A 144179-nucleotide genomic window follows, 5' to 3' on the forward strand; every position below is an offset into this window, starting at 1 on the left:
TGATGATGGCGGCATCGCCACTGACCATCTGTGTTGACTCCTCAAAGTTACTCAGCACCTGACAGATATCAGACATCCACGTCCACTCCTCATTGTAGACTTGAGGAAGCTGACTGACCTGACTACCAGTTCTGGTGGAAGTTGACATCTGGCAGTCTACAATCGCTCGGCGCTGCTGGTAAACTCTGGATAACATGGTCAGTGTTGAATTCCACCTCGTGGGCACGTCGCACAACAGTCGGTGAGCGGGCAGTTGTAGGCGGCGCTGCGCTGCCCTGAGAGTGGCAGCATCTGTGCGGGACTTCCTGAAATGCGCACAGATGCGGCGCACCTTCGTGAGCAAATCAGACAGATTGGGGTATGTCTTGAGGAAACGCTGAAGTATCAGATTTAACACATGGGCCAGGCATGGCACATGTGTCAGTCTGCCGAGTTGCAGAGCCGCCACCAGGTTACGGCCGTTGTCACACACAACCATGCCTGGCTTCAGGTTCAGCGGTGCCAGCCACAGATCAGTCTGCGCCGTGATGCCCTGTAATAGTTCTTGGGCGGTGTGCCTTTTATCGCCTAGGCTCAGCAGTTTGAGCACCGCCTGCTGTCGCTTAGCGACGGCACTGCTGCTGTGCCTAGAGCTACCGACTGATGGCGCCATGCCCACGGATGGTAGTTCGGAGGAGGAGGTGGAGGAGGGGTGGGAGGAGGAGGAGGCATAGTAGGCCTGAAACACCTGGACCGAGGTAGGCCCCGCAATCCTCGGCGTCGGCAGTATATGACCAGCCGCAGGGTCAGACTCGGTCCCAGCCTCCACCAAGTTAACCCAATGTGCCGCCAGCGATATATAGTGGCCCTGCCCGGCAGCACTCGTCCACGTGTCCGTGGTCAGGTGGACCTTGTCAGAAACGGCGTTGGTCAGGGCACGGATTATGTTGTCTGACACGTGCTGGTGCAGGGCTGGGACGGCACATCGGGAAAAGTAGTGGCGGCTGGGGACCGAATACCGAGGGGCGGCCGCCGCCATGAGGCTGCGAAAGGCCTCGGTCTCTACTAGCCTATAGGGCAGCATCTCCAGGCTTAGCAATCTGGAGATGTGCACATTAAGGGCTTGGGCGTGCGGGTGGGTTGCACTATATTTGCGTTTCCGCTCCAGCGTCTGGGGTATGGAGAGCTGAACGCTGGTGGATGCTGTGGAGGATCGTGGAGGTGACGATGGGGTTTTTGTGGCAGGGTCCTGGGCAGGGGGCTGACACAGGGGAAGGAGCAGTGGTGTGCACGGCCGGAGGTGAACGGGCTTGTTGCCACTGAGTGGGGTGTTTAGCATTCATATGCCTGCGCATACTGGTGGTAGTTAAGCTATTAGTGGTGGAACCCCTGCTGATCCTGGTTTGGCAAATGTGGCACACCACAGTCCGTCGGTCATCCGGTGTTTCCTTAAAGAACCTCCAGACTTCTGAAAATCTAGCCCTCGCCGCAGGAGCCCTCGCCACGGGAGCTTCACTAGTTGACACATTTGGCGCTGATGTACCAGCTCTGGCCCTGCCTCTCCGTCTGGCCCCACCACTGCCTCTTCCAACCTGTTCTGGTCGAGGACTCTCCTCCGTCTCAGAAACACTGTGTTCACCCGGCCTCTCAACCCAGCTTGGGTCTGTCACCTCATCATCCTCCGATCCCTCAGTCTGCTCCCCCCTCGGACTTCCTGCCCTGACAACAACTTCCCCACTGTCTGACAACCGTGTCTCCTCATCGTCGGACACCTTTTTATACACTTCTTCCAGTACGTCAACAAGGTTATCATCACCCACAGACTGCGACTGGTGGAAAACCTGGGCATCGGAAAATTGTTCATCAGCAACCGGACAAGTGGTTTGTGACTGTGGGAAGGGTCCAGAAAACAGTTCCTCAGAGTATGCCGGTTCAAATGGCAAATTTTCCTGGGAGGGGGCAGACTGGGGGGGAGGAGGCTGAGGTGCAGGAGCTGGAGGAGTGCCGATTTCGGTGACATGGGTGGACTGCGTGGAAGACTGACTGGTGGACAAATTGCTCGAAGCATTGTCGGCAATCCACGACATCACCTGTTCGCACTGTTCTGGCCTCAACAGTGCTCTACCACGAGTCCCAGTAACTTCAGACATGAACCTAGGGAGTGTAGCTCTGCGGCGTTCCCCTGCTCCCTCATAAGCAGGTGGTGTCTCACCCCGCCCAGGACCACGGCCTCTGACCCCTGCAGTAGTTGGACGCCCACGTCCCCGCCCTCGTCCTCTACCCCTAGCCCTCGGGTTAAACATTTTGAAAATGAGAGTTATAACTTTATTTTTTTTTTAACTTTTTTTTTTTTTTTTTTTTGTGTTTTTTAGTTTTTAAAACCAAACGATGCTATCCTATTGCTATGGCTATTTTCTAGCCAAGTATTAAAGCACACTACTATGCCAGATGAGATGACGCTGAGTTATGAAAAAAATAAACGTAAAATAAAAAAGGAAATGGCAGACTGTGCCTTATTGAAATACAACCCCGGGCCCTAATAAATTTTCCCACTTCGGTCTTTGCGATGGATATGTGCGTCACTAAGCGCAAAACACAGTGGTCGCAAGTCTCACTACAAATTGCTCACAATTTGCTAGTAGATGCACTGCAGCAACTACAGCCACCAGCAGATCAACCAGAAATCAAATATATATAACGCTACTGTAGGCGTAAGTAAGACGTTTGGATTCTCCTATGGCTATTTTCTAGCCAAGTATTAAAGCACACTACTATGCCAGATGAGATGACGCTGAGTTATGAAAAAAATAAACGTAAAATAAAAAAGGAAATGGCAGACTGTGCCTAATTGAAATACAACCCCGGCCCTAATAAATTTTCCCACTTCGGTCTTTGCGATGGATATGTGCGTCACTAAGCGCAAAACACAGTGGTCGCAAGTCTCACTACAAATTGCTCACAATTTGCTAGTAGATGCACTGCAGCAACTACAGCCACCAGCAGATCAACCAGAAATCAAATATATATAACGCTACTGTAGGCGTAAGTAAGACGTTTGGATTCTCCTATGGCTATTTTCTAGCCAAGTATTAAAGCACACTACTATGCCAGATGAGATGACGCTGAGTTATGAAAAAAATAAACGTAAAATAAAAAAGGAAATGGCAGACTGTGCCTAATTGAAATACAACCCCGGGCCCTAATAAATTTTCCCACTTCAGTCTTTACGATGGATATGTGCGTCACTAAGCGCAAAACACAGTGGTCGCAAGTCTCACTACAAATTGCTCACAATTTGCTAGTAGATGCACTGCAGCAACTACAGCCACCAGCAGATCAACCAGAAATCAAATATATATAACGCTACTGTAGGCGTAAGTAAGACGTTTGGATTCTCCTATGGCTATTTTCTAGCCAAGTATTAAAGCACACTACTATGCCAGATGAGATGACGCTGAGTTATGAAAAAAATAAACGTAAAATAAAAAAGGAAATGGCAGACTGTGCCTTATTGAAATACAACCCCGGGCCCTAATAAATTTCCCACTTCGGTCTTTGCGATGGATATGTGTGTCACTAAGTGCAAAACACAGTGGTCGCAAGTCTCACTACAAATTGCTCACAATTTGCTAGTAGATGCACTGCAGCAACTACAGCCACCAGCAGATCAACCAGAAATCAAATATATATAACGCTACTGTAGGCGTAAGTAAGACGTTTGGATTCTCCTATGGCTATTTTCTAGCCAAGTATTAAAGCACACTACTATGCCAGATGAGATGACGCTGAGTTATGAAAAAAATAAACGTAAAATAAAAAAGGAAATGGCAGACTGTGCCTAATTGAAATACAACCCCGGGCCCTAATAAATTTTCCCACTTCGGTCTTTGCGATGGATATGTGCGTCACTAAGCGCAAAACACAGTGGTCGCAAGTCTCACTACAAATTGCTCACAATTTGCTAGTAGATGCACTGCAGCAACTACAGCCACCAGCAGATCAACCAGAAATCAAATATATATAACGCTACTGTAGGCGTAAGTAAGCCGTTTGGATTCTCCTATGGCTATTTTCTAGCCAAGTATGAAAGCACACTACTATGCAAGATGAGATGACACTGAGTTATTAAAAAAATAAACGTAAAATAAAAAGAAACTGGCAGACTGTGCCCAATTGAAATCAAACCCCTAATAAATTTTCCCACTTTGGTGTTTGAGGTGGATATGTGTGTCACTAAGAGCTAAACACAACGGTAGCAAGTCCCCCTGCTAATTCCTCACAATATGGTACTAGCTGCACTACTAGTGCCAGCAAGCCCAGCCACAAGCAAATAAAAAAAAAAAGTATAACGTTATTGTAGCCCTAAGAAGGGCTGTTGGGTTCTTGTAGAATCACTCCTGCCTAACACTATTCTAATAGAACACCCTAACGCTTTCCCTGACCAGCAGCAGCTCTCTCCCTAGCGGCATCCAAACAGAGAATGATCCGAGCAGCGTGGGCAGCGGCTAGTCTATCCCAGGGTCACCTGATCTGGCCAGCCAACCACTGCTATCTACGTGTAAGGGTACCACGTCATGCTGGGTGGAGTGCAGAGTCTCCTGGCTTGTGATTGGCTCTGTTTCTGGCCGCCAAAAAGCAAAACGGCGGGAGCTGCCATTTTCTCGAGCGGGCGAAATACTCGTCCGAGCAACGAGCAGTTACGAGTACGCTAATGCTCGATCGAGCATCAAGCTCGGACGAGTATGTTCGCTCATCTCTAATGATGAGGCATATTTATCAGGGCCTCTGTGTACACTAGTGGTGTAAAGGCCCTGAACTAATTGCCAATGCTAGATTATTGGTAGGACTTGCGATTATTCTCCCCGATCCGCCAACTTCATGCATTCTTTTCCATGCCAGGCCCTGCCGGCATAGCTGTGCAAGACCCTGCCGGATACATCAAGAGGCTTCAGCACTGCACAAGAGCATTGTATGATAAATATGCCCAGATAAGTCCATGGATTCTATCATACATAAAGTACCTGTTATGATTATCGACAAGGAGTGCAATAAAATATAGAATTCAAACAATAATGTATTTAAAAGACACAGGGATATTTATCAATACTATGTCAACAATATGCAAAAATTTATCAGACCAAGAGACACCAGGGTTTATAGATATTATACCCCATACCAATGCCATAAATGTATTAATGTCAGCAACATACCTGCACTTTTGTTGCTTTCAGGTACCCCACAATGGTTGTAAAATTTACCCTTAGCCCCCCTGCACAGGAAGATGCTTGGTCCATGGGATTTGATTTGCAAACTGCGGTTTGTGCAGGGGGCCTAAGGACCTTAGGTTGCAAATAACTGTGTGACCTGCTTGTAAATGCTATTGTTATTATATGTAACACCATATCCCCGAATTCTGGGGGAATTTTTCACCTTATCTTACTGATCATTTCATGATAATTTAAGAAAAAAGTTCAAGACTGTTTCTTTGGCCATTTTTCTATTTACTTAATCAAAAGTGTGTTGACAACACTTAGTTCAACATTACTGATTTAGGATCTTGTTTAAGTATACAGCACTTGGCATGCCACAAATTGATAGCGTTAAATATAACTTATTTTATATAGAATACACACATCATACAGTTTCAATCTAAAATGTAGCTATATGGCAATATGTTTTATTTCTGTCATAGTGATGGAAGTGGAGCTAGTCTTGGCCAGAGTTCTCATATGATATGTTTGTGTATAACAAGTATGTAAGTAAATATAAACCATATAAACATCTGCTGAAATATTAGTCTTTCCATATTGTAATATATCATCTTTACATATATCAGTGCTAGTTAGAAAACAAAAAAGATTCCATCAAGTTGCTCTTGCTCCGAGTCTGTAGTATGGACATTTTGTAGAAGCGTCCGTTTGGTTTGACAATGTCGGAAGAATTCTTTGTGCAGGAAATAGATCTGTAAGAAAAATATTATTATAGCATTTATTAATATTAGTTTTGACACTGTTACTGTTAAATATGTTCATGTCTACTGTACATTGTAATTTATGTGTTCATGAAATAGAATTGGACTGGGTAATTTGGGCCATAAAACATGCAATTTTTACAGTTTTCTGATATTGTACACTTTGTTAAAATTCTGTTTTTCGGAATTCAACAATACCCAAGAGCCAATGTAGGATGTAGACATATGTTTTGGTGAAAATTAAATTTGTTTCAAAAGGGAATATGACAAACTCTGAAATATTTTTTATCAGAGGAAATTGTCTCTTCCCACTTTTATAAAGGTCTCTGGCCGCACATAATGTGCCTATGGAGAAAGAAGTAAGTGCCAAGTAGTAGAGACACAGGCATATGCTACATCAAAGTACAATAACTGTGAAGCAGATTTCTAGCAGTTTTATAGTAACATTTCAGTAGTATCAATTTCATTAAAGCTCTTGTAAAACATATACAGGAAGTCCCCGGGTTACATACAAGATAGGTTCTTTAGGTTTGTTCTTAAGTTGAAGTTGTATGCAAGTCGGAACTGTATATTTTATAATTGTAACTCCAGACAAACATTGATTTGTCCCAGTGACAATTCGATTTTCAATTTTTTTGCTGTAAATTATGTAGTATTATCAATAAAGCTTCATTACAGACACCTTACAGCTGATCATTGCAGCCTGGGACTATAGTAAAGCATTCAGAGAGCTTCATCAGAGGTCACAGGGGGCATAGACGTCTGTCTGTAGGTTGGGGGTGCTTAAGAAGGGAACCACCTTAATTTCTTACCATAATATAACTGCCCCAAGATATATGTGTCTATAAGTTCATCTGCTCCTAACTAAGGACAGTTCTGAGCAGTTAAGCAAGCAGGAGATTACTGATTACAGAATATGCCAAAATTCTGAATTCATTTTGACAAATCTTTCCCATTCTGTTTTTTCTATTCCCCTGCAATAATGTTATTTAAAAATTAAACAGCACAGAGATTGTCAACAAGTAACATCACTGGTGGATGCATCACAACCTTACATTATAGGAACAACCCAAAACAGGGAAAATTAAAATGTGCTGCCTGGTTTTCTAACAATTGTAGGGGTCCCAAGACTGTGATCTGCTTATTTTTATGGGTGTACAAATGCTGCATTAGCAGTTAAAATTATTTCTCCCAAAATCAACCCAATGCAAATGTAAAAAACTGATTTCTTAGCTGCTGAAATGTAAAATCTTCCATATAGTGGTCATTTAACTTATTAATTTTAGAATGACAACATTTTCTATTAAACACCTTGATGTAGCAGCTTATAACGGGAAGTCTAATCTCATGATTTACTGTGAAGGGTCTAAGACCCAAAAACTAGTTTAGGCAAAAAGAGGTGCTGCCCATAAAAGTCAATCCGAACTAAAATAAAAAAAAAAAGACTTGCAAAGTGTATGTGTTTTTTGTTCTGGTCCCCGTGTAATATCCATGTGTGCAGATTTGAAATGAACATGAATACACTGATAACATATCACTTTGAATTGTGTCTGGTTATCTCCCAAAGTCATGCTAAGCAAACTCGTGTATCTGATTTTCCCCTACTTCAATGTTAGTGTACCTTTCATGTGACGTTTGTACTGAACTGCTGCCACACGTCTCATACCTTGTTCTTGTCACAGAGGGCAAATCACTTTTGTATGTTAAGTTTGAATGTCACTTTTCCTTCGTATGGGTCATGAGGGTTGTCGCTGATAATATGGCTCCCATTAGCTCTGCACACAATTTCCATTTCCGTGTTATACATAATTTTCAAAATTTTCACTGCCACCAATGGGTTGGTGTAGTTTGGCTGAAAGAAATCAGAAAGAAGATTATGTGAGTTTTATAGTGAAATAAATGAACTGCAGACTAAAATTTTAAATATAAAATACCTGAGTCTTTCTTCCATAGTATGGGAAGTACTGAGCACCAAAGGCATCATTGGGAAAATATTCTACTTCTTTAAGTTCACCTTCTTTCTGTGTGGTATAATGTATTTTGAGATAATAATTTCATTACATACAGAAAAATATATATAACCACATTTATTACCTCTACAGGCCCTGCCACTTTACCCTTCCGGTCCACTGATTTAAGATGAGTTGTTACTTGTTCTATTAACTCTTCTTTTGCTGTTTCTGTTTAATTACCTTGGTGTTATTTTTCTTACTATTAGAAGGGTATGTCCCTACACAATTAGGCTTCATGCACATTTTCTTACAAAGTGAACAAAAGTTATATGTGACACAAGACCTATACTAGTATAACAAACAAAAAAGTGGTAGGTAGTATTTATTCATGGACTAAAGCAACATCAGTCTCAGTTGTAATATAATGTAAAAAATATATTAGGGTAGATGGGGTACATTGGTATAACACACACATCAGACCATATCCAATTTTTTTTATTGCCTGATCTGCTATTGTCAGTATGAGCTTGCGGCCGTCCCCATAGATGGCAATATGCGTATGGAGTGATGGGTCAGCTCCGTATACAGGGAAAACTTATCTTAATTTTCCCCGTGTGCACGGCAGGAGAAAATTTGTTTGCCATGGGCAACTAGAAATATTCTGACGTTCAGACAGCTTGATAAATCTGCCCCACTATGTTAGATAGGGACAAATTAGGTTAGCGAGATGGGGTGGAGATTGAATTTTCACTGGGAATAATGTGCAACATATAGATCTCCATAGGAGGCAAGTGTGCAATAAGTATGTATATTACAATACTCCAAACAGCAAAGAACCTTGTGATTACTGAAATGATACATGAATTACATGGGGGGGGGGATAGATTGAACACTAAGACACCACCTCATACACATTGCATACTCATACTCATTGCACATCGGACAATAATAAAAATACCCACCTAAGAATTGATTTTTTTTTACATTATGACAACTGAGACTAATGTTGTTTTTATAAATTTCATGAGAAAAACTAGTAATTACTGAAATGAACAGGTGACAGATCCTCTTTAAAACTGAGGAATCGATCATTAATTTATTTCCCCACTTCCTCCTTGTACATTTCCTTGTATTTGTCATGATTGGCTGCTGTTTTGTGGCTGTGGCTGCTGGTGTGTGACACCCCCTTGAAGAAGCGATGGCGAAACGTACGTCTGGGTGCTGTGGTGGTGGTCTGGTGACTTGAACCCTATTGGTAGGCACTTGTGGGCTATATTGTACCCTGCTTTGAGCATTGGTAATACTCTAACCAGCTACTATTTGACTATCCTTCATGTGCCTGTTTGTGATATCCCACTGTGGAATGCATTGTTTCCATTACTCTTGGCCACCACCCTTCTGTTTTGTTGTTTCTGTGGTTTTAATCATGTTTTTATTATATTTGAGTGTCAATTTGTTGCATAATAAAGTCTGAATTGATTTCATAATAATATGGTATTTGTATATTGATAGTGATAAACTACTTAGATCCTATATACTGCCTTTTGGTATTTATCTCTTGATTGGTATAGGGATTACATTTGATTGTAGAGGGTATCTTTGTTGGTATTCAGAGTGGGTAACTGGTAAGCTGCCAGAGCCACTGGAACAGAACATTGCACAACGATGGAAAGAGACTGTTCAAGACACTGAGTAGTGGTCATGTACAGGTATTGCATCTCAGCCATCATTCACTTGAACAGGAGCTGAGCAGTGTTACCCCGGAAACACAAATGGCATGATGGGGGGATCTGTCTGCTTTTGTTTTTTGGCACATTCGAGAATTAAACCGCTAATTGTGCTGTTGGACACCCACCAAACTGATATTAAGAACCAATACTAAGGATAGGCCATTGGTATCTAAGTCAAGATTTAATTTCATGGCTACATTATGGAAAAATACTAATGGAAATAAAAAAGTGCACTACAGAAAATAAACATGTGCTATTTAGATGTAATTCAAACAAACCTTTGAGTAGCAGCGTATAGTTGGGGATGTCTTATTGTCAGGGATAAAATTTATGATCTGAAAGAATAAAAAAAGAGAATGTATTATAATTTACATATTGCTACATTTATCAAACTGAATTACTTCTATGACTAGGAATATGCTATCTAATTAAAGGGAACCAGTTGGGAAATTTAGTTCCCCCTAAATAAACACATTTTTTTAAAACCAGAAAACAATGCAACCATCCCAAAAATGTTTCTCCTTTTTCATGTGTTTCCCATCTGCGACTTCCTCATTGCTGAGCCTGGCATGTTCATATTCAGCCGTGCCTACAGCTTGAGGGAATGGGGAATGAGCGAGTTGATTTCTCTCCACTCACACCCAACATCTCTCTCAACTCCCTCATTGCCCCTCCGTCAGGAATTCTCTTCAGTGAGTCACACACAGCTTCCCTGAGGGAAGGGGAACGAGGGAGCTGAGTATCACAATGACCAGTTTTTGGTGCAGTGGTTGAGCTTCAGACTAACCGATTACTGCTAAATTGCATCAACACATTAAAGGATTATGAATTAAGCGGACAAGGAAATAAGTGGACAGCTAATATACAGTATTGCCTTTTTTAACTATAAGATTCTTACCCTGTTCAGTTTGAGGAAGAGGCAAGGCTGTCCTGATGCATAGCCAAATGTTTTATCCTTCTCATAGGAACAGTTTCCCAGCATATCAGTGGTGAACTCACAGGCATATTTCAAGCGTTCGCCTGCCGTCAGTAACTGTTTGACATCGCTGACATTGCTGCAGTCCTTGTTCATCATTTCCTGTTGTGTGGTTTTGTTGTACACTGAAATTTATTAGCAAAAAAATCATGATAAATAAATATACCACACTTCCCCATGTACGATAATACTTGTAATTAGCTTGTGCCCTGGACACATCATCCCCTGTAACTGAATTAATTGCAATACAATTATGGCAGCATGTGTGAATAAATGTTTACTTCTGCATTGTCTTCTATTGTCTCTTGTCTGAAATGCCTTTCATCTGGCATTTATTATGATTATAATATCAAAATCAACATTGGTCATACAATATTCACATCTATTAAAGGGGCTGGTAAAAATTGTCAATCAAATCCAGGAAAATGACGATGTAAATTTTTTTTTTATTCATCTGTAGCCAATATTCTGTTTCCTGCCCTTACCCTGTATCTATCCCTGGTCAAGACAGAGTGGTTTGTTGTGGCACCTTCTGGCACAGAGTACGATGAACTAGCACATTAACTATCCCCACCTTCATCTACAACCCTGAATGCTATTTAAGTCCTACTGTGACTGGTATAGAACTGGGCTCAGGATAGGGTCCCCAGTCCTGTAAATTGTATGTGTTTTATAAATGTATGGTTAACAATGTTGATGTGCAGCCCATTGTTTGCTTTTGTCTGCTAAACACAGAGACTCAGGGAAAGCCAAGGAACAGGAGAGGTAGGTAGACAGGAGGTGGTTTAGGCTCAACCAGTATGGTCACTCGCTATGCTATTTAGGGAGCTCTAAAGTCTGAATTAATAATTGACAAGTAATATCTCCTTAAAATATAACCTGATATTGATCACTTTTTATGTATTTGTTCAGCATCGTTTATTTTGTCAACCACTTGTATGACGTGCAGCATTGGCGCTGAAAAATATTAATAAAACCTTTACCTGAGAGAAAATTGCGAATCATTTTTACAATTCCACTGTACGACTTTTCTTCTGAGGCGTTGTAAATCAGTCGAATTCCATCATCTCCATACACATCTGGCCTTATTGTAACACCTGACAGGCACAATTGTATATTGAATACATAACAATTTCTTATCATAGATTGTGATATAATGGTACACTTATCATTGATTGTCAACAGGGATGGTTTTGTCCATTACTCAATCCATGGGCTTAAGGGAGAGGGGTTTACACAGTGGTGGTTTAATTTATCCCAGGGTACCCAGCCATTTATCCCAGGCTCCCAGCCATTTTGGTGACCAGGGAGAAGAAGGATGCTGAACCCCCATACCTTGTGTTTTAAAATTGCATCAGCATCCTCAGGGTGCCAATACAGTTTAAAGCTATGGGTCTGAGTCCCCAATCTCCCATAAGAACTGGAGCTCTGCATTTATGGGGTTATTTACTTCCATCCAGTGTACTGTGTTCAGATCATGGGATACATAGGGTGCACACGTTTGCGTGCAGCAAGCCTTTGATATGTTTTTTTAGGCCATGATAGACCAAATTGGTGATTAATACGAGGTTAAATATACCTGGATACTGTATCATATCTTGATAGTCCGGTTCATAAGGGCTTATTGTTTTCATCAGAGAATAGATGGAAAGTGCAAACAGGCCAATCATGACAATGTAGAAAGCCACATAGTAAAGGCTTATATACACTGCAAAGAGAAGTAACGCATTAATATGTATTACACCACTGTAACAAGACAACTTCTACCATGTTCACTTATTTACTAAACAACAAATCAGAAGGTAAAAGGCTGGCGTTTTTTAAAGTTTTTTTATAACTACATAAAACATCTACAAATATATAAAAAAACATATGAATCCCTATATTTTTTTTCTTATTAATATTATAGTAAGGATTCATTTTATTATTTTTGTGTTCTAACACCTTTACCATTTACAATTAAAAATAATAAATGGCAAACATTCCTACATGGTTGGTAGAAATCAAAAATTACAGAGTAACCATTCACTGCATAATGTATCATATTGGCATAAATACATATCATAAATTAATTTGTTGAAATCGTCATGCGAATAGATACCATTATCATGACTGTCCATTGGCCAATTGGCAGCAAAATAATGATCAATCCCACAATATGTTATAATGACCAGTGGACTTCTCAAGGGCAAAGTGGTTGTTCAGTCTACAGATTACAAGAAAAGGGATCTGTTATACATTCATTGCACCCAAAAAATAGGACATACACACTGACACTCACAGTATATGGAGCTGACGGAGCTCGGTTGTATCCATCGGCACCATAGAGGTGATTAGAGGAGCAGTGGCCATCCATGACTGGCACAATGTTGGTGGCAACAGACCCCTTTTCTCATGATTCGTCTCCCACGACTGAGACCCCATCAATCAGCAAGTTATCCCCTATCCTGTGACTGAACAGCCACTTTAAGCTAATGGATTCCATTATTTTCTTTTTAGAACCAGAGATTTGTTTAATTATGAGTTCATCATTATGTTATTTTTTATGTATTTACTGTTGATTATATTGTGACGTTATGCATCAACTATCAAATAGCTCCATTCTGATTTAGCATTGTTCCAAAGTGACTGCATTTTCCGCAACCAATTTCCTGAATGATCTCTTTTGGTTTTAGTTATTGTTGAATTGCTATAAATGAAAAAATTCTGAACATGAAAAGTGTTTTTTTACAAAAATGTGTTCATATTTTTTTTGTCTCCCTTAACAAAAAAATTACAGTACACTATACACATTATAAAAATACATTTTTAAAAATTCATTTTTTTAAATAAAAGATTCTAAAATAACAATGTTAGGCACAACAAAGTCATACACACATTTTTAGGTGTATGATTATGAATTATTTTGAGGAGGATCCATGAATTATATGGTCTATTATTCCTTCTGTTACTGCTTATCATATACGTAAAGGTTTGATCATTTGATACTTCTAACATAATTTCTTGTTCAATTAATAATCTTGAAGGCTGAGTTATAGCCAATAATTATATTACTCATAATTGTCATATTTTATAGAGTGGCCAAAAACATACCCCATTTGATTAAGGTTCTTCCCATCAGCTCTCCTGTGTCGGGGTTCCATACAAAGCGGCCAAAGTTTTGCATTCGCTCGCTGCATGTCCTCTTTTCATTAAACGTCGCCATTTCTGATGACCGAGATCGAACCCCTTCCGCAGCACAGCAAATCCAACACAAAGGCAGCCTCTTCTCTGTCTCTTACTCTCTTTTATAGAAACCTCTGAAGGTTGCTTAGATGTCATTAAGTTCTACCATCAAATCAGATCAAAAAAATTCTTCCCGCATTAGCATGTTATCTCCTCCTTGCTGATATCATACAGTAAGGAATCTGTGGATATCACATGCCCTTCCATTTTCACCTACACGATCCATTAACTGCCATTACGCACTTTCTGCACTTGTGTAAGTTCACCTTGATTAGTTTATTTACTATGATAAGGACATCATGCAACACTGCCTTTAACTTTTTGTTATTTAATTTAATATGGTCTGGCAAAGGAAAATTCATTGTTTTTGTTTTTATATTTTGTCTGCGTACATAAAATATGTCTTGCACTTATATCATGGTAAATGGATGAAAACAACTAAATAATACAGCTCCAAAGCAATAAGGACTAGAATAAATTAATAAATTAATTAGGGGGGTGCTTCTTTACAAAATGTTTGTAAGAGATATAAAATATTTAGAAGTATGGAGCAGTATGGAGCATAGTTTCTGTTATTTTTTGATTGCACAATGTGGAGATGTGTTGCAACGAACTGAAGACACCAGGGCAATAAATTCTGCAGTGATAAATCATGGTTGAGAGAAGTCAGCGTGATGCTTTATACCTGATGAAGAAGAAATGTCACCTGTGAGGAGTCCAATTGGATGAAGAGCAGAAAGAACCAGGCCAAAAAGGGAGAAAAAAAAGTGGTGCTCATTTCTCAATGTGATTCAAATAGAAAACATTTACAAAATAAAACAAAAAAAGAGTGGCACTCACTAATCTTCTGTTCCATGCTGGCCAGAATAAACACCCCATTGCAAAGCAGCCATCACCTCAACACTGGGGTAACTGTTTGTCCTCCCTCCCTACTTCCTTATGTTTATACTGTGAATATGTTTGCAAAATAAGCAAACCAGAAGATTGGTGAGTGTGACTCTATTCTTTTTATTTAGGTGGTGTCTATGCCTACCTGATGGCTGCTTTCATGTGTGATACATTTATTGACGCTATATATTTATGTGCAGTATACTCACTACTGGTTTATATATCTATATGTTTACTATATTCATTTTTGCCATTTATTTATGTGTGTAGTATATTCCACTTTACACACTTCACATAACTCCAATAGGATAAGTTATTCTGCTTCTCTTACACTATGATAGTCGATATAAATGTGATCAACGTGAGATTAAAGTATAATTTAAGGGGCATTTCCAACTCTGCTCCCTACTTTGATGACTACTTTTTAGAGGAAATCTACCACCGGGAATCTAATTTCTGAAGTAATTCCAAATAGAATAGTAGATTCCCCCTCAGTGCAGCTTCTGCACACATTTTTTTAAATCTAATTCTCATGCAAATTAATTACAGAGGCTACAGGGGCTACATGGAGTAGCCTCAGACAGCCCCAGGGGTGAAGACTACTCCACACCCCCCAGTTCCCCCTGTACACCCGCTGTAAATTATGGATCATGATGCAACCTCTTCCCCAGTTAAGTGTTGAAAGGAACTCACCTCTGCCTTATAAGATAACATAATAAGCACCTAGTCCCTAGACTAACAGTTTCCTCTAATATGTCCAGCACCAAGGATTTCAGAGTTGGGGAGCCAGAAAAATAGCTATTAGACAATTGGCCCAACATTTCATAATGGTGTTTGGTATTGTTAGATTTGTTAGTTCATCTTGGGAAATGGGCTAGGCATATCTTCTTCTCAGGAGACCCCTGGGAGAAGATATGACATAATTAGGAAAAAATGTTCCAACTTTTCCCCAAGTGTAGCCACATAACAAAAGAGTGTGGATTAAGTGGTTAGTCAAAAACAGCATTCCAGCATCAATTCATTGGCTGTTTCAAGGAGATGCAACAAGTTTTGTAGAGCTGTCCAGGATTTCAACGGCTCTCCTCCGGGGATCTCTATTCCAATCCAATTAGTAAGAGATCTGTCTTTCTTTATTTTATCTCTTTTCATTTTACTGTTTATGTAAGTCTGTTTATTTAATCATTTTTGTAACTTATCAGCATTGTGCATTTTTGCATATTCAATTGTAATTTAATATGTTTTTCCTTGTGGCTCAATACGTTCCATACCTCTGCAGAGGTGAATTACCACTAAGTCGTGTTACCAGGGCCGGGTTAAGTTTGGTGGGGGCCCCTGCATGCAAAATTTGGTGGGGACCCCCATTGAATGTAGTCCAACAGCAATCACTATATATAGCGTCCCCAGCAATTACTATATATTGCCTCCTCAGTAATCACCATATACAGTGCCCAGTAATCACTATATACAGCTCCCCCAGCAATCACTATATACAGCTCCCAGTAATCACTATATACAGCCCCCCAGCAATCACTATATACAGCCTCCCCAGTAATCACTATATAAAGCACAGTCCCCCAGCAAGAACTATATACAGACCCCAGCAATAAATCTCTACAGCCCCCAGCAATAAATATACACAGTTCCCCAGTAATTACTATATACAACCCCCAAGCAATAACTATATACATCCCCCAGTAATTACTGTATACAGCCCCCTACCAATAACTATATACTGACTCCAGCAATAACTATATATGGCCCCCAGTAATCACTATATACAGCCCCCCAACATTAACTGCATACAGCCCCTCCCCTGTAAAAACTATATACAGCCTCCTATAACTATATAAAACCCCCTATAATAACTATATACAGCCTCCCATAACTATATAGTGCACCCTATAATAGCTATATACAGCCCCCTATAAAAACTATATACAGCCTCCCTATAACTATATACCGCACCCCTATAATAACTTTATACAGCCTCCCATAACTATATACCGCACCCCTATAATAACTTTATACAGCCTCCCATAACTATATACAGCCCCTTATAACTATATACTGCCCCCCTATAATAACTATATACACCCCCTATAATAACTATATACAGACTCTCTATAAGAATTATATACAGCCCCCTATAATAACTATATACAGCCACATATAATAACTATATACAGCCTCCCTATAATAACTAACTATGTACAGCCTCCATATAATAACTAACTATATACAATCCCCCTATAATGACTATATACAGTCAAATACACAGGTAAAATAATAAAATTGTATTAACCTTCCATCGTTTCCCCGATGCACGTCGACCTCCTTCCTTTCCCTCCTGGTGTCAGGATAGTGGATATCGGAGGTGTACAAATATTGCGGCGCTATGACGCCATACAATGCGCCGCCAGCGCCATAGACTGAAGTTGGTGCACATCTGGATACGACCCGGAGAGCCAGGACCCAAATACAATGTGGACGATTTGGGCACCTAGAGGAGTTTGTAACTGGCTGTATGTGCGCATTACTTGTGTAGGCATCTTGTTAGCCTTAATTGCGAGTGGTGGCAGCTGTGAGAAGTGTATGAAATAAGGGTGAAACTGTATCAGGAGTAGAATGGTATCAGGACGTTTCATAGGCATGTAAGTGGTAAGGGGGTTACATAGTGTGATTGTGCGTCCCCTGGGCTGTGCATACGCAGTGTGTACTGTCAGGGACTCTGATGTGTTTGGTTTCCTTGACAGAATTGTGTACTGGGTGCTGATTCTAGCGTAAAGACGCATCTTTTTTTGAGAGAGGTTATATGTTTAACCTTGAGAAACATTGTCACATTGGGGTACAATCTAGCTCACCCTCTATGAATCAAAAACCAGGATTCTGATGCTGTAAGGCAACAGTGCTAGTTAGTTCTAGTAGAGAATACATTAAATCTATCTCACACAATTTTGTGTCGCCCCAGAGACAGTGGTGGGATGCAGGTTAATCGGACAAGGGAGGAGTGGGGAGAAGACCTACAATCTCTCTATATACTGCTTGATTTCATTTTGTGCACTCCTGCCCCATCCTCCATCCCATGTGGTTACTGGTTACATTTACTTATCTTTCTAATAATGTCCTATTGGAGATAAAATAATCTCCTATTATTGCATCACTGATACTTGTGCATCATAATTTATACCCACTGAACTTTTTAATATGCTATCTAAGACAAACTTCTGACAGCAACTCCTTCATGAATGGTGTTTGTGTAATGATTATCAAGACATTTACTCTAGGAAGAATGGTCATACAGGCAGTCCCCGGGTTACATACAAGATAGGTTCTGTAGGTTTGTTCTTCAGTTGAGTTTGTATGTAAGTCGGAACCGTCTACTTTATTATTGTAACCCCAGTCAAATTTTTTTTGGTCTCTCTGACAATTGGATTTTAAAAATGTTGGGTTGTCATAGGAACCAGGATAAACTATAAATCTTAATTACATGCACCTTTGATAACTGTTAAAGCTGGTTATTGTAGCCTAGGACTAAAGTACAGTAACATACCAAAATCCAGAGGTCCGTTTGTAACTAGGGGTCATATGTAAGTCAGTTGTTCTTAAGTAGGGGACTGCCTGTATTTACTTTTATTAGGATACCATGGGAAAACTATATAAAGACCATATTGGGCCATCAAGCTGATGTACAATATATTTATGACTTACAAATTTTAAGAAACAACAAAGAATAGCCCCAAAGACATCACTCATGAATATATAAAGATAAATCAAATGAATGTAAATTTTATTTTAAAGCCTAAGCTAAAGTTGGTATCACCTGAAACCAACCACACCCAAAACTGTAGATACTCCTACTCCACAGCTCTGATGTCATCTATACATAATGTTTATAATGTTATGAACTATGAGGAGAACCAAATATGTGTTTGCTACTTACTAGCTGTACTTAACATATAACATATCACCTATCATACATATTGCATCTCTGGCATCTAATGCAGCTTCATTGCCATTTACAAGTAGATACATTTTACCCATTGACAGTATAAATGTGTTTGTGATGTTTACACAGCAGATTATTTCACCAGCATAGTACGATAAGTAGGCTGTAGTTGTCCCTGACCATAGGATTTACAATTATTCAAATATCCCTTTGTTTGATCTAATAGAGGTCAAGAACTGTAATCTTGGATTTATAGGATCAACACTGTCATTGACTACAAGAAGCTGCTTGGGGTCATGGTATATCCAATCAGACAATTTCTTTAGGTGTCAATGATATTTGGCTATAATAGGCATCTACTATATGAAAATGATTGTTTAATATGAATGTTAATATTATTAATAAATTAAGATATATATTTATTCTATTTAATGTAACAAAAATATGTGATTAAAGTATCATGTAGAAATTATAGAGTGTAGTTAAACAGACACAAAGGGTTCAGCTCAGAGTAGTATCTATGATTACATGTAAACAGGACAGATTCTTGCCTTTTAGCTTCATAAGGTAAAAATCTAAATGCTGTCCCCCTAGCACCCGAACCCTGATCCACTGCTACCTTTGTCCCACTGAACTTACAATCAAATCTTTAAACAGTGCTCCTCCCCGATTAGAAAATTATGACAACATTACTAATAACTTACACTACACATGATGACACTGTTTCAGACACTAGAAGTCATATATTGACCCAGACATCTAGTACCTTACAGATGACGTTCTGCTCCATCAGGAATAGGAGTTTATTACCACTTCTCCAGGTCCTGCTGAATTCGCTGCCAGATGTCTTCAGGGTTAACAATGTAAAACACATGTTCCTCCTAATATAACATACATGCGCTTGATGATGTGTTTTTTCCCAATGCATTACAAAACACAATAGAAATGCATTGTGTGACCGCAGCCACAATAGTCTATATACAGTGCATTCATAGTTTAGATACAGCCCCCCACAGTCTACATACAACCTCCCCACAATCTATATACAATCCCCTCTTAGTCTATATACAGGCCCTACAGTCTATATAAATCGCATTTATAGTTTATATACAGCCATCCAAGTCTATTTACAGTATTCAGCCCCCCCCCCATCGCCTATATACACTCACCGGCCACTTTATTAGGTACACCATGCTAGTAACGGGTTGGACCCTCTTTTGCCCCACACACCAGATTTTGCCACAGCAATTTCAGTCCCTTTCTGAAAAAAAATCAGTTCCAATGGTTCTTTCTGCAGAATGGACATGTATTTTTGCTGTTCCTTTTTGATTAATGGAACAGGCACCTTAGTTTCTAGATTTTGAAATCCCTGGATTGTGTTGAAGAAATCAATTCATAATACAGGAAGGTTTTTCCAATGCCTATGGCAATAACAGAATTGGATGAAAACAGAGAGCCACTCACTTTTTTTTTTTTTAAATCTGCAGAAGACTTATTTTTTTACACTGTAGCATTCTGGTTAGTATTTTACATTAGTATTTGTAATCCACAATATGAAATGGATTCTTGACATAGAGGAAATACACTCACCGGCCACTTGGACCCACTTTTGCCTTCAGAACTGCCTCAATTCTTCGTGGCATAGATTCAACAAGGTGCTGGAAGCATTCCTCAGAGATTTTGGTCCATATTGACATGATGGCATCACACAGTTGCCGCAGATTTGTCGGCTGCACATCCATGATGCGAATCTCCCGTTCCACCACATCCCAAAGATGCTCTATTGGATTGAGATCTGGTGACTGTGGAGGCCATTTGAGTACAGTGAACTCATTGTCATGTTCAAGAAACCAATCTGAGATGATTCCAGCTTTATGACATGGCGCATTATCCTGCTGGAAGTAGTCATCAGATGTTGGGTACATTGTGGTCATAAAGGGATAGACATGGTCAGCAACAATACTCAGGTAGGCTGTGGCGTTGCAACGATGCTCAATTGGTACCAAGGGGCCCAAAGAGTGCCAAGAAAAATATTCCCCACACCATGACACCACCACCACCACCAGCCTGAACCGTTGATACAAGGCAGGATGGATCCATGCTTTCATGTTGTTGACGCCAAATTCTGACCCTACCATCCGAATGTCGCAGCAGAAATCGAGACTCATCACACCAGGCAACGTTTTTCCAATCTTCTACTGTCCAATTTTGATGAGTTTGTGAAAATTGTAGCCTCAGTTTCCTGTTCTTAGCTGAAAGGAGTGGCACCCGGTGTGGTCTTCTGCTGCTGTAGCCCATCTGCCTCAAAGTTCGACGTACTGTGCATTCAGAGATGCTCTTCTGCCTACCTTGGTTGAAACGGGTGGCGATTTGAGTCACTGTTGCCTTTCTATCAGCTCGAACCAGTCTGCCCATTCTCCTCTGACCTCTGGCATCAACAAGGCATTTCCGCCCACAGAACTGCCACTCACTGGATGTTTTTTCTTTTTCGGACCATTCTCTGTAAACCCTAGAGATGGTTGTGAAAATCCCAGTAGATCAGCAGTTTCTGAAATACTCAGACCAGCCCTTCTGGCACCAACAACCATGCCACGTTCAAAGGCACTCAAATCACCTTTCTTCCCCATACTGATGCTCGGTTTGAACTGCAGGAGATTGTCTTGACCATGTCTACATGCCTAAATGCACTGAGTTGCCACCATGTGATTGGCTGATTAGAAATTAAGTGTTAACAAGCAGTTGGACAGGTGTACCTAATAAAGTGGCCGGTGAGTGTACAGTCCCCAAACTGTGTATACAGCCCACCACAAGAGTCTACTTATTTGCAGCCCCTTCCTAGTTTAACAATACACAGCCCCTCTCCCATAATTCTCCTGCATAATTCTACATAGTAAATGTATTTACAGGATGTTGACATTTGAAACAATAATAAAACAATATAAAATTAATACTGCTAGAATCGTGCACATTACAATGGGAAATTCTGTCACCCCTCCTCAGGGATCTGTCATCTGCCATATTGGGCTGGATGGGAATATATTAGATAAAAACTCCTTTAAAAAGTCCTATACACCTTAGTTATTAGTCAGCAATAATTTCTGACAATTTACATGTGATGACCTCATATAAGTTTGAATAAACAGCTGAATGGGTACAAGGTGATACACTGCTACTAAGCACTTCTGGGAGTGGTTTATCTCTTGTGGAAACAGAGAATTGGACATGTTAAAATCTTCTCCTTTTAAAATTGTAGTTTTTTATAAAAAGGTACATACCTGCTATACACGATTAGATATATATGGAAATCTCCTGTATTATGTAAGAGAAAGAACTTGTATAGCAGAAGTGGTTCTTGGAGAAAAGTACTCACGGGGGTTATTTATCATCAGGTAGGCTCTTTGTGATAGTTCTATGAATGCTTTTCGAGCTACACTGCCCGTATATATATCTAGCAATGTCTCACATTTATTTTACATCTTTACCAATGTTACTACTGACACGACTATACAACACATCTGCGTTCAGGAAGGAGATTCTTTAGAGGTTCTTGAAATGCATTTGGTCTTGTAGCTGCGTTAAGATTATGGGGCACATTTACTAAAACCAGTGCAGTCTGTATTCTGTGCAGTTTGTGTAGTGTGGGGTGGGCGCCAGATTCATTAGTTGTGGTGCAGGCTCTCCATGAATCTGGCACCTTGTGCACAGCTCCACCAGAGTGCACCAACTTTTTTGTGCACCTTTAACATGGGGCGTGCAACACATTTCTTTCAGACTCTCCATGATAAATGGGGTGCACGGTACGATTGAGCGCCTGAGTGCCCTTTTCAGTGCAGAAATTTGTGTCGCATGAAGTGCAGCTGAGCCCCATAATGGTCGCGTGGGACACAAATGTGGTGCCGGCCCTTAAATACCTTTGCAAGCAGTTTGCACACAGCCCTTAGTGTGCCCCTATGTGTTTGCATTGTATTTTTAAAAAACACATTTCAAAGACATTGGGGAAAACGCACCTTTTTTTTTTTACCATCATTAATACTGATGTGTTTAATGATTTGTTTTGCCTCATGCATTTGCTGTGCCTTTCAAAATGCAACAAAAATAACACATTCTGTAAGTGTGGCCTAAGAATGTACAGGTAATATTTCCTTGTAGCAGTAGGTGGGCCCCTAGAATCAATTTCACTGGTGGACCCTAGGCCCCCCAGTCTGACCCTGTACAAGGCCCACATAACACCACCACACCATGATCATTGCTGTTACCACATACCAGCACAGTCTGACAACTGCTATTACCACATAATACCACCACACTATGACCACTGCTATTCGTTAGTTAGTGATGACTTATACAATACTGATCTGACACAGGCAGAAGTAGAATCTACCTCACTGGTGACATGTCTTCTCCTTTGGGTCTAGAATTGTCAAAAAACCTGGCTGCAGAATTTCCCCCCTCACTGCTCCCCTAAATATACCACAGTTACTTACAGCATAAGGTCACCTGTGTACACTATACTGCTAAAGAATGTACACAAAAAACACTCTGTGCCCCCTGCATATATCAAAAATTACACTGTGACCCTCAAATATGTTAGTCTAATAGACTCCCTGAATAAATAATACTGTACCATTAAAAATTATATGCGGTGTCCCCACATAGTTCACCTTTAAATTGATTTACCTATTTACCCTTTCTAATTATTCTTATATATTGCCCCTACTTAATTCATATATATATATGGTACAGACCAAAATTTTGGACAAACCTCATTCAAAGATTTTTCTCTATATTCATGACAATGTAAATTGTAGATTCACACTGAAGGCATCAAAACTATGAATTAATGTGGAATTATATACTTAACAAAAACAACTGAAAATATGTTTTATATTCTAGGTTCTTCAAAGTAGCCGCCTTTTGCTTTGATTACTGCATTGCGCACTCTTCTCTTGATGAGCTTCAAGAGGTAGTCACCAGAAAAGGTTTTCACATCACAGGTGCCCTGTCAGGTTTTATAAGTGGGATTTGTATTATGGCAAAAAAAAAAAACAGCTAAGTAAAGAAAAATGAGTGCCCATCATGTTTTTAAGAAATTAAGAAGGTTAGTCAGTCCAAAAAATTGGGAAAACTTTGAAAGTGTCCCTAAGGGCAGTAGCAAAAACCATCAAGCGCTACAAAGAAACTGGCTCACATGAGGACCGCCCCAGGAAAAAAAGACCAAGAGTCGCCTCTGCTGCGGAGGATACCATCCGAGTCACCAGCCTGAGAAATCGCAGGTTACCAGCAGCTCAGATTAGAGACCAGGTCAATGCCACACAGAGTTCTAGCAGAGAACACATCTCTACAACAAATGTTAAGAAAAGACTGTGTGCAGCAGCCTTCAAGGTAAAATAGCTGTTTGGAAACCACTGCTAAGGACAGGCAGCAAGCATTAGAGACTTGTTTGGGCTGAAGAACACAAGGAATGGACATTGGACCATTCTGTGCTTGGTAATCTGTGCTTAGGTCAGATGAGTCCAAATTTGAGATCTTTGGTTCCAAACACTGGGTCAGATTTATCAAGCTGTCTGAAAGTCAGAATATTTCTAGTTTCTCATGGCAACTAATCACAACTCCCCTTTAAATTATTCATGAGCATTGGTAAAATGAAAGCTGAGCTGCGATTGGTTGCCATCAGCAACTAGAAATATTTTGACTTTCAGACAGCTTGACAAATCTGCCCCACTGTGTCGTTGTGTGATGCAGAAAAGGTGAACGAATGGACTCTACATGCCTGGTTCCCACCCAATGGAGGAGGTGTGATGGTGTGGGGATGCTTTACTGGTGACACTGTTGGGGATTTATTCAAAATTTAAGGTTTAATGAACCAGCATGGTTACCACAGCATCTAGCAGCTATTCCATCTGGTTTGCGTTTAGTTCGACGATCATTTATTTTTCAACAGGACAATGACCCCAAACACACCTCCAGGCTGTGTAAGGATATTTGACCTAGAAGGATAGTGATGGGCTGCTATGCCAGATAACCTGGCCTCCACAGTCTCCAGACCTGAACCCAATCGAGATGGTTTGGGGTGAGCTGGACCGGAGAGTGAAGGCAAAAGGGCCAACAAGTGCTAAGTATCTCTGGGAACTCCTTCAAGACTGTTGGAAGACCATTTCAGGTGACTACCTCTTGAAGCTCATAAAGTGTATACCAAGAGTCTGCAAAGCAGTAATTAAAGCAAAAGGTATCTACATTGAAGAACATAGAGTATAAGACATATTTTCAGTTGTTTCACATGTTTTTGTTAAGTATATATTCACACATGTGTTAATTCATAGTTTTGATTCCATCAATCTAAATTTACATTTCTCATAGTCATGAAAATACATATAACTTTTTGACAAGGTGTGTCCAAACTTTTGATCTGTACTGTATTTACTGGGCCCCTCATTAATTATACACACTTCCCTCTTCATGAATTTACATTCTCCCCCCCCCCCATGAATTTTAGATACTAGGCCCCCTTGTTAACCCCTTAACGACCTGGCCCTTTTTAGCTTTTTCACTTCCATTTTTCACTCACCACCTTCAAAATGTATAACTTTTTAATTTTTCCACATAAAGAGCTGTGTGATGGCTTATTTTCTGCGTAACAAATAGCACTTCATAGTGATGGTATTTAATATTCCATGTCGTGTACTGGGAAGCGGGAAAAAAATTCCAAATGCAGTGAAAATGGTGAAAAAACGCATTTGTGACGTTTTCTTGTGGGCTTGGATTTTACAGCTTTCACTGTGTGCCACAAATGACATGTCTACTTTATTCTTTGGGTCGGTACTATTACGGCGATATCAAATTTGTATAGGTTTTATAATGTTTTCATACATTTACAAAAATTAAAACCTCCTGAACAATTTTTTTTTTAATTTTGCCATTTTCTGGCGCCAATATTTTTTTCATACTTTGGTGTACGGAGCTGTGGGTGTTGTCTTTTTTTTGCGACTTTTGATGGCGTTTTTATTGCTATAATTTTTAGGACTGTGCAACCTTTTGATCAATTTTTATTGATTTTTTTTATATTTTTCAAAATGGCAAAAAAGTGTCATTTTTTAACTTTAGGTGCTATTTTCCATTACGGGGTTAAACGCAATGAAAAACTGTTACTAAATTTTGATAGATCGGGCATTTTCAGACACGGCGATACCTAATGTGTTTATGTGTTTTTACTGTTTATTAATATTTACCGTATATACTCGAGTATAAGCCGACCCGAGTATAAGCCGAGACCCCTAATTTTACCACAAAAAAAGGGAAAACCTATTGACTCGAGTATAAGCCGAGGGTGTAGTATACAGCCTGTCCCAAGTAGTATACAATCAGCCTGCCCCCATGAAGTATACAGCCTGCCCCCATGAAGTATACAGCCTGCCCCCATGAAGTATACAGCCTGCCCCAATGAAGTATACAGCCTGCCCCAATGAAGTATACAGCCTGCCCCCATGAAGTATACAGCCTGCCCCCATGAAGTATACAGCCTGCCCCAATGAAGTATACAGCCTGCCCCAATGAAGTATACAGCCTGCCCCAATGAAGTATACAGCCTGCCCCAATGAAGTATACAGCCTGCCCCCATGAAGTATACAGCCTGCCCCCAAAAAGTATACAGCCTGCCCTCAAAAAGTATACAGCCTGCCCCCAAAAAGTATACAGCCTGCCCCCAAAAAGTATACAGCCTGCCCTCAGTATAATAAAAAAAATAAACTTAATACTCACCCTCCGACGATACTCACCTTTGATTTGAAGTGGCGGCTCCCGGTCCTCGGCGGCGGCTCCCGGTCCTCGGCGGCGGCTCCTGGTCCTGGGCGGCGGCTCCCGGTCCTCGGCGGCGGCTTCTCTCTTCGATCTTCACGTGCCGGCAGTCGCGTCCATGCGACTTGCCGGCGGGCGCACAGTGCGATGCGGCGGTGTCGCCGCTGATGACGTCGTCAGCGGCGACACCGCTACATCATATTATGCGCCCGCCGGCAAGTCGCATAGACGCGACTGCCGGCACGTGAAGATCGAAGGGAGAAGCCGCCGCAGAGGATCGGGAGCTGCCGCCGAGGACCAGGAGCCGCCGCCGAGGACCGGGAGCCGGAGGGTGAGTATTAATTTTTTTTTTTTAATTAACTCATGGTTTTTTTTTTTATTAACTCGTGTATAAGCCGAGATTAGGTTTTTCAGCACATTTTTTGTGCTGAAAAACTCAGCTTATACACGAGTATATACGGTATATCAGTTCTAGGGAAAAGGAGGTGATTTGAATTTTTAGTTTTTTTAAAACTTTTTTTTATTTTTACTTTTACTGTTTTTCAGACTCCCTAGGGTACTTTAACCCTAGGTTGTCTGATCGATCCTATCATATACTGCAATTCTACAGTATGGCAGTATATGGGGATTTTCCTCCTCATTCATTACAATGTGCAATTAGCACATTAGCACATGGTTGCTATTCTGCCACAGGTCATTAATATGAACTCTGAGTTTTATAATAGGAAATGAGTATAAGACGCTTATTTGTGAAATAAGATGTGAAGTAATATGTGAGGTAATATGAGAACCACCATTTACTAGAAGCCATTGTTTGCAGTGGCATTAAGCAACCAAGCAAAGCTCAGCTTCTATTTTGCTACAGGTCATTACTATGAGCGCTGAGCTTTGCTAGGTAACTATAGGCAAAGAGTATAATACAGCTTAGGCTGCGTTTACACTTTGCGTTTTGTTTGTGTTAATGCATATGTTTTCAAAAGCATCACAACAGCTGAGACGAGGATACTACATTGTTGTCAATATTGTGTTTACAAAATGTAGCGTTAATGTGATGTTACCAAATGTTAACAAATGTATGTGTTACCAAAACATTAAAACGTGTGTTAACGTTGTGTTAACGCAAACGTTCTGTCAACGCAGTGTTGACAGCAATGTAATCAGCTGTTGGGATGCGTTTTAAAATGCACACATTAACGCAAATAAAATGCAACATATGTACGCAGTCTGAGGTGATGACCATAAAAAGAAATGAAACAGGCATCTACGTCCTCTGCTGTAATGTCAAAAATCAAGTATGCAAGGGAACCACAGGCAATGACAAAACATGATAATTGGTGGTGCACTACAACAAATGTCCAGCAAGTGTATTCAATTCCAAATCGAAGAAAGGAAATTAAGTGCCTCACTCACCAAAAAATGCAGGGTCAAATATAAAGGTGCCGAGCATGCCACAGCATGTCCACAGCATGTCTGGCACCTCTCTATTTGACCCCGCTAGCTTGAATAAAAGACTTCATTTTTTGGTGAGTGACCCCCTTCATTTCCTTTCTTTGGGTTGGAATATGTGAGTTAATATGATAACCACCATATACAGGAGCCATTGTCTGCTGTGGCAATAAGCAACCAATTACAGCTCAGCTTCTATTTTGCCACAGACCTTTAATATGAGCTCTGATCTTTGATTGGTTACTAGGCAATGAGTATAATACAGCTTAGGTGTGAGGTAAGACATACAGGGATAGAAACACTCAGGTACAGAGAGACAGACAGGGAGAGTGAGTGACAGAGAGACAGATAGGGAGAGTGAGTGACAGAGAGACAGGCAGGGAGAATGAGAGACAGGGAGACAGGTGGGGAAAGTGAATGAGTGACAGAGAGACAGACAGTGCGTGTTAGTGAGAGACAGACAGACAAGGAGTGTACGTTTTTTTGTTAACCAATTCTATTTTATTATAGCTAAGCGCTATAATAATAATAAGGAATGCAGCTTGTTGCTTTGTAAAGGAAACTTGAGAAGGCCTATTAATTTAGAGATTTTGTTTTATATCTTTGTAAAGACTATAATCCTATTTCCACTGCAATGGAAGAAATAGAGAAATAGTGTAGAGAAATCTGCTACAGGCTTGGATGTGTTTATTAACTAACAAAAATAGTCTATAATCTATCTATCTATCTATCTATCTATCTATCTATCTATCTATCTATCTATCTATCTTTCTATCTTAGAAAAAAAATCACTACAAATATGCTTTAGGTGATCCAATGATATACGATATGATTCTAGTGATACAATATTGTCAAAAATATATTTATCTCAAGGCTTTAAAAATAGAAGTGTAACCAGGAAATGTGGAATTCCTAAATCCTTGACATTAACATGCTGCGGTGCAAGAACAGAAAATGCACATGAGATAGTGAAGGGGAGAGAGAGAGACAATGAGAGTCGAATTATCTAGCTAAGTGGATAAAGAGTTTACAGAGGTGTTGAGTCAGGGGTATTAGTTCCTCACCTGTCATTTAGCTCTCCTCTAATAAGACATTCTTATATTATATCACACAGGATCTGGATTACTATTTTACGTCCGATGTGATTTTACAGCACAATTTTCTACTTTTATTTTTGGTAATTTTCTTTGGTACAGCTTCCGGCTGCAAGCTTTACGGCCTAATTTTTCGTCATGCACAATTTTATAGACAAGCACTACCTGATTGAAGACCTTAGTCTATAATTCTACCTTCATCAAAGGGATTTTGTTAAGCCTGAGGCACTGAATGCAGTGGGCAGATCTTTCTTTCAGTCAAGATTTTCTTTCTGTAGCTAGCAAGTAGTTCATGTTTGGTTCAGGAGCCTAACCAATCAAAGATGGATTTTGGGGCACTGGAAACAGTGGTAGCCAATTCTGCATATATTACTGCACGTGGTAGCTTTGATGGGGGCTTCAATCCTCAAATTACTCGGAACAAGAAGTTTCGTTCCAAGCTCAAACTGCCTCCCATCTCAGACTGTGAACATCTGAAGAATCAGATTGATCTGGAATTTGAAAATATTTGTGAAAAGCAGCCGATTGGGAAGAAATTGTTCCAGGAGTTTTTGGAAACAGTTGAACAATTTGTCCCTGCAGTGGAGATCTGGAATGATATTGAGGATTATGATACAGCTGAGGATGAGGATCGTTTGCAGAAAGCCAAGAGCATCATTAACAAATACCTTGACAGCCAGTCTAAGCACTTTTGTCATTATTTAGATGGAAAGGATGTTGCCCAAGTGGTGGAGGAATCCAACAAGGTCCCTGATGGACTTTTTAAAACACTTCTTCATTCTACCTTAAATTATTTAAAGGAGAATGCATTTCCACAATACAAGGAGGGCAAATACTTTTCAAGATTCCTTCAATGGAAATGGCTTGAATCACAGCCTGTTGGAGATGACTGGTTTATGGACTTTAGAATTCTCGGAAAAGGTGGATTTGGGGAAGTGTCAGCTTCCCAAATGAGGGCAACTGGTAAAATGTATGCTTGTAAGAAACTCAACAAGAAACGTTTGAAGAAAAGGAAGGGATTTGAAGTAAGCTTTTGATTCTTCATAATTACGCTATGTCATCCACTTTCCATTTGTAAAAATTTAACAGATTTAATAGCATGCTTTTTGCAGTGCTGTGATTGGCTAAAAGTCATGTGACCAGATTACTGGACAGACAGGTGTTTGAAGGTCACAGTTAATCACATGTAACACCATGTCTTTGTGCTTTCAACAGAAATATAGCCCAATATATATCCTAATTATTTTATTTCACTTATATAATTGATTTTCAGTTGCAATACAACCTTTAATTGCTAATAGAAGTTATGTCTCTTTTGGTAGTCCACAATGTATAGTGTAGATTAACACGATGAATATAATGAATACAACATTTATGAAGCTTCTTAAACTGCAACAACAAAAAATAAAATCTGATGACAGAAAATAAACCTTTTTCAAATATATGTAGAGAAGACCATGTCCTCTTTTAAAAGACATGAAAAATTAACTGACTTTTTATGTTTTATATACTAATTATATATTAATACATTAATCAACCCTTTTTTAAGATAATGTATAAAAAAATTTACATTAAATTAGACATTAAATAGATTAAAATATATCCATACAAAATGTTGGTGTTGTAACTAACTTGGGGATTTAAGAAACTTTTAAACATAGCATAATGCAGTAAAAAACATTGAAATGAGTAGTATATAAATTTTTCAAAAAGATCCATATGTACAGGTATATAAAACATCCTGTTTTAAAATTAATGCTTATAGCGTGGTTTTAAAATTTGTATCCAATACTGAGCATTAATTTGTATATTTGCTGTTATGGGAATTTTGTGGAAAAAAGTTTTGAAATCCCACCCTCATTATCTTAATACAGCAATTATATAGATTTCAATATTTCATCCCAGAGGACTAGTGGTATTAAGGTGGCTGAGGCCAGGGATTTTGTGCAGGAACAGCAATAATATATAACACAACTATTTGCCATGTATAATACAAGTTATGCAAAACCAAGAACTTTTACAGAGGGTCAAAAAGTTAAAAATAAAGAACCCTGCCGTGCTCTGCGAATTTACATGGCTGCTTTTTTGGGTCCCATGGTCTTGACCCTTGACTTCTTGTATATAACTGTATATCTAAATGTATGATGAGGTTATATCTTAGTGCTTGTATATTCAAATAATACATTAGCACAAAATGTAAAATATGAACATTTCAGTCACTTTAAGTCTAGATTATTTTGTAAATTATCTCTGTAAATTAGTTACTTAACAGTGAGAGAAAAAAAACACTTCAACAGTTGAGTAAGAACTTTTCTTGAGATTCATGTACACTTTATCTGCAGCTATTAGAGGTCTGGAAAGCAAATCTTGAGCAAACGTTGTGAGCTTAAAGATAATCTACTGGAAAGGGCATTTCATTCCCTAGCTGAGGGGGACTTGTAGTTTTGAGCGATAAAACCTGGTGACAGGTTCTCTTTAATCCATCTATAACTGCTTTTCTACTGCACAAACGTTCAGAAAGCACCTGGTAGTGGGTACTTTTCTAATAGCTACTTTAGACTATGTACAGTACCTAGTATTCTGTAGATGTAGCTATTTTATTAAAAGGGAGAAATGGGTACTTTTTGGGGTGAAAAATCCACCACAGTGTGAAGCAAACCAAACCAATCTGCATCATACTGATAGTATCCAGTGGAAAAGATGTTTTTCAGTGAACACTAAAGAATAAGGCATCAAAAAGTTTTCCATTATTAACAATTGTTTAAATTATGAGTGTCCTAAATTCATTCTATTTTGGTGGGTGTAGCCACACTAAGTAATAAGTTGTTAATAGAAAGAAAAGTCAGATACTGTTTGCTTATTAGTTGTGACTGTATATGTATGCCAATGCCATTAAATGCAGGAACTTTCTATCATCTGAGATCAAAATCTTATAATTTTCATTAGAGGGGTAGTTCAAATTTATTCAAATATCTTTGGGTAAACCTCTTTAAGGCCTATTTCACATCCCTTTTTGCTGTGGCAGGTTTTGTATGTTTATAAATGAAAAGTGTTTTATAGCTTCATTTTTGCTGACATTTTTGACATGTTAGTTTAGTTTTCTGCAGGAAAGTCCAATGTCTAGAACATGCAGCAATTTAAAGAAAAAAACATGTTATGGACTATAAAAAAAAAATACCTGAAGCAATTAAAATTACACAAAAAAATTGTCAAAAGGACATATGAACATAGGAGAGATTTATCAGAAGTGTCTTAGAGCAAAATTGTTCTAGTTGCTCATGGCAACCAATCAGAGCTATAGGTCTTAGAGATACTTTTACTTTTTAATCTGTTTAATCACTATATTTTACAGGTTGTGATTTTGTTTAGAAAATTTGTAGCTGAAAAGCAGATTTTTGGTTATTTCAGTTTTAGTGATTTCTGAGGATTTATAAATGTGGAAATATAACTGCAAGTTATCTATGAAATCTACACATGTTCATCTATTACATTTAGGAGTTGTGAATCAAGTTGTTTTTATAAAATTTTACACTTAGGCATTTTCATACAATCATGATTCAATGTCTATAAACTCCTAAATGCAGTTTCTAAAATGGTGCAAGTGTCTGCTTTCAGAAAATATAGGATTTGCTGGTGTTTAGCATACTTCTTTATGCTGTAATTTCTGTTTTATTTGTACATGTCAAAACTGTAAAAATGGCTCTGACCAATAACACCACAAAATTTCCAGAAATGCCTGGCAGTGAAAGGGCTAATTCCTATCTGCCAAGCTCATCCTAGTGGTGGCAAGCTTTATCATTTAGTGTGTAATGTAAATGTAACTGTTGTATGGTATAATTGCACCGAAAAAATGGGCAATGCACCATAATAATAAGACATTGAGGTAAATGTCAGGTCTTTATTGAAACTTTCCCCCAGGGGTTTTTAAATCGTACATACCACTCTTCTATCTAGGCTTCTATTCTTTTTAGAATACTTTTTACTTTTTACTTTTACTTTCTGTATCAATTCTTCACAGTTTTCTAGATCTCTGCTTGCTGTCATTCTATGGAAAGCTTCTATGTTTACTACTAGTGGACAGAAATATGACCATGGTCACACAGGTGACCATGAAAGCTCGTCCAGGTGACCATGGAAGGTAAACATGGAAGCTCTCTATAAAATGACAGCAAGCAAAGAAAACTGAGAGGAATTGATACTTTCTATATATTGGAAAAATTTATACTTTTTGACATAAAAAGAATGACATTAATTTGATGTAATGGGAATACCCCTTTAATATCTCAATGGATCTGCATCAAACTAGTCTAGACTTGTTACCTACAGTAGTTAAAGGTGTTGTGTTGCTTCTGCTATATGATCACTTCATCATTTATAAGATCAGGCACATGTCTGCACTGCTCAGACATGCAAATGATTAAATGACACCAGTCTAATCCTAAGACCACAGCTAAATGTACAGTACCAGCAGATGTAAAGTCCCCTTCAACAGTATCCATCCTACTTAAAGTATTAGTGAGCCTAGAGCCCACGGGTCACATTGATGATCTGTAAATGTTACGGTGAAACATTTAGATTGGGCACCTTTGCTCCAACTGATTCTTGTTGCCAATCTTAAAAATACTGATGAACTTAGACATAAAGATAAGGATAAACTAAGCTAGATGGCAAAGTATTCTGGTGTGAATCTTTGCACCACATTTCTTATCTTCGGACACTTGTGCTCAGGGTCAACATTAGGAATTTCAGGGCCAATCCCCAGAAGAAGTGGTGGCCAGTCTTTTACAGGAACTTCCAGTGTATATTGCCATTTGAAGAAATAAAGACCAACAGAGTCAAAACAAAACCGCTTTGTGGGCATAATTTCCTTCTTATAGGTCTTTCTCCGTTTCTCTACTGTTGACGTGTCTTCTAACGCTCTCTGATAGGTGCTTTCTTCTCCTTACAGGGAACTATAACAGTGAAGCACCCTGGGTTTTTGATTTCCAAAGTAGATATAAAAAATCAATTAGTCTGAATGAAGCTTACATGAGTAATTTCAAACAAGTATACAGATAGGAGTATACAGATAAGAGATACACAGTGAAATGTCAAGTTGCTTGTTCAACTAATAACTATTAGGGAAATAAAAGCATAATTAAACTTTCAACAACATTTAGTAAATCAGTAGTACAAATGATAAGAGTGAACTTATTAATATACTTCATTAAAGAAATCTGTTCACGCGTCCTTATTTCACTGCTTTTCTTCCTTCTGTATATGGAAGCTGTCATTAGAACTTTGGTGTAAATTGGTTGTATAATGTTATGCAGGTGGAGAGTTTAGCAGTGAAGTGAAGCTCCTCATGCCTTAGAACACCTTTTTTGTGAGTCCAGGGATTTCATACCTGCTCTCCTATATTCTTGTGAATGATATCAATCAAAGAAGAAGGAGGCATTCTGAGGTGAGGATAGTTTGGTCTTTAGACCAGTGTGGAGTAGAACTAGACAGTTCTCTGCTGCACCATATTTATCACTGTGTCTGATGCTGGATGATTAATCTGGTGCAATATAAGATTGGCGAGTCTTACTTTGCACCTCCTACTAGTTGGTCTAGTTTGCTGCAGCACATTAAAGATTTTGTGCACAGACTGAATTTTCTGCCACATTGGCTACTTCCTGAAAGTTCATGCTCCATTTTACACACCCAATTTTGGACAAATCGGAAAAACTCCTTAACACCTTCAATAAATGTGTCACACTCCATTTCAGGTGCAAATTACTCAAGTTTTCTGGCGATTAATACATCTACCTCCAGTACTTTATACAATCAAGTTATATCTCACAATTAGATTTTCTGGATTATTGCACTATACTGGACCATAAAAGAAACATCATCTGGAACAAGCTGTGCTGAATGGCAACATAATGGTAGTTCTCGATTAGGTCATTTTCACCTGACAGGTTCACTGGAAGCAGTTTAAATCAGCTCTCTCTTTACATACACCACTGAAAGTTGATCAGATAAGAACCTGATCATGTTTCTAACAGACTGACTCACAGAGAGTATCTGGATAGAGAAATCACTTCAGATAACTCAATCATCATAGTTTTATTATCTCCTTGAGGTGAAACAGCTCTGAATACTTTCAGAGAAATAGCTTCAATCAAGCATGATGAACCAGGAACACTTACTTATAGATCCAGGCACTGTGACTGTAGTAATCTTCTTATATTTGTTATCCATGGCCTCTTCCTTCTAATGTCAAGTTTTTTAATTATGCAAATGACCCTGAGGTGCTGCCCTAGCAGGAAGTGCATAAAAGCCAAAATAAACCTTGCCTCTGTGCACCGCCGCTTGGCTCCACCCACAGTGGGGTGCACGTAATGGTGAGAGGATTGTCTGTTTCCCACACTGCTAAATACGCCACGTTGTGAGAGGGACAACACTCTGAGAATGACAGGAAGTGGATAGGGAGAAGACTTCCTGTCTGTTCAGGCTGAGATCTGGAAAGACACAGAGCTGTCAGTCAAAAGAAGGAGACATGGTTCACTGGCAGCCTAGAAAAAATTTGACTCTTCTCTTCAGAAGTCTACTCATTTACATGTCAGAAAATTGTCTGTAATCATGGTATAGTGACACAGTAAAAATTCTGGTGACTGGTCTTCTTTAAATAAATATACCACCTTTAGAAGGCCTCAGTTTTCTGCAATATAATTCTCTTCTTGGATTAGATTCATCATGAAATTGGTGCAAATTGATGTAAATGATGATTTGATACAGAAATAACAGATATTTGTGCTTTGATATACACCTCTCAAAACTCTGTAAGAATAGACCTAGGAATGCAGATTTTCGCAAAAACACATGTCTAAATCTTATCACCCAAGGGATGGTCTAAAGCAGAAATCTCAATGTAATATGTACCGAATATGTACCAAATGAATGAACAGCATGTGTCACTGTGAAGTAATATAGTAGCTACTTGTGGAATTGAATTGGGGAAATTTACCCAATATTTGTTTTTTTATTTACAGGGTGCCATGGTGGAAAAACGGATTCTAGCTAAGGTGCATAGCAGATTTATTGTTTCTCTGGCATATGCATACCAAACAAAGAATGAAGTTTGCTTAGTTATGACCATAATGAATGGAGGTGACTTACGGTAAGTGGTCATTACACTTCTAATTATACTACCTGTAAGATCATCATTTTCTGGCTGTTGTGGTATTATATCATGTTTTACTACTTCTTAATTATATTTAATAAATAAATAAATATTGAAAACAAAGTAAAAATTATAACTAGTATTGCGGCACTTAGGCCGCGATTTTGGATTTGCTGTAAAGGTTACAATTTATTCAAGTAATGGAAGCAAAATTCACTTTACAATATAATCTTTATGTACTCAATCTAGGCCCTAGAACACTCCAGTGCTGGCACAGTAGTATGCGACTGCCCAAATACAGGATGCTACACCACTCCAGGTTTCTCTGGTTTGCAGTGGATATTCGGTTATTATTTCCCTGGCTCTGTTTGAATATGCTTTCTAGTGTTCCAAGGGATACTGGCCAGCTAATAGGTTTGTAGTCATCAGCTTCTGAGGTGCATTGGATGTTCCCAGATTCTTTAATCAGGTTTCTGTGAGCCGATCTTGATGGTAAGCAGTCATGTGTGGTGAATCTATCCTGTTACCTACTCTCTACCGGATCTGTACTAGAACTCCTATTGCTAGGATATGTCATATCTTTTCTCTATTCAGTATATGGCTGCAGTAATATGTGATCTGTGCTCTGTATATGATCCATTCCTAGAGTTATATGTGATCTTTTCCCTGGATATGGCCTATGCCTGGAGTTATATGTGATCTCTTCTTTGTATATGGTCTATAGCTGGAGTTATATATAATCTTGTCTCTGTATATGATCCATTCCTAGAGTTATATGTGATATTTTCTCGGTATATGATCCATTCCTAGAGTTATGTGTGATATTTTCTCTGTATATGATCTATGGCTGGAGTTATTTGTCATCTCTTCTCTGTATATGGTCTATGGCTAGAATTATACAGTATGTTGTCACGGATGCCCCATGTTCCCAGTGGCAGGTGCACCCTTGTGCCTCCCTGTGCCCCCTCACGCCAGCAGCTTCCCTTACTTAGCCTTTTGCATCGGCTTCCGTTCCCACCCAGCCTGATACTTAGAAACCGTTTCTGACAAAGGTTGATGCCTCATCCATTAGTGCTGGAGCCGTTCTCACCCAGAAAGGGCCCAAAAGCCAAACTCTCACCTGAGGGCCCTACCTCTAAGACATTTTCAGCCGTAGAGAGGAACTACTTTATTGGTGATCGGGAGATTCTGGCCATTAAACTTGCTAAAGAAGAATGGTATTATCTTCTGGAGGGTGCTCGTCATCCAGTCAGTATCTATACCGATCCCAAAAACCAACAATACAAGACAGGTTCATTGGTCTCTATTCTTCTTCTGCTTCAACATCCTGATACATTTCCGTCGTGCAGAGAAGAATGTTAAGGCAGATGCTCTCTCTCGTGCCTCGGATTTGTTGGGATCCTCGGATCCTGCTCCCCAACATATTATTTCACCTGAATGCCTTCTACTCGCTGCTCCTGTTTACCTACATCCTACCTGCTCTTCTGAATAGGATACTGAATTGGGGACATTGCTCTCGTGTGGCTGGGAACCCCGGGGTTCTCCTACACTTCCTGTGCCAAATAAGCCATCTCTTCTAAAACCAGCTGATCTTCTTCTGTCGTTGCCGATACCCAGCCGCCCGTGGACTCACTTGGCTATGGACTTTATCACCAATCTTCCATTTTTCTCGGGTACTACCGTCATCTGGGTAGTCCCACCTCTGCCAGGTCTGCCATCAGCTCCACGCCTTGCTATATTGTTCTACACCCACATCTTCCGGCTTCATGTGAAATCTGACTTTTCCTCTGCATACCATACGCAGTCTAATGGCCACGTGGTAAGAGCTAATCAGACTTTGGGCTGCTATCTCTGCCATTTTGTCTCTGCCCGACTACTTCATTCTGTTGCCTTGGGAGGAGTTTCCTACAACTCCTTGGACTCAGAATCTTCTGGCTCTAGTCCATTCTTCATTGTCTTCAACCATGCCCTCCTCTTCCACTTCCTGTGTTTTTGGCCGTTACTGCTGTGGAAGAGTTGGTCCAGGATATGAATTCTATCTAGGAGCAGATTCTACTCTCCTTACTCCAGGCATCTGCTCGAACCAAGACCCTGGCGACAAAAGACACAGGTCTCCTCCAACCTTCACACCAGGCGACAAAGTGTGGCTGTCCTCGAGGAATGTTTGGTGGAAAATCCCCAGCTACAATTTTGGTCCCTTTATTTCTGGGTCCATTTGTGGTGCTGAAGCACATCAACCCCATGGCCGATAAGCTCCGTCTTCCTCCCTCCATGCGCATCCCGAACTCCTTCCACGTCTCCCTTCTGAAGTCTGTCCTCCTGACCTCCTTCTCACGGCAGCTACCACCTCCTGCTCCTGAGGCGGATTCCTCCGACATCTATGAAATAAAAGAGATTCTGGATATGAAGTTGATTAGATGGAAGCGGTTCTGGTGGTACCACGCCACAGCAAGTCCAACCCACTTTGCGGCAGGCTCTGGTGAAAAACGATTGCCACTTACACTCCCCTTCCAGGTATCGGCTTACGTCATCGTCTGCAGTGGTACAGCGGGTCCACTACCCCTGAATCTTGACGTATGTGATCTCTTTTCTGTATATGGTCTATGGCTGGAGTTATATGTAATCTCTTCTCTGTATGTGGTCTATGGGTGGAGTTATATGTGATCTCTTCTCTGTATACAGTCTATGCCTGGAGTTATAAATAATCTCTTCTCTGTATTAGATCTGTGGCTGGAGTTATATGTAATCTCTTCTCTGTATTAGGTCTATGGTTAGAGTTATATGTGATCTCTTTTCTGTATATGGTCTAAGCCTGAAGTTATACGAGATCTCTTCTATGTATATGGTCTACGGTTAGAATTATATGCAATCTCTTTTCTGTATTAGGTCTATGGCTAGAGTAATGTGATCACATCTCTGTATTTTTTCTATGGCTAGAGTTCTATGTTGTATCTTCCCTGTATATGGCTCAAGGCTGTTGTTATATACACTCGCGATTAGGTCTATGGCTAGAGTATATGCAATCTCTTCTCTGTATATTGTCTATGGGTGGAGGTATCTGTGATCATTTCTCTGCAAGTGGTCTACGGACTGATATCTGCATAGCTTACAATTTTAATTACGCATACAGTTTTCCATAGAAGCGACAATCTAACTTATAACGCATGCCCTGCTCGTACACATTTGTAACACATGCTCTACTCCATAGCTCTTACCGTTTAATAGGCAATATGCATCCTGCACCTAAGACCTTTTAACTTAATACACGATATTAAGAGTTCTTAAAGGGGTATTCTCGTCTGGGCACTCACATTCAGTTACATTAATCTGCCATATATAAACATTTCTTCAATTAGATGTTATTAAAAAAAATGTTCCTGTGTGAAGATAATTTCTCATAAATGTAGCCATGTTGTCCCTTAGAAACGAGATGGCTTCCTCGGATATGGCCACCTCTGATGGATTGAGTGCACAAAGAAACAAAAGGTTATTGTATATAAAATGTCCGGGAGTTACTACATGTCGTACAGCCGTCCTGTGGTAATGATTGCTGAAGCCAGGAGGTCCGGCAGGACTCTATAGCGCAAGTCTGGCCACCACTGCCAGAGTGTGACGTGGTCGTATCCGGGGAAGCCATCTGGTTTCTAAGGGACAATATGACTACATTTATTATTTCCATAGAATAGTTTTCACAATACGACTGAATTCATGATTTGTGATTTTTTTAGGCCCCAAGTTTTGGCCCAAATTTATGCCAGTCCCCACCCTGGTCGATGTTGGGACTTTTGATGGGTTTTTGGAACTTTTCATACGACTGTTGCAAACAAGCCACGCAGCAAAAATACACTGCCATCCAAGTTATCAAGCCAAAGCCACTTTAATTAACCTGACTACCGCAGAGCTTCAAAGACCGAGATAGGGCCATATTTATCATATGCTGGCGCTCGTGCATGTTCGCAGCGGCATACATCAAGAGGCTTCCGTCTCTTGATGTATCGGGGCAGCCGGCTGCCCAGCATCTATCCTACGCAGCCGGCGACTTTTCACAGATGAAATTATTCGCTAATTAATGCTATCTAAGCCCCCTTATTCGTATTGGACATATGGATAGCACTCTGCACAAATGATTTTTTTTATATCTATCAGTCCTACAACTGATTTCTTTTAGTCTGCCACTAAAACTGCTTCGTTGCCCTTCAAGTTGATTATATAAAGGGTGTGAAAGATCTGTCATTATCCAAGCCACTTTTTTGAGCACGCAACGACGCAGCCTATCCTCCCAATACTTAATTTTCACACCAATTATGCCTTCAGCTTTTTTAATAATCTTCCTGCATTTACATTGGTCCTGAGCAGACAGACACGGACCCCATGCACAAGCCCCATACATAAGTGTACTACCGTATATACTTGTGTATAAGCCGAGTTTTTCAGCACAAAAAATGTGCTGAAAAACGTCCCCTCGGCTTATACACGAGTCAATACTGACTAAAATTGACTAAAAAAATAATAAACTTATATACTCACCCTCCGGTGGCCCCGATGCGCAGCGCTGCTCCCCCGATGTCATCGCGGCTCCTCTTCTGGCTTCCCGGCTGTTCTTCTTCCTTCAGCTTGCTGGGCGCCGCCATGCTCTTCTCGCGGGCGGCGCCTAGTATGACGTCAGCAGCGGCGCGTCATACTAGGCGCCGCCCGCGAGAAGAACAAGACGGCGCCCAGCAAGCTGAAGCAAGAATAGGAGCCGCGATGACATCGGGGGAGCAGCGCTGCGCATCGGGACGCACGGTGAGTATATAACTTAATTTTTTTATTCTGCTGGGGGCACGGCTCTATACTAGTGGGGGCACGACTCTATACTACTGGGGGCACGGCTCTATACTACTGGGGGCACGGCTCTATACTACTGGGGGCACGGCTGTGCTGTATACTACTGGGGGCACAGCTGTGCTGTATACTACTGGGGGCACGGCTGTGCTGTATACTACTGGGGGCACGGCTGTGCTGTATACTACTGGGGGCACGGCTGTGCTGTATACTACTGGGGGCACGGCTGTGCTGTATACTACTGGGGGCAGGCTGTGCTGTATACTACTGGGGGCAGGCTGTGCTGTATACTACTGGGGGCAGGCTGTGCTGTATACTACTGGGGGCAGGCTGGGCTGTATACTACTGGGGGCAGGCTGGGCTGTATACTACTGGGGGCAGGCTGGGCTGTATACTACTGGGGGCAGGCTGGGCTGTATACTACTGGGGGCTGGCTGGGCTGTATACTACTGGGGGCTGGCTGGCTATATACTGGGGGGTCTGTGACCAATGCATTTCCCACCCTCGGCTTATACTCGAGTCAATAGGTTTTCCCAGTTTTTTGTGGTAAAATTAGGGGTCTCGGCTTATACTCGGGTCGGCTTATACTCGAGTATATACGGTAAGTACCACAGACTCTTAAAAGTAATCAAAAGGCGGGTGTTCAGATAAAAAGCTTTGAGCGATCTCAGGAAAAACAACTTACTAGTTGCCTTCCTGTAAACGTAATCCATCTTAGATTGCCACTTTAATTTTTCATCAATCATTATACCCAGATATTTATATTCCCCTACACGTTCAATTTCAACCCCTCCGATGTTCAATGGCTCAAACGTGGAATTCCTTTTCCTTGAGTAATCAACTATGCTCTCTTTAGTTTTTGACAGATTTAACTGCAGACTATTTACAGTACACCAGTCACAAAATTCGGACACACTTGTCCTATACTCCCCGTCCTTTCTGTCTTTTATTAGTCCAACCAATATTGTGTCGTCTGAGTATTTCTGGATGAAGCACTCTTGGTCGTTCCTTCGGAAATCCGCAGTATAGACCGAAAATAAAAAAAGCGACAGAACTGTCCCTATGCTGGACAGAGCTTCCCTAGACCAATAATTTCCGACTCTTACTCTTTGCGGCCTGTTTAGCAAATAAATAGTAAAAGTTAGTGCTAGCGAAACCACAGTTCTGCTGTCTGCTTCTCCTCTTCTCCTAAAGACACAGATAAAATGGATCTGTTAATACATATGGGCTGCACAAAATGTTCATGTGATAATTGGAATTAAAGGGGTTGTCTGAGAGTTCCAAAGAATTCAGGCTGGGGATGACTTTTTAAAGAAAAAAAAAAGTTCTCACCCCCTCTGTCCATCTGATCTGTGCCCGTGTTTGTCTCAGCACCTGATACAGTGCTGGGAATAGGGATGGGTGGGTGTGACCATGGGAGAGACAGAGTAGGTGAGTATACATTTATTTTTTAAAAAAGCCCACCGCAGGTCGACTCCGAATTGTTTTAAACACGCGAACCACCCCTTTAAGCCAACTAAAAGAAGTTGTACAGTTATACTAGACAGTGGGATAAACAGTGTCAAAGTTTGGACAGTTTGCTTTGCACTGCTGAAATGACAAATTCAACAACTGAAACAAAAGCATAGTCTAGAAACAAAATCAAATTCGGGGTCAATAGTCAGGGACAGTCAACATGAACAGGCCAAAAATCCAAGCAAAGGATGTCCCATGATCTTCAGTCAAGGTGTTGAAGTCATAGTTCCTATTAATCAGACACTGCCTAAGGTCGTTGTTTAGGGCCTGATGTCTTGACTGTTTACCAATGTTGTCCTGAAAAATCTGGTAATGCTAATACAGAAGATAGAGAACAAGGAGAATGTGCTAGGTTCCCTAACCTTTGACAAGAGCCTGAAATATTAGTGAGGCACTATACTTGTCAGAGGTATCTGCTGTTATGAGTAACAGTTTGTAGCCCCTTACAATAAGGTTGTGTAACAACACAAAACCAATGTTCATGTAGTGTTTCTAAAAACAGTCAAATTTGAGTAGCAGAAACATTTTGTGCTAGTTTCCATTTGGACCGACTGTGTGAACCAAAATTTCACGTATTAAATTTCCAGCAAGGATGTAATGTCAATGGATAGTTCTCACCACATCAAGAGTGGAAAAGAGAGAGAGAGATGATTTTGGGATCTGGACACATTACTATCCCAGTCATTTATGGACAAAGTTCACAGTGGGCTGCTCAGGTGAAGACAAGCAGTTCAGGGTATGAAGTGGAAGCTAGGTGAGAAAAACTATGAGGAAGCCGGAACAAGCAAACCTGTATCGGGCAGTGTGCCTTTTGTTATTAGATATTTTTATATGCGCAAACTTTAATGCTCTGTTCTGAGTATATCAAATAAAATAAAAAAACTTTATTCACATATTTTCGGAATCTGCATGATGTGTACCGTTTTCTCACCTAGTTACCCATGCACACCCCAAACTGCTGGTCTTTAACTAAATACACAGGAGAAGCCCAGTGTGAATGGTGTCCAGATATCAGATGTTCTGGTATTGTCCAGATCACTAAATTACCTCTTTTTTATGAATTGAGGAGTAGAATAACTATCTATACAAATTCTATACAAATTGTAACTACACTGTCATCAGAAACCTTTCATCAGAAATTTGTCTAACTAACCACTAGCAGTATGTTGTGAAGAAGCTGAACACCTTCTAGATGATGCTTATTTCATGGCCCAGTGTGGTGGCATCATCCAGAGAATCAACTTTGAAGTGAAATGTAAATTAGTTGTAAAAAGTAAAGGTGGCGGAGAGTTTAACAAACTATTAACAAGCTTAACAACCAATTTACATTTCAGTTCAAAGTAGATTTTCTGGATGATATCACCACACTTGGCCATGAAAGACACATGATCTATAAGCTGTTCATTTGCTTGACAACATACTGGTAATAGTTTATTAGGCCATTTTGTGACGACAGGTTCTCTTTAACCTTTAGCATTAAATGGAGATAATCTTGTGTAAATCCTGTGCAAAATCTGTGCCATACCCCACAATATTGTCTATTGCCCTATGTACGACTACAACCTTTGGACCCCAAGTTATACTCTTGGTCATGACCCAAGAGAGCTCACAAGTCATCTTCATTAAGGTTTTTTCATAAAGACATCACGTGATAATTTGTTCTATGAGTGAGTAGAGATTAGAGGAGCTAAACTTCCCGTTCAGATTCAAGTGCGCTCCTAACTATTATCCACGACTGTGACTGGCTTAGGGAACGCCACTGGCGAATCAAATCCATGGCTAGTTGCTACGAGAGTTAATATGCCTGTTTGGCAGCCAAACAGCAATATGTTTAGGGTTGTGCAGGGCACACCCGAACCACAAACTGGAAGTTCGGATCCACTCATCTCTCTATTAATGAGTTAACTTTATAATGAGAACATAGACAAATCTATTTTGCATAATATAAGTATGTTTCCCTAATTACCTGCTTAATAAGTATTTTTGTATAACCATAGTTACTTTGTTTCAGATTTTTTTTCTGATGTGATTTGCAAGTTACAACCTTTATTCAACACCTTGTTTACTTTAGGTTTCACATTTACAATGTTGACGAGGAAAATCCAGGCATAGATGAACCCAGAGCATGCTTTTATACAGCGCAGATCATATGTGGGATGGAACATTTACACCAAAACAGGATCATCTATCGTGACCTCAAACCAGAAAATGTACTATTGGACAATGATGGTATGCTACATTTATATATGGTCATCTAATATATTATAATACCAGACAATAATTCATACAAGAAACTCATAATGTATTCATGTCGAGATTTTTGTAACTCATGATGTGTGACCAGATTCTGGAAGAAAAATCACCATGTAACATTTATTTCCAGCTATTGATTATTATTCTCTTTAAAAGACTTGTCTAGGCTGACAAAAACTATGCTAACACATTTATGTTAAAACACCACTACACACCTCTTATTTCCCTGGTGATCCAGTTTCTGTACTGCTGCTGTCCTTCTGGTAGCATATGGCCTCTGGATCAATGATTCAATGGTGGAGGGGGGGTGATGATTCGAGAAATATAGTACATAACTACTGAGCCTACTGAATGGAAGCAGTGGTCAAATGCCACCAAGGGGAAATAAGAGGTGAGAACTGAGAGCAGTTTTTATTTTCTAACATTTGTAGCAGTTTGTTTTCCAACCCGGGCAACCCCTTTAGGATATAAAATAACATGGCATTGGCATATCTAGCAAGGCTATATTCTAGATCAATGAGAGATATGTTTATGCTGGCCTCAGTGTAGAACAGATATGTTTATGCAAAGTCATATCCCAGGTAATTTGTCCTCCAAATCTATGTATACTGATAGTAATCTCATAATTCTGACATTGGCTATAATGGTACACTTTCTGATATTCTGCCTTAATGTTCACTATATGGGGCAGATTTACTTACCCGGTCCATTCGCGATCCAGCGGTGCGCTCTCTGCGGTGGATTCGGGTCTTCTGGCGATTCACTAAGGCAGTTCCTCCAACATCCACCAGGTGTCGCTGCTGCGCTGAAGTTCACGATCCTATTCCTGGTGAAGGTAAGCGCGTGTCCAGCGATACTTTTTTTTTTAAATGCGGCGGTTTCTCCGAATCCGTCGGGTTTTCGTTCGTCCACGCCCCCGATTTCCGTCGCACCAATTGCACCAAAAACCTGGGCCGATTCAGTGAAAATCTGCGCAAATCGGAAATATTCGGGTAACACGTCGGGAAAACTCGAATCAGGCCCTTAGTAAATGACCCCCATTGTCTTTAGATTTCTAGTATATCCAGTGAGATACTGGATATCATATAACATGGCTTATGAAGTGCAAGCATTCTGTTTCTTCTATAATATTCACCTTTCATGCAAACAATAAAAAAAAGTTCTCTACCTCCAGCATATGCGTACTTGAGGGATTTTCAGAATATTTCCAGGCACGTTTTATAATGTAAAGTAAATATGGTAGGTGAGAGATGAAGGAACAGTATGTGGTCTTGCAGAACAAGCTCTATGTTTACTTTTCAGGGAATGTCCGAATTTCCGACCTTGGGCTGGCTGTGGAATTGAAAGAGAAGAAAAACAAAACCAAAGGTTATGCAGGAACTCCAGGTATAATAAATATATACTTAAATGCAGGATATGCTTACCTTTAAAATATTAAAGGGAACCTCTCGCCATCATTGCCACTGCTATACTAGTACGAGTATATTACATTTTTAGCTTTATTTCTTATGTGTTAAAAATACAAAACGATTGAAGAAGAATCACACATTGAAGAAATAGTAATTCTGAGAAAATCTCATTTGTTTTAGTATCACCATCTTTTCGGACATATAACTTTAGTATTTTTTGGTTGAAAGATGGGGTTAATGGCTTAACGCTTGTTCAAGCTCATATTGAGCCAACACAATGAAATACAAATGTAGTGCACCGTGTTATGTAATACACTTAGCACGCTATAGGACATTGCACAACCTTGGGGCACTCAATGGACCCCGGGGCTGCTATCGGAGGGTCAGAAGCAGGACATAATAGTATGGCGCAGGACGGGAAGTTACCTCGGCATGTGTTGTACTATTAAGTCCTTCATCGGTAAGGGTTCAATAAAATCAGTTTGAAAACATCCACTAGATTCTTGCCAGATTTATGGGTGCTTTTTAGTACAATTTAAGACGTGGGAACACTTAAAACCCTGTCCAATTCACCTGTACTTGCAACAAGATTAATCTAAAAATAGGTGGCTATAATGGCTATAGCGTTACAGTTAAAATAGATCATAATGTAATAGGAAAAAATGCTTACCTCAATAAGAGGAAGAGGTTCATCAGTCAGGTATGTCTTAATCAGCATCAGTTTTAAAGTTAGTAATATAAACTGGGCTCTGTTGTCTGAATAGGGCCTATATGTGTGGTGTTTGTGGATTATATGTAACGATCCAGCACAGTCCTTGGTGGGTTAAAACATATTTTCTTCTTTATTAGGCTCATATAAAAACATCCATAGGCATACAATATAGATATGTTTATACAGTATATAGCCAGCCAGCCCCCCATTATATAGCCAGCTAGCCCCCCCCCCCAGTATACAGCCAGCCTGCCCCCCCAGCATACAGCCAGCCATCCCGGCAGTATACAGCCAGTCAGTCCCCCCCAGCATGTAGCCAGTCAGCCTCTCCCCAGTATATAGCCAGCCCCCCTCTATATAGCCAGCAAGCCCCCGCCTGTATATAACCAGCATGCCCCCCAGTATATAGCCAGCATGCCTCTCCCCACTATATAGCCAGCCAGCCCACCCAGTATATAGCTAACCAGCTAACCCAGTATATATCCAGCCCCCCTATACATAGCCAGACATCTAGCCCAGTATATAGCCAACCAGCCCCCAGTATATAGCCAGCCAGTCACCCCCAGTATATAGCCAACCAGCCTCCCCAGTATATAGCCAGCATGCCCCTCCACAGTATATATTCAGCCAGCCAACCCAGTATATAGCCAGCCAGCCCACCCAGTACAAAGCCAGACCCCCTATACATAGCCAGAGAGCACCCCAATATATAGCCAGCAAGCCCCTTTCCATGTATACAGCTACTCTGCTCCCCTTGTATATGGTCAGCCACCCCCATGTATACAGCCATTCTGCCCCCCCTGTATATGGCCAGCCACCCCCCCTGTATACAGCCAGCTAGCCCCCCCCATATACAGCCAGCCGCCCCCCTGTATGCAGCCAGCCAGCCCCTTCCCTGCATACAGCCAGCCATCCCCTGTATACAGCCAGCACCTCCCCTGTATACAGCCAGTCCCTCCCCCACAGCCAGCCATCCCCCCCCTTTATACAGCCAGCCAGTCCCCCACCCCAGTACACACAAATAAAACCCTGTATGCCACTTTGCAGCTCCGCTACTTGGAGCAGTCTGGGCAGCAGTGACAGCTCCTTGTGCGCTGGCAGTTCACAGACTGATTTCAGGTGCTTGTTGACGTCTTAGTCTGTGCGACGCTGGCTTGTACGGAGCTGTAACCGCCAGCCGGTCTGCTTCAAGTAGCAGAGCTGCAGGCGAGAGTCGGTAAGGTGAGTACATATTTTTTTATTTTTACACTGGCCCCACCAGGAGCCCAGTCCGCAAGCCAGATGCGGCCATCATCTGGCTCACCAGCCATGACCTCGATACACAAGTATCGTTCAACACATTTCAGCCGCTCAGGTTTTAGCCTAATAAAGAAGACTATATGTTTTAAACCACGAGGACCATGCTGGATCGTTGCATGCTTGTGAAGTCTGAAGTCTAGGGATATTCCGTGCACGGCTGGAGGAGTGGTGAGCTGATAAAAAACTTTTTTTCCTTGCCTTGTGTGGACTATATGCCCATAAGTACACTGTTGAATGAGTTTTTGATTTGAGGGAAATTCTCCTAGGACTAAGTAGACAATTCCTGTTACACCTTGTTGGTAGGTCCTATAAAGCCCTAAACTATTAAACTATTAAAACTGTGCCTAAACTTGTTACGACACTAACTTGGTCAGAGTACCAAATCAATGATTGCTAGTATATGTGGTCCCCACATGGCATAATATCATAAATAATCAGAAATTTACAAACAAAATGAACTAAATAAAACAAGCAAAATTAGTTTCTCATTTAATCCCAAAGGGGATACGGTTTCCAGACAGAAAATCCACCTTGCTTCATGTTGGAGTAATATATGTTCCCAATTCCCTCCTCTAAGTGGAGGTTTTACTAGTTCAATGCCTATGAAAAATAGGGCCTTGAATCACCTTTGTGGTCATTATGTATGTGGCTTGCCAAGGGTTTGTCCTTATTGTGTGCAGTGTCGCCCAAATGGTCCCCGATTCATATGCAAAATTCGCCACATATTTCAGGATGTGATGAACACATCATCAATAAAGCGGGCCCAGAGATTTGCCTGTACGATCTATCTGGGTTCCCCTGATTCACAGAAAATGCAAGTCTGTTCCCACCAGCCCAGGAGCAGGTTGTCAGCAACAGGGGGCAGAACAACTCTAATGGGAGTTCCCAAGATCTCTGAGCTTGTGTCTATTTAAAAACCCTGATGCCATAGCTACAAATGAGCCCACTGGCCTCAGTACAACATGGTCGGTCAACATCAGGACTAGACCTAAAAGCACTTTAGCACCATACAAGTAACGGACCTCGGTGAGTAATGCCACCTTTTTGAGTGATAATAATTATGCATTTCACTCATTATATTTTTGCGCACCTTTGCTTGATCGGTTTTCTTGTGGTGTCCCCTGATGAGGCCACAGGACGATACATGCCGTGTTGGGACCACATATACTAGCAATCGTTGATTTGGTACTCTGACCAAGTTAGTGTCGTAATAAGGTCAATAATTTAGGGACAGGTTCCTGTTGGGGCGGTTGCTGTTTATGGCTATGGCTCTGAGTTTAGGCACACAGGGCTTTATAGGATAGGGTGTAACAGGGATAGTCTCCTTAGTCCCAGGAGATTTTCCCTCACTCAGAATCAAATAAAAAAACTCAATTAACAGTGTACTTATGGGCATAGAGTACTATGAACATTTTCGTATTTTAGATTACAAAAAATATACTTTATTGCGAAATACCACATAATTTATTTTAAAAAAATTAGGCTCCAGAGCTCCCTCTCCTTCTAGAGATATGTATTCCAGCCCGTGTCTATGGAGCTATAAGCTTACTTTTAATCTCCCTTTGTTTGTTTACACAGCCCTCAGTAGTGAAGATTAACCCCTTAACATTAGGTTTGATGTTTAAATGTACTACTCATAGCATACTACAGCCAAAGAGACAGCAGAAAGGGCTAACAATCACTGCTCAGAGCTAGGTAAACAAACAGGAGTGGAGAGAGAGCCCAGGCTTCAGTTTTAGACCGATCTGCATTGACAACACAGAAGTAACCCTGTTACTAAAAGGCATTTTCCAGAATTCGGCAGAATTTCTTAATGAAGTATATAAGAAAAATGTTCACAACACTACCCCCCACACAATGTAAAACATTATCTCAAATGACAGTTACTCTTTAAATTATTAGTTGGAACTATTTTAACTTTAATCACCCTATTGCCACTATTTACAATTTGTTTACTAAATAATATTAATATTTTTTCTGCTGATATAAATCCTTTTCAGGGTTTATGGCTCCTGAGCTGCTGAACGGGGAAGAATATGATTACTCTGTGGACTACTTCTCTTTGGGGGTAACTTTATATGAAATGGTAGCTGCACGTGGTCCGTTCAGATGCAGAGGCGAGAAGGTAACTATTATCTACAGGAAATAATGCAGGACGGGTGTCTAGTTTCACCAATATATAACTGCAGGGTTATATATGCAGGCAGGTTGTGTCAAACCAATTAACTAATGTTTTGTAAAGTATTGAGCACATATCTGGACAAGCTGTAGTGTCGTATACTAGGATTTTGCAAGCATTTCTTACTTTCCCTCACATGTGGATATTTCACAAGTTAAGATCCGTCAGCTGCAAGGTTGGAGCACCATTTATAACTCATGTAAAAGTTAGCCTTTCTCTGTATTTCGATACAATGTAATAGTACTTTATTGATCCCCTGGGGGAAAATTACTTTGTACATAGTGTTCCAGCAGTTGTCACACAGAGTACAGTAACAGCTTAAAGAGGACCTGTCACCCACATTTTCGGCACTAGGAGCTGATCACTAAAGTAAGCAGCACCTAGTGCTTGAACAAACGCTGGAGTGTTAGAGTGATAGCGTTACCGGAAAACCTCCGGTACAGTGTAATCATCGGACCGCTCGCAAAGCGGTCTGATGTATTCATGAGGGGGTGGTCCGAGGCGCTGCCTCTTCCCCGGACTGCTCTGCTTGCTCCATAGGCCGGCAGTGACTGCGGCGTGCCAGACGACAGTCACCGCCCCTATCCACACCCCAACCCCACCCCCTTATGAATACATTGCACCGCTTTGCGAGCTGTCCGACAATTACACTGTACCCCGCCGCAGTGTTTGATAGTGTTACCGGAGGTTTCCGGTAACGCTATCACTTTAGTAAGCAGCTCCTAGTGCCTAAAATTTGGGTGACAGGTCCTCTTTAATGTTACAGGTACATAAATATACTATGAGAGGCACATTCTTACATGTTGCTAGTTCCTTAGTTGCAAACAAACAGTTACAGGACAGTACAGGTTAAGCTAAGTTCACACTACCATCTATCCAGTCTTTATCTCCGTTTAAAAAAAAACGGATGATAAATAAAGGTAGATAAACTGACAGTAAATGATGACATAGTGTCTGTTAATTTAACTGATACCATAACCTTTCCTGGCTTAAAAAACGGGCACTTGTCCTGCCTCAAATCTGTGAATCTATCTATCTATTTAGCTTTTCTTTCTATCTACCTATCTATCGATCTATCTACCTACCTATCGATCTCTCATTTCTAACTGCCTATCTACCTATTGGTTTCTCATTTCTGTTTGTGTACCTACCATATCTTTCCCTCTATACCTCACATTTATCTATAATCTATTCATCATCTCTTTATCTATATATTAACTATTTCTATCTATACCTGTCTATTTCTTCATCTAAAAGAAAATGTAAAAACTGACACTTACTATCTGTCCCATTGACTTAAATGTAAAAAAAACTTGATGTCATCCGCAGTGGCGTAACAAGACTCCAGTGGGCCCCGATGCAAACCCATTATCGGGTCCCGTATATACCTACACCCTTACTGCTGGCCCCATCCCACACGTAATACTTCAGAATACACACACACATATATATGTGTGTGCATGGAACACATATACATGCACTGTACATGCAAAATACACATATATAAACACAGCACCGTGTATACACAAATACAGATACACTGACAGCATACATAATAAACACTGAAATACGGATGCACATAAATATATATCCCCAAGCCAATACAATACTAATAATATCACAGTAATGAATCCACCACATATAAAAATATATACCAGCTGGGAATATACTGCACATTACTATACAGTGGAAAACAATGACTGCGCTACAAAGCTGCCATTAGGTAGATATAGACATCACTTACTGTATAAATCAGTCGACCTTCTACCTCTGATCTGTCCTGGTCTTCATCTTGGTGGCTCCTCACCTATGACAACTCTTCTCCTTCAAAGACTCGTAGGCTTGCCATGTGCAATGATCTCTAATGGCCAGCAGAGTGCTGTCTATTAGATATCATAGTAAAATAGCTATATACTGCAATACAGTAGTATTGCAGTATATAATATTAGCAATTGGAGCCTGCAAGGTTAAATTACCCTGAAGGATCTGAAATAATGGTAAAATTAATTTTTTAAAGAATTAAGAAAAAAATAAAAAAATAGTAAAAAAAGGTAAAAGTTTAAATCATCCCCCTTTCCCAAGATCACATATAAAAGCAAAATGAGTGAAACATGACAATGCAAAAACGAAAAAGGAAAACGAAAAATCCCTAAGGGGTTAATATATAGCACAGCAGCTGCTCTTAGCTTAGTTAACTCTTAATTTTGTTAATACACTGTTCATTAGATCTCCCTCTTACATACAGAAGCCATTATTCTACCCCAACACCTTATTATATACAGGAGCCATTATCCACCCATCCCCTTATTACAGTGATTTTCAACCTTTTTTGAGCCGCAGCACACTTTTTATACTTAGAAAATCCTGGGGCACACCACCAACTAAAATAGCACAAAATGACACTAGAACAGTCATATTATACATATAGTTAATAATATACACTATATTGTATATTATAGTGGCCACTTCATTACCGGCCAATTTATTAGGTACACCTGTCCAACTGCTCGTTAACACTTAATTTCTAATCAGCCAATCGCATGGCGGCAACTCAGTGCATTTAGGCATGAAGACATGGTCAAGACAATCTCCTGCAGTTCAAACCAAGCATCACTATGGAGAAGAAAGCTGATTTGAGTGCCTTTGAACGTGGCATGGTTGTTGGTGCCAGAAGGGCTGGTCTGAGTGTTTCAGAAACTGCTGATCTACTGGGATTTTCACGCACAACCATCTCTAGGGTTTACTGAGAATGGTCCGAAAAAGATCCAGTGAGCGGCAGTTCTGTGGGTGGAACTGCCTTGTTGATGCCAGAGGTCAGAGGAGAATGGGCAGACTGGTTCGAGCTGATAGAAAGGCAACAGTGACTCAAATCGCCACCCGTTACAACCAAGGTAGGCAGAAGAGCATCTCTGAATGCACAGTACGTCAGCAGAAGACCACACTGGGTGCCACTCATTTCAGCTAAGAACAGGAAACTGAGGCTACAATTTGCACAAGCTCATCGAAATTGGACAGTAGAAGATTGGAAAAACGTTGCCTGGTCTGATGAGTCTCAATTTCTGCTGCGACATTCGGATGGTAGGGTCAGAATTTGGCGTCAACAACATGAAAGCATGGATCCATCCTGCCTTGTATCAACGGTTCAGGCTGGTGGTGGTGGTGTCATGGTGTGGGGAATATTTTCTTGGCACTCTTTGGGCCCCTTGGTACCAATTGAGCATCGTTGCAACGCCACAGCCTACCTGAGTATTGTTGCTGACCATGTCCATCCCTTTATGACCACAATGTACCCAACATCTGATGGCTACTTTCAGCAGAATAATGAGCCATGTCATAAAGCTGGAATCATCTCAGACTGGTTTCTTGAACATGACAATGAGTTCACTGTACTCAAATGGCCTCCACAGTCACCAGATCTCAATCCAATAGAGCATCTTTGGGATGTGGTGGAACGGGAGATTCGCATCATGGATGTGCAGCCGACAAATCTGTGGCAACTGTGTGATGCCATCATGTCAATATGGATCAAAATCTCTGAGGAATGCTTCCAGCACCTTGTTGAATCTATGCCACGAAGAATTGAGGCAGTTCTGAAGTCAAAAGGGGGTCCAACCCGTTACTAGCATGGTGTACCTAATAAAGTGGCCGGTGAGTGTAGATTCTAAATTTATTTTACTCACTCATTGTGAAACCTGGGCCTGTTTCGATAAACACAAAAGGGATATCCTGGCAGGAATGGTGGAAAGACACACACAAAGCTCTTCCACAACAGTTCTCAGTTTCTCCCTGTTTTTAGTATATGGTGCTGATTATTATGTGGCTCATATACTGCAAAATAAAGGGGTACAATGAGAAGTACTATGGCCATGAGGCCAGAGTACAAGTGCCAGCTCGTATACTCAGCATATGAGCTGGTACTTGTAGTACTCCAGCCTCATGACTATAGTATTTCTCATTTTACATTTCTCATTGTTATATGCAGTATACTGCTGGAGTACTAAAAGTACCAGCTCATATGCTGAGTATTCTGCCAACAGTTCATATACTCAGGCAAAAGCTCATATAGTTAGCATTATTGGCGGGCATTACCTTGGCGGTGGGGAAATGCGAGAGTCTCTCCGCTCTCAGGATGATGCGCCGGCCTCGGTGACATCATTTTGTTGTGCGAGGTTCAAAGCTTGCGCATGTGTTATTGTACACGTCTCCTACATTGTAAGAAGCCGTGACTGCGCATCGCAAAACAAAACACAGGGGGCACCATAGTTTGGGGAACTTTCCCCGCGGCACACCAGACCATGTGTCGCAGCACACTAGTGTGCCACGGCACACTGGTTGAAAATCACTGCCTTATTATATAAAGGAGACATTATTCCCCTAATTCCCTTATTATATACAGGAGACATTATTCCCCCCATTACCTTATTATATGCAGGAGACATTCCCCCCCCCATCCCTTATTATATATAGGGGACATTATCCCACCATCCACATATTATATTCCGGGGGGGGGGGGGATAGCCGCCCCCCGCCCACTTCAGGTATTGCTGGGGCCCCTTCACTGCTATCACCAGTCACAGCCATATACATTACAGGAGGGCCTGTTTTTATCGGCAAAAAAGTACTACAAGTTCTGTCATTTTTTCTGTGAAAAAAATGAAGAATGATGGATCAATGTACAACTGATGACAATGGATGACATAAAAATCTATATTGATTTCAATGATCCGTTCTATTTCAGTGTTTTACATTTCTAGGATACTAGGAATGGAAATGCCAACCGTAGTGTGAACTGATACTTTACAAGAGCACATAAGGCGAAACAATTACAGAACGAAATGCATAAGTAGTTCTACAGAAGGGGCGCTGGTGGAGCGCTAACAGTGATTGGGGTGAAACAGGGGTGTGCTGCTATTGGTTTGACAGAAGAGACCCTGCCCGTAGCTCCACTTTTGCCAAGTGCTGACGCTAAAGCTAAAGCTGCCTGGTGCTGGCCACTACTACAGCCGTGGTATAGTGTTCCTTCTAACTTTATGTAAGGCACTGGTGGTTCATTTGCATTTCAAGTGCTCTGAAGATGTGATAACTGGTGCTCTTGGCTGCCAGGGTGCAGTACCGCAGCTCTGTTGCACGGGGCAGGGGGTGTGGGTGCCGGATCCAATGCACAGGCAGCCACCTACAGCAGCGCCATTCTTGCCAGTACATTCTATTAAGTGCAATGGCAAGTCTACCAGATTTAGATTTCCAGATGACTAAAAGCTTTGTAGTGCTGTAGATACAGTAATGAATGTCAAAGACTTTCAGGGTGATATGGAGAAACCAACCAAATGTGCAGCTAAGTGGTAGCTAAACTTCACTTCTTCAATATTCGTATATATTTAGGATGTGTGGGCCACATATTTTTTAATATGTTTTTATTTATAAAGTACTGAACAGACTTAGAATATGCCTGAAACAATGTAGTGATCTGCATTCATTTTCTATTTCTTTAGTCTTCCCTTTAGATCAGGACTCAGGAGCTTTATGTTTTTTGTAGAATTTTAAACAAAAGTGACCTTAGACTCATTACAAGGCATTGCACTGCCCTCTTGTGGTGCGTTGCAATTTATTCACCTGGCTGTGAAATGCATGCTTACCAAAATTTGGTTTAAGATCATCTCTTGTTCACTTCTGTAAACAGCATCTTTGTTTCTCTTTCCCAGCCATTTCATTTGTGGAATATTTATAATCTGGATGATAACATTTCCACATTCTTCTTCAGCCCCACCTTTATATACTTACCTCAAATAGAAAATCTAGAAAATAAAATAATCTTCCATGATAATTACATAGCAGCTTTTTCTCTTGTAAGTAGATATGGACCATGTGAACAATACTCAGAATTTTACCTTTCTTTTTGTTTCAGGTAGAGAATAAAGATTTAAAGAATAGAATCCTTAATGATCCTGTGACATACACAGAAAAATTCAGTAAGGATTGTAAATCCTTCTGTGAAGCCTTACTGGAAAAAGACCCTAAGAAACGCCTAGGGTTTAGAGATGGAAATTGTAATGATCTGCGGGTAGTTCCTTTCTTCAAATATATCAATTGGAGGAAACTTGAAGCTGGTATGTCTTACACCTTTATTTTGGGGGTAGACCGACTACAAAATTTGGTGCTTTTAAAAATATTAGGCAGATTTGAACAAAATTGTCTTAAAGTAAGACACAGCACAGTTAGACTAGATATTGATCAGGCATCTTATGCTGGGTGATAAATCTGGCGTAGTTTACCTTCAGGGCTAGAACTACCTAGAAATACTGAAGTTAAGCGAAAAGAGCTAAACACCTTGAAATAACTGAAACGTCTCAAAATCCTGATTTTTCAATTAGCACAAATAGAATAAAATAAAATAGAATAAAATATTTTATTTTATTTATTTTTATTTTCAAAACACAAAGACAATGCTTTAAAGCAATTAAAACAAAAATATATCATACATTCAGAGGAACTACTTGCAAATGTGAAGACTCCCTAAAAAGGGTATCCCATCTAGAAATATATTAATATGGCCACAAATATTTCAAGAAACACCCACAATATGAAAATAAAATAAAATACTATAATAATACAAATACAATGAATATTACAATACAATGAATAAACACAAAAACGGGTCAGCATAAATTACATGTAGATGGAGTTATACAAATATATAGTTATGGAGAATACAAGCCAGCAAATGATGGCTAAAATGATGCCAACTCAAATCATGCTGTAAAATAGACCTAAATACGAAAAACAACATTAGCTGTTGATCAAAGTGCTAAAAATAAATCAAGACATGAAAATAATTGAGTGAAAAAGCAAAAAAGGGGGAGGGGTAGCTCCACACAAAACACAACTCACGGTGTTAACTCTACATGTCATAGTTGTACAGTATTGTGATGGCATTAACTCAGGAGTTAAACAACTTCCCTCAGCAGCCAAGGTTTTTTTTTGTAAGAACCAGCACTCACACTCCTGCATCTTCGATATTTGGTCCTTTCCAGAGTGAAGGATCAGTCAAATCCACTTGAAAAAGGGGCTGCCTCTAACCTCAAAATGGGTTGTGGTTCTTGCACCTCCAAAGAAACATAAAAAGTCATCATAATACTACCCAGCAGGTGTGCCTGACTTCCTGGTGGTGGACAAAGTCGTGGACTGGGTCCTCAATCGACTTCAACAATTATCACAAAAAAGGCTTTTAGTAAGATAGAGGTAGTGTCAGGTAATTGTACCAGTACCATATTTAATATATCAGAAGGAAGGAAAAAATGATACTTGTAGAGTAACATATATATTGACCCCTAAAGAGAAATCTTGAACTTGAAAAAATTGCCTAGGTAAAATAGATATTCAGTTTGAATATCATAAGGTTCTTTTGTCTTTTTTTTTTTACAAAGACATAGTAATTAAGCTACAGGAAGGCAGCATAAGTGAAGCCCTTGTTCAGGCCTTTTGGGCTCAAGCTGTCCAGGCGGTCTATCCAACGGGCCTCCAATTGTAGAAGTTTTCCGGGGACCTGATTTTATTTGGTCGATAGCCCAGAACTTCAGATGGTCCATTCTGCCATCATGGTGTAATATGACATGCCTTGCTAATGATGTGCCTCTTTTGTGATAATTGTGTGCACCCCTCCGCCCTCCATAAAAAAACCCTACAAACTATGGACTCCGGCCAGACTGGCAGTCTGAGTACGAGAGTTTGAAGGCAGCACCCTCTAAACCAATTAGCTAACAATAGTGTTGTGCCTAAGGATAAGCACAACCAAATCCCAATTTCATTTACTCACCCGTTTCCTTGTTTTTTGTTTTTCTGCCCCTTTTCTGACTACCTTGTAGTAACTGACACTTTTCTGCAAAGTCCAAATTCAGTGATAACACTGATTGTTATAGTTTGACCACCCTTAGATGCCACAGTTCATGGTGTCTAAAAGGTTTACTGGATTCACAGTGGTTTCTTGCCAAAGGAATGTCATAGCAGCAGGGAGCTTAGTAACCCCCTCCCCATTTATGTACACATCAGTGGCTGCTAATACAAAAGGAAGGGTCTAATAGACTTACACATATAATACACTGCAATGCATAGGTAAATAATAATAGTGATAATACCTTAAATGCTCAGTTTTTATCTTGAGACTTAAAAGAGTACAGCTTCAAAAAATGTATAAAAATATATAAAAATGCTGAATAAAATAATTCCATTTTGTTTTATACTATAAAAGTTATAAATTATTTATCCTCCACAATCAACTCTAAAAGTACAATGTAATTCTAAAGATAGGGTTGGGTAGGGTAGCCTAAAATATATTGAGCCTCCACAATGTTTTCTAGGAAGCATGTGTCACGCTCACTCTGATTCTAAGAATGTTTATCTTCATTTTAAATAACCAGAATGTTATTCTAAAAAAAGTTGAGCAACAGTTACAATCTGTCAAGTTTCAAATACTAACAAATATATAGCCCTTTGGGTGAAATATCCTGCATCATATGCGTGCCTTTCTACAGAAACCTGTGTCCTGGGTACAGAGTAAGGGTTCATTTACACAGCCAGGTTCTCCCCCACACCAGATGACCACAGGCCCGGGCGGAGGAGGCGTAAGTGCTCTTTACCCTTCCTCTCTCCATTAGCAGACACCTGACTCGGTCACAGTGCAGTGAAGCAGTTTTTGCTCACTATGCCTTGACCAGGAGCCATAGAAGTCTATGGGGGCCGCATAGCGTGTGAATGCACCTTAAAGGGAACCTACCACCCCGATTCTACCTATAAAGGTAGAAGGGGTGGTAGGTGGATGGATGGGACGTGAGGAGAGTCCTTTTTTGGGCTAATCCCCACGTCCCGGGTGTCTTTTAGAAAACTTTATTGCAGGAATATGCAAATTTTTTTATGCGGCTACTGGGGCGTGGAGTAGCCGGACATGAGGCTACTAGTCGCGGCTACTCCACGCCCCAGTAGCCGCGTTACTCCGCCTACCAGGTAATCTTCGGCGCGCAGCTCCTGGTAGCTGCGCGCCCTCGTCCGGGTCTTCAGCTGCGCGGCCGCGGCTCCGGGGCCGGAACTATCAATCACGTCCCATCAATCCATCTACCACCCCTTCTACCTTTATAGGTAGAATCAGGGTGGTAGGTGCCCTTTAAACTTGATCTTTTTTTAAATGCAAATGTGCATTTTGGTGCGTCATTGGCAGAGCACGGTCAGGTGCATCCCCCTCTTTTTCAATTCCACTTCCCATTGCCTCTGATTCAGTCTCTATTGATGTCCTCCCGTGTACTTGTGTTCACAAGTAAGTTCTATAAATTCATACTTCTTTGTCTTGCTTAATCCACAGGTATTCTTATACCACCTTTTGCCCCTGACTCCAAAACAGTGTATGCTAAGGATATTCAGGATGTAGGGGCATTTTCAACAGTGAGAGGAGTCAACATTGAGGATAATGATAAGCAATTCTTTGATGAATTTGCTTCCGGCAACATTCCTATACCATGGCAAGAAGAAATGATTGAAACTGGCATCTATGAGGAACTGAATGCAGAATTGAATGACGTCAGGCGACATTCAACTGCGAATGACAACTCTGCTAAGTCGGGAGTATGTCGAATTGCATAGAAATAGTTCTTTTCCTTCTCCAGATATGTAAAAGTGAAGTTATATTATCTCATTATTTTGTCTGTATTTAAGAACTTCACATTAGATTTTTGAAGTATTCAGAACTACGAAGCACTTAAAGAAATTATGTTACAGCAAATAAATTTCCCTCCCTAACCCCTTAGGTAAGAATTCAATACAGATTATCATTGGACAGAGATACAAAGATCAGCCTCTTGTTTTCTATGCTACATTTATATTGGACATTCATCTTATTACACAAAACAGAAGGAATTTTGTTGTTATAAAATTGACTTTGGATCTTTCAGCACTGGACTTCTTGAATGCTCTGATTGGAAACAAGCCAGTTAAAACATATTCGAATGACCATACAATAAATATAGGTGTCAACGTAATTATATAAACTCTTTCAATCATTTGTATTACCTTAGAGCTTTTTGGGGTGACATTCTGAATATAGCAGAAAGTAGGAGACAAATAAAAGAGTATATCATGGCTCGATCTGACTACAAAGCTATTTTTTGTGGTCTATAACCATGAAGAAACAAATATGAATAGAAACTGAAGACATTAAATGAAGGGATATTTTCTCAATCATTTGTAGAGTTTGTTTTACTGCGTTATTGCAATGGAAATGTTAAAAGGGTGTAATGCATTTAAGACTGATTTCTATCCCACATTTGTGGTAAGAAAAAACATAATGAATAAAACATAAAGGGGGATTTATCACAACTCAGATGGGTCTGATGTGTGTGTTTTTGCACCCAAAAAAGTCACGTCTGAAATTGCACAATTTTTTGCACCAAAATTGGCACAGAAGTGGCACAGTTTCAGACATGCTGCTATTTTAGTGAGAAAAATTGCACAATTACGGACAAGCAACTTTTTTGGCGCAAAAACATGTGTATAAGACCTGTTAGATTTGTGATAAATCATCCCCCCATTTTACTAACAAGAAAACTTGTTTCATTATTGTCTAGAAAACTATTCTTCACAGTTGCATTATTATTATTGTAATGAAATGGTGGGTAATACTGATTAATTTATATTTCATTCTTGGTTATTGCCCAAGCTGTGACTAGGAATTCATGTGCATTACGTGTTTGCTTATACATTGCTATTCCAGACTGCATAGATTTCAGTCTATAGGGTACATTTACTGTCTGCAGTGTTGTTTTCAGAATTATTCAGCTGTATCATCCTATGATATTGGAAGCAAAGGCAGAGGATATACCTTCATACAAGATGTTCTGAAAAACCATTTTTTCTACTGGTAGCACTAAAGGGATCTGTGTCTAGTTGCTTGGGTGAGTTAAAGAACAGGGCTCCTAAAATAAACCATGTTAATGGTAAGGTAGGTCACATGCACATACCACTAATGGTATATTGAAACACATCTGGGAAATAATATTATTAAAAATCTAAGACTGAGCAATTCTTATCTGGCACATAACAACAGGAAACAACTGATGTACCCTTGTTCCAGGAACTCTGTTAACAGAACAGATCATAGCGAGACAATTTTATTTTTTTAAGTAAAAATTGATTTTATTTTGTATATTTTTAATTTTGAAGTTCACCTAAGGTAAATAACATTTAGTATAAGTGTCCCTGTCCTTAATCTTGTATATTTAGTTAGGTATAGTATTGTGATATTTAGTTATTCCTACACAGAAAGTTCTAATGTTTTTATTTGAAAAATGTCATTTTCTGTAGAGGTGTTTCACATTGTTTAGTTGACCTGCTATGGAAAATTACATATTTACAGTTATAGCTTACTATATTGTCTGTATTATAGCATTATTATATTGTATGTGATTCATACATTCATGTATAGTTAGTAATATTAAAACAGTTTTAACTATTTTTTATTTTAATTCAAGAGTTAACTGTCAGGAAATTGGATAGAAAAAATAGCAACATTTGTCTAAAGCAAGTGGACTGCCTCCTTTTACAAAATTCTGATGGTACAACTTTCTGTTAGGAAAAAATATGTATTGAAAATGATTGTGTGTCTGAGAAACATAAAGTAGATTTATAACTTCTAATACAAATTTGCATGAACAAAAAGTGCAGGAAATGGTATAAAAGACCATTCCAATGTTCATCGTTTCAGCATCTGCAGCCAGATAACTTCCATTTTTTATGACATCCCAATTGACTGCCAATCACAAACCTCAGGAGTGTCTGCAGAAATGATGATAAATCCCTTCCATATCATGTTCCTTTATGGTCTGGCATGGTGGTATCATCCAGAAAATAAATTCTGAAGGTATATGCAAATGAGGTGTATTTCACAGAGATGGAGAGCTCAGCACTGAAGTCAAGCTCTCACCACCTCCGAACTCTCTACTTTAGAAAAGCTAACCAGTGACGTTCCTGAGATGCTTTCACAGTGGAAGCAGAGAGAACTCCATGGGGCAGATGTATCAAGTGTCTGAAAGTCAGAATATTTCTAGTTGCCCATGGCAACCAATCACAGCTCCCCTTTAAAATATTCATGAGCACTGGTAAAATGAAAGCTGAGCTGTGATTGGTTGCCATGGGCAACTAGAAATATTCTGACTTTCAGAAACTTGATAAATCTGCCCCCATGACTTCATACAACTAAATAATACATCACTTGAAAGTTGATTCATTGGATGATACTACCACATTGGGTCACCAAAAAAAAAACTGGAAGGTTTTAATCTAGTTGATCAGTTACTGGTAGGGGTTTATTAGGCAAGTTTCTGCTGACAGATTTTCTTTAACATCCAACATCCCACTGAATTCTATTTATTTGTTTCCATGACAAAAAGTTCTTTATATTATGTCTATGCAATGCATGTATATTTGGAATGTGCACATATCTGCTTTGTATACTGCTGAATATACTGTATAGAACAACTTTGTTAAACTTTAAAATAAAAATGAGAAAAATGTTTTTCTTAGACAATTAGTTGTCATCGGTGCAGGAAGTTCGTTATTTGTGATGTATTTATTTACGTATAAAGGAGTAATCTAGGAGTACACTATTGATGACCTAGCCTAGGGATGTAATGGTCTCAACATTTGATAGACATACTTCATAACCAACTCCTTCCTGTTTTATAGGATGAACTTTTAGACCCAGAAATGTTTTACACAAATCTTTTAGAATTAAACTTGCATTTAAATGAAGAGAAGTTTATGTTTGCTAAAATCAACAAATGATTCAAGATTCAGAGGTCTGTTCTATTGTGGACATAAAAGAAATAATTAAACCAATAGACACTCTACCAGACAATATATGTGTGAATCCAGTCAAGGTCTTGCAGTAAACTGTGACAAGTGTTATTATTCATCCCTAAGAAATTCAATTTACCAAACCCAAATTAATTAAGGAAGTGTCCATGATTTGTGTTTGATACAACAGAATAAACTTCCATAGATATAATGGAATATTCCATGGGAACATTAGGTGAAATAAAGGATCGAAATAGAAATTCTTGTATAATACTAATGCCTCTTTCACAACTCTTTCACACAAACATATAAAAACGTCTGTTTGCTACCCGTACTGTATCATTTTCTTACCGGTAGCATAGGCCCACATTAATTTCAATGGGCAACACTGCCAACCATTTACGTGGCCATATTGCCCACTGTACCATACCTTGAGAGAGACATTAAAAAAATATAGATCTTTTCCTAATTACTCCAGTATTTCTGTTCTGTATGCCCCATAGAAGTCTATGGAAATGTGTGCTGCATATAGTTGTGCACCATATGCTGCCGTATACAGTACAAACCAAAAGTTTGGACACACCCTCTCACTCAAAGAGTTTTCTGTATTTTCATGACTATAAAAATTGTAGGATGTTAGACAACTGAACATATGTCTTATATTCTAGGTTCTTGAAAGTAGCCACCTTTTGCTTTGATTACTGCTTTGTACACTCTTGCCATTCTCTTGTTGAGGTTCAAGAGGTAGTCACCAGAAAAGGTTTTTACAACACGTTTGCCCTGTCAGGTTAAATGAGTGGGATTTCTTGCCTTATAAATGGGGTTGGGACCATCAGTTGTGTTGTTAAGAAGTCAGATGGATACACAGCTCATAGTCCTACTGAATAGACTATTAGAATTTGTAGTATGGCAAGAAAAAAGCAGCTAAGTAAAGAAAAACGAGTTGTCATCTTTACTTTAAGAAATGAAGCTCATTCAATCTAAAAAATTGGAAAACTTTGAAACTTTAGGTGTCCCCAAGTGCAATTGCATAAAACAATCAAGCGCTACAAAGAAACTGGCTCACATGAGGACCGGCCCAGGAAAGGAAGACCAAAAGTCACCTCTGCTGAGGAAAATAAATTAATCTGACTCAACAGCCTCAGAAATCAGAGCTTAACAGCAGCTCAGATTAGAGACCCGGTCAATGCCACACAGAGTTCTAGCAGAGAACACATCTCTACAACAACTGTTAAGAGGAGACTGTATGCAGCAGCCTTCATGGTAAGATAGCTGCTAGGAAACCACTGCTAAAGACAGGCAACAAACAGAAGAGACTTGCTTGGGCTAAAGAACACAAGGAATGGACATTGGACCATTATAAATCTGTTCTTTGGTCTGATGAGTTCAAATTTAAGATCTTTGGTTCCAACCATCATGTCTTTGGGTGATGCAGAAAAGGCGAACGAATGGATGAATGGATACATGCCAGGTGTGATGGTGTGGGGATGCTTTGCTGGTGACACTGTTGGGGATTTATTCAAAATTGAAGGTATACTGAACCAGCATGATGACCACAGCATCTTGCAGTGAGATGCTATTTCATCCGGTTTGCATTTAGTTAGACCATCATTTATTATTCAAAAGGACAATGACCCCAAACACTCCTCTAGTGGTGTAAGAGCTATTTGACCAAGAAGGAGAGTCATGGGGCAGATGACCTGGCCTCCACAGTCAAAAGACCGGAACACAATCGAGATGGTTTGGGCTGAGCTGGACCGCAGAGTGAAGGCAATAGGGCCAACAAGTGCTAGGCATCTCTGGGAACTCCTTCAAGACTGTTGAAAGAAAATTTCTGGTGACTACCTCTTGAAGCTCATCAAGAGAATGCCAAGAGTGTGCAAAGCAATAATTAAAGCAAAAGGTGGCTACTTTGAAGAACCTACAATATAAGACATATTTTCAGTTCTTTCATACTTCTTTATTAAATATATAATTCCACATGTGTTAATTCATAGTTTTGATTCCTTCAGTGTGAATCTACAATTTTTTAGTCATGAAAATACTGAAAACTCTTTGAATGAGAAGCTGTGTCCAAACTTTTGATGTGTACTGTATATGACCAGAATCAGTGGGAGGTGCATCCTGTCAGCCAGCCAATAGTCAGTCATCCATCAGCCAGCTATCATTTGCCAGCCCACTGTTTCATACAGCACAGAAATACAGGACATGAGAAACCACACATTTGTATGAAAGGGGCCTAAGGTGGTTATCCAGAATTTTTAAATATTTGACTGAAATCAAGAAAAGCATTAAACTTTGATGATGACATCTGGGGGGGGGGGGGGGTTAATGGAGAATTCCTATGGGTGGACATAAAGGGAAGTTGAAGGAATATTAAAATATTGACACAGGTTTGTTGCCAAGTATCCAGGAAATACAAAATAAGCTGAAAATATTCTACATGTAAAGATTTTTTTGACAATAATTAAAGACCATTATCTTTCTGTGAAAGCCAAATAGATTACGGAATAAACGTGTTAGGAAACCAATGTGGTTAAATACAAAAGTGTTTATGCTACTAAAGCAATAAATTAGTGATGGTGCATTAAACATACCAAAAGCAAAACTAATTCAATTAAATAAACAACATACTGGGGCAGATTTACTTACCTGGTCCAGTCGCGATCCAGCGGCATGTTCTCCTACGCTGATTCGGGTTCTGCCGGGATTCACTAAGGTTGTGCACCCGATGTCCACTAGGTGTAGCTGCTGCGCTGAAGTCCTCCGGAATTCACCTCCTCCGTCTCTGTGTATGTGAGTGCTATTTTTGCGACAGATTTTTTTTTTTTTATTCCGCAGTTCTTGAATAGGTCCTGCTTCACAGTTCCCTAGAGGAGACAGCCTTCCACTTGTGGATCTATGCCCTGGCTAGGCTCTGACACCCAGGGGTGTGTTAAATAGCTGGTTGGTGCAAAAATCTGATCCTGTGAATAGGTCATCAGTATCAAATGTAGGACTGACAAGGGCCTGTCCTTATGTAAACAAGCATCCTGTCGTTTATTATTGGGAGGTTATACTCTACATCATAATTTCAACAGCTCTTTGGTGTTTCAAAAGTCTGGCTGGTCAATAAGAATTATACCTCCTATTGGTGATGGCACTAATCTGATAAGTCTAGGGGGAAGACTTTCAGTACTGCTACCCTTCAATCAGGGATTTTTTGGTAAGTCTCAGAAAAGTAGATGCTGTATATGTTTATTACACATGTTAAGATGTGGTAAGTCCTAAGCATTGACAAATAATGCTGAAATTACTAGGTATCAAGGATTTATAAAATGCAGAGATACGAAGTAGGGTGGTAGCTCCTCTTGAGTCCTTCTTCTGTCCTATTTAGTGCTCCAAGTACAGTACACTCGCTTTACATGGCTGTATAATTGTCATGGGTGGTCCCACAACCCACATCGCGGGATTCTATGCGTTTCAGCTACATTCAGACTAGCTGAATTACCAGTCATGTAATACAAGACCCCTAGCCTGCTTAACATTTATAGAATATTTGGTTCTCCCTCATATTATAGCTTAAATAAAAATTCTGACCATCAAGGAAAATCACTAAATATTTCCATATTATAAGTTGATATTAAAGATCTTTATTCAGTAAGATAACAGTATAACAGTTTATGATTCATAAGATTCACAATAAATCAAAGTACTGGTGTATTGTTCATTTCTTAAAAAATACCACCTTAAAATATACATCATGCAAAAGATTATCTTTGAGGATCATCTGCTCAAATCTACTTCTTGTGCTGAAGTGAGTTATTTTTTCTGCTGCTCTTATTGATTTTTATCTGTGGTTCGCACTGTAGCAAAAACATGATTTTCTCCAACTCCTCTATTTTACAATAAAGGCAACTCAATCATGTTTTTAGAAAAATTATTTTGGAAGAGTTAGCAATGTAGATATGTGCTACCTGTGTCACCTAATCCAATAATCCAATAGTCTTTGGATCAAATACTTTTGGAAAATACAAAGCTTCTATGTAGATTGTTGTAGGCAAGATTACTGCATGCTGCCAATCTTGTCAGAATAAAAGCAAAGGTAAAAGCATCCAACAGTCCCTGATATACAGTTGTCACCATACCAGAATCTAGAATCCAATACCAGCTCTCCAAGCAAGTAGTGAACAAACTGAGGTTATTATGTCTCCTCACGTATCTATTTATCAATCTATACTTCTATCTATCGATTCCACTCTGTGCTGGTAACATTTAATCTGGGAGGAAACTAGGTTTCAGTCCCACCACTAATCTGATATTAAGGACATATTTAATGGACAAATTATTTATATTTTAACCCATAAAACCCCTTCAGTCAATCCCAGTAGAGGTCCAAAAGAAGCTAATGATATTATCTGTGTCTACATTTTTAACAGCTAAAAGTTTTTTGGGTGCAGATGTGATTCCTATGTCTGCACCCCATTAGCTATGCCCCAGGTACGTACTATAAATATGTATTGAAGAAGTCATAGACTGTAAACTCTTTTGAGCAGAGACCTAACTCCTGATGTTTCATCTGACCACGTTATTACAATGTAATTTCTTATTTTGTCTGTATATGTATCCATATTTTAATACACCAAGTATTGGTTCTTTTAAGTATTGTGTTAAATGGTGGTGTCATCATCATAGGTCCTTTAGCCACCACCTCATTGCTGAGCCCCCTGATCCCACACCTATCAGGTATTGGCCTCATGGTGGCAACTTCATCACAGGTGCTTAGCTCCCCACAGGTCAAACTGCTGCTACATAAATCATTTTCAAAGGCATTCTTTAAATGAGTACTGGCAACATGGAGAATAAATTTGACATTTTGGAGTCAGTTTTCTAAAAAATTGTAGAACATCCCATAGGGAGTCTACCTCCTCCCAACTTCCCAACCCCAACTCAGCATTGTGTAGGACACTTCATAAGAATTTTAGAAGTACAGGCGGTCCCCTACTTAAGGACACCTGACTTACAGACAACCCATAGTTACAGACAGACCCCTCTGAGCTCTGGTGAAGCTTTCTGAATGCTTTACTATAGTCCCAGATTGCAATAATCAGCTGTAAGGTGTCTGTAATGAAGCTTTATTTATGATCCTTGGTCCCATTACAGCAAAAAATGTATAAACTCCAACTGTCACTGGGGCCAAAATTTTTTTGTCTGAATCTACAATTATAAAATATACAGTTTCGACTTGCATACAAATTCAACTTAAGAACAAACCTCCGGACCCTATCTTGTACGCAACCCGGGGACCGCCTGTACCTCCCGTGTTTTCCAGATGTCTATAATTTTAGAAACAATTTATTTAATGTGAGTCTACCCACTCTCAAATCATCCAGGAAAATCAGCATTGTGTAAGATATCTTGTAGGCTTTCCAGACATACCATTCCTGTTTCTCAGTGATCTCAGTTCCCTCAGTTATTTTAGTAAAAAAACAGTTGTAATATTTTTACTAATGACCTTTTTGGTGCATCAGATTAGGGCTGTTTCTGTTGATGCACAGGTTTTCTGCAAGAAATTGTCCATAATGCGCATAGGCGTGGTGTTGCTTGGTGCTGGGCAGTATAAAAAGAAGAAAACAGGTGCACCAGCAGGTATGACCTTCACCATGGTGCACAGAGAAGCTTATTTGCATAAATATTACAACAGCATTTTCACTAAAATAACAGATCACAGGAATGGTGTGTATGGAAAGCTAACAAGATACAAAGCTGATTTTACTTGTGGATGACTTTAGAGAGTGTACACTCCCTTTAAAACAATGATATTACAGATAACATCCGGTGTCTGCTGGCAATGTAAATTTATATAAAATGCTTTAAATATATATTTTAAATCTTGATCTTGAACTGTCATAAATCTGAAACCTTTCAGCTTTGTAGATAACAGTTGTTTCCTGCCGTCACTTCCTCAAACTCTGTCCTCATCATTAAAGATAATTTTCCCAGTGGCATCATGTCAGCTTCACAATCTCCTCTGCCTCTGTGACACATCAACATTTCATTTGCAGAGAATGATGCTGGTCCTCCTCTTGTGCTTTGCGTTGATTGAGTTTGTGCATCCACAGTTTTTTAAAAGTAGGTAAAGTATTAGAGATTTTTCATATGTTATATATTTGTTGTAAATGAAATAGTCTTATTCTTTTTGATGATTGGAGAGCCCTCTGGATTGGGCACCTGTTCGGTCACAGTGTAGTGAGACACCGTGTTTTTACTGCACCAATGGCATGAGTTTGTCTGTTACGGGTAAAAATGCCGGTGAAAGGTGGCCATGAACTAGCCGCAAGTTGTATGGCCAGTTCACAGTCATCATATTCAATCGTCTCCATGAGGCCTAAGGGTTTTTGCCAATTTATTCTAGAAATTGATAATTCTCAGTAACTCTGCAGCCATTGACAAAAACTCTTGACTGGTATTGCTACAGGATGTGATGTATATTTTAAAGAAAACTACCATCAAAATCCATCACGATAAACCAGGGAAGCCTACTCATAGATCCAGGCACTGTAACTGTAGTTATTTTATATTTATACACCTGGCTGTAGATTCCAGCAGTGCCCGGGATAGTAAATAACTGCTCTTAGCTATAACAAAATAGAATCGGTTAACAAAAATTTTGTATATATTAATTTTATAATAATATTTTGTGTCTTTCTCTCCTTATCTATCTCATTCACTCTCCCTACCTGCCTCTCACCCTCCCTCACAGTCTTACTGTCTTTCTCACTTACTCTGCCTGCCTGTATCTATATCTATCTATCTATCTATCTATCTATCTATCTATCTATCTATCTATCTCCCTGCCTGCCTCCCACTCTCCCTGCCTGTCTTTCTGTCTCTCACTCACTCTCCCTGCCTGTCTCTCACTTTCCTTGTCTGTCTCTCTATCTCTCACTCACTCTCCCTGCTTGTCTCTCTGTCTCTCACTCACTCACTCTACTGCCTGTTTCTCACTCACTCTCTCTGCCTGTGTCTCACTCACTCTGTACCTGTCTCTCACTCACTTACCTTGTCTATTACTCACTCTCTCTTTCCGTCTCTCTGTCACTCACTCACTTTCTCTGCCTGTCTCTCTGACTCTCACTCACTCTCTCTACCTGTCTCTCAATCACTCTCTCTGCCTGTCTCTCTGTCTCTCACTCACTTACCCGGCCTATATCTCTGTCTCTCAATCACTCTCCTTGCCATTTTCTCTGTCTCCCACTCACTCTCCCTGCCTGTCTCTGGATCACTCTCCCTGCCTGTCTTTCACTCACTTTCCCTGCCTGTCTCTCTGTTTGTCACTTACTGTCTCTCTGTCACTCACTCATTCACTCTCTGTCTCTAACACTCTCATTCAAGAGGCTCTGACACTCTCATTCGAGTTACTGCCTAACACCCTTATTTGAGTGACTGACACTCTCAATTGAGTGTCTCTGACACTCTCATTCGAGTGACTGTCTCTGCCACTCTCATTCGGATGACTGTCTCTGACACTCCCATTCGAGTGATTGCCTCTGTCTCTGACTGTCACTACAGAGATAGGGGAAGATTTATCAGAACTGTCTGAGAGCAGAACTACTCTAGTTGCCCATGGCAATCAATCAGAGCTCAAGTTTAATTTTCTCACAGCTGTTTTTAAAATTACAGCTGATATTTGATTGGTTTCCATGGGCAACTAGAACAGAGTGGAACAACTGGAATCTTCCCCTATCTCTGTAACCCTATTCATCTTTCCCTGGTTCAGCTCCCAACTGCAACAGCAGCAGCAGACAATGGCTCCTGTATATGATGGTTAATTTGTGAATTATGGAAAGCGTGGGGTGGAAATTTTGGCTCAAAACCAATGGCACAGATTCCTTTAGCAGGCATACACACATACATACACACACACATACACTTATCTTTAGTAAATAACTGCACTTAGCTACAACAAAATAGAAGTGACACCATCTTACATGCCGCCCCACTAGAGGTTGACATTCCTGGCAACTTTCACCACAAAAACTCATTTTGCTCATAGCACTTGGGAGGAACACTAGCTTTTGACCTAGTTGTCCTACGCACAGTCAAATGTTCAGGGGTATCAGGCACATCCACTGGAGGTAGTTTTACTGGCTGTGCAAATGTTTCTCTGGGTGGAAAACCTGTCATGGCCAGAGGCCCTGGAGTAGCTGGGGCAGAGATAATCCACCATCCTTCATTCCCCAATGCCTACTGGCTCTACCTCATACACTGGGATATCAGGGTCTCCCACCACAATCCAACTTGGATCATCAAGCTTTCTAACTATCCTCTAAAGCAGGGGTACCCAAACAGACCCTCAGGTTGCGCACCCGCCCTGTTCCCAGTGCAGAAGAAAGGCTGTGATTCACTGCAAAAATGCTAAAAAACATGTGTGCAGTAATCTCTCTGATCCAGTCTCAACTAGACAACGTACCTTTCGGTCTTTCAGCTTGGCTTCCATAATGGGGCTGCTGGAGTACAGATTGAATTAATCATGTATGGAGCTTAGCTTATAGTGGACCGCCACTGGACACCCTGTTACTGTCACGGTTGGTAGTTTAAAGCCAGCTTTGAATTCATATGTACCTGGTACTCTTTGGTAATATGACCGAGATGACCATACTGTCAGCAGTTCCAGTAGAGGGGTTCTCTTTTTCTCTGTACATCAGATGGACCTCAGTTAGGGGTCCTCACAACCGTGGTAAGATCTGTGGAGGATTGCTCGATGATGTGGCCATCTCTGGAGCCCTGAACGAGCCTGCTTTCATCTGGGATACTTCCAAATGACACTCTCTCATTTCTGAGTGTTGTATTGAGTCATCCAGCTCAGGTTGATTAGTCCTGTCTGGACACTGCAGGAAGCTCTGTGTAATTTCTCAGCTCAGGTTGATTAGTCCTGTTTGGATACTTCAGGAAACTCTGTGTAATGTGTTTATGAATGGCAGCTAGTCTGCACCAAGCTTTCCCAAGCTCCTGAATTTTATAATTATTTTTTGAGCAAAACCACTTAGACCAGGGATTTAACTGTATATGTTTCTGCATTAGAGAAGTTACAGCATTCTCAAGATTACAATGCATCAAAAAAATGTTAGATTTCCTTTAAGCCTCTGTCCTCCATGTCCCTTGTCCCTCTTCTGACAGCAGTGTGTAATAGCAGCCATTATTTATCCATCATGAACACAGGATTACCTGTACTGGTAAAGACAGCCTTGATGCTTCTGTTTCTGTTGCTCCTAAGAGCGCCACCACAGGCTTAAGGGAAGGAATGACAGCCAGGTAAGAAGTAGCCCAGCATCTACCTTTGCCCCCTAATTTTCCAGAAACCCATAACTTTCTAGCCAAAGATAACTTAAAAGAGTTGTCCACTTTCAGCAAATAATTGAAATTGTATGTGTTATAAAAATGTATACACTTTTCAATATACTTTCTGTATCAATTCCTCATGGTTTTCTAGATCTCCGCTTGCTATCCTGCTATAGAAAGCTTCTATGTTTACCTCCACGGGATAGAAATATGTCCCTGGTCTTGTGATGGATAAGCAGGTACATGAATTGTTAGTATCACACATCTCTGATTACTCTGTGATAATATTGTCTTCTACACCTTCAATTCCATCACAAGACCATGGAAAGATTTCTATCCACTGGAAGTAAACATAGAAGAATAGCAAGCAGAGATCTAGAAAACCATGAGGAATTGATACAGAAAGTATATTGGAAAATTGTAAACATTTTCATTACACAAACAATATCAATTATTTGCTGAAAGTGGACAACCCCTTTAACCCTTTTTCTTGACTAAATTATCGTCTGTCACCAAAAATGTATTTTAATTAACTTCATTTAAAAATGTAAGAAAAAAATAATTAAAATTTAATTCCTGCGTTTACAGCCACACGGTTAACTTTCCAGAAGTGATAAGTGATTGGCGTCTGTAGCAGAAGAACGTTGTTGATTGGCCAGCTGCCTCTGCTGTACCACCTCTTACAGTACTCGTAGAGTCACGGCTCCGACTTCCTTCTCTTCACACAATATCCTTGACAGAATTTTAGCAGTATCCTTGACAGTCTATACCAGTGATGGCGAATGTTTTGGGGACAGAGTGCCCAAGCTACAACCAAAACCCACTTGTATCCCGCAAAGTGCCAACACAACAATTAAAGCAGTAACTTATTGATTCCTGCTATATAACAGGTTTTAAACGTGTCCTGAGTTCACCAATACAATAGAAAGGTGGAGAAATTTGGATTGTAGCAGGAGCTGAAATGACAATCCATCTCTATCCATACCTTCCCGCTCCTCCTGTAGTCCTGGCAGCCAAGGATGTCACTTTAAAATAGTGCTGAGAATGGCACGTCCTGTCTGGCAAACTTTGTGTAGGGGTGAAGGCTTGGGTGCCCACAGAAAGGGCTCTGAGTGCCACCTCTGGCACCCGTGCCATAGGTTCGCCACCACTGGTCTATACAGTGTTCCATGTATTTTTTATTTTTAATTTGTAATTATTTTGTTTCCAATAATTGCCATTTATAAATGTACACTATTGTGATATATTTCCCATATTTTATTTATCCAGATAGCCCACAGAATGTAACTATAACATGGATGGATCCTGTCATGACAATTCATACTTTAGATGTTCAATGTAAAAAAGATTTGAATAGAAGTTGCTTTCGACTTCTTCTGCAACTGAAAAATGGCAAAAATATGGAGTGGCAGGTTGGTACTGATTTTAATATTCTTGGTGAGTAAAGATTAGGAGCTGGATGGGTTGTCTAGCATAGTTGCATAAATTTCTATAGTTATAGTTTTATATTCAGCTTTGCTAGCTATCAGATTACAGCCACTTTCACAACTGCATCTCCCATCATCACATGTGTTACTTGTAGAAGGAGACAATGCTTTATTCTGTTGTGGCTGTTGGTCCTCTAACAAATTGATGGTTCAGCTAATGAGTATTCACAGGAAAAAAATCTGAACTTTTCTTTCATACAAACAGGACTGTATGTACATAGAACTAGGCTATATTCACACTGCCGTTGCCCGCCCGTACCGAACCGTAGTGGGCAACGGCAGTGCACGGGGAGAGGAGGAGGAGGTGAGCGCAGGTCCTATCTTTTTCCCGGGTACGGAGCAGTATGGTGCCACACGTGTGCTGCACCGTACCGCTCCCGTAGGGAGGACGTATATCGGCGTATAAACGCCGGCCATATATACGTCCTCCATACAGTAGTGTGAATGTAGCCTTATTGTGTTTTAACACATTTAAAAAATGTAAAACCTTCTGTACAAGAAAAAAATTATTTGTTTCGCCTGATGACTTTAGGGTTTAAGGTTTAATTTTCTGTGAGACGTTTTCTTTGCTACTATTTTGAGGATTTTCCGTTTTTGTATATGGTGCAAAAAGGTGAAAAAGTGGCATTTTAGACTTTTGGACACCTTTTTTACAATTGGTAAACTGTGGATCAATGCCGGGAAAAACTGTAAATTATTTTGATAGATCAGATATTTTGGGACACTGGGATGCATGTTTATGATTTTATTTGTTTATTTTTATATCAGGGAAAGGTAGTGATTTGAACTTTTATTTTTTTTTTTTACTTTTTTTGTACTATTTTTCAGACCCCCTAGGGTACTTTAACTTTAGGTTATCTGAGTATAGATATCAGATCAGCAATGGTCACATTTTCCTGCCACTAGACTGTGGAAATCATCACAATCTAACTGCTTAGTGCTCATTAGGCTCCCCTAAACTGTATCACGCATAATGGAAGAGATATGTAAGACAGAGGCAAACATAAACAGTGCCCAAGCCTATGGTATCCATCCATCCTACAACAAGTAGCGTCCACATGTGGGGTGTCTCCATACTTGGGAGAAATTGCATAACAAATTTTAAAATGGGTTTTTTATTTTAATGTTTTGTGAATGTGTCAATTTTAGGACTCAATGAACCGACAAAATCAGACCATTCTAAATTTCACCTCCATTTTGACTTAATTAGCATGAAAATTTCAAAAGGTTAATCATCTTCCTAAAAGCTGTTTCTGATTGTTTGATGAATACAGATTTGAAAATGGAGTGCCATATAGGGAGTATCTAGTATATATTTCAAATTTCATTAGAAACAATGATGATCCCCAAAAAAGTCAAATCTGACTCAAATCTGATTCTGTTTTATTATGCAGATTGTCAAGGACGCAGCCATACCAAATATGTTAGGTGTTTGGTTATTTTTTTCAATTTTACTGAAGAAAAACTAATTTGGAGAAAATCTTGTTCATTTTAGCATTACCATCTTTTCATATGCAAACTTTTTTCTTTTTTCAGCTGACAAATCTGGTTAGGGTCTTTTTGAAGCAGATCTGTCGGTGCTGTGCTTTAGCATGACCAACATGGATATTTTAATTGGTGTAAAATATATTTTTCATTTTTTGGAAGACTAAATCTGGGGTGCGTCCTATAGTAAGAAGCATCTTATAGTCCTAAAAATACGGTATATTATGTTGCAGTGTACGGCCTCATAAAATTACAAACAGAAAGGAAATTCTGTCCAATTTGCCAAATAATAAAGAGTGTATAGCCATTAAAACATGACAATGCAATTCTGCTCTTAATGGTGCGGCTTCCCATCAAGGAGATGTTGTGTACCCATACAGAGTGTATGAGATTGGGTATCAAAATTTCTGCAGTGTTTTGGTATTTTATCCACTGAGAATGTGTACATTTTTTGAAAAACACATTTATTTAGCCCAATGTATCCCAATGTATCTTATCCAGTGCGCCTGCATCATGTGCATGTAGCCTTATAGTGACACATTTCAGATTTGAATAAATGGCCCGTGTTGGGAAGGGGAAAAGTGGCTTTGGCAGCAAGGGGTCAATTCTTCAAATTAAACAAAAACTGGGTTTTGCCAGGACATGGTTTATTTCCATCGACCTCGTTGGGTCAAAAGCAAATAATAAGAGAAGCAAAAATAAGGAGACTAAAATACTTATAAGTTTAAAGCTAAAAGTTTATATTGGGGCACATTTACTCAGGGTCCGTCGGATGCATTTATGTCGCGGTTCACGATTTTTTCCGATTTGGCCTGAATTGCCCGGGTTTTTGCCGCACGCGATCGAATTGTGGCGCATCGGCGCCGGCTTGCACGCGACACAAATTGTGGGGTGTGGACGTCGGACAACCCGACTGATTCGGACAAACCACTGAATTTAAAAACCAAATTATGTCGCAAGATCATGCACTGGGAAGAAGAAGGTGAACTCTGGCGGACCTGGGGGAAGCGACACATGCAGGAAATTGGACGCACGATCTTAATGAATCATGGCAGCTCCGAATCCTTGTTGGACATTCCGGATCGGCGGCGTCAACGGGACCGGTAAGTAAATGTGCCCCATTATGTTGAAGCAGTAATCATGGATTACTTTTAATAATTCAATACATACAATTATTCCATATCAATATGTCCTGACATTTTAGCTCTTTTGGGGATCAGATACATAATAGGCAGAGTTGCATCAAGACAGTTACATTCCATTTTGTTCTGAAAATTTCTGCCACAGCTAGATGTCATCCATACTTATTAAGTGCTTATCTGTCTACTCATTATATAACATGTTTGGTCATTTAGGGAGGTATATCTAATATGCTGTGAGTGTTGAATCTGAACTTCACCTTTAAGAACAGAGGAATAAAAGTATGCTAATAAATATTTATGCATCAATGTGTATTCTTACATATGGGATTTAAGGGGCAGGAAAACTATATTGTAGGTCAACAAGGTTTGCTCTTTGCACATATTTTAATCCTAATATGTTGTTGTTTTACCCCCTCGATAGAAAAATATTGAATCTTCAGATTGTTTCAAAATAGACTCATTGCTGAAGAAAATACATTGCGAGTTTTCACATCCAAACCTGGATCCAGAGAAGTGTTTCCATGCACGCCTGCAGTTTAAAACAGTTAAAGCTTGTGGTTATAATTATGAGAGTGAGTGGAGTGATGATGTCTTCATGAAGAATTACAGTCTAGTAGGTATGAGCAATGCCATGTCATATATTAACCCCATTGCTGTACAATATGTAATAATGTAATATACTTTTTTGTACTTTTCTCTTTATTAGAGTCATGTGAGGAGCAGAAACCCAAAGCGTTTGGAGTGAGGAATTTTATAATTTTATTTTCAGCAATTTCCGCACTGATCTTATTAATTATAATATTGCTGAGGTGTAATATGGAAAGGTATGTGAAATGTTCAAGGAGATCTACAATCAAAATCAAGCAGGATAAACCAGGCATACTCTTATATTTGTTATCCATGGCCTACTTCCATCTTAAAAAAAACTCTTAAAATTATGCTAGAGCAAGAAGGGCTACTGGGGCAGTTCCCAGAGCCCCTGAGTGCTGTAGATTCACAGGCTATGTGCAAGGAGCCCTTCCACTATGTGCTGAAACGTTCTTTGCTGCAGTGAGATTACATTGTGCTTAAGGAATGGGGAGTGCAAAGCAGGAGCAGAGCGGGAAGGGAAAACAGTGTAACAGCCTGTGAATCTGCAGAACACAGAAGGGCTCTTGGAACCGCCTGAGTAACCATTCAGGCTCATTAGCATAATTTAAAAAGTTAATTTTAGAAGGAGGAGGCCATGGATAACAAATACAAGATAATTACCACAGTCACTGGATCTGAGTAAGGCCCGTTCCACACTTGCGAGTGTGATGCGATGAGCTCGCATCACACTCGCCACGCAAGCTTCCGGGAACGCACGCTCCCCCGAACGTTGCACCGCGGGAGTGAACTCAGCATGTCAGTTCACTCCTGGTGTGCAGCGTTCGGGCCGTGCGTTCCTGACAGCTTGCGTTGCGAGTGTGATGCGAGTTCATCGCATCACACTCGCAAGTGTGGAACGGGCCTAAGTGTCCCTGATCGTAGATTCCCTTAAATTAATAGTAAACTGAGCATATTAATATCATAGATTTTACCTTAGCTAGAAGTGGTCGATAGATGTAACTGTACAGAAAATCTAGTGCTTAGTTATCTTGGCCAAACTAGAACAAGTAGTAAAATTTGATCGAGGAGCAGGTACAGCAATACATGGCTATACAAAAAGTTTGCAACTGGATTTTATGCTGCAGGTCTATTTTTGTAGAGTGTAGATTTGTGTGGATCCCAATCACTATACTGGAACTGTACAGTATGGTGTTTGCAACCTACAAATGTGACCTCCGTTCAGTGTAATAGATTAACTCCTGAGCAGATTCCCCTCCAGTGTTTCTGTCATTCTCCTGGACAGAAACCATGTGTAATTCATTCCTCCTGAACATATTTCAAAAATTGACTCTTCTATTGATCATACAAACACTTGGGTTCCAGTATTTTAACCCTGCAAATCTGGGAAGTTATGTGCCTTATTCATAGTCTTACTTCTGCCTTTAACCTATGAAACCAATAGAACACAGTTATGTCTATAATAAAAATGTGAATATTCATTGAGAAGTTAAGCTGTATAGCAGTGAATAAATTGTAGACTATACCACTAGCTCAAATTTTTGCCTTGATTCAAGGCCCAAGTTTTCATTTTTATGAATTCCCCTATATAGTGCTATGTAGTGCACCTCTGTTTGATCAGATAGCACTATTCACAGACAGGAAGTCACAGTTTCATTAGAGATTGCGTCCATGTCTAGGATAGATAAAAAAGGAAGACTTTTTTTATATCGTTTAATTTGACTATACCTGTGGGTGTTCTCTTAACAGAATGAAGAGCTGTGTATTTCCAATAGTACCCGATCCAAAGAATTCATTTCATACCCTATTTGACAGTCACAACGGATTTTTTCAGGTATCGTTTACTATGCAGAACATAGAAGCCGAATATTACATATCACTTACATTTATATAGTTGCCCCTAGACACGACCCTGTAACTTCTGACTTAGGGTCGAGGATGCCAACTTGGATTTCTGTGTAATGGTCTTCGAGCTGAGATTTCTCGCTCTCTCTGCTGTCTGCAAGCTAGCCCCGCCCACTGCAGTCCAGGACGGAGCTTACACTGACACAGACACTCACTCACTCACTTCCTGCCTGCAAACAACACATTGGCGCACATTTACTTACCCGGTCCTGTTGTGATCCCACGGTGCGTTGTCCAATGAGGATTCACTAAGATCGTGCACCCGAGTTCCTGCAGGTGTCGCTGCTGGGCCGAGGTCCGCCGGAGTTCAACATCTTCTTCCCGGTGCATGTGAGTGTTTGATCTTGCGATACAATTTGTTTTTCAAATTCCGCATTTTTTCCGAATCCGTCAGGTTGTCCGACGGCCTCGCTCCGCGATTTCTGTCGCGTGCAAGCCGACGCTGATGCGCCATAATCCGATCCCATGCGCCAAAAACCCAGGGCAATTCGGTGCAAAATGGAAATATTCGGGAAACCCGGCGAAAGTGCAGCATTCGGACCCTTAGTAAATGAGCCTAATTGTGAGGAGAGAGAAGCTGAAAGCTACAAGCAGATAAGTACTTTGTCTGGGGAGAGAGAACAGATATGTAGCAGAGCTGACAGTATGTAATAGGCATCTCATGGATTTCATCATCTCTAATCTGTGTCACATGTGTCAGATACTAGTACAATGTACAGAAGGTAAATGAAAGTGTATATAAAACCTGTACCCTGATAATCTAAGCACACTGTCAGTTCACAGAACTAGAGGACTCATAATGGGGTTTATTTACTAAGGGTCCCGCGGATTGCACTTCTGTCTGCTTTTAGAAATTTTCGGGGATTTGCACCGCTGTGACAGCTATGTAGAAGGGGATTGTGCGCGCGCGCACTGATTGCTACTGGCCACTTCCGGGTTTCCAACTGGTGGCAACCATCATTCCCTGCCGGATCTTTGCACTCACTAGCCTTAGAGAAAGCTTCCTGGTTCCCTGCGATTCTTCCCTGCTCCGTTCTGTATTGATCTCCAGTTGTGACCTCGGACCTGACCTTTGACCTCTGCATCTCTGCTGCCTGCCCTGACTGTTTGCCTGTGCCTGACCGCAAACCCGGACTCTGTTTGTGGACCTCGACCTTGGCTGCCAGCACGGGCTAGTCGCACCTGTGGAATGACCTGGTGGTACCATGCCACAACAAGTTTAACCCGCTTTGCTGCAGGCTCTGGTGAAGGCCTAGTGCCACTTAGACTCCGGTCCCAGGTGTCGGCTAGTACCATCTCCCACGGGGGTTCACTGACAGTAACCCTGGCACCCTACAAGTTGAATTTGTATGTAAGTCAGAACTGGTATATTTTATAATGTAGCTCCAGACAGAATTCTTTTTTGTCCCTGTGATGATTGAAGTTTCAAAATTTTGTGCTGCCATAGGAACAAGGATTATCAATGAAGCTTTATTACAGGCAACTTACAGCTGATCATTGCAACCTATGTAAAGTGAGCTGCAGAGGTCCGTCTGTAACTAAGGGTTGCCTTTAAGTCGGGTGTCAAATTATTGTACAAATCAAATTGACTTATATTTTTTTTCTTTTACAATTTATTAACAAAAACATTTTGTTATGTTGATCGACCCTTTTAAATGAGTTCTGTAGAGTTTAAGTATATAGCTGTAAAGGATCTCAGTAAAGTTTTCTAATGATAATAATTATATGCCTTCTCACCCTTGCACAAGATGGATGCTTATCTATGTAAATTTCTGTAACCACAGAACAGAGATTAGTTCTGTATACGCTCATGAGAAAAAAATAATATAGACATTTCTGTGAACTGTGATTTTAAGCAGCCCCCAAGCCCTCAACTTGCTGAGTTTTTTTTTGCTTTTCTTTGTGAAATGATGTTATGCACTGGTCCTTAATACCTTACAGGGAATGCGTCACCAGAAAATGACCCATTTTTATATGATTTTATATGTTAAACATAATTTCCTTCAGCAGTGCTCAAGCTATATAGAACATCTGTGGGGAAAATCCTACAAGTCCATTCACCTCACCAAACAGGTCTATTTCTCCAACCTAATCTCCTCTTTCTCTAAGACTCTCAAATAAAGGTGCAGCTGCGTCACTATAATTTTTAACCCCTCTTCTCTCCATTAACTGTGTCCTTAATCCCTAACATTCCGGTTTCTCCACTCTATGTAAATTTCAATGAGACTGCTCTTTCTAAAGTCTCCAATGATCTCCTCATTGCTAAATCTAAAGGTGACTATGATCTATTCATTTTTCTAAATCTCTCTGTAGCATTTGACACAATGGGGGTCATTTACTAAGGGCCTGAATCGCGTTTTTCTGTACCCGAAAATTACCGATTTGCGTTGATTTTCCCTGAATTGCCCCGGGTTTTTGGCGCACGTGATCGGATTGTGGCACATCGGCGACGGCATGCATGCGACGGAAATCAGGGGGCGTGGCCATTGCAAAACCCAACGGATTCAGAAAAAACGCTGTATTTAAAAAAAAAAAAAAGTGTCGCTTGACATAACATTATACACATTTTTTTTTTACCAAAACATTTTTGAGCCATGACAAGCTAGACAGGACCCTCGGCCCACTCAGTATATAGATAGCCCCTGCACGTGCCCACTCAGTATATAGACAGTCCCATCAGTCCACAGCAGATGCCCCCCTTTAATGAAATGTCCTGCCAGAAGTCCCCTTTAAAGGCCTTTCAACTTCTTCTTCCCAGCCCCGCATCTTCATCTTCTCCCAGCAGCTCAGTCTTCTCCCCGCGGCTCCTTCTTCTGCTCTTCTGGCCCAGGCGCTTCAGTATGAGGCGGCGGTGTCGCAGCAGTGGGACGTCATAGTGTAAGGGCCCGGCCGGCACATATAATATGACGTCATGTGGCCGCGACACCGCTGCCTCATACTGATGTGCCTGGGCCAGAAGAGCAGAAGACGGAGCAGTATGAATTCTACTATATAATAATTACACTTATGTAGCTATAAACATACACGGAAAGCACACAATATAACCTGGTTCCTTGGGGAAAGTACAGTTTATCTGTGGAGTCGTATTCAGGAAGCAAGATAGAGAGTTTTCCAGTTTCCCTAGCATAAATATCCCTGTGGGCACCCCCTACCCACCACCATAACTCTCCCGTAAGACCACTCAGGATAGACCCCAATGTGTGCAGGGAGAAAATCTCACACATGGTTCATGGAGGCCTTTATTATACTGCCGATATCCAGCAGGTGTCGCTGCTGCGCCGAGGTCCACCGGAGTTCACCTTCTTCGCCACGGTGCATGTGAGTGCTGATGTTGCGACACAATTTCTTTTTAAAATTCCACGCTTTTCCGAATCCGTCAAGTTGTCCAACAGCCATGCCCCCGATTTCTGTTGCGTGACAGCCGGGGCCAATGCGACACAATCCGATCCTGTGCGCCAAAATCCTGGGGCAATTCAGCGCAAACTAGAAATATTCGGGAAACCCGACGAAAGTGCGGCATTCGGACCCTTAGTAAATGAGCCTCCTATAACATTTTATTTAGTTTGTATATTTACCCCATGATCTGTAGAGTGCTGCAGAATATGATGGCACTATATAAAAAGATTTATTCATTTAACAAAGCAGAGACAAGATGAAAGCCACCATAGTCATTGTCAGAAAATAAAATAAAAAATCTGCAGTCAAAAAATAAAAAAATATTTTACATTTACATTTTGTTATCTGCTTTAATGAGTGAAAACAAAAAGTGGTGACACATTCCCTTTAACTTTAATGCTATAGATGGACATGTATTAAATTGCCCCCTTGTTGCTCATTTTCTCCCCTATTCCCGAGTGTTCTTATTTACACAGGAAAAAAATAAAGGTAGGCATTTTCAGTCCATAAATGTAATACATTCTCATGGCACTTTAGGAGACTGCTGCTTAGTTTTCTATTCCACAATTTCCCCATGTGTAGTGAGATTCCATATTTTCACAGCGCATATATATATTAATACTACTTTAAGTGCACTCTGTGAGCCCATGTGCTCACGTAATTGGTGTATACTTTACTGTATATCTGTATAATGGAGTCTAGAATCAGCTACTCTTTCAAGTTTTTTATCATCTGTAACCATTTTATGATTTTAAGCAATTCTTGACATACTCTTTTTTTCATACACTTTATTTGTTACAAAATATTTGTTCTATACGTTCTATATGCACATTAATCAGGGATTGTATGCTTGAAATCTGGCATACAAACACGGAAATAGGTGCCATTCTACACACTTGGCGCGACGGGTGCAGGCTATAGCGCGATTCTGTGCCAGGTCAGATGTGGAGTAGAACTGCCTGCCAGCATAGCATGACGCTGTGCTGGGTGCAGGGGGTGGAGTAATATCATACGCTGGTCAGGGCCGATTCTGGCCTTTCTGCTGCCTGAGGCGAAAATGGAAATGGCGCCCCCCTCCCATGCAGCGGACCCCTGATCCCTGCTACATTCCGGTCACCAAAATTATTGACACAGATCAGTGGCATCTAGTACCCCCTCATAGATAGTATATACAGGCAGGTTCCCCACATAGATAGTATATACAGGCAGGATCACCACCATATATAGTATATACAGGCAGGCGCCCCGCATAGATATTATATACAGGCAGGCGCCCCTCATAGATAGTATATACAGGCAGGCGCCCCTCATAGATAGTATATACAGGCAGGTGCCCCTCAAAGATAGTATATACAGGCAGGTGCCCCTCATAGATAGTATATACAGGCAGGTGCCCCTCAAAGATAGTATATACAGGCAGGCGCCCCTCATAGATAGTATATACAGGCAGGCGCCCCGCATAGATAGTATATACAGGCAGGATCACCACCACATATAGTATATACAGGCAAGATCCCCCATAGATAGTATATACAGGCAAGGCCCCCATAGATAGTATATACAGGCAAGGCCCCCATAGATAGTATATACAGGCAAGATCCCCCATAGATAGTATATACAGGCAAGATCCCCCATAGATAGTATATACAGGCAAGGTAGTCTTCCTCTGCACCATGCTCCACTCGTCCACGTAGATGTTGCCCGGCGGGTCTGGTCATGTGACCAGACGGCGGGCAAACTAGGTGGGCAGAGGTCCGGGCGGGAACGGATGAGGGGGAACATCACTGGGGGCCTGGGCAGGGACAGACTACGCTCCCTCCACCTCTCTGCAAGGGGGGGAGGGGTTGTGTGCGCGCGGGAGTGCTCGGGCGCCCGGGCAGCCTATGTGGAATAAACCTCCTCCTCTCTGACAGCGAATGCCGGGGGCGGGACCGGAGGCATGGGCGGCAGTTGTGGAGGGGTTTGATGTTCTGCCGGGCCGCATATCATTGTGCAGAGGGGCAGGAACGTGACAACGGATGGGCCTTGTGGGTGGAGACTCTTCTTCTGTGCCGACAGTTAGCCGCGGCCGCCGGCGACACGGTCCGGGACCGAGCGGCTGTGATGCTGATGCTGTGATCATGACCATTAGGTGAGCGGCGATTGGTCTATGTGCCGCCTCTTAAAGGGCTCAGCAATCTGCCGCCTGAGGCGGGATTTTCATCCCGCCTCATGGCAGATGCGGCCCTGACGCTGGTGCACTTAAAGCCAGCATATGATAAATCATCCCCAATGTCTACTAAATCATTTACCTTACTGCCTACTTTAATTTCTTTTATTTGACCATTTTTATTTTTGACAATTAAGGAATGGGTAAAGACAGCAACCAATGACATTCCTCAAGAAGAAGTAGATGTCATGGAAGACCCAAAGGATGAGCCCGTATCAGCATATGTCGAGGAAAATGAGGTTATGATGCCAGTCAATCAACCAGTTATTGAGAAACAAGAGTACAATGCCACACCTGTGCAGGAGGAGACTCCAAATGTTTGCTTTGGGAACATGAACTTTACACTAAATGAAAGCCTGTATGTAATGCTGTGATAACCTTGGTGTTGGATATAGATATACTCAATGCTTTCGGAACAATATTAAAAGTGTTGCCTGCTATAGGACAATGCTTTGTTATATATGCTACTGGGTCTGCATGACTTATGGAGTTGATGGAGATAGAAAAAAACGACAATAAGTATTTGGAAAAATTAAACCTATCGATACTAGTGTAATGCATCATTTTAAATCTATCAACTTGGCCTCTCCAAAAAGACCTAAACAACTCGTACACAATGAAAGGTATTAAACTCCGGCATATGTTCACATAAAAATAATGGGGGGAATTTATCACTGCAGTGAAATAAGAAGTAAAGTAAGAATTTGAGAGAGGGCATGGAGGGGCACGGATGGTGGCAGAGTGGTGCAGGGATATGCATGAAGAAGTCTAAGCCTCTTAATGTATCTGATGGGACAATGGGGAGAAATGCCAGCTCTTTCTTTCTTAACAATTCCTTTTTTAGATACAAAATAAAAATTGGGGATACAAGTTTTGACCACTGCATTTATTGCTTTTTGGTTGAGAGAATGCAGAAAAAAAACAACTTTATAAAAATGTTATGTCATTGTAATGTTGATCACTTTTACTCATTTTCCTTATGGTGAGGTGAAGAAAAAACTGTTGGAGTTTCTTAGCTTTGTTTACCAAGTAGGGATGCGTGAGTTCTATAGTAGAGGTAAATTACATACTAATATATTTTTTAATTGGAAAGCTGCGATTGTTTTATTTACTATTTTTAAATTTTTTTGTTCCATTAGGGGATGAGACTGACTTTGATATTTTTTGTCCCTGATAGAATACACTGCAGTTCTACTGCTTCCACAGTGTATCCTTGATCATCAATCTTCCAATTGTCATAGCAGCACATCGGCTTCTTTGATCATGGCAAAGCTGGTCATGGGTGTGGTAACAATCTAAACAAACCTTTAGATGCTAAAGTTGTAATTGACCCAGCATCTAAGGGGTTCAACACTCAATAGCCAGGTGTTAGCTGAACCTTACCACCGAAATCTGTTGCTTCATGCCGCTAGCTTAGTTTGAAACTGTGCATGTATGCTTGTCATTTATTCATTTATACCTTTGCTTTTACTGCTATTATGTTATACTGTTAAATAGGTTAAATGTGTTATCATGCTCATTTAGAGTATTAAAGGGGGTTCCCTTTACCTTTTTTTGCATATGTGTTATACTTTACTTTATTACTATGTACAAAATATAAACTGAAACTTTTTACATGTATATTGTACCCCCACAAACCACAGAACCCAGGAGTGACAGCTACTGTTCCTTTGTTCCCCCTATGCCACTGTTAACAATGTTTTATATAACCTGCAATCTAACTCAATAGGAAAGTCAGTCACATGAAATACTTTTAGCTACTGGTAGTACATTAATTGTGTAGCAGACTTCCAGCAAGTGAAATAAGTATGTTCGAAGTAAATATAAAGGTGCTACTGGCATGAAACTCTCAACGTCTCTCACTAACAAACCTTCAATCCACTATGGCAAAGAAATCAAGCCATAGATGTCCATAAATTAAGTTATGTGTCGTAATAAGAAATGATACAGGATTAAAGTGTTGAACACATAAAGAGAGGTTCAAAAGCCATAGAAAGTCAGGACACAAGAAATTCTGCCGCTTAGCAAAAAAATAATATCAGCTGGTTCATCTGATAGTATCACAACATGTAGATGTGTTTGCCCTGAACTTCTCAGAACCTCTGTTCCTGCCTACTGGAAATTGCACTAGGGTGCAAGTGACAACTAGTTGGTAGTCTTTACCCTACATACGAAAATCAATAGCTGTGCACCACTTCTTTTTTATCATGCATATAACATTTATTCAAGACAAACAGTGTTCTAATGGAAATTTTGGCCCACTGGGCCTTTGTCAGTCACACTGAAGTCTATACCGTGTGTGTGCTGAACTCTCTGAGTGATTGTCCAACTGTACACTGGTATGGAGGTGTAACGCTATACAAGTGTGCTGTTGCACCATTTCTAGCCCTAGCTGTCCCTACCTAATTGCCCTGCCTATCCTAAACAGTAGAATATAACTGGCTTACATTCCCTTTCTACACCAAAGTGCAAACACAGAAACAAAGACTAGATAGTACAAACAAGGGATAGTCACCAAATACAAGCCAAGAGAACAATGCCGTACAATATGTATACAAATGGATAGTCAGAAAAACAGTCAAAGGGTCTAGATAGCACAATACAGCTCCCAAAACCTTATCTGAGATGCCAGAGCCCTGGTCCAAAAGATGAGTGAATCAGTTTTCTGACATTAAACAAAGTAGCAATGAGAGTGGGGAGGGATTCTGTTCATCACAGTGCATTAACTGTTAGCCAGAGTAGAGTTTAAAGGAGACTGATGGATGTTGTGGAAAGGAATGTATGGGTGCCAGGAAAGTGATACAAACAAAATGACACTTATTTAAAAAATAACACTTATAAAACTTATCACAGCAGCTGTATCAGCGGTACAGACAAAGGATGAAGCATAAGCCTGTATAGGCGACAGTGTTACAGAATAAATAAAGGCTCAAACCAGTTTGTTTAATTCATATTTAATGTTAGTCAAATATATCACATGTGCTAATACTATAAAGTGATGACACATGCCACCTGCAGCTAGGCTTAACACTTTCCCTGCCAGGCATTTCTGGAAAATTTTGTTGCGTTATTGGCCAGAACAATATTTACAATTTTGACATGTACAAATTAAACCGATATTAAAGCATAAAGATTCGTACTAAACCCCAAACCATACGTTTTCTGAAAGCAGATACTTTCCCATTTTCAAGGATTTTGTAGACATAAGTACCTTCATGCAATTTTGATATTAAAAGTGTAACATGTTATAAAAAATACATAAAAATTTACTTTGATTGCAAAAAATGTACCCCAAACATATAATCATTTGCTTCACACCACCTGAATGTAATAGATGAACATGCATAGAGTTTATTGATACTGCATAGTGATCAAACAGACTAAAACGTAAAGGCACCTAAAACCTTTATTTTTGTAAAAGCAGACAACCTAGCATTTGTCTTGATTTAACAATTGATACCCTCTACAAAAAAATTAAAATGCTATGAAAACATACATTTTTACATAAAAGTCACATAAAAGTGGAGATTTACGAACAAATAGGGATGCAAAAATAATACATCAAAGTGAGCAGATTTATATATACTGCAACACACAACATGAACAGAATTTATACTCCCAAAAATGCCAAAACAAAAACCATGCAATATTTGTTTACAATCCACTAATTCTGTCCAAATAATATGTTCTTCAGAAAATATAGCCTACAACAACCACCTTGATGCAAATTTGCAAAAAAACAGTGATAACATGCAAAAATTACATGGAAATTTTAAAATTCTTCTAAAAATGTCCAATAGCAGACTACTTCTACATAGAAAATATACTTTCCTAAAAGTATGTGAGGAGTTCATACATACTCCACATGTGTATATGCACAAAAATATGCAGCAAGGGGAACGTTAAATTCACTGGATTCACCAATTTGTTTTGCAGAAAATAACAGTGAGCTTCACAAACATATATATTATTGTATGCTCCCTTACACAACAACCCAAATAAAACCCTGAATATCCAAAACCTATCCTTTTTTAAAACAAAAAATATTTATTTCAATAAATAAATAATTACAATGAATATAAAAACATGCATAGCCAAATTTTATCATCTTCATTTATCGTAAGCACATTTTCCTACCCCATGACATTCCCTTACCCTCTTGGAGATACCAAAGAGTGAAAATCACTGTACTCACCTTCGCTGCTCTTTGGCTCCTCTTTGGGTCATTCAGCTCCTCTTCGGGTCCCTGCACGATGCTGTTCGCGGGGACCCAACGAGGATGCAAAGAACCTGAAGAGGACCTGAAAGAGGCACTGGAGCATCCACAGCATCAGAAAGGTGAGTACAGTGTTATTTTTTTATTAAGGCTTGGCATACTTGGGATAAGGGCTGGCTGGCTATTTAATGGGGGGGATGGGGACCTGAAAGACCCAAAGAGGCACTGGAGCATCCACAGCATCAGAAAGGTGAGTACAGTGTTATTTTTTTATTTAAGGCTGGGCATACTTGGCCGGCTATATAATGGGGGGGGGGGCTGGCTTAGTACTGCAGGGGATGGCAGGCTATGTACTGGGTTGGGGGATTGGCTGGCTATATACTGCAGGGGCTGTCAGGCTATATACTGAATGCGCTGCCAGGCTATATACTGGGAAGGGCAGGGGCTGGCAGGCTATATAACCGGGGGGGGGGGGGGCTGGCTGGCAGGCTATATACTGAGGGGGCTGGCAGGCTATATACTAGAGGGCAGGCTATATACTGCAGGGGATGCAGGATATATACTGGGGGGCAGCAGCTGGCAGGTGATATACTGGGGTATAAGGGCCGGTCAGCTTTATTCTGGGTGGAGATTGTGACCAATGTATTTCCCACCCTAGCTTAAACTCGAGTCAATAGGTTTTCCCAGCTTTTTGTGTTAAAATTAGGTATATACGATAATATAATTGCATAATTCTAATTCTATCAAGCTATGATACAAAATTTTAACCACATTCCTGAAAATATCCTCCACCTTCCTAAAAGTATGTGAGAAGTTCATATATACTCCAGATGTGCATATGCAAAAATATGGAACAAAGGGAACGTTAAATTCACTGGGTACGGCAAAATTTTTTGCAGACAATAGCAGTGAGCTTTGAACATATATATTATTGTATACTCCTTTACAAAACGGTAACCCAAATAAAAATCTATATATCCATAAACCTATCCTTACAATAAATCTAAAAACATAGATTTTATAAATTTTATCATCTTCAATTATCATAAATACAATACACTTTTTTCCCTTTCCCCTTTCTACCCCTTTACTCTCCCCTACCCTCTGGGAGATGCCGCAAAAGGAAAAAAAAAGAGAGATCTTGAGATCTTCAATATCTAAAAATCACAGAACAAGTGTTCTCTCAGATGGTTCTGGGTAGGAGAGGGTTAATAACATTAGTTACCATTATCCATTATCAAAATTTAGCACCAGATAAAGACAATGGTGCTCATTTACTAAGGGTTCGTGGGACACATTTTCGTCAGGTTTCCCGACGATTTCCGCTTTGTACCGAATTGCCCATGGATTTTGGCGCACATGATCGTATTTTAGCGCATCGACGCCGGATTGCACGGGGGGCCAGGCCGTCAGACAACCCGACAGATTCGGACAACGCGCGGGATTTATTGATTAGAAATGTGTCACAAGCACCGGGCAGAAGAAGGTGAACTCCGGCGGACCTTGGCGGGGAAGCGACGGATGCAGGAACTCCAGCGCACGAGCTTAGTGTATCGCGCTGGACTCAAATCCTCCTCGGACAACGCACCATGGGATCGCGACAGGATCGGGTACTAAAATACCCCAATAGTAAAGTCTCCCATGGCTAAAAACTGTAAGGGAACAGAAAACTGGGGTAGAAGTTGTGAAATAATGGCAATTGCTAGCAAACCAACAACAATTGGGATTATTTCGCCCTTAATGCCATCTCCATGCAAAGAAAGCATGAAGGGTCATGAAAGGGGGGGCGCAGCCAGATGTGAAGTGGGCTGAGTGGGGCATGTTCATAGTATCATAGTATCATAGTATATAAGGCTGGAAGGAGACACAAGTCCATCAAGTCCAACCTTTAAGAATTAAATAAATGTTTTATCCCCATAACCCGTGATATTTTTTCTCTCCAGAAAGGCATCCAGGCCTCTCTTGAACATGTACATAGAGTCCGCCATAACAACCTCCTGCGGCAGAGAGTTCCACAGTCTCACTGCTCTTACAGTAAAGTACCTTCGTCTATGTTGATGGTAGAATCGCCTCTCCTCTAGGCGTAGAGGATGCCCCCTTGTCCTGGTCACAGGCCGAGGTATAAAAAGATCTTTGGAGAGATCCCTGTACTGTCCGTTCAGGTATTTGTACATTGTAATGAGGACTCCCCTCAGTCGTCTTTTTTCTAAACTAAATGATGCCAAATTTTTTAATCTGTCAGTGTATTCTAGTTCCCCCATTCCCCTAATAATCCTGGTTGCTCTCCTCTGCACCCGTTACAGCTCTACTATATCCTTTTTATACACTGGTGCCCAAAACTGTACACAATATTCCATGTGTGGTCTGACCAGGGATTTGTATAAGGGCAAAACTATGTCTTTATCATGAGAATCTATTCCTCTCTTGATACATCCCATTATTTTATTTGCTTTAGCAGCAGCCGCCTGGCTCTGGTCACTAAAATTAAGTTTACCATCCACCAATACCCCCAAGTCCTTTTCAGCTTCAGTTTTACTAAGTAATTGACCGTTTAGAACATAATTATACTTTTTGTTTCCATGGCCCAAGTGCATAACTTTACATTTATCTACATTAAACCTCATCAACCATTTCTCTGCCCATCCCTCAAGCTTCCACAAATCCCTCTGTAATGCTAAACTATCGACCTCAGTATTTATTACTTTACACAGCTTAGTATCATCTGCAAATATTGAAACTTGACTGTGTAAACCCACTACTATGTTAGACCAGTACCTGTGCTCACTACAATTAGCAACCATTTAAACTGGTAACACCTCTCTCTTGTATATGCAGCACTGGAGGGGCGGGAACTTTGTCATACGACGAAATGCAAGTGTATGATAAATTTCCTTCTATGTCCAAAATTCAAAACAGGGAGGCAGCACTCCGTGAAATATTCAGTGTTTTATTTCACCAATGGGCAAATGCAACGTTTCAGCTGTCTCTATGCAGCCATTTTCAAGCATTTTCAAGTATGTCCTACACCACTATTTGCGCAATTTAGTTACTATTATATATGTATCTTTACTATCACATTTATATATTAGAATTATTTAAAAAAAAACTCCTACTCCTGAGTGTTTTATTGTAGGAAACAATATGGTTTTACAGTGTGACAGCCTTGATTATTTTGTAAATAGTGTATTTTATTTGGTTCTTATCTGATATATATATATATATATATATATATATATATATATATATATATATATTTACTTAGTGTTTTTCACAATTACTGTTTTACTGATCAGCTAAATATTTGCACATGGACAGATTCCTTTGTATTGAGAAGGAAAATGAAACTGCCAAATGTTAAATTACATATGAAAGAAGAAATATAATGTGTAAACTTTCCACTGATGAATATAATAGGCATTTTTGCTTTTACAGGGAAACAGGGCTTCCTATTAAGAGGCCTGCACAGGATTTAACAATTATTCAAAATGGCTTTTTCAACCTCGTATGCACTTTATATTACCCTCATTAAACTGATTTCTCCATATAGCATGCAGTCTAATAAATATGTGCATGCTTATATTTTGGTACAAATGTTTAAATACCTTGTATGCATTTAATATAGTGGTATTTAAAATGACTTGTGTGGAATTTTTAACCTGCATTATTTTAGTGAAAATAGAAATAAGTATTATAAAGAAATACATGTATCTATATCTAAAAAAATATCTGTGTCTACCAAATATTATCTTTAGAAATATTAAATGAATAACACATTATACAACTAACAAGATAGAAACCTTGTGGATTAAAGTATTTTATGACCTGCTAGATGGTAGTGGTTAAACATTCATATCTAATTCCTACTTGGCAAATAAGACATTTCCCATACACAAAATGAAAGAAACTTACCAAAAATAAAGTAAGGTGTAATGAATGAACAAAAGTCTTTTATAAACTTTTAAAATATTTTAGAATAATAATAAGAAAAGTAGCAAGTGAATTTAAAATAAAAATTACAAATTTGAAGGAATTAAAAAGCACAAAGAACAATGAATGTGAGACACTGCTGTATTATTTTAGTTACAGCTTCTAAATATTAAGCCAAGTCCCAGACCAAATAACAAAGTATTGCCAAACCTTCCATTCAGTTCACAATGGGGCATATTTACAATGTACACTTTGCCATATATAGAATCAGGATGTCTAGAGTCTGTTCCTCATGAATCTGGCGGCCTGTGCACAGCTCCGACAGGGTCCAAAACTTTGTGTGGGCTTTTCTGTCAGACTTTGCATGTTAAATCTCGTGCATGGTCCGATTGTGCACCGGAACGCCCCCTTCAGTGCAGAAATTTGTGTCGCATGCAGAATAGTGCATACAGAATAGTGCAGCTGGACCACAAAATGTTCACTTACAACACAAATGTGGCGCGGACCCTTCTTAAATACCTGTGCAAAACTGGTACACGGCCCTTAGTAAATGTGCCCCAATGACAGCGAATACACCACTTTGATGGTGCGGGAACCTGTGATGTCCATATAAGGACAGTGACATCTCTGGGGTAACAGCCCCTTACATAAGCAGCAGCCAATCACCAGCTGCTGAGGATCTGCACTCCTCCCCCCTGCATTCGGGGGAGGAGGAGTCACTCGGCTATGTATCCGACTGTAAAAGCATAGAGTGGATTATGTCTGTGACATACGTTGCAAGGACACGTCAGAATCCCCCTGACATGTCCTTACAATGCATGGCAAAATAACTTGATGTGAACCCAGCGTTACTTATCAGTGCTTATCATCCTCCTCAGCTTTTTCACTCTGAAATTTATGTTGAATTCAGTTTAGCTAGCAAGACACACAAAAGCTAACTAAAGCTGTTATGTACAACCTAAGTTTAATTTGTATGTAAGTCGGAACAGGTTTTTTTTTAATAATTGTAACTCCAGGCAAAGATTAGGAATTTAGCTTCATTATAGACACTTTACAGCTGATCATTGCAGCCTGGGACTAAAGTAACATCCAGAGAGCTTTACCAGTGGTCACAGGGCAGAGAGGTCCATCTGTAACTAGGGGTTGTCTGTAAGTCAGATGTCATTAAGTCGTGGATTGCCTGTAACGGGTCAGATTAAAAAGAAGCTCTTTCATAGAGGAGAGATGAGATGTGAAACACAGCAGCTAGGTCTCCACTAAAGAGCTGTAGGAAAATGAAGATTCTACTTACATAGAAATTCAACTTAAGAACAAACACTATTCTCTATGTAACTCGGTGAGCCTGCAGCAGAGTGGCACAGGAACTGTTTGTAAGGTTAAAATATGTTTTCTTTGTTCCAACCCAGTCCCCTGTGTGTTTTCCATATTTATAGACAACCACTTTAATTAGGGGATACTTCTAACTATTCATTTCCATCTTTGTTTTCGGCTTCAAAACAAGAAATCCTGAATGAGCTTACATACCCTATTAATGAATCTCATTCTTTTTATTCTTTATCATATCCATGTATTCATTGGACTGCATTTTTGTTAATAAAGTGTTAACCAGGGTATGTTCTAGAGTTTGTATTTTTTAATAAAATATATATTTTTAAAAAATGATGTTTCTTTTTAACTTAAATTTCAACTTTTACTGACATTTCACCAGTAATGGTAGTGGTTTTCTCACCAAACAAGCTATGCCTCATTGATGAGAACGAGAACAGGGGGTCTGATGGGGTCCCTGTAGCTCCCTGAGATGAGTGGATCCCATCGGACTCCTCGTTCTCGTGATCCATGGGGGTCTCATCCATGAGACCCTCACTGATCAGCATGTTAGACCCTATCCTGTGCCAAGATTTCGGCATACAATCAGGACCAGAAATAGAGTAATCGCAGTGTCTAATTCTGGATGATAAATATGCTAGTAGCCAATATAGTAACAGTGTCCACCTATTGTAGCGAATATAGTAATAATGACTCCACAGTAGCCAATATAGTCACAGGGCTCATTTTTAGCCAAAATAGCAATGGGCCCCTAAAGTAGCCAATATAGTCACAGGTCCCCCACAGTAGCCAATTTCTTAACAGTGCTCCAAAAGTATCCAATATAGCAACAGTGCCCACACAATAGCCAATATAGTCACCGGGCCCCCACAGAAGTCAATATAGTCAGGGCCAGATTAAGGGTCCCATTGGTATGGAGCACCTCATTTAAGATGGGGCCCCCCCCAGCTCAGCAGCCGATGTGGGGACCCCTCCCACAACAATATATGTAAAAAGATATCACATAGTTACACAGTTTTGAAGCTCTAGGAATATTAGAAACAATGGTATCTTTAGTTTCAGATAAATTCCTACTTTTCCAATTTTGGTCCTTGGCAAACTGAAAAATACTCCCGCCATATTATTGCTGACTAAAGATACCAAGATAGTGTTACCAAGTAAAACTACCATAAGACCAATATTCCAAACAATAGCGCTACAATTTGCAAATGATGCCTCGAAACTGACCCACAGGATTACCACAATGTGACCAGTATTACCAGTAATTTACCAACTATAAACTCCATTTACTGATGATCTTTACCGCCATATTATTATTATACAAACACCACCATGCAAAGGACAATATCACTAATGATATCTCTGTACAAGGCTGAAATTATAGCTCTAAATCATGATTATTACCACTATATAATAACTGAATAACACTGCAATACTAAATGATAACCTACACACAGACCAGTATGTACCAGTATATAGTGACCATATAGTAGTAGATACCAGTCCTGCTCAGAGACCGCAGTGTCATCCAATGACTTACAGGTGACGTCCCTATTGTTGTCTCTTCCCTTTGGTCTGATATTCCAGGAGACTTTTTCCATCCATACCTCATCTCTGCTAGTTTACAAAACAGACATGGTTGACATTATCCTATATGCTCCTCACACCTGACCCTCACATACCGAGCTGACCACAATGTGCCCCCACATGTATACCCTTCATACCTTAACTGACCACACTGTGCCCCCGCATATCATGTATACCCCTCTCTCCACAACTGACCACACTGTCCCCCCCACATATATGTAGTCCTCACACCACAACTGTTTATACTGTACCCCTAACCAGTGTTAATACACACACACAGTGATGTTACAGCACAGGGGGTTAATACACACAGTGATGTCACAGGACAGAGGGTTAATACACACACACAGATGTCACAGGACAGGGGGTATTACAAACAGTGAAGTCACAGCACCAACGTTATCAATAAGATAAAACCATAACAATAACTGTTGACAATAACCCCACACCCCACTGCTAGCTCACTATAGACACTAGAAATATAACAGGACATGTGCAGTTCAAGCTGAGAGCTTTCTCACACTAGAAGGTTAATCTGTGAGTACAATATATACTGATCTGACACAGGTAGAAGTGGCATCTAGTACCTCACAGGTGATCTCCGTCAGGGCCAGAATCGACGTAACTTATGGCTGAAGAATCTTCCACCAGATGTCTTCTGCTCCAGAATTATTTCGTTAATATGCTGCTGCCCCCTTAATCCATTGGTTAATATGCCGCTGCCCTTCAAATATTAGTAAATATGCTGCTGCCCCCTTAATTCATTAGTTAATATGCTGCTGTCCCCCAAATAATTAGTTAATATGCTGCTGCCCCCTTAATTCATTAGTTAATATGCTGCTGCCCCCTTAGTTAGTTAATACCCTGGTGCCCCCTTAGTTAGTTGATATGCTGCTGCCCCCCCCACACACACACACACACAATAAAGTATTTAATATTCAGCTCACCTGAAATTAATTATTTTAAATATTTCGGCCTCCACCATCTTTTTCTGCTGTTCGATAAAAAAAAACAACCTTATACTCACCTCAGGCTCCCGCGTCTTGTTCCTTCTTTCCACGGCCGAGCAGGAAGGGGTGCGTGACAGCGTGATGACTTCGCGCATCCCAGTTCATGGAGCGATGTGCGCCGGGGTTGTCTTCCAGCCACATCGCTCCAGTAATAGTGCTCGAGCGGTCGTTTCCTAGAAATTTAGAGAGAACGCATGTGTCAAGTAGCTAAAAAAAAAAAATGAATCCTTTATTTCAAATACACATTTAGGAAAATCAAATGGACAAACAGTATAAAAACAATTAAAACACAAAAGAAGCAGATCAACTGCTTCCGTGATGAGAACGTAGCAGGTGCAGTCATGCGATAGTGACTGACACCCTGCAAAAGGACCCCCTAGGACCAACACTTGTAAAGAGAATAAATGAGTCACTGAAGTGCTCCAGTATGAGCAAACTTAAACAGCACAATACACTAAATGAAATGAGCAAAAAAGATCCCAAAATAAGAAGGATAACAGGGTACAAGCTGCTGAAGGCTATGCTGGAAGGCATGAAATTACCCAAATGAAGGAGGTCCAAGGAGAGTCCAAACAATGCCCCACGCGTATCGCCGCAGAACGCGGCTTCCTCAGGGGTCGTTTCCGGCCGCATCGAGCACTATACAGTGATGGGCAGGAGCTTCGGGTCCGGACGGATGGAGGCCCCTGCCCGACTGCCGAAGGTCAAGGCCCGCCTGGGGCCCAAGCAGGAGCGTGATCATTGGCGCCAGGCCGGGGGCCCCTAAGTGTCCTCCACAGCAGCTAGTAGTAATATTACCCACATAAGCTAAGTCACAGTTCCTCCATACAGTCAAAGGGACCTCCACAGTAATCAATATAGTAACAGTGACCCACAATAGCCAATAAAGTCAAGGTATCACCACAGCTACCAATATAATCACAGAGCACCCACAGTAGCCAAAAAGTGACAAAGGTTCCACAGTAGACAAATTTAAAGGGACACACAGTAGCCATGTCTCAGTATCTCTCATAGTGCTCAATAGTCACAGTAGCTAATAGTCACATTACCCACAGTAGCTGAGTCACAGTATCCCCTACAGTAGCAAGTCACAGTGCCACTCACAGTGCTCATCATATTTCTCCTCAAAATAGCCAAATCACTTTTCTCTCCACAGTATATAAGCCACAGTGCCCCCCATAGTAGGCAAGTCACAAGGTCCCAAACAGAAGCCGGGTTATAGTTTGCTACACAGTACTCAAGTCATAGTGGACTCCACAGTAGCCAATACACAATGCCCCTCACTGTAGCAAATTCATAGTGTCCCCCACAGTAGCCAATTCAAAGTGTACCGCATGTTTATGACTGCAAAGTTTAGTTTATGGCTGCATAGTTTAGTCCTTAGTTTCAGGACCAAGCACAATTGTTTCACTTTTTGCAAATATTCTTTGCCCTAAACAGATAAATGAATAGTGTTTGGAAATTTCTGCTGCTTTAAGTTCAATTGCTCAATCCAGCAACATGTATGAGAAATAGAGAAGAGAGTATTAAATACTGCCTCTTCTCTCCATGGTACCCCACGGCTGATAAGAGCAGGGGACCCAACATTTGGCTGCCCAATCGCTCAGGCAGCCTCTTAAAAGCTTTGCTTTGATATACAATGAACCTGTTAAAGCTAGAAAAAATAAAAATGCACATGCACCCTGGTTGTCTTCTTTATTTAGGAAAGATGAAGTAGCTGCGGCGAAGGTAGGCCCTTGATAATCTCATCATGGATGCTGGAGGAGTAATACTAGGACCCCAGGCCTCTTTCTTTCTGACTGGAGAGCCACCTCTGATAGGGGCCATGGATCGAACACTTGATGCCAAGTTCTACCATAGTTTTGCGTCAAGTTGATTATTTGGGTCCCTGCTATCAGATACCAGCTCATCATCTCATTGTCTTGGAACGTTTCTAACCTAAAGACTGTCCAAAGGTGTCTATTAACACATGTGCAGCCTCATTTACATAATTTTAAAAAGCCCTTTTTGAAAAAAACAAAACAAGGCATAAGAAGCTCACAGAAGAACAGATCCCACTATTGGAGACACAAACCAGCATGTCAGTGTGAAAGGTTTGTAAGCCTTCATCTTGGTGGTAGATGTCATTTAAGTTAATACATGTACTTTTTCATTAGAGGTTCAAATGCTTTCCTGATCACCTTACTCATATAGGGAAAATGTGATTTGGTAAGTGAAAGACATGAATGTATTGTATTTCTTCTTGGATGTTTAAATTTAGGATTAAAGGGGTTTTCCCATGAAAGAACATTATCACACCTCAATCCCCTAGTGATGTTAATACAATAAAGACCCCTTACTTTACAATATCGCTCAGTGTTATTGCTGTTTTAGCTCATATCCCTCCCAAGACTGCTCATTGCAAAATCCTGGGGTGTGGGTGGGGGCTCTCTAAGTAGACACGTTATGATCCATCTAGTTCTGCAGGGTGACAAAGTGGTTACATTATCAGGGTACAAGGTGTATATACACTTTCATCTGGTTTCTGACATTGTCCTTTGTCCCTGATCACTTATCTCCTTGTAGTTTGTAGCTAGCAGTTTCTCTCTCCTCACAATGTCCTGGCAGGAAGTTATCAGTGAGTGTCTCTGAGCTCCATGCAGGGGGCGTGGTTACAGGCTCAGACCAGAGAGATACAGAAATCTAATCTGCACTAACTCACACAGAAATCGAAGATGGAAGCTACAGGGTCATGTCTAGGGGCAACTGAAATTGTGTACACCGGGACTGATAGAGACAGGTTGGACTTATATTTGTATGTGCTATATTATTGTTAAGTGAATTATAGAATGTGTTATTTTGTTATCCTGAGTACATATAAGAAACTTCTCTTCGTGGGAATACCACATTGAAGGTTATATAGAAATGTATTCAAATGAAGTTGTCAATAAGGAATACAGGCGGTCCCCTACTTAAGGACATCCGACTTACAGATGACCAATAGTTACAGACGGACCCCTCTGACCTCTGGTGAACCTTTCTTGCTTTACTATAGTCCCAGACTGCAATGATCATCGGTATAGTGTCTGTAATGAAGCTTTATTGATAATCCTTGGTCCAATTACAGCAAAAAATTTTCAAACTCCAATTGTCACTGATGCAAAAATTTTTTTTGTCTGGATCTACAATTATAAAATAGACAGTTTCAACTTACATACAAATTCAACTTAAGAACAAACCTCCGGAACCTATCTTGTAAGTAACCCGGGAACTGCTTGTATGTCAAATACACCTCTGACATGACTGCAAAACTAGATGAAGATGCCCACATGCAAATTGTTGCAAAGTAATTGCACATAATCTTTGTCTATGTTTTACTATTTAAAAATATATAAACAGCAAAATAAATATATCTCAGTAAAAAGGATGATGTGTGTCAAAATGTTTTGCATTTGATGTGAGATTTGAATATGTCCAGCAGATGGCAGTAGATCTCTTCAAGCTCTTTGGTTGACTTTTTTTTATGTCTGTTTCAGGCCTTTTCTTATACACTTATACTATTAAATATAATGAGTATTTCTGGTCATTGAGATTCATATATTTTAATTTAAAAGTGAAATTTACATGATCCTTAATACTATGCTAACATATTTTTTCTTAGTACATTCAAATCCGTACATGCATGCTCTTATAAAATCTTAGGATTGCAGTTATTTGCAATTTTAGTAATAAAAGTGTCACACACAACAGTCCTACTGCACCTATCATGACATATCACATAGACAGCATAGAAAATTGTAACACTAACTAATTAGTTACCAAAACCAATATCAATTTTGTCTCACAATGAAATTATAGAGAATTGGTTAGCCAAAATTATCCTAATAAATCGCTTTCAGTATCAAGAAGAGTAATATCTTCCAGATCATCTTTTTATGGCCCAGTGTACTGGCATTATCCAATAAAATAAATTGTGAATTCCTATGCAAATAAGTTGTATAAAGTCATGGGGTGGAGAGCAGAGAGCTGAAGGTGAGCTTTTTCCTACTTAAGAATGTTTCCTCCAATGTGCATGATATATCTGTGTCCTGAGACATCACTAAGGGTATATGATTTCACCTGACGAAGGCTCCTGCCCAGAGCCGAAACGCGTTGTGTTTTACGAATAAAAGATCAACTGATATAAGAATACCATCCCATTATTGAGCGACGCAGAGTCAACTGTACCGAGACCTCTTCCTGTGGATCTCCCTCTTGAGACATCACTAGCCAGCTCTCCTGTAGGATGCAACTTTATACAACTACTTTACATATCCCTCTAAAGTGTTTTGCTTTACGATATGGGAGATGTTCATTTACTTAATAAGGTGCTGATAGTGCTTAATCAGCCACATTGTTGCTGACATGTTTCCTTTAATGCTGTACATTTCACCTTTTTCACCTCTTTCTTTCAAAAACAACTCTGCTGGACCACAGTACAGGACACCTGGAGTGCCGGAGAAGGTGAGTAAAGCTTTATTTTTCAATTTTTTTTCTAATCTTCGGACAACCACTTCAATTATATCACAGTACAATTTTATTAATTAAATCACAAAAAACATTCAAAGGAAAATCAGTGACTACAGTACTGATCAGTCACTGGCTGACATGGCATTTAAAAACGCAGGTGTCAATTTGCTCCTTCAGGTCAAGAACTGCATGGTGACTTCAGATATCTTCAGCTCCGTGTAGTACATCCCCACACTGTGCAACTAAAAATATACAATTACTTACAGTATAATGTCACCTTATGTCATAAATATGTCTTAATGACTACACTGTTTCCCCCATATATATACCCCTCACACCACTACTGACCACACTGTGTCCCTGCATAAATCATATATACCCCTCACATCACTACTGACCACACTGTGTCTCTGCATAAATCATATATACCCCTCACACCACTACTGGCCACACTGTGCCCCTGATTATATCATATTTGTTTTCACATAGCACACTGTGCACCCCTATATATCATATACAAACCCTTACACCACAACTGACCATGCAATTCCTCACATATATCATATACATCACTCACACCCCTACTAACCACAGTGTGCCCCCACATTTATATTATATACACTCCTCACATCACAGCCAACCTCCCATAATTAATTGTTGCATAAATAAAGACCACCATAATAAATATTAATTATTTCCATAATAATGAATAATATATATTGTCCCTATAGTAAATTGAGACCACCCATAATGAAATCAATAAATATTGCAGAATTTGTCCAAATCATAAAATGAGATCCTGGATAGTTTAGGATTCTCAATTTATTATGGAAGCAATTTTTATTATTATTTATTATGGGGGTTTCAGGTGCAAAATAATTTATCCATTGAGGCAATATTAATGATTTATTATAGGGGTATATATTATGATGGCAAATATATTATTCACTATGAGGTCTCTATTATTGAGGTAATGTATTTTTATTAATAATTGGAAGTGTCTATTTTTGGGATAATATATCATTCGATATGGGTGACCATAGGTCATATGATGACCAAAGGTCTATATGATTGAAATGTGCGTCACTGTAGACAGCAGGCTGCATTCTTTCTGATGTGTAGGTTTGGTTTTATATAGAAATTTGGAGAGAAAAAAATACTGCACTGCACATCCACACATAACACAATAGGGGTCATTCACTAAGGGCCCGCATCGCTTTTTTTTTCGTCGTATTTCCCGAATTTTTCCAATTTGCCCTGGGTTTTTGGCGCACGCGATCGGATTGTGGCACATCGGTGCCGGCATGCCCGCAACGGAAATGGGGGGGGGGGGGCGTTGGAAAACCCGACGGATTCGGAAAAAAAGCTGAGTTTTAAAAAAAAAAAAGTGTCGCTTGACACGCGCTTACCTGCACCCAGAAACGGATGGTCAACTCCAGTGAACTCCGACGGACTTCAGCACAGCAGCGACACCTAGTGGACATCAGGCGCACTACCTTAGTGAATCGCCAGAAGACCCGAATCCTCGACGGAGAACCCGCCACTGGATCGCGAATGGACGCGAAATCTGCCCCCCTCATCTATTGCCGCTAGGCTACATTAACAAGACAAACTTGAGGTTCTTAGTTACATTTTGATCAAATTGCATAAGCTCACTAACCACTTCACACTAATAAGTTGTAACACCACATGGTGTCCAACGGCACTTCAACACAGCACCAGCAGTGACTAAGACCCAGCTGCTGCCCAGCACTCATACTGGCAGGCATAGCCCCCATGGCTTACGGCCCAGTGTCCCCACTAGCACCGCTCCACAGAAACAGCAGATGCCATGCCTAATGGATAGGTCATCAATATCACAAATGTTGGAAACCTCTTCAAACTCCTATAAAAAGGAAGGACATATGGAATGAAAGAGGACCACTATATAATATTAATACACGTCACTCCACCATGTGGAACAAAAATGTAGTAGGTGCTATAGTAAGTAGGATACCAATCCTTGTTTCAATAAATCATATAAACTCAGAACTCAGTAGAAGTTCAATTGCACCTAATTGCATCACCAATTGGTAGTCCACATCTATTTTTGAACGTTTCGATCTACGTTAGACTTTCTTCAGAGACAGGATTGCTGGTGGGTAGAGATGAAGAAAAGAAAGTCAGCCCAATTTGGATAGATAAGCGTCTTATGTATTCCGGCACACTACCATGCGGTATTGCATGATGTCTGCTGTTTCTGTAGTGGGGTGCTGGTGGGGACCTGGGAGCAAGAGCCATGGGGGCTAGAATGGGTGCTGGGGAACAGCTGGGTTGCATCCTATTAGTGCAGGGGCCCACTAAATAAGGTCACTGTGAAGTGGTTAAAGGGCTTATGCAATTTGATCAAAATGTAACTAAGAATCTTTCGTTTGTTTTGTTAATGGGGAGTAGCGGCAATAGATCCATGTATAATGTGTTGATGTGTGGTCCAGGTCTTTTATATCTACAAATGTAGGTATTGTAGTACAGAAAGGCAGCACTGTGAGATGTAGCAAGGGATTCAATCCGTGTGGGTGCTAGCTGCGTTGGTCTGACCCAAGATCCAGTGGCATCAAAAACAGAAGAGAAGGCAGCAGCACTCCGTTTCGGCTAGCTCAATGTAGCCATTTTCAAGCAGCTTGAAAATGGCTACATTGAGCTAGCCCAAAACGTAGCTTTGTATCCACATGTGAATAAACATATCTTGGATAAGGACAATGGAGTGCTGCTGCCTTCTCTTCTGTTACAAATGTAGGTATGGTTTTACTTATCACTACTCTGTTATGCCACCATATGGGTGTGTAGCTGTATACACTTTAATGTAACCAAAGGTTTAGAACTAATGATAAATGGACCTGTTACAATTTTAAAATACTGTTTTCAGATTGACATCATTGGGGAGCGATGATCCTCCCGAAACTGGTGGTACCCAATGCCACCAGCAGGTTTGCCAGTGGCATTTAAACAGTTCACTGAATTGAGCCACACCTGGCCTGGCCTGAATTTCTAATAAACTAATGGTTTGGGTCTGCTCATAATAAATTATAACCATTTATATTTCCTCCATAATATCATAAATAATAATTTATATTGCTCCCACAATAGGTCTCCCGCCAAAAATAATTTCTATTTTCTCCCATCTGATGTATAGGCCATCAATATCACAAATGTTGGAAATCTCTTCAAATTCCTATAAAAAGGAAGGACATATGGAATAAAAGACCACACAGCTGGATTAGTGTCTTATATATTCAATACACTTCGAATATTAATACACGTCACTCCACCATGGGGAACAAAAATGTAGTAGGTGCTATAGTAAGTAGGATACCAATCCTTGTTTCAATAAATCGTATAAACTCAGAACTCAGTAGAAGTTCAATTGCACCTAATTGCATCACTGATTGGTAATCCACATCTATTTTTTAACGTTTCGGTCTACGTTTGACTTTCTTCAGAGATAGGATTGCTGGTGGGTAGAGATGAAGAAGAGGAAGTCAGGACAATTTGGATAGATAAGCGTCTTATGTATTGCGGCACACTGACCGCATAAAAAGACGTCTAACATAGACAGAAACATTAAAAAATACAATCCATTCAATACAATCCATAGAGAATATTTCATTACTTTACACCTAACACTTATTATCATCTATTACTTTATTCCTAATCAATTTTGATCTGCTTTACTATGTCTATGAACTCTAATATATTTGGTTTGTTTAATGGTTTTTCTGCCTAGAAAATGCTTTGCCTTCTTGAGCTTTTAGGTATATCCATGGGTTCTCCCTCAGTTAAGTTAGGGGTACTTGAGGATATTGTTAAAAAACAGGCATTCATGACTAGATTAAGGAGGTTAAACAGAATTTAACCCCTTTAATGAATTCATGACATTCATGATAGAAAGGCAGTAATGGAAATTAACCAGGGAAATGTATAGATTTAAATAAATAAACACACCAAAAATATATATCTATACCAGAGAATCAGTTCATTGCTACAAATATATTTTAGTAGTACATTAAAATAGTTTGTTTAAAGGACATCTGCTACTAGGAGGAATGATTGTAAACCAAGCACACTGACATACTGATGTGTGGCCCCTCTAGCAGGATCCACTCTTCGTGCTCGTGTTTTTAAGAAAAAAAGGCTTTAAAAAATGCAAATGAGCCTTAGGCAGAGTGGGTCCTGCCAGAGGGGGCACACACTAGTATGTCGGTATGCTTGGTTCACAATATTTGAACCTGGTGGAAGATGTCCTTTAAGGAGCACCTCTAATATTGCCATCTAATGTGAAGTGACCTAGTCAATGTTTAATGCTCAATGTCACACATATCCTTCTAGACTTCACTTAAATTGGCCATGCTTTTTAAAACAGGACATGTCACCAAGTACAAAATGATAAATGAAACATCTGATTTGATGCTGATGTGCCCCTGATCAATTAATATTTTCGTATTCACCCCTTTAAAACATTGGGGGAGATTAATCTTTTCTAGTTTTTCTTGTCTAGTTTCTCTTTTACCTGGTTTCTTAGTCTAATTTATTATATGTGTTTTTTCCTTGTGTTAAATTGGACATGTTTTGTTAGTCTAACATGTTTGCCTGGTCTGCAGGATGCAACTTTTTTGGGGGGATGCAAAAATCACAGATAAAAAGGGATAAAAACATAAATAAAGTACATACTGAATACACAAACCCATTGCTCAATATTTAATACTACTATATACTAAATATTTTATTTGCTACTTTTTTTAGTCTAACATATTAGACAAAAAATAAGATGGATCAACCCCATAGCCTACTAAAGCAATAGTCAAGAACATGGTAATCATTATTTTCTCTGCAATACTATTTTTCTGAATAGATTTGACACACCCAGAATAAGATGGAAGAGCAAAGGAAAATTTGTGTTTTTTGTCTCACTTTCCACAAATACTCAACTCTTAACTACTTTTAAATTACTTATTATGAATGAAATACCTACAACAAAAAAATCTCGTAATTGCCAAAAATCTCAGGTTCTTTACCCTTGTGTAGTATAGTCTACATTCAGAGGTCTCTTGTTGCTTAGTCAAATTACTATATTTGTATGAAAATTGAGACTAAACACAGGTAAATGTGTGCAATGCCTCTATGAGCAAAATGGAATGGTTCAAGTTTTTGTTATATAATGGCCCTGTGATAGTGGAATCTAAATGAATTTGAAGTGTGTTTATTTGGGCAGGATAAGACCCCCTCCTCAATTAGATTATTTCTGATTTTGGCATATGAATTGGTTCAGACAATGTCTCTCCTATGTTCAACTGCTGAGTCTTATGGCCGTTAAGTGCTTTCTTGGCTTTGACTGCTATTACCAGGAACTTATTTAAATGGTTTCATAGTAGTAGTTTCCGTCACTAGTTTTAGGATCCTATTTTTTAGCTGCGCCAAGAAGAAAATGCCTTCTAAAGAAGTACAGAATTCCATTACCAATGCTTAACACTGAACCCCCAGAAAATACTTTTTGATGAAAGAAAATAGTTTTGAATCAGATGTTTTATCTAAAGGCAAACAAATTATAAGGTGTAACAAAAATCTGCAGTTTTAGTTATACAAAACTTTTAGATAGAATGATGTTGTCCACTTATATGTATCTGCTATTGGTTTAGTGTATGCTTCTCAAAATACTTGTAAAATTTCTCCTCTCTTCCCAATCCTCACCAGTTGGGTGACAATGCTGATATGGCCAATGATTTGCTAGTCAATTTCAGAGCATGACCTGAATGATAAATGCCATTAATCAGGGACCAATGTACTGTTTAGATTGAAGTAATGTTTTGTCACACTGCGAAGGATGTGAACCCACTGTGCCACGAGATCCACCTCCTCAGAGGGCAATGTCTAAGTGAACCTCTTGTTTTTCATAGAGTTCCTGATGGTGGAGATGGTTGGGCCAAGGGGAACACCAGATCCTACCTCTAAGGAGGTTGGAACCACAAGAAAGCTGGTCCCTGGAGGGTTAGAAGGCCCCAGTACTGATGCCAGAAGTACAGACGGACACTTATGATGAGACTTCAGGGATAGCAGTGCAGGCCAGAGGATAAAACTAAAACAGTATAGAATGACCACACAATCTACGATGGTGGTACAAGAAAGAATATGAGAATCCAGGCCGGGAACAGGCAAGAGAACACACGAATAGGAGGGATAGCAGAATTCAGGGAACAACACAAGTCAGGAGGAGAGGCTGCAGCAACACTTTGGGCAGGACACTAGGTACTTTGAACCTCAGACACTGAGGAAGAGGACAGGATCCAATAAAAAGCTGCTGGAGGGCCAGGATTGGTTGCACAGGTCACATACACCACATGCAACATCACAGGAAGTCATGCACATCGCAGACTCAACAGAAATATGGAATGGAACCGCAGTAAGGCTTGTGAAAGCACCAGGTAGTCTAGTCGGCACTGTTTCCTGCACTGCAAAGCAACTTGCCAGAGTCCAAGGTGGAGACGACCAGAAAGAGCAGCACCCATCCAAGCATGAGATTCAGAGCTGCAGCAGTGAGTACGGGAGCACTGGTGCTCCACAATCACCATTCCATTTTTGTCATGTCAACAAATCTCTGGGCACACAATCTTATGCTATTTCAAAGTAAACCACAACAAAAAATACTTCAGAGGTGAAACATTCAAGTACACAACAAATATTTCATGTAAAACAACAGGTTTATGGTGTCTATATCCTAACACCTTCAGGCTTTACTGAGGCAATAAGACAATAAAATACTCAGCTTACTGAAAGCCAATTATTCTGTTATTCTCTTCTTAAAAAAAAGAACATAGAAATCAAACTTACCTGTTAAAAATTCCATTGGCTTCAATGGATCCTTGGTCTCACATAGTGCATCCTTTTAAGTGCAATTGTTAAGTGCATAAATAGATATTATTCATTGTAATAACAATTATATTTTTCCTTTTCTCACATCTCCACCATTATTCAAATATTCCACCCCCTACTAATGAATTGTCTATATCACCCTCTCTTCTGCCTACTCATCTAAAAACCTCTGCTGACGCCTATCTAAGTGTTACACTCTGGCTTCAAAAATCAGAGCACCCACCTTATTCTCTATTATTCTCTCACCTGTTTTCCCTATCTCTACTTCACTTTGCTGCTGGTGACATCTCTACCAATCCAGGGCCCTTTAAACAAATCCTCACCATTACTCTTGCCTTCCGTCAAAGACCTATCCCATCCAAATATTGTAAGCACTGTAATCTACAACCTATCTCTCCACCACCTCCTGCACTAAGCATTAAGTGATGTTCCGTATGCAACAAACTTACTGATATTCATGAATTTCTCTGCAACAGTCCTTTATGGGCCCAACAGAAATGTGGCTAACCCCATCTGACACTACCTCCCCTGCTGCACTCTGTTATGTTGGTCCCCACTTTACTCACACTCCACGACCCTGCAATAAACCTGGTGGAGAAGTTGGCATCCTCCTGTCTGACAACTTTTTCAGTAGCCCAATCTCACTTTTACCCTCTCTCACTTTTCTTACCTACTCCTTGACTGAGACTGTCCTGACCAAAGTCTCTAATGACCTACTGTCTGCCAAGGTGAAAGACTATTTTGCTCTCCTCTTTCATGATTTGTTCTCTGCCTTTGACACTGTTGACCATTCTCTCCTGCTGCAAATGCTTTGTTCTCTTGGCATCACTGACCTGGCTCTCTCCTGGATCTCCTCATACTACTACGACTGGACGTTCATTGTCTATCACTCTCACACACCCTCTTCACCTCATCCCCTCTCTTTTGGACCCTTACTCTTTTCCTTCCACACCTCTGATCTAGGAAAGTTCATTAAGTCCCAAGGCTTACAATACCACTCCTATGCAGATGACACACAGATCAATATTTCTGGTCCAGATATCACTTCTAGCCAGAATCACAGAGTTTCTATCAGTCATATTCTCCTTCTTCTTCTCTTCCAATTTTCTAAAATGGGACGAAACGGAAATTATAATCTTTCCTTCACCTAACACATCCCTCTCACCAGATCATAATTCATGGCTCCACACTCACTCTGGTCCCTGAAGTCCACTGCCTTGGAGTCATCTTTGACTCTGCCTTATGCTTTAAGCTACACATATAGGTCCTTACTACAACCTGCTCGCATCTGACCCTTCCTCTATCCAGAGTCTAGAAAATTGCAAGTCCGTGCCCTCATCATTTTCCGCTGGACTACTACAACATTCATCTCTATGGTCTCCAGGCTAACTCTCTAATGCATCCTTAATTCTGCTGCCAAGCAAATCTGGCTAATGTGTCTCCTTGTTTCTCCTCTGTCTCTCCTCTCTACCAGTCTCTCCACTGATTACTCATTGCAAAATAAATTCAATTTAAAATATTAACCATACTGTTTTAGAGGTTATTCTTCTGTGGAAGGCTTGGTTATGCATATTTGGTGGGACTGTGCTAATGTTAAGGGACTCTGATTTAGGGAACATCAGTTTATTTGTTTCTTGAGACACATAACTTACGCAAGGTACCAGAACAAGCTTTATTGCATAATTGTTCTTTGCAGGCCCATAAACATACTAAAAGGCTTTTATGTATATATTTTTGGCTACAATATATATGCATTTTTTTTTGCTAAAATTACGATCACTTACCACTGGAAATCACTGTGTTTCAGCTTTGCTTACTTCAAAGTTAAATTGTCTTGGATAATGGTTAATGACAATTTGTCTGCCATTTTTAATGACAAGATGACCCTATTTAATGCCACTTGGGACCGCTCCATTGGTTTCCACAATAGGCCTTGGTTTGACTTACTTTGGTTGCTGCACCCTCCACAGTGTTTTCCAGTTCTTTGGCAGTTATCCTTTCCCCCTTCTTTTTTCCTCCTTTTGGAGTCTTTCCTCCCCATAACTGTGCTGTTTCTGATGAGTGCTTTTTGCTTATGGCTGGCCCATGGTGCATTTGTGAGAAATGTTTGCACAAATCTGAAGTTACTTAATATTTTGTAATTTCTTACCACATGTACTACAAGTAGTATACAGCCAGCCCCCTGTAGTAAACAGCCAGCCCCATGTAGTATACAGCCAGCTCCATATAGTATACAGCCAGTCAGCCTGTATGCCAAGCACATAAAAAAAATAAACTTAATACTCACCCTCCGGTAATAGTCACTCACCCCCGATGCTCGGCGCAGCTCCCAATCCATTGCGCGGCTCCTCTTCTTTCTTCTCTTTGCCGTAAAAGCCGGCAGAGTCACGTCCATGTGATCTGCCGGCGGGCACACAATATGACCATAGTGTGCGCTGGCCAGGAGATTGCATGGACATGACTCTGCTGGCTAGAGAAGAAAGAAGAGAGAAGAGGTGCTGCCGGGAACCGTGCCGAAGATCGGAAGCCGTGACAAGGATCCGGGCACCGGAGGGTGAGTATTAAGTTGTTTTTTTTTAAATTGACTCGTGTATAAGCCGAGGTGAGGTTTTTGGAACTTTTTTTTTGCTGAAAAACTTGGCTTATACACGTGTACATACGGTAATTCTGCATGTTTTTTTTTACTTCCCAATAAAAACCTTTTGAAGTTAAAATAACCATGTCTTACAAAGCTGCCAATAACCTGTGCCCTCCATATATCTCTGAATTAATCAGCCAATACTGTCCCACACATAATCTCTGCTCCTCAAAGGATCTTCAGCATCAGTCTGTTAATATCCGTTATTCTCACAATTGTATCCAGGACTTCTCCCGTGCATCTCCCTTACTCTGGAACTCTCTACCAAAATGTGTCAGACTGTTCCCCACATTACAAACCTTTAAAAGTAACCTGAAAACCCACCTGTTCAAGATTGCCTAAATCACACAGCGGCGTACATTTATCTGAAGTGGTGCAAACTGCACTAATTTCAGTTTGCACGTGGAGTGTGCAGAGTGAAAAGAGGAGCACGGTCTTCATTAATATGGCGCGCCTTGCATTGCTCGGGAAGGTTGCACCAACTTTCTTTTGGTGTACCTTTAACATGGAGCGTGCAACACAATCCTGTCAAGTTGTGGTAATAAATGTTGGGCATGGTCCGACTCTGGAACGGAACGCACGGTCTGACTCTGTCGCAGACACTTCTTAAATACATGTGCAAGCAGTTTGCACATTCTTTCTAGCACAAAATCAGATGCAAATGCTTTAATAAATGTTGGCAATAACTGCACTGTTCTGCTCCCTCATCTTGTGTCTCCATCTACCCTGTCATATAGATTTTGAGCCCCCACAGGCAGAGTCCTCCTTCCACCTGTTTCCTCAATCAATATCAACAGTGACAAATGGTGGTGGCAGCATCATGCTATTGGGGTGTTTTTCAGATGCGGGGACAGGCTGGTTACAATTAAAGAAAAAAATGATGCGGCTAAGTACAAAGAGATCCTGGATGAAAACCTCTTCCTGGGTGCTCTAGACCTCAGACTGGGCTGAAGGTTCACCTTCCAACAAGACAATGACCCTAAGCACACAGCTCAAATAAAAAAGCACTGGATTGTGAACAACTCTGTGATTATTCCTGACTGGACCAGCCAAAGCCCTGATGTAAATCAAATTGAGCATCTCTGGAGAGACTTGCAAATGGGCTTTCACTAAAGTTGATCATCCATGAGGAAACTGGAGAGGATCTCCAAATCCAGGTGTGAAAAACCTTTGCATCATTCCTGAGAAAACTCATGGCTGTACTAGCTCCAAAGGTCCTGCTATAATGCAGTCTCATTCAACATATTTTTGCAGGAAAGAGGTCCACTTTGATAGTGGCATGAAAAATGCATAGAAATTTTAGTGTTCACAAAAATGATCATTTCTAAAATTTGTTGTGAAAGACATTCTTAGTTTGAAATGTAAGCAGAACAGACTCTACTTTTTTCCATCTGATTTTAACATGATTAAATTAGATAAAACAAATTATATTTGACACAAAGGGGCACATTTACTTACCCGGTCCTGTGCGTTCCCCAATCCGGAGAGTCAGACAAGAATTAACTCTGCCGCGATTCACTACGATTGTGCACCCGATATCCTGCATGTGTGGCTGCCCGATCAGGTCCGCCGCAGTTCACCATCTTCTTCCCGGTGCATATAAGTGCTTGGCTTGCAACACAATTTTAAAGTTAAATCCCGTGCTCTGTCTGAATCAGTTGGATGGCCCGCCCCCTGATTTCTGACACATGAAAGCTTGCGCCGATGCGCCAAAATCCAATCACGTGTGAAACAATCCCCTAAATCCCTGTGCTATCGGCGTGATCCCTAAAAAAACGTCGGAAAACCCGATGGAAATGTGGCCGGGGGACCCTTAGTAATTAAACCCCACCATCTGTTATGTATGTTGAGTTGGAAACAAGTAATTTCTGACTTTCACAAATAAAAAATAATAACTTACCTCTTAATACTAGCAAAAAGGGTTACAAGACAAAGCAACACACCTGAAAATGATGAAAAAGTCTCATAGTTAAACCATATTGATGAAATATGAAGCCACTGGCAATAAACATAATCAGCTTGAAAAACTTTGGCAGCTGATGGTGAAACTTAAAAAAGCTAATTTTAACCATAAATGCTAGTTAACTGCTCCCCCACCAACCCTTGTTTATTTTTTGCTTAAATCAAATTATACACTGTAACTCACCGAGTTATAACTTTTTGTTTTTATATAAACATTATTTTTGTATGTTCCATGCTATATTTTTAAAATAAAAAAAGCATGGTTTAAAAAAAGATTTAATAATATTACCAATAGATGTGCTAGAGATTACAACCGCTTTACTGAAACTACATTTGGCTTGCTCAGCGTTTTTTTTCCGAATCCGTCAGGTTTTCTTACGCCCCCTTCCCCGATTTCCGTCACGTGCATGCTGGCGCCGATGCACCACAATTGGATCGCGTGCGCCAAAAACCCGGGGCAATTCATGGAAAATCGGTACACAATGGTAAAATTCAGGTTACCCAACGGAAAAACGCGATTCGGACCCTTACTAAATGACCCCCAATGGGTCATTTATGAGAACTAAAGAGTAGTTGGTACATGTTCTCAAAACTATTGATAGGAACCACATTGTCAAATAAAATACCTAAAAAGTATAAGAGAACAACGCACAATTTCCTAAATGTCAAGGTCACTGAGTAGTCCTATGTTAAATTATCACATGAGTATCATAGCAGTATCTTAAGCTGATTTCATACATTTTATATATTTTAAAGCACAGAATAAAATGTAAATGAGATAGTTCTAAAAGAAACACAGATGGCTTTTAAAATGGATGTTTTGTAATCTGGAACTGTCTGCTAATGTACTATTTACAAATATTATTCTCCTCAAAATGTATGCAGCGCGTTAAACAAACATGGTTGGTTGTAGCTATTCTATGTAGAAATTTCAGATATCTGCAAGTTATTGATATTAAAGGGGTCGGTCACTGTACATCATGTTTTTGTATTGTGTGTGGAAGTTTTAGGGCAGGATTTTAGGTAACTTACCGATATATATGTATTTAAAGTTCTATATAATGCTTTCATTATATAAAAAGTGAAGCCTCCTGTCTTTTTCCATCAGCCATACAACTACACACACATTACACAAAACATGAGGTAAAGTGGCCAACCCCTTTAATCTGGTGCCTAGTGCTAATTTCCTTAAAGGAAATCTACCTCCAGAATGAAGGATTGTAAACCAAGCACACTGGCATACTGGTGTTTGACCCCTCTGGCAGTATCTGCTTTTTTACGTTTCTTATACCCTGGTTTTTACAAAAAAAGGGCTTTTAAAATTCTGCCAATGAGCCTGAGGGGCTCCAGGCTCCATAAGTGTTAGTGTAGCCTGTTGCATATGTTTTAAAGCCTAAGAAGTGCATAAGAAGCTAAAGAAGAGCAGATCCTGCCAGAGGGGGCACAAACCAATATTTCACTGTGCTTGGTTTACAATCTTTCATCCTAGTGGTAGATGTCCTTTAATTTTCCAACAAACCCTGTCAACCTAACTTTCCAGGTTCACTTACTGAAACCCTCTGGCAGCAGGTTTTTGAGATGAATCTCCATGCATATCATTTCAATACTACAGCTGGAATTACTTGCCAGTTCAGCACTGAACAGGGCAAGGATCTGTCTTGTCATACAAGACTTATCAAGTGTCTGAAGGTCAGAATATTTCCAGTTGCCCATGGCAACCAATCACAGCTCCCCTTTAAAATATTCATGAGCACTGGTAAAATGAAAGCTGAGCTGTGATGGGTTGCCATGGGCAACTGGAAATATTCTGACTTTCAGACACTTGATAAATCGGCCCCAATGTCTTGACATTTAAGAGCAATTGGACTGAAAGCCCATTCTGCAGTGACTAAATCTCTTATTAGCAGAAAGAACCAAAAGGCTAGATTGACCTTTCCTGAGGAGCATGTTGTGTGGAGAAGGGATGCACACTTCATTTTAGTAATGAAAGCAAGTTTCATTTATTTTATCTGATGAAAAACATGTTTTTCGACAAAATTGGAAAAGATTGAGCCCAAAGTGTGTAAATAAGTCAGTGAAAGGTTGGGGAGGAAGTGGCCTGGTTTGCAGAATGTTTTCTGCAGCAGGTGTTGGACCTCTCATACAGCTATATAGCAAGTGTGTATTGGAAACTTCTTAACAACAAATGGTTCTTTCCTTTTGTTCTCCACTCAATCAGCCAGCAACTGATATGCAGGACAATGCCCCTGTCATACAGCAGTTCCTTGAAACAGAAAACTTTGAAACAATGAGATGGCCAGCCCAGAGTCCTGATCTACACCAAATAGAAAACCACTAGAAAATCCTTGTTGAAAAAGTTGTGGATAAGAGACCCACAACAGTCAAAGAGCTGTGAAAGAGACTGAAAGAAAAGTAGATCAAAATCCCACCAGAGCAGTGTGAAAGACCAGTGATGTCCCTTGGCTGCTGATGTCATTGAAAGCAAAGGCCTGTACACTGCACTGCCTACTGATTGGTGACTGTTGTAACTTGCAGAAAATGTACTTTCTTTTCTCTAATTACGATCATTTTATTTTTAGCAAAATAAAGGTTTTATGATGATATACTTTGGTAATTGTGTAAACAATGTTCTAGTGATGTGGTGCACCCCTTCTATAATGGAGGTTACATTGTTTCAAAAAAATGTGATCATACATTGTTTTCTCATTTTGATCTCCAGTGTACATACTTCCTATTAAATGGTGGTATTCTCCTTTAAATAACCATAATCAAGGCATCTTTCTAAGTAATGACAATTCTAAATACTAAAATTGTAATTAAATCTTTTTTTCTGAGATATCTCCTAAGTAATAAAAACCTTCACATGCCTAATAATGTGAAATTTAAATAGAAGACACACCAGACATGGGGCTAGAGGGTAAAATAAGAAAAGAAGAGCAGGGATGACTCCAGAGACACCGAATATGAATAGCATCATTGCCTCAGCAAGGAATACAAATAATTCAGTGATTGTCAAGTGATGTTACCTTACACTTAATAAGTTGGTGTCTGTCTTTATGTAATTGCCTACCAATTCATATCATACATTAAATAATAGCAGAAATGACAAGCGGAATTACATTATTTTTAGGCTTATTGAAAATTGTGCCCATTTATACAGTTGTAATTGATGTAATAAGTAGACGACAAACAAGTCAAGGACCACAGTTTGAAGTATTCTAAGCATGTCCATATCTTTTGAGTATTTTACCTACTGACAGAATGACGCTCTCCCTCCAGCTGACTATAAAGGTTACATAAATGTTACAATTTTTGCAAACTGCTCTAGTAGCCCATGGAAGCCAATCAGCTTTCATTTTCCCACAGCTGTAAAATAAATTAAAATTAATGTTGAGCTCTGATTGGGTGCCATGGGCAACTAGAACAGTTTTGTCCTCAGACACGTTTGATAAATCTCCACCATCTCTATCTGGTTCACTTCAGTCGACAGTCTGAACTGTGCTTCTGTGGCTGAGCTGCTTATTGATTGTGTCACACACAGTTCTCTGCAAGCTTTATTCTGGACTGGAAATGGTTAACATGTTCTGACTTTTAGAGCTCTGCCCTTTCACCTGGAGCAGAGTTCCTAATCACATAAATATTCTGTGTGTGCTATACCCAGTTCCGGTTAAAGTCCCTTTGTCAGCTCTATTGTTTGTGCTACTGATTTGCTATTTTTATAGTTCTGGTTTGGCTCTTGTTCTTGGACTGCTTTTTGTATCTGCGATTTTGATTTTGCCTTGATTAGCTATCTCTGTCCTCAGACCACTGACCTACCTTTTGTGTTATTTGTTTATTTGTCTTGTTTCACAGAAAGGGACCGTATCGCTTAGGATTCACTGTGGCAAGCAGGAAGAACTGTTGGGGGACTGGAGTTTTAGCATACATTGTCTTGTCTTTCATCCCTGAGACCAAAACTTTGGCAGGGTAGCTAATAGGCAAAGTTTTTCATACCCCATGCAGGAAGATGTATTTGCATATTTAATTCCCCAGAATCCCAGGTCAAGCATATATAGCTGCAAGTATCCACATGTCTGCAGAGGTGGCCTTTAATGGCAAAGTCTCCACAAGATGTCTTCTTACTTCCCTGATCTAGAACTATTCTGGTCTATGAAAGTTACCAAATCAGTGGCATTGGTGGAGCTTGATGACATCTATTGATTTGTAACCCAGGATGCATTTTAAATGGCATCAAAATGAAACAAGCCAAACAAAATTGATGAAAGTGTTCAAAACACACTTAGTCAGTTTATTATCAAAAACTTCATTTTCACTTAATGACTTTAATACAATAGGGCTTTCAATTGATATTGATTCCCAAGTGATAGCTCAACATAAAACATAACCGATTTACATTACACACTCAGGCAGTACATTGTCCTGTCTGATTTCCATTAGGCATAATGTGAGTCAAAGTCCCCTCTGATGACCCATCCTATGACATTGTTGGGCACCAGAAACCTGCCCATCTTTAGAAATTGATGACATGATTATATTAAAGGAAATCTACCATTTGCTTTTATTCATTATGAACCAAACATACCTTGAGAATGCACTGCTTCAACCTGCCCAGCATAAGCCTAGAATAGGTCATCACTGTGTTGTCCCTGACAGGCAGAAGTAATCAATCACTGCACCATCCCCAAGCTGCTGTGCATGTGTAATCTAGCTCAGATTGATTACTCCTGTCTGGACAGTTCAGGCAGCTTTTTTATGTACGTCACCCAGCTTTCCCAAGGTCCCAAATTTTATAATTGTTTTTTGAGCAAAACCACTCGATTCAGGAATTAAACAAGATATGTACCTGTGTAGCTAAAGCATTCTCAAGGTATGTTTGGTTCACAATGCATAAAACCAATGGTAGATTTCCTTTAAACATCGGAACAACATCCAATAGAACATGTCAATAACAGCCATTTGTTCAGCTCTTTTGAGTGAGAAAAAAAACATTTTCACATTTAATATACAAGTCCTTTAAAATGAAATATAACAAATTACTATTTTAGTCTGTATGTTTTAACATGTCCCTCAGGAAAAACAAATCAAGTTTTGTAGATGCATTTAAAATAAGCTAATTAAAATTGTGAGCAATGTTCAAAGCAAACATAATGCTATATACATTAAGCTATTACAACACTAGAAATTTCCAAGGAATGACACCATGCTGTAAGCAAAAACGGTAGTTATAATTAGAATAAAAAATTGTGTAACATCATAAACAGCTTGGAAAGAAGAGGAAACTAGATCCGACAAAGTGTGCTGTACAGCAAAAAATTTACATTGTATAAAAGGCAATTACCCAAACCCTAAGGTTGTTTGAATCTTAATATAAATATAATCTATGCATATTCTTGATAATATCTAATTAGTGTGAGGGCAAAGCATCTCTAATTATAATCATCATTTTTTAAATATTGATTTAAAATATGTCGCCACTGCCTTTTGTGGAGCTTGCATGAGAATGGAGTATTTAATGCTGCTACACAGAAAAATGATTTGGATATGTAATAGAAAAGAAATTATAAGACGTGTCTGCTGGGTATTCTCATGTCCTGAAACTTTCCTGTTGAATTAGAGATAATTTTCTTGTATTGTTCTGTTTTCCCAATGTGGCTATAATGACAAATGCTTAGTAGAGTTAAAATAATTCTCAGTAATTGTCAAACTCCCAAAGAAAATGTCTAATAACACTTGAGATCTGACAATACAGTCTTTGACTTGGATTGGATTACACGCTCTTAGCAGAAGTTGGATATGAAGTAAAATACATATAAGAAATGACATACTACCCTAAATGCATTAAATATTATCAGTCTTCTATTTCTGATGTTAAAGTCCAATTAATAAACAGATCACAATTTATACAGCTCTTATCAACCAAGACTATATAACATATGTATTGAGTGCATTAGATAACACAATAATATATCTTCATAGTATGATAAAGTCTGTTGAAAGTTTAAGAAACAAATTACCATTGGGCCACAAAGCAAATAGTGAAAGGGGCCCCTACTCAACCATGATTATCTTTAGTAGCTAGGTAATAATATGAAAAGGGTCTAATTGTTTTGGTCTCACTAAGGCTGTAATAGAATGCCCAAAGTGATGTATCAATATAGCAAGATATACATTAATGTCACAGGGCACAGTTGAGTCACTATAAAGGGATCCTTAATATAATGATTGCAAACTTCACAGATGTCAGTGTGTATAACAGAGATAATAAACACAATAATTTCACAATATAGGGATGATAAAGACTGTGATATAATTATACAGGAATAATGCACACAGTGATGTCACATTATGGAGATAAAATGTAGAGTGCATGGATAATACATACTGTGATGTCATATTATACAGACAATACACACAGTGGTGTCACGGTACAGTGATAATACATTTAATGATGTCCCAGTACAGAGATAATACATTTAGTGATGTCACAGTACAGGGATAATACACACAGTGATGTCACAGTACAAGAATAATAAGGGTAGTGATGTCATCAAATAGCAGCATGATATCAGGCACAGCATATATATAATACACTCATAATGTCACAATACAGTGGTTATGCAAAAGATTTTTCCATGGAAAAGCAATGCTGCTCATAACAATTGGACTTCACAGAAGAATAAAGAAGGGGGCGACATTCAGTTTCCCCAAACCTTCGACATGGCCCCTTATTATTACTGACTGCACGATACCTTTGTGTTGAGATGCCTAGCTTAGTTGATGGTCCTCAAAAGCCCTATATCAAACAAGGCTTATAAGTATCACATTTACAGTTGTATCTAGGCTTGTTTAACAATTCACAAAGAAAAACACCCACTGAATATAATAAAAAGTAATTTTTTTTTACAAATGCAACTGCAAGTATTTAAACACATTATATACTCCACCAAGTATTAGTTAGCAGAGTCTGAATGGACGTGTCTTTAGTTGCCTAAAGAAACCTTAGAACATGAACAAGGAGTTCATGTACAAGCAGACACAGTAGCTAAACTTGAACAAAATTGTATTAACAGGAATTACCAGAAGCAAATGGGTTGTCAAGGACTAGAGATATCTGACTTGGTTGTAATGTAACAGTTTCCAGATTACAGGCTTTTGTTTCTAGCTACAATTGTAAACTTACAAATGGTTGTACGCTCAAAAGTTCTAAAAGACATAGACATGTTTAGAACACATATATATAGTAGTACGGTAATAATAATAATCTTTATTTATGTAGCACCATCAAATTCTTATATATATATATATATATATATATATATATATATATATATATATATATATATATACACACATATATATATATATATATATATATATATATATATATATATATATACACATATATATATATACATGTATACAAATATACACATATGTACAAAGACATATAGATACATCATTACAAAAAAGTACACACCTTATATATAGATAGAGTATAAGGTCCTTGGGCTTCTCCCCTGCACTCTGCACCTTCAAAAAGGAACAACTTTTTCCGTTTACAGAGCTGAGTGAGAAATTGTTTTTTGCTGAACAAATTGGAATTCCTCTGGACTCCATTTCATATTCTGAGCAATACTGTATATTGAAATACATTAATGCATTGACATTTTTTTATAACTCTTCACCGTATTGCAGTATATCATAGTAAATCATAAAAAGCCTCACATTTACTTTCATTGAAGGGAAAAGTTAGCCCTGAAATGTCCTTATTTGATAAATCTGAAGGGTTAATGGTCAGAGTTATCTCTGATCATGGACCATAGGGTTGGATCTTCGCTGTGTCAAGCAGCATAGACACAGCACCTGAGGCACAATCTTTGAAATGACTATGGCTGCTGTACATGTACAGTGACAGTTGTCTAGGGGTTCAAAAAAAATACAACCTCAGATGAACAGCAGAACAGAATGTCAGAATAGATTCCACCGTGTTATTTTTACTTGCCAAAAACTTGACCAAAATGCTATTGCAGTATATGCTAAATTAAGTACACAATTACTGTTTCTGTTAGAACTTAGATAGTTGAACTCTTACTGGTACATCTGCCTTTTTCAGTAATACCTCTTTTTTCCATCTGAAAAATTACATCATAATAAACGTTTTATTACATAGAAAAATCCTTTCAGCAGCACCCATTCTATTGGTCCTTCAAGAGCAGCATCCTAGGTAGTGAAAGTCTATTTGAGAACAAACGTCCTGTAACTTGTTCTCACTTGGGGCCCTCTGAGGTACATTAACACATCATCCTTCAAGATATATGACTAATAATACACATTAAAATAACGTAAAAAAATGGTCATAGTGAAACATTGGGGCACGTCCAATCGTGATCCAGCGGTGCGTTCTCCGACGCTGATTCGGGTCTGCTGGGATTCACTAAGGTCCATGTGCCCGATATCCACCAGGTGTCGCTGCTGTGCCGAGATCCGCTGGAGTTCACCTTCTTCGTCCCGTTGCATGTAAATGCTGATCTTGCGACACAAATTTTTTTTTAAATTTCGCGGTTTTTACGAATCCGTCGGGTTGTCCGACGGCCATGCCCCCGATTTCTGTCACGTGAAATGCACCAAAATCCGATCCGTGCGCCAAAATTTTGGGGCAATTTGGCAAAAATCGGAAATTGTCAGAAAACCCAACGAAAGTGCGCGATTCGGTCCCTTAGTAAATGAGTCCCATTATTCTGTCTTTTTAAAATATTTTTCTGAAGTATTTATTATGAATAGAAGAAATAACTGTTATTTGTAATCATCAGGTAATAGAAAGTAAACTATATATAAGAATCACTACAACATTGTAGTTGTACATACAGAACATAGTATAGTATGTAGGATTTTAGGACACATCTCTAAAATAAATTTTATTCCTCCTTGCATAGAAGAATCCTCTTCATGGATTTTTAAGACGCATGCAAAGAAAAATAGTTCTCTAAATATATGTTGACATATACTATAGAAACAAAGCTTCAAATGTAGCTTTCTTCCCATTTCCCTGGGTAGTAGCTAAAACTTTAATGTTTTGCTTAAAATACATCCAAGCCAAAATGTGATCAGACGTGGCACGGAATAAGAGCAAAAATAACAGGTGAACTGCTAATCAACTGTGGCATTAAGCTAGACAATGGGCCAAGCATGTTGCAAATGTTAAAGATTTCTTTACTATTCGAATACTGGGACTAGCTGTGAATATATTGAAGAGAGAAATCTGTGTTTCTGCTAGTCATGTGGATGAAATAGAAGGTGATGCATGTTTGTTGCAGACATTTCTCTGTGTCGCTTTTTTTTATGCATTTTCTTTTAATCCCAAACTCTGCTTGTTGCTCTTCAAATTGAAATATCCTGAACAGATGTAAAAACACATGTGAACCACTGGTCGCAAGCTGTGCAAAGCTTTGCTTCATCTGCTGATGATGTGAGCCTTAAGGAGATCTTTTTAAAATTTCATCACTATTCAAAAAGATAATTAATACGTACCCCCAGGCTTTGATTATGCTATACAGAGTGTGTACTGCTGGTACAAAAATAATGAGGCTCTCATCAGGTCCAATGATGACTCGCAGCACACATTCCGTTTCCATAAGAAATTTAAGATTCAACTCTGGTACAGTGTAGGTAGTGTCATTTTATTTTCATGTGTAGTATAATACAATAGATCTAATCGTTTGCTGGCAATGAATGCAAGCATTTTTTTTCATTAAGTCTTTTTAATCTCAACCATTTGCTTCAAAAATTATATATATATATATAGGACTGGTAGAAAAGATCCATCATATACATAATATGAAGGAACTAAAATGAATAGGAAGCAGATTACAGATTCTGTGTAAGGGGATTGTTGTCACTAGTCTCCCCTTGTGGTGAATATAGCAGCAACCCTTTTATAGCTGGTGTTTGAATCCGATCTTGCTTATTTCAGGCTTGACAAGCAGCAAGAGTAATATCATTACCCAAATTTATACTTGTCCCCTCTACTGAAAACTTAGTAAGTCCTAGAACCTACTTGCTTTTGACAAACTCTAAGGAGGTTTTCAGGATTTTAATATTATTGACCAATCAACATCAGAGGAGGAGGTGGGGAGTTTGACCACATCCAAATAGTGGTATATTGGGGGTGCCAGGACCCCTAATGATATTATAGTAAACATCAGTCATCAATTTTTAAATCCCAAATAAAGTTTAACTTGTGTTAAAGATTTAGGCCCACATACAACGGCATCTGATCTGGGATCTCATCCATGAGAGTGTTAGTGATACACAATAATGTTCCTCTATATTAAGGGATATTCAACACTGAAAAATGACTTGATTAATCCAGATTACCCTTAACAAAGTTCTTTTTCAGCATAAGACTCAATCTTTTCTAATATGAAGAAACATCATTATGACCCTGTTACTATCTTGGACAGGAAAGTTTCAACAGGGCTAATCACAACAAATATCATCTGGGATATCCCCAGATATCATTAACATATATACAATGGCACCCAATCATATACAGTGAACCACCGATAAATAAAATATGGGCAATGCCCACCCACCCCAATAATAATATAGTGCTCCGCCCTCCTGAATTGTAATATTTCAGTACATTCATAGAGCACCAGAACCCAACACAGATCAGGAATTAAACACCATATATGAACTTGATGGAATAATACAGCATTAGACCCAGTCTCTAGAAAACAGCACCAGAACCAGGTTGCCTATGGAAATACAACATCAGAAAGCGGATATAGATATGCTGTCCTAAAAAATATTAAAACAGTGATGAACTGATTCTTTTACAATCCAGGAGGCCATTAGCTTCATTAGCTAGAGTACTTGGTAAGTAGTATGTTTAGATTTATATGGACACGTTGCAGATGTGCAGTGTGGATTCCACACTTTAAGGCTTTCAGTGCACAAAAGTGTGCAAAATCTGTCCCCAAACAGTGGTCTGTGTCAAAATGATGTGGTAAGCTTCCACAACCTTCAAAGCCAGAGGCATGTTCTTTGTTGTCAGTGTCTAAGTGCAAGTTAGATGGTACGGATTGAGGCATTATAAGCGGATGTGTTTCCTTCTCTGTAACTTTTGAGCGTGAACTATATAGATTATTTAACTACATCCAAAATGCCTTCATGATTATTTAATAATGATGTGATAGATTTGAGGTTGTCAACTCTAATTCCCCAAGGTTGTAAAAAAACAGGGATTCCACAAAAAGCTTAAAAAGAAACAAACAAAAAAATACATAGCTAAGGGAAATTTGTGGAGTATTACGGAGATACAATGCTATGTGTGTCGGCAGGTTGTATAGGTAGGTATAGCACCACTATAATGCAGCCAAAATACTATAAACAACCCCAAAATCTTGATGTGCTATTTCCAACAGAAAGCAGTATAGTTTTTTTTTTTTTTTAAATATTGGGCGACACCTTATATAAGAGTTAGGGATAAGCCTAACTTAGAGCTGTGGTCAAAAATTATCACTTCTGTTTACTATCAACATAATTATTGGCAATCATGCTGTCATTGTATTCTACAAGCACAGAAGTTACATTTTAACACTAAATACAGTAGTGTCAGTTTTGTAATAATGTTGAGAATTATACAGAAGTTTACTGTTGAATTTTGCTACTTCTCTAGTTTCCTATTTACTACAATGGATGATAAAAGAGGCCATGAAGTATTGTGAGGAATCTCTGTTGCTCTCTGTAGTACCTATGACATCATGGTGGGCAGGTCTGTTTTTCCTGACAATTTGGGGAGTAGAGCTAATAGCTGGGGATCCTCCGATACCTGTCTCACATTTCATCCAAACTTACTGGAATGAAGCCTAAGACATCTAATAGGTTATGAAGAAGATCAGTAATAAGAAGACTTACTACGTGTCATGTGAATTTTATGTTATGCAAGTGAAGAAATATTAATGCATTAATCAGATGCTATGTACAGATCGGTCACTTACACTTGTCATTGCTATAAAAGTATACACAATCAGCATTGTGTGAAGCACATATAACTCTACACTTATCTGCAAAGTGTCTTATGTATGTTTGGTCTTTCCCATTTTACAGCAGTAATCTCAGCACAGGTGGATACATTTTTTTGTTTTATACTTCTAGGGTGTCATCTATGCTATAGCTGGGAGTGTAGCCACCAGTAGCGGGATCTCCTATCTATATTACTACTAATGCATGCTTAGCGCAGTAAGCATACATTGCCAAGCTTAACATTTTTTTCCCCATGGTGTTTTCCAAAACTTCCAGAAATACCCCTTCAAAGCATACCCATAGTATGCCCTAGCATTCAAAATACTTTGCAGCAAAATGTAATAGTACATTTATAACACTAGAAATTATGTGACTTGTATTCAAAATCGTTAGTAGTTTTCACTCTTCAGAGTCATTTGTATATCTACATATTTTATGTAGCTGGTGGTGAAGACTAGCTGCTATGATGTTTTGTATAAACTTCTCACACCACGCAATGGAGAATATATACTTTACTACTCTCTCAAAGTTATGAGTAAAATAATATAGGACAGTGGTGGCGAACCTATGGCACGTGTGCTAGAGGCGGCACTCCAAGCTCTTTCTGTGGGCACCCGGGCCATCTCCCCAGCACACCAGACAGGACTCAAAGAATTTTCCTGCAGTTCCTAGCAACTCAAAAGATTCTTTCAGTGATGGTTACTTGGGACTGTAGGAAGAGGGAGAATTTGTAGACCTGGCCAAATTATCTTTGGAGGACCTCCTGCTGGCCTTATGATTCTCTGTGTACACAGGGCACTGGAAAGAAGTTACAATTATGCAAATTTGCCCTCTTTCTTTCTATAGTGTTGGTGTCCTAAGGAGGCCAGTATGATTGAACTTTGTTGAAGAACAGGGAGCAATAAGTTACTGCTTTAATTTTTGGTTGGCACCTCGCTATATATGAGGGGGGTTTGGGGTTGCCGTTTGGGCACTCCGTTGCTAAAAGGTTCGCCATCGCTGATATAGGACATGATAAAGTAGTCATAGTAACCCCTGATGTGAATAAAATAGTTGAAGTGATACAGGTTCTGAAACCTTGTCAGAAAATAGCTGACTCCATGGAGAGTCTAGTCTCTCTTGCTCTACCATGATATAAGAATTCCCAGCACTTGCTTGCAGTCCTATTTTCTTTAGTTTCAAAGGAAAATCATAACATCATAGTAACACATTTCGGCCCATCCTGAGCCTTTCTCAATAGTTGACAAAGGCTTAGGGACAGGTCAAAACGCGTCCTATTACTATGATGCTATGCTTTTCCTTTGAAAGTAAAGAAAAGGTGACTGCAAGTGAGGAATTTTTCTGTTATGACATGCGGCAGTAGCTGCTTCACGTGCAGTGCCCACAAAGTGCCATATTTTACATTGCTCTACTAAGAAAACAGCCTAATAAGAGTATTATTAGATTATTGTGTTGCACTTCATGCACTTATATTTAGTTTTTGTTGTTCTTTTCGCATTTCTGTGTTTTGTGCGTAATTTATTTGCTGATTGATTTTTTATATCACTAGTATTATTTTGCAAACTGAGAGTCCAGGCAGAACAATGCAATCAAGTAACAATGGGTGCAAGCTGTGTAGGGCTGTGTCAAAGGTCCTCCATAGACAAAAAGCAAAAAAACTAGCAGCACTCCAGACGTCAAATCTTGTGAAAAATGTGGTCTCTTTTATTCCATGTGTAGCAGTAGTGACGTTTCGGCTCATATAGAGCCTTTTTCAAGCTTATATTTAGTTTTTGTTGTTCTTTTCGCATTGCTGTGTTTTGTGCATAATTTATTTGCTGACTGATTTTTTTTATATCACTAGTATTATTTTATGCATGTGGCTTTATCTTAAAGGACATCTACCATCAGTTTGATGGTAGATGTCCAGCATGACATGCTTATCTCTTTAAGAACTAATTGGAACTGGTTTTAGTGCATAAAGAAAGGGCAATTTTACTAAAAAATATGCAAACGAGCCAGAGGTGCTCAGGTGATGTCGCCTTAGTGCATATTTGCTACGAAAATTACTTAAAAAAAGTGTAACTGAGCCGGAGGCGGTCGGTCTGACGTTGTCTGAGGGACTCTCGACAAAGCCAGGTTTATGCATGTCCCCTCACTGTAATCCTACCTTCTGCTTCCGGCCTAGGAGCTAGGAGAGAGTGAGGCACACTCCAGACCTCTTAAAATCCTTTGATGCCAAGAGGCACTAAGGCGACATCACCTGAGCACCTCTGGCTCGTTTGCATATTTTTTAGTAAAATTGCCCTTTCTTTATGCGCTAAAAACAGTTAAAATTAGTGCATAAAGAAACAAGCATGTCATGGTGGACATCGACCATCAGTAAAACTGATGGTACGTGCCCTTTAAAGTTCATTTGGGGAAGATGGTATAGTGGGTCATAAGCTCGACCTTAGGTTGGTTCATAGTACAACAAGTTTTAACAGTTTTTATTATTTGTGCGTACCTGTCTCTAATATTGTATTGTATATTGATGCATTTTATGACATCATACACTCTGCCTTGTCTTTAAATTCACAGTCAAATAATAATAGATTTGAAAAAAGATCTCTTTTGCAATGCATTGCTAATGTATAAAAGAGATAATTCCCCTTAAACATTTATAAAGGCGTTAGGTGATTTACAACTGTATTCATGTAGATGAAGGATATATGCATTTTCTGTGGTCGTGTTGCCACACAAAGATGTCATGTAAGTCCTCAGCTGCAATGACAAGAAACTATCTACACATTTTGTCTAATAAAGGAAAATATTATCAGAATGTAAAATATGAGTCACTTTCATAAGAAGTTCTTCTTCCTGTTCCCTTTTCAATGCCCAAATCCTTGAATAATCAGTGCCAATCAGGCAATAACCATTTGGTCTCCGTTTAGACTTGGCAACAAGTTCCCTTAGCTTTAAAAAACAATTATCATTCAGCTGCTGTTGAAATTGATTCTTGGGTTGACGAGAGCAGTCCCCTCTTGGCTGGTAAGGTCCTGCCATGGGAAGCAATTACTGCAAGATGCCAGCTGACAGACTCATTCCGTGGAAAGTCAGGTTGTCTTGATCCTCAGGCACTCTTAAGGCAAATTGTATCCTCACACTCATTTCAAACCTCTTACCGACTGTTCCCTTCTATAAGGGAAAATGGATTGTTCCTTTTTTTACTATGGCAAGTGATCGAATATAACTGGACACCTTCCTTCTACAATAGGATGTTTAATTTCACATTTCTAAGACTGCAATGTTACACAATGAAGAAGAAAGTGGGAAATAGAACAATGGAGAGTATGACTTGCCTAAGGAGCACATACAACATTACTATAAGACTCTTCTACCAGGAGCACCAAATTGAAACATTAGATGACTTTACTGTCATTATTCTTATTAACTTCTGCATTATAATTTATTAAAGGGTAGTTGGGTGCTCCTCTATACTTTTCACATAGTGTTATCTGCTAGTGGGCCCCCTTCAGTATTCTGGATCATAGATTATTTTAAGTCTTTTATTATTAACAAGTTAAATTTTCTAAATAAAAAATGCAATTATGCATATTGCAGATTATATACTGGGGCTGATAGATCAAAGGACATCTACCACCAGGATGAAGGACTGTAAACCAAGCACACTTACAGGCTGGTGTGTGCCTCTCTGGCAGGATCTGCTCTTCTTGTAGCTCCTTATGCCCTTGTTTTTATGAAATAAAGGTTTTCATAATTGTGTAAATGAGCCTGAGAGGTCCTGGGCTCCATTGGCATAAATGGAGCTCAGAGTCCCCCCAAGTTCAACTGCATAATTTTTTCAGTATAAATGAGGTCCTAAGAAACTAAAAGAACCTGCCAGAGCGGGCACACACCAGCATGCAAGTGTGCCTGGTTTACAATCATTTATCCTGGTGGTAGATGTCCTTTAAGACCAGCACCTGCATCACAATTATTAGAAGGATCCAGTCTTTATACAGGCAGTCCCCGGGTTACATACAAGATAGGGTCTGTAGGTTTGTTCTTAAGTTGAATTTGTATGTAAGTCGGAACTGTATACTTTAGAACTGTAAACCCAGCCAAAATTTTTTGGGTCTCTGTCACAATTGTATTTTAAAAATGTTGGGTTGTCATAAGAACCAGGATTAACACTAAAGCTTCATTGCAGACATCATTTATAACTGTTTTAGCTGTTTATTGTAGCCTAGGACTAAAGTACAGTAAATTACCAAAATCCAGAGGTCCGTTTGTAACTAGGGGTCGTCTGTAAGTCGGGTGTTCTTAAGCAGGGGACCGCTTGAACATAAACATGTGTGCTAATTGTGGTAAATCTGCAAGTTCTAGCAACAGGTCATAGTTAATGGGCCAGAGTTATCCATGAAAAAAGAGGCAGACAGGGCACAAATTTCCAAAAAGGTCAAATTTTCATGGCGTGCGTCAGAAAACTGGCTTCTTTCTTGGCTTTTATTGGTGGATTGGTGCAAATGGGCATTTGGAGATGTATTTTTGATCATCTATCCTTTTGATATGTTTGATATGTATCAGATAAGTGAAAAATGCCTTTCAAGCAAGAATAGTGTCCTACATATTGTTTGTTTTTGGTATAGAATCTATTTTAAGACTAAACTGCAAATAGATCCCATGACATATAGATGACAAAGGTCATGAAACATTTCAACCGTGTCATACAGCTTTTTGGCAATGATGCGCCTAACCATATTGATATTAATCCTATGTTTAAGGATATGGGATCAATATATAAATATTGTATATATCATATAGTGATAAGACATACCTTTCACTGCTTGTAGTCAGGAGTGGTGCTGTTTTTGGAAGAAACAGGGCCCCCACCAAGTGTACCTGCTATTGTCAGGTTCTCTGAAATGGCCAGAGAGAAGGACCCGAACACATATTGGGAGATTCTATGAACTTAGTGGCAGCCTCTTCCATTGTTTTTATGGCAGAGGGAGGGAACAATACATTCCCTGCTCTGCCATAGACTGTGCACAGGATGCTGGCATCCTGACGCAGCCGGTGCAGTTTCATCACACACTGCACCACCTATGCTAGAAGGCTCACATCCCGAAAGAAGAAGGTGTCGTAATGTACCGGAGGACAATAATAAAAATACAATTTTATTATATATATAGATAGATTACTGGGGGGGGGGGGCTGCATATATATCTACAGTGGGTAGGGAAATGTATTCAGATCCGTTTAAATTTTAAACTCTTTGTTTCATTTCAACCAATCAGTAAGATATTGGAGGAGGATATAGCTGTTTAGCTGTATATAGATGCTACATTCAGTGGGGGCTTCACCAGAATTTGTGCCGAGGGGCCCCCACCACCCTTGATCCGGCCCTGGATATCATATATTGTAAGTAATGCACTGTACATCTTATAAATGTTAGGAGAATGTTGTACCATTTATTTGGAAACAGTTGTATAAATAAATTAAAAGGGTTGTCTGGGATCTCTGTTTTTTAAGAGTAGCCCAAGTGCTGTAAAAATAAGAAAAAGTGTGTACTTACCTTTTTCCAGTGCTTCAGTCACTGAAGCACTGTCACTAGAGATGAGCGAACATGCTCGTCCGAGCTTGATGCTCGGTCGAGCATTAGGGTACTCGAAACTGCTCGTTACTCGGACGAATACTTCGCCCGCTCGAGAAAATGGCAGCTCCCGCCGTTTTGCTTTTTGGCGGCCAGAAACAGAGCCAATCACAAGCCAGGAGACTCTGCACTCCACCCAGCATGACGTGGTACCCTTACACGTCGATAGCAGTGGTTGGCTGGCCAGATCAGGTGACCCTGGGATAGACTAGCCGCTGGCCGCGCTGCTCGGATCATTCTGTCTCTGGATGCCGCTAGGGAGAGAGCTGCTGCTGGTCAGGGAAAGCGTTAGGGTGTTCTATTAGCTTACTGTTAGGCAGGAGTGATTCTCAAAGAACCCAACAGCCCTTCTTAGGGCTACAATAACGTTCTACTTTTTTTATTTTAATTTGCATCTTTTACCATTTTGTGAGGAATTAGCAGGGGGACTTGCTACCGTTGTGTTTAGCTCTTAGTGGCACACATATCCATAGCAAAGGCCGAAGTGGCAAAATTCAGTAGGGGTTGGATTTCTATTAGGCAATAACTCAGTGTCATCTCATCTGGCATAGTAGTGTGCTTCCTTTGATACTTGGCTAGAAAATAGCCATAGGAGAATACAAACAGCTTCTTGAAGCCTACAGTAGCGTTCTATATATTTGATTTCTGGTTGATCTGCTGGTGGCTGTAGTTTCTGCAGTGCATGTACTTGCCAATTCTGAGCAATTTGTAGTGAGACTTGCGACCGCTGTGTTCTGCGCTTAGTGGCGCACATATCCATAGCAAAGGCCGAAGTGGCAAAATTCAGTAGGGGTTGGATTTCTATTAGGCAATAACTCAGTGTCATCTCATCTGGCATAGTAGTGTGCTTCCTTTGATACTTGGCTAGAAAATAGCCATAGGAGAATACAAACAGCTTCTTGAAGCCTACAGTAGCGTTCTATATATTTGATTTCTGGTTGATCTGCTGGTGGCTGTAGTTTCTGCAGTGCATGTACTTGCCAATTCTGAGCAATTTGTAGTGAGACTTGCGACCGCTGTGTTCTGCGCTTAGTGGCGCACATATCCATAGCAAAGGCCGAAGTGGCAAAATTCAGTAGGGGTTGGATTTCTATTAGGCAATAACTCAGTGTCATCTCATCTGGCATAGTAGTGTGCTTCCTTTGATACTTGGCTAGAAAATAGCCATAGGAGAATACAAACAGCTTCTTGAAGCCTACAGTAGCGTTCTATATATTTGATTTCTGGTTGATCTGCTGGTGGCTGTAGTTTCTGCAGTGCATGTACTTGCCAATTCTGAGCAATTTGTAGTGAGACTTGCGACCGCTGTGTTCTGCGCTTAGTGGCGCACATATCCATAGCAAAGGCCGAAGTGGCAAAATTCAGTAGGGGTTGGATTTCTATTAGGCAATAACTCAGTGTCATCTCATCTGGCATAGTAGTGTGCTTCCTTTGATACTTGGCTAGAAAATAGCCATAGGAGAATACAAACAGCTTCTTGAAGCCTACAGTAGCGTTCTATATATTTGATTTCTGGTTGATCTGCTGGTGGCTGTAGTTTCTGCAGTGCATGTACTTGCCAATTCTGAGCAATTTGTAGTGAGACTTGCGACCGCTGTGTTCTGCGCTTAGTGGCGCACATATCCATAGCAAAGGCCGAAGTGGCAAAATTCAGTAGGGGTTGGATTTCTATTAGGCAATAACTCAGTGTCATCTCATCTGGCATAGTAGTGTGCTTCCTTTGATACTTGGCTAGAAAATAGCCATAGGAGAATACAAACAGCTTCTTGAAGCCTACAGTAGCGTTCTATATATTTGATTTCTGGTTGATCTGCTGGTGGCTGTAGTTTCTGCAGTGCATGTACTTGCCAATTCTGAGCAATTTGTAGTGAGACTTGCGACCGCTGTGTTCTGCGCTTAGTGGCGCACATATCCATAGCAAAGGCCGAAGTGGCAAAATTCAGTAGGGGTTGGATTTCTATTAGGCAATAACTCAGTGTCATCTCATCTGGCATAGTAGTGTGCTTCCTTTGATACTTGGCTAGAAAATAGCCATAGGAGAATACAAACAGCTTCTTGAAGCCTACAGTAGCGTTCTATATATTTGATTTCTGGTTGATCTGCTGGTGGCTGTAGTTTCTGCAGTGCATGTACTTGCCAATTCTGAGCAATTTGTAGTGAGACTTGCGACCGCTGTGTTCTGCGCTTAGTGGCGCACATATCCATAGCAAAGGCCGAAGTGGCAAAATTCAGTAGGGGTTGGATTTCTATTAGGCAATAACTCAGTGTCATCTCATCTGGCATAGTAGTGTGCTTCCTTTGATACTTGGCTAGAAAATAGCCATAGGAGAATACAAACAGCTTCTTGAAGCCTACAGTAGCGTTCTATATATTTGATTTCTGGTTGATCTGCTGGTGGCTGTAGTTTCTGCAGTGCATGTACTTGCCAATTCTGAGCAATTTGTAGTGAGACTTGCGACCGCTGTGTTCTGCGCTTAGTGGCGCACATATCCATAGCAAAGGCCGAAGTGGCAAAATTCAGTAGGGGTTGGATTTCTATTAGGCAATAACTCAGTGTCATCTCATCTGGCATAGTAGTGTGCTTCCTTTGATACTTGGCTAGAAAATAGCCATAGGAGAATACAAACAGCTTCTTGAAGCCTACAGTAGCGTTCTATATATTTGATTTCTGGTTGATCTGCTGGTGGCTGTAGTTTCTGCAGTGCATGTACTTGCCAATTCTGAGCAATTTGTAGTGAGACTTGCGACCGCTGTGTTCTGCGCTTAGTGGCGCACATATCCATAGCAAAGGCCGAAGTGGCAAAATTCAGTAGGGGTTGGATTTCTATTAGGCAATAACTCAGTGTCATCTCATCTGGCATAGTAGTGTGCTTCCTTTGATACTTGGCTAGAAAATAGCCATAGCAATAGGATAGGATTGTTTGGTTTTAAAAACTCAAAAAAAAACAAAAAACACAAAAAAAAAAAAAAACACAAAAAAACACCAAAAAAAACAAAAAGAAGTAAAAAAAAAAAAAAAGTTATAACTCTCATTTTAAAAATGTTTAACCCGAGGGCTAGGGGTAGAGGACGAGGGCGGGGACGTGGGCGTCCAACTACTGCAGGGGTCAGAGGCCGTGGTCCTGGGCGGGGTGAGACACCACCTGCTGATGAGGGAGCAGGGGAACGCCGCAGAGCTACACTCCCTAGGTTCATGTCTGAAGTTACTGGGACTCGTGGTAGAGCACTGTTGAGGCCAGAACAGTGCGAACAGGTGATGTCGTGGATTGCTGACAATGCTTCGAGCAATTTGTCCACCACCAGTCAGTCTTCCACGCAGTCCACCCATGTCACCGAAATCCCCACTCCTCCAGCTCCTGCACCTCAGCCTCCTCCCCCCCAGTCTGCCCCCTCCCAGGAAAATTTGGCATTTGAACCGGCATACTCTGAGGAACTGTTTTCTGGACCCTTCCCACAGTCACAAACCACTTGTCCGGTTGCTGCTGAGCAATTTTCCGATGCCCAGGTTTTCCACCAGTCACAGTCTGTGGGTGATGATGACCTTCTTGACGTAGTGGAAGTGTGTAAAGAGGTGTCCGACGATGAGGAGACACGGTTGTCAGACAGTGGGGAAGTTGTTGTCAGGGCAGGAAGTCCGAGGGGGGAGCAGACTGAGGGATCGGAGGATGATGAGGTGACAGACCCAAGCTGGGTTGAGAGGCCGGGTGAACACAGTGCTTCTGAGACGGAGGAGAGTCCTCGACCTGAACAGGTTGGAAGAGGCAGTGGTGGGGCCAGACGGAGAGGCAGGGCCAGAGCTGGTGCATCAGCGCCACTGTCAACTAGTGAAGCTCCCGTGGTGAGGGCTCTTGCGGCGAGGGCTAGATCTTCAGAAGTGTGGAGGTTCTTTAAGGAAACACCGGATGACCGACGGACTGTGGTGTGCAACATTTGCCAAACCAGGCTCAGCAGGGGTTCCACCACTACTAGCTTAACTACCACCAGTATGCGCAGGCATATGAATGCTAAGCACCCCACTCAGTGGCAACAAGCCCGTTCACCTCCGGCCGTGCACACCACTGCTCCTTCCCCTGTGTCAGCTGCTAGTCAGCCCCCTGCCCAGGACCCTGGCACAAAAACCCCATCGTCGCCTCCACGATCCTCCACAGCATCCACCAGCGTTCGGCTCTCCATACCCCAGACGCTGGAGCGGAAACGCAAATATAGTGCAACCCACCCGCACGCCCAAGCCCTTAATGTGCACATCTCCAGATTGCTTAGCCTGGAGATGCTGCCCTATAGGCTAGTAGAGACCGAGGCCTTTCGCAACCTCATGGCGGCGGCCGCCCCTCGGTATTCGGTCCCCAGCCGCCACTACTTTTCCCGATGTGCCGTCCCAGCCCTGCACCAGCACGTGTCAGACAACATCATCCGTGCCCTGACCAACGCCGTTTCTGACAAGGTCCACCTGACCACGGACACGTGGACGAGTGCTGCCGGGCAGGGCCACTATATATCGCTGACGGCACATTGGGTTAACTTGGTGAAGGCTGGGACCGAGTCTGACCCTGGGGCTGCTCATATACTGCCGACGCCGAGGATTGCGGGGCCTACCTCGGTCCAGGTGTTTCAGGCCTACTATGCCTCCTCCTCCTCCCACCCCTCCTCCACCTCCTCCTCCGAACTACCATCCGTGGGCACGGCGCCATCAGTCGGTAGCTCTAGGCACAGCAGCAGTGCCGTCGCTAAGCGACAGCAGGCGGTGCTCAAACTGCTGAGCCTAGGCGACAAAAGGCACACCGCCCAAGAGCTATTACAGGGCATCACGGCGCAGACTGATCTGTGGCTGGCACCGCTGAACCTCAAGCCGGGAATGGTTGTGTGTGACAACGGCCGTAACCTGGTGGCGGCTCTGCAACTCGGCAGACTGACACATGTGCCATGCCTGGCCCATGTGTTAAATCTGATAGTGCAGCGTTTCCTCAAGACATACCCCAATCTGTCTGATTTGCTCACGAAGGTGCGCCGCATCTGTGCGCATTTCAGGAAGTCCAGCCCAGATGCTGCCACTCTCAGGGCAGCGCAGCGCCGCCTCCAACTGCCCGCTCACCGACTGTTGTGCGACGTGCCCACGAGGTGGAATTCAACACTGACCATGTTATCCAGAGTTTACCAGCAGCGCAGAGCGATTGTAGACTGCCAGATGTCAACTTCCACCAGAACTGGTAGTCAGGTCAGTCAGCTTCCTCAAGTCTACAATGAGGAGTGGACGTGGATGTCTGATATCTGTCAGGTGCTGAGTAACTTTGAGGAGTCAACACAGATGGTCAGTGGCGATGCCGCCATCATCAGCCTCACCATCCCTGTTGAAAAACTCTCTGGTCAGCATGAAGTCGGAAGCTTTGCGCTCGTCACAAGAGACGGGGGAAGAATATTCCCTTGTTGATAGCCAAAGCACCCTGAGGTCTGTTTCTCAGCGCATATCGGAGGAGGTGGAGGTGGAGGAGGATGAGGAGGAAGAGGAGGAGAATGTTGGCGAGACACAAGAGGGGACCATTGTTGAGTCCTTCACTGTTCAGCGTGTATGGGCAGAAGAAGAGGAGTTGGAGGATTTGGAGGAGGAGGAAATGGACAGTCAGGCCAGTGAGGGGAGTGAATTCTTACGCGTTGGTACTCTGGCGCATATGGCAGATTTCATGCTAGGCTGCCTATCCCGTGACCCTCGCGTTCAAAGAATTTATTCCAGCACCGATTACTGGGTGTTCACTCTCCTGGACCCACGGTACAAGCAAAATCTTCCCACTCTCATCCCTGGAGAGGAAAGGAGTGTGAGAATGCATGAATACCAGCAGGCCCTGGTGCACAAGCTGAAACAGTATTTCCCTTCTGACAGCGCTAGCGGCAGAGTGCGTAGTTCTGCGGGACAAGTAGCGAGGGAGAGTAGGCGAGCAGGCAGCTTGTCCAGCACTGGCAAGGGTACGCTTTACAAGGCTTTTGCCAGCTTTATGTCACCCCAGCAAGACACTGTCACCTGTCCCCAGTCTCGGCAGAGTAGGGCTGATCTTTACAGAAAGATGGTGAGGGAGTACGTAGCTGACCATACCATCGTCCTAAATGATCACACAGCTCCCTACAACTACTGGGTTTCAAAGCTGGACATGTGGCACGAACTGGCGCTGTACGCCTTGGAGGTTCTTGCCTGCCCTGCCGCTAGCGTCTTGTCCGAGCGGGTTTTCAGTGCAGCTGGTGGCATCATCACCGATAAGCGTACACGCCTGTCGACTGACAGCGCTGACAGGCTGACGCTTATTAAAATGAATAAAGGCTGGATTTCTCAGAATTTCCAATCTCCACCAGGTGAAGGAAGCTCAACCTGAATAATTGATCCACTCCTCCTCCTCCTCCTCATTTTCCTCCTTCTCCTCCTCTTTGTACAGTAAAGCAGAGGAAAATGGCTATTTTTTGACAGGGCCCACTGGCTCTTGCTATAGTACTTCATGCATTTAATTTTTCTGGAGGGCCACCTACCCGGTCCTCTGTTTGAAACAATTTTTGTGAGTGCCACATACAGGCACTCAATCTATTCCATTTTTCTGGAGGGCCACCTACCCGGTCCTCTGTTTTAAAAAATTTTTGGGACTGCCACATACAGGCACTCAATCTATTCCATTTTACTGCAGGGCCACCTACCTGCTCCTCTGGTTTGAACAATTTTTGGGACTGCCACATACAGGCACTCAATCTATTCCATTTTACTGGAGGGCCACCTACCTGCTCCTCTGGTTTGAAACATTTTTGGGACTGCCACATACAGGCACTCAATCTATTCCATTTTACTGCAGGGCCACCTACCTGCTCCTCTGGTTTGAACAATTTTTGGGACTGCCACATACAGGCACTCAATCTATTCCATTTTACTGCAGGGCCACCTACCTGCTCCTCTGGTTTGAACAATTTTTGGGACTGCCACATACAGGCACTCAATCTATTCCATTTTACTGGAGGGCCACCTACCTGCTCCTCTGGTTTGAAACATTTTTGGGACTGCCACATACAGGCACTCAATCTATCCCATTTTACTGGAGGGCCACCTACCTGCTCCTCTGGTTTGAAAAATGTTTGGGACTGCCACATACAGGCACTATCCAAATTAAATTGTCTCCATAGCAGCCTCCACACGTTGTCTCCATTGCTACCTCCAAAAGTCGTCCATATAGCTGCCTCCATACATCGTCCCTTTATCAAACGAGGTGTGTCAGGCAGAAATTTGGGTTGTTTTCATGGATTCCACATCAAAGTTGTTAACTTTGTCGCCACCCTGCTGTGTTATCCACAAAATATACTGGCAAACTTTTACCATTTAGGGATATTATTTCAGCGCTTCTTGCGCATCTGTTTACATTCCCCTCACCCGGCATATCCTAAACTTATAAGAACGCTACTACACTTGATCTTATACAAAAGGTTCTTAGAAGTGCTGTTTGGGGAGTAGCCTAGAGACAGGGGCTTGGATTGGCGAAAGCTCGCCTGGCAACGGAACGCCAGCTCCATGCGCATCATGCGCTTCTTGCGCATCTGTTTACATTCCCCTCACCCGCCATATCCCAAACTTATAAGAACGCTACTACACTTAACTTGGTGCAGGCTGGGACCGAGTCTGACCCTGGGGCTGGTCATATACTGCCGACGCAGAGAATTGCGGGGCCTACCTCGGTCCAGGTCTCAAAGGCCTACTATACCTCCTCCCACCCCTCCTCCACCTCCTCCTCCTCCGAATTACCATCCGTGGGCATGGCGCCATCAGTCGGTAGCTCTAGGCACAGCAGCAGTGCCGTCGCTAAGCGACAGCAGGCGGTGCTGAAACTGCTGAGCCTAGGCGATAAAAGGCACACCGCCCAAGAGCTATTACAGGGCATTCCACATCAAAGTTGTTAACTTTGTCGCCACCCTGCTGTGTAATCCCCAAAATATACTTGCAAACTTTTACCATTTAGGGATATTATTTCAGCGCTTCTTGCGCATCTGTTTACATTCCCCTCACCCGCCATATCCTAAACTTATAAGAACGCTACTACACTTGATCTTATACAAAAGGTTCTTAGAAGTGCTGTTTGGGGAGTAGCCTATAGACAGGGGCTTGGATTGGCGAAAGCTCGCCTGGCAGCGGAGCGCCAGCTCCATGCCAAGATCCAACTAACATAGTTTTAACTGCAGCACCTTTAATCTACTACTAGTTCACTGCCTCCATACATGGTCCCCTTATCAAACGAGCTGTGTCAGGCAGAATTTTGGGTTGTTTTCATGGCTTCCATGTTAACTTTGTCGCCACCCTGCTGTGTAATCCACAAAATATACTGGCAAACTTTTATCATGTACCGATATTATTTGAGCGCTTCTTGCTCACCTCCTTTGGTTCCTCTCTGCCACCCATTGGTTTGAAGCCTGAGTCCATTTAGGGTATGTCGCCATGACACTCTCTAGCCTGCTGCCGCTGCCTCTGCATGCCGTCCCCTATAGTGTCAGGGTCAATTATTGGATGTTTTAGATGCTATCTAGCTTCATTCTGTCACTCTGTCATGGCCATGCTGTTGCCCATAATTTTGGCATAATGGTGCGATTATGCAGCCTCAGAGGCATCCATGCATGCTGCCCCTGCTGTTTCCTGTCCATTTCCGTGGTGTTTCCATCCTTTTCTGAGGTTCCCAGGTGTTTGGCCAAGCTTCCCTGTGCAGAGCCTTGGTCCCCTTGAAAAATGCTCGAGTCTCCCATTGACTTCAATGGGGTTCGTTATTCGAGACGAGCACTCGAGCATCGGGAAAAGTTCGTCTCGAATAACGAGTACCCGAGCATTTTAGTGTTCGCTCATCTCTAACTGTCACTCTATTTGTATGTAGAGACTCTGTGGTCACATTACCACCGTAACACACATTCACCTCTGGCTGTGGCCTGTGTAAGGCTGCAGTGTTTGCTAAATAGAAATAGAAACCCATGGTGACGGAAGTCACCACACTGGACTGGAAAAAGGTAAGTATAAGTTCTTTCTTGGTTTTACAGCATCCAGAACCACTCTTAAAAAATGCAGATCCCAGACAATAGCTTTAAGAGTGGTGCTTTGAAGAGGCTCATCCCGAGTAGGAGATTTGAAATCTATGCCAGGGTATACACCAATCATATATACACTACATATACTTTATGCACATTTTTAGGATATAACTATGGAGCTTCAAAAGAAATATCATATATAGAAAATAAGCCATCTTACCTTTAAAAGCTACCCTTAAATGTAACAAGCTTTAAGTGGTGTGAGCAGCTAGTCAGCTGTAGGTGTTAAAGCCTTTGTAAGATGTTTTCTAAAGATGCAGTAGTATAACCCATCTGAGATTTTCCGAGGCAGCTCCTAGATCTAATCCAGCATGTATTCTTTCCCCTAATAAATATTGTTATGATATGCATGCATTAGTTCAATACAACTTCCTACTGATTGAGATAAGGAAAAATAAATACACACTGGATCTAAGAAGAAACAGATCAGAATTGTATGTTGGGAATCTCCTACAGAATCTGAAATGCACAAATAGAATAATAAATGTTTATGCCACATGTTGTTTAGCGTTGTATCCCTATCCACCAAATTCCCACAACTTACAGTCATACATATTTAACAACTGGGTCCAATCTTTCTTTAAAATGTTACAATATTAATTGCAATTAATTTATATACTTTTTTTATTCAAGGTATTTTATTGAATTACTTTTAGACAAAGCTTAACCCTTTTGCTGTCAAGCATCCTTGTTAAATGTACAACCCCGGTAGCCGGACACATCATAACTTCTATCTCCAGTCATAGATTTTACTCTTAATTAAATAAACATGCAAGTTTTCATTGGACTGTAGGGAATTATAAAGTTTTATTAATGCTATTGTGGTGGAGAAAGAGCAATAGAAATCAGATAATTTTATTGCTCTGTAATTTTTTTCAGAACCAGCTAATGATATCCAAAATACTTAGCTATACTGGTAACACAACATCATGGGGCACATTTACTAAGGTGCGTGCGCCAGTTTTCTGTCGGACTTTGCACATTCTTTCCATTGCAAACTGCTTGCATACGTATTTAAAGGAAACCTACCACCACGGATCTACCTATTAAGCACTCTAATTAGCATATTAGTGCAATAAAGTTAGACAAAGATACAGTGGACGTGAGGATTAGCTGTGAAAAGGGCTATCCTCACGTCCACTGTATCTTTGTCTAACTTGATTGCCCTAATATGCTAATTTTCTAAAGAAGCTACTGGGGCGTGGAGCTGCTGGAGCTGAGGCTACACGGCATGGCTACTCCACGCCCCAGCAGCCTCTTTGATCCTCCAACCGGCATATCTTCGCCGCGCAGGTATGAGGAGCTGCTCGCCCTCATCCGCGAAGCTGGTATTCTGCGCATGCCCGTGGCTGCCCGATCATTGCTCCGAGGCTGGAGCTACTGTGCATGTGCAGAACACCGGCTTCGCGGATGAGTAGCTGCGCTGCAGAGATATGCCAATAGGAGGATCAAATAGGCTACTGGGGCGTGGAGTATCTGCGCCATGTAGCCTCAGCTCTGGCTACTCCACGCCCCAGTAGCCTCTTTAGAAAATTAGCAGATTAGGGCAATAAAAGTTAGAAAAAGATACAGGGGACGTGAGGTACGTGTATCCTCACCTACAATAGAGGCACCTACCCCCCCCCCCCCCCCGATCTACCTTTATAGGTAGATCCATGGTGGTAGTTTTCCGTTAAGAAGATTCTGTGCGATATATGTGTGAATCTAGTGAAGCTGCACTAGGCATCATGTGACACAAATTAGGGGGTGTTCCAATGCTCAGTCCATGCACAGATTTAACATGCAAAGTCCGACAGATTGTGTTGCAGGCCCCATGTTAAAGGTGCACCAAAATTAACAAGTGGTGTACTCTGTCAGAGCTGTGCAGAAGGTGCCAGATTTATGATGAAACCCTGATTCTGGCACCCTCTGCACACTACGCAGGCAAACTACACTGTTGTTAGTAAATATGCCCTCATGTGGTGGAGCATGCCTAACATTTTTTTATGGATTTTTCAAGAATTAGCCATTTGGTAAAACTTGAATGGGTGAGTTATTCTAGGCTTAGATCATTGCTGCTTGGTATTCAAAATGGTTACCCTACAATGGTTACCCTACAGATCAGTTTAAAATAATACGCTACTGTAATATAGTAGCTCCTTAAAGTGTTTATTCTTTGAATAAATTCCAATTTACCATATATACTCGAGTATAAGCCTAGTTTTTCAGCACAAAATTTGTTCTCAAAAACCCTAACTCGGCTTATACTCGAGTCAAGAAAAAAGATAGTCAAAACTCACCTTTCCGACGTCACCCGTAGGACCAATGCTTGTTTTGATGCTCTGGTGCCGCTACGGGTTCTTCGGATCCTCTTCGGTCCCCAAAGATGAGTGGAAGAATCCGAAGAGGACCAAAGAACCCGAGGCAGCATCAGAGACAGACTGGGCAGGCTAAATACTACAGGGGCTAGGCAGGCTGTATACTACAGGGGGCTGGCAGGCTATTCACTACAGGGTCTGGCAGGCTATTCACTACAGGGGTCTTGCTGGCTATATACTGGGAGGCTGTGACCAATGCATTTCCCACCCTCGGCTTATACTCCAGTCAATGCCAGTTTTTTGTGTTGAAATTAGGGGTCTCGGCTTATGCTCCGGTTGGCTTATACTCTTGTATATATACGCTAATTGGGAGGAGTTGCTAAAATGAAGCCATCATTCTAGCACACATGCATTAATTCCCATTAAATTAAGTGATTTATTAGAACCTTTTTGGTGCAAAAAAATGTCTGGGGAAAAACAACCATATTTGGCATCAAGTTAGACAAAAATTTCAAATATGGCAAATTTGTGAACTGTGATTCATCTGTTGCATCTAGTCTAGTACTCCTGAGCTGGTAGTAGATTCTGGAAGTGATTAAAGGGGTATTCTCGTCTGGGCACTCACATTCAGTTTCATTAATCTGCCATATACAAACATTTCTTCAATTGGATGTTATTAAAAAAAATGTTCCTGTGTGAAGATAATTTCTCATAAATGTTTCCATGTTGTCCCTTAGAAACGAGATAGCTTCCTCGGATACGACCACCTCTACTGGAGAGATTGCACAAAGAAACAAAAAGTTTTTGTATATGAAGTGTCCGGGAGTTACTGCAGGTCCCGCAGCCGTCCTGTAGTAATGATTGCTGAATCCTGGTGGTCCGGCAGGGCTCAATAGCGCATGTCTGGCCACCGCTGCCAGAGTGTGACGTGGTCGTATCCGAGGAAGCTATCTCATTTCTAAGGGACAACATGGCTACATTTATGAGAAATTATCTTCACACAGGAACATTTTTTAATTAACATCCAATTGAAGAAGTGTTTATACATGGCAAGTGAATTTAATTAAATGTAAATGCCCTGATGGGAATACCCATTTAATCTCTACTACAAACAGACACCATATTAAAGGCAACTCATGTCAGAATATCCTGCTGTTCCATATTGAAAGTTGTCTCTCCATTTAAAATTGTATTGCTCTTATTGTCTTGTAAACTTATCGAACACTTGACTCAATAGTCACTCAAATCAACTAGGATGCCATTATTATTCTTGCCGGGACTTGTATTACTGATTTATCTCCTATCTACACTTCATTTCCTCTTTACATTTTTCCTTTTCCATTACTTAACTAGGTTACTTTGTCTTAGCCCTTATTTTGTTGTACTCTTATAGCAGAGATCAGTGAACGTCCCTTGATATCTCATGGGTTTATCCTGTTCAAAAAGAGACTGCAAGCCTCTCACCCACTGGTCATTAATATATCTGCATCAATACGTAAGTGATTGGTGGCTCCTAAGACCCTACATGTATAATACATACGTTCTGTCAATGGTTCAAGTTACAACCAAATACAGAGAGACCAAAAGGTTCTGTCAAAGGGGATTTGTATATTGTATAAAATATTGACTTCTTTCCCAAATATCAACATTAAAATTGTATTACTCATCGAACTCAGGAAGCTTCGGATATTTTTTCTTCCTTCTGGAACATTATTTGTTCTGTTTACTTTGCCTTCAGGGTGATCTCACCATTTTGTTCCATAAACAAAAGTACGAAATCCAGCAGTATGTACTAGTACCATAAATAAAACGTAACTTTTAATAATTACTGATAAAATAAGTTCACAGTGAACCACAATATATTCACATCAACCATCTAAACCTGGGGTATATTAATAATTTTGAGAGCCCATGGACCTGATTTTTATTGATCTAGAATGAGGAACGCTGTGACAATGGACATATTGATAATTTTTGTATGTGATCTCTGTATTAGCATATTGATTAGCATATTTTTGTTAAGATTTTCTCAGTTTTTAGAGACAAACAAACATTCATAAACACAAGAACCCCGAACCCAACATAGATCACATCCAAAAATGATCAAGAATGACACTGTTAATCTGTCCCAATATTTTTATACAAGTTACTATAGATTTCCGTGAAGTGGCCAACCCCTTTAATCATAATGTTATGTTTGACATGGATGTAGCTTCTATAATTCTGATGCCTTTTGAGGGCAAGTCACCACTGAATCCAATTATAGGCCCCAGTAGTGACTACTACACCCAGCATGTCAGTAATATGACCTCAGCAATGATTTGCACTATAGGAGAATGACATTAATCTGGTCATACTGCTCTCTCCTGTAGATGGCGCTATAGGAGAGTGACATTAGTCTGG

The 144179-nt window shown here is 40.3% G+C and overlaps 3 protein-coding genes across 3 annotated transcripts; 2 read left to right on the top strand and 1 right to left on the bottom strand.

The window, feature by feature from the left end:
* Window positions 1–5459: 5459 nt before the first annotated feature.
* Window positions 5460–13883, bottom strand: ATP4B (ATPase H+/K+ transporting subunit beta). Its single transcript, XM_072135633.1, has 8 exons — window positions 13702–13883; window positions 12188–12316; window positions 11592–11705; window positions 10531–10733; window positions 9911–9967; window positions 7885–7971; window positions 7617–7802; window positions 5460–5941 (listed from the first exon to the last, which is right to left on the bottom strand). Exons 1-7 carry the CDS (start codon window positions 13811–13813, stop codon window positions 7641–7643), a joined length of 864 nt encoding a protein of 287 aa, XP_071991734.1. The 5' UTR covers window positions 13814–13883; the 3' UTR covers window positions 5460–5941; window positions 7617–7640.
* Window positions 13884–28992: 15109 nt separating this feature from the next.
* Window positions 28993–62898, top strand: GRK1 (G protein-coupled receptor kinase 1). Its single transcript, XM_072135636.1, has 7 exons — window positions 28993–30023; window positions 36015–36142; window positions 44556–44713; window positions 46040–46123; window positions 50158–50282; window positions 56239–56440; window positions 59683–62898. Exons 1-7 carry the CDS (start codon window positions 29322–29324, stop codon window positions 59958–59960), a joined length of 1677 nt encoding a protein of 558 aa, XP_071991737.1. The 5' UTR covers window positions 28993–29321; the 3' UTR covers window positions 59961–62898.
* Window positions 62899–69178: 6280 nt separating this feature from the next.
* LOC140116564 (cytokine receptor-like factor 2) lies at window positions 69179–86168 on the top strand. Its single transcript, XM_072133056.1, has 6 exons — window positions 69179–69278; window positions 73758–73900; window positions 77024–77219; window positions 77309–77426; window positions 78940–79024; window positions 84838–86168. The coding sequence occupies exons 1-6, from the start codon at window positions 69215–69217 to the stop codon at window positions 85072–85074; spliced, it is 843 nt and encodes a 280-aa protein (XP_071989157.1). The 5' UTR covers window positions 69179–69214; the 3' UTR covers window positions 85075–86168.
* Window positions 86169–144179: the final 58011 nt, after the last annotated feature.

Source organism: Engystomops pustulosus, chromosome 2 (genome assembly GCF_040894005.1).
Source record: "Engystomops pustulosus chromosome 2, aEngPut4.maternal, whole genome shotgun sequence".
NCBI lineage: Eukaryota > Metazoa > Chordata > Amphibia > Anura > Leptodactylidae > Engystomops > Engystomops pustulosus.

Excerpts from the sequence above, each read along its gene's own strand:
- LOC140116564 (XM_072133056.1), top strand. The coding sequence starts at position 69,215 with ATGATGCTGGTCCTCCTCTTGTGCTTTGCGTTGATTGAGTTTGTGCAT. Across the intron at positions 73,901-77,023 it reads GCAAAAATATGGAGTGGCAG|AAAAATATTGAATCTTCAGA; the intron begins GTTGGTACTGAT and ends CCCCCTCGATAG. Across the intron at positions 77,220-77,308 it reads GAAGAATTACAGTCTAGTAG|AGTCATGTGAGGAGCAGAAA; the intron begins GTATGAGCAATG and ends TCTCTTTATTAG.
- GRK1 (XM_072135636.1), top strand. The coding sequence starts at position 29,322 with ATGGATTTTGGGGCACTGGAAACAGTGGTAGCCAATTCTGCATATATT. Across the intron at positions 46,124-50,157 it reads AGGTTATGCAGGAACTCCAG|GGTTTATGGCTCCTGAGCTG; the intron begins GTATAATAAATA and ends AATCCTTTTCAG. Across the intron at positions 50,283-56,238 it reads TCAGATGCAGAGGCGAGAAG|GTAGAGAATAAAGATTTAAA; the intron begins GTAACTATTATC and ends TTTTTGTTTCAG.
- ATP4B (XM_072135633.1), bottom strand. The coding sequence starts at position 13,813 with ATGGCGACGTTTAATGAAAAGAGGACATGCAGCGAGCGAATGCAAAAC. Across the intron at positions 12,317-13,701 it reads AAGAACCTTAATCAAATGGG|TGTATATAAGCCTTTACTAT; the intron begins GTATGTTTTTGG and ends TTCTCTTTGCAG. Across the intron at positions 9,968-10,530 it reads TCTTCCTCAAACTGAACAGG|ATCATAAATTTTATCCCTGA; the intron begins GTAAGAATCTTA and ends TTATTCTTTCAG.